Source organism: Lontra canadensis, unplaced genomic scaffold (assembly GCF_010015895.1).
Source record: "Lontra canadensis isolate GAN:19392208 unplaced genomic scaffold, GSC_riverotter_1.0 scaffold15, whole genome shotgun sequence".
Classification (NCBI taxonomy): domain Eukaryota; kingdom Metazoa; phylum Chordata; class Mammalia; order Carnivora; family Mustelidae; genus Lontra; species Lontra canadensis.
In genome coordinates, this window is record NW_022631009.1 from 21,906,182 (window position 1) to 22,050,360 (window position 144,179).

General features: G+C 40.3%; 1 protein-coding gene across 8 annotated transcripts; it reads right to left on the reverse strand.

Moving 5' to 3' along the window:
- Positions 1 to 24,553: 24,553 nt before the first annotated feature.
- MTDH (metadherin) lies at positions 24,554 to 81,260 on the reverse strand. 8 transcript variants are annotated; one of them, XM_032858638.1, is made up of 13 exons: positions 80,532 to 81,253; positions 68,197 to 68,298; positions 54,442 to 54,526; positions 53,573 to 53,749; positions 52,092 to 52,157; positions 50,487 to 50,723; positions 47,864 to 47,950; positions 45,599 to 45,697; positions 38,917 to 39,041; positions 32,677 to 32,784; positions 29,237 to 29,374; positions 26,940 to 27,096; positions 24,554 to 26,287 (listed from the first exon to the last, which is right to left on the reverse strand). In XM_032858638.1, the coding sequence occupies exons 1-13, from the start codon at positions 80,910 to 80,912 to the stop codon at positions 26,217 to 26,219; spliced, it is 1,833 nt and encodes a 610-aa protein (XP_032714529.1). In that variant the 5' UTR covers positions 80,913 to 81,253; the 3' UTR covers positions 24,554 to 26,216. The 8 variants fall into 8 exon arrangements, with proteins under 8 accessions (XP_032714529.1, XP_032714532.1, XP_032714534.1 ...); XM_032858641.1 differs by lacking the exon at positions 29,237 to 29,374 and having other exon boundaries at positions 80,532 to 81,260; XM_032858643.1 differs by lacking the exon at positions 53,573 to 53,749 and having other exon boundaries at positions 80,532 to 81,255.
- Positions 81,261 to 144,179: the final 62,919 nt, after the last annotated feature.

Consider the following 144,179-nt stretch of genomic DNA (forward strand, 5'->3'; position numbering starts at 1 on the left):
CAGCTCATGATCCCAGGGTCCTGGGATCGAACCCTACATCGGGCTCTCTGCTCAGCGGGGAGCCTGCTTCCTCCTCTCTCTCTGCCTGCCTCTCTGCCTACTTGTGATCTCTGTCTGTCAAATAAATTAAAAAAACAAAACAAAACACAAATTTTGAAAAAAAAAATGATAGTCACGGTAATAGAACAAACACTTGATAGAATCGTTGCTCAGATTTCATCACATCCTCAAATTCTGCTGGCTTTGCTCCCATTTTTTTTTTTTTTAAGGAACTAAGTATTACAGATACAATAAGTTCAAACTTTCTGCACACCCCTGCCGGATTTTATTTCCCTCCTTTAAAAAGTCCACATTTAGGGACGCCTGGGTGGCTCAGTTGGTTGGACGACTGCCTTCGGCTCAGTTCATGATCCCAGAGTCCCGGGATCGAGTCCCGCATCGGGCTCCCAGCTCCACGGGGAGTCCGCTTCTCCCTCTGACCTTCTCCTCGCTCATGCTCTCTCTCACTGCCTCTCTCTCAGATAAATAAATAAAATCTTAAAAAAAAAATAATAATAATAAAAAATAAAAAATTAAAAGTCCACATTTATACCTTAGTATATTAGTCATTGTAAAAGGCTAGGAACTATCAAAATAAAAATCCCACTTTGGGAAAAAATATATCATTTTGAAGGCAAAATTGAGAAGCACATTTTTTGGAAAAAAAAAAAAAGAAAGAAAGAAAGAAAGAAAGAAGAAGCAGCACAATTTATTATATCCAGTATAGACATCACACAATCATCAAAAAACGCCAATCAGTCAAACGAAGGAACTGAGGGAAAGATAAGACACTACTTGATGACCACATTACTGTTTTGTCCAGTTATTCTCAGGAAGAATTGGGAAATAGTATTACTTCAGGTCTTAAAGATTAAACAAGATAGTAACATTTCAGAGCTGGAAAGCACTGGAGTCAATTGAATCAGTACCTTTATTTCACACTAGAGAACCTGAGGCCCAGAGAGACAGAGCAGACAATTTGCCTCAGAATGAGCTCTGTCCTCACAAGGTGGGACCTCCCAAAACTGATAAGGAAAAGACCAAGAGGGAACGGCCAGGTGTCGGTCTGTGTGAAGTACAGGGCAGCTATAGCAGGTGTGAGGAGGAAATTCCTGAGGTGTCAAAGGTGATGGCATGGAAAGAAAGCAGGGCACTTCTGTGGAGAAGACTAGTCTTCCAGTAGAGCACGGACACCTTCGCAAGTCAGGAAATGCCTAGTAACTACCCCAAGACCATGGTCTGTAGTGCTTTCCTGAAGGTGACTGCTACCTGTGGGGGTCCCCCTGACAGGCAGGAGCTTCACTGGAAGCTACCTTGAGCTGGCCTTAGGACTTGGTGATACCCGTAGTGAAACTAAGTTCTTGGGGCCACAAGGTTCCGAAGGCTCCTGGCCACGAAGTCTGACCAAATCATTGACCGGCATTGCTGCTGTTGGTGTGTTTTAGTTTTGTCTTAGTAATCTGAGGGAGGTTTCCTGTCTTTTTTTTTTTTTTTCATTGATTGTTTATATTTTGCTGTGGTTTAAGTAATACTCAGAAATAAAGAGTGCATTTAAATTTCCTTTCCTCCCTGAAATGGCGGATTTAGATTAAGCAAATACCAGGGAAATTTTCGCAAGAGTATTTTAATTTAGTGAGTCAGCCATTTTTGATGACAGGGAGCAATCCCTCTTTACCTGTGCCAAGTCCCTTGCTGCAGAGAGGATTTAACGTATTCCGGGGATGTGCTGGAGAAAAGGCTGAGGGCATTTTGTTTCTGCAAATGTTTGGCATCCTCTCTTGTTTTCCCTGTGGGGAGAAATTTGCATCTTGAAAAATGAACTGTGCTCGTACCCCTGAGTCCATACTGAAATAAATAAATGATTGAATAAATAAATAAGTAGGAAAGGAGAGATACATCCCTTGGTGTGGGAAAATCCCAGATAATTTATGTAGATACTTCGTCTGCGAGGAGATAGAGCATAACTTCCCACTCTGAATGTGGGCTGCGCACAGTGGCTTTCTTCCAAAGAGCACAGTATGGAAAGTGGGCCAAAGAGTAACATGGAGAAACCTGACAAACCTTAGCGAGGTAGTCAAGGTCAACAGCAACAGTGATTGAATCCTGGGGATGGCACATACCCTTGATATGGTGTGAGGAAAATGGCATTTTGTCTCTATGATCTTTTAACCCCGGTCTCGTGATGAGAAAAGTATTAACAAATCCCACTTGAGGAACATTCTCCATAACATCTGACAAGTAGTCCAAACCGTCAAGGTCATCAAACATGAGGAAAATGGGAAACTGTCACAGTCAAGAGGAGCCTAAGGAGATGTAACCAGTAAACGTAATGTGGTATCTTGGATGGGATCTTGGAACAGAAAAAGGTTGTCAGAAGAAAGCTAAGGACATCTGAATAAAGTCTGTATCTTACTTAATAAGAATGAATCAATTCTGGTTCATTAATTAAGACAAATGTACTGTGTTAATGGAAGGTGCTAATGGGGGAAAGTGAGGATGGGTGTATGGGGACTTCTGTATTATAGTCACCATTGTTCTGCAGATTTAAACTATTCTAAAAAAACAAAGTGCATTGCAATGTCCACAACAGCCAAACTATGGAAAGAACCTAGATAGATGTCCATCAACAGATGAATGGATAAAGAAAATGTGGTATATATATGCAGTGGAATACTATGCAGCCATCAAAAGAAATGAAATCTTGCCATTTGCAACAACGTGGATGGAACTAGAAGGTATTATGCTGAATGAAATAAGTCAATCAGAGAAGGACAATTATCATATGATCTCTCTGATATGAGGAATGTGAGAGACAGGGCGGGGAGGGGGTTGTAGGGCGTAGAGAAAGAAAAAAATGAAACAAGATGGGATCTGGGAGGGAGGCAAACCATAAGAGACTCTTAATCTCAGGAAAAAAAAACCGAGGGTTGCTGGGGGGTTGCGGGTGGGAAGGGATAGGGTAGCTGGGTTATGGACATTGAGGAGGGTATGTGCTGTGATAGTGAATGCTGTGAAATGTGTAATCCTGATGATTCACAGAACTGTATGCCCGGGGCAAATAGCACATTATGTGTTAATTTAAAAAAATTTTTAAAAATAAAGTGCATTTAAAGAAAGACAAAAAGGTGAATTGGGCAGTAATGAGGAAAGGAGGAAACGATGATAAAACAGTATTCGAGAAGGGGCCTGGCTGTCTTGGTCAGTAGAGCGTGTAACTCCTGATCTTGGGGTCATAAGTGCAAGCCCCACTTTGGGTGTAGAGATTACTTAAAAAAAAATAGAAAGTTAAAAAAAAAAAACGGTATTAGACAAAATTCTTAAATGCTCAGTTTTTTTGAAAACAGAAATTTTTGAAGAACTCTAAATTTGCTTTGACACCACTTATAGTCTTGTTTTTTTTTTTTTTTTGACACCACTTATAGTCTTAACATGCTCCTTACAGAGGGATAAAAGGATGTTTTGCGACTTAATGAAAATATGACAAACATTTAAATGAATTAAATGAATCTATAATAGTCCTCAAAGTGCATTTTGCTTATCACTGTGTAAATGCCCCCTTTGAAAGCCTGGTAACTTTTTTTTTATTGGCTAAAGGATTTAAAGCAAAAAAATATGCCATTTTTGACTTAAATGTTCATTAAGAGTTAGCCCATTTAACTTTTCACCAAGCCTCTATTATTCTGATAAAGTGCCCGTTGTGTGACAGTTTTTATTTTGCAGTTCATTTTATTTTACGGTTTTCTTGGGATTGTTTTTGGGCAACAATTTGCCTGCCACTCCCCACTTAAAAGATTATTTACCATCAATACATTCTTCATTGTGCTCTTTCAAGACCCGACACAACGTGCAAGGTTAGAGGATATCACAAGATATTTCAGAAACTCAGAATCAAGGGGCACCTGGGTGGCTCAGTGGGTTAAGCCTCTGCCTTTGGCTCAGGTCATGATCTCGGGGTCCTGGGATCAAGCTCCACATCGGGCTCTCTGCTCAGTGGGGAGCCTGCTTCCTCCTCTCTCTCTGCCAGATGCTCGGCCTACTTGTGATCTCTCTCCCTCTGTCAAATAAATAAATAAAAACTTAAAAAAAAAAAAAGAAACAGGGAACTGAGTAAATATTTCTTTTCTATGTTCCAATAAGAAACGCACACCCAGGGGCGCCTGGGTGGCTCAGTGGGTTAAAGCCTCTGCCTTCGGCTCAGGTCATGATCCCAGGGTCCTGGGATCGAGCCCCGCATCGGGCTCTCCGCTAAGCGGGGAGCCTGCTTCCTTCTCTCTCTCTCTCTCTCTCTCTGCCTGCCTCTCTGCCTACCTGTGATCTCTATCTGTCAAATAAATAAATAAAAATCTTAAAAAAAAAAAAAAAAAAAAAGAAACGCACACCCAGCTTGAAGCAGCTAGTAGCCGTCTCCATTATTGTTCTGAAGATGAGTAGTGGAGAACAGCTCATGTTCCTTTTAGGTCCAGGGACCGTGGTAAGAGTCCCTGGGGGCAAAGGGATGATTTCTCCCCGGTATACAGAGATTAAGAGATAACCTCACTGGGCAGATGAGGAAAACCCTCCACACTGACGTTATTCATGCCAATATGGCCCTTCGGTTGCACAGCATGGCCCAGCAGGAGGAAGCTGGAATTCTAACAGTAGCATCATCTCTGGGACCTTAAACAGTTACTGGGTCTTCAGCTCCTGCCGGGCACTCTACTTCATGCAGATTGAACAGGAAGCCCCCAAACCCACTTCTCTTCTCTCTGTACACGTGGGTAGATCATATTCCTCAGGTTTCCTTCAGCTATGTGAGGCTCTATGTCTGAGTTTAGAGCATGGAATATGGATGAAAGTGGCATCCTTCTTCTAGGACCTGCCCATAAACATGCCCTACGCAAGCCTCCACTTCCTTTCTTCTCTGACCAATAAATAAATAAATAAATAAATGAATAAATAATAAATAAATAAAATAAATAATTTCAGTTTAAAAATGCCTGCACATGGAGCACTGTAGTAGCTTTTAGACAAATACTTGGTGGGTGATCTGTGTGTGTGTAATTCTGTGATTTCAAGAGGCTAACACTTGGAAGAGATCTCTTGCGTAGCTGTTGGTGAGATTATTAAAAGTCAGTTAGCACTTTTCATACTAAATTCCCTCCAAAATACGTTTTGAGAGTTTGTTTGTCCAACTGAGTGATGATTGAAATAAAATTCCTAAGTATCATTTATCTCCTATTAAGTCAACTATCCCTTCCATTATCTGTTTTGTTTCTAACAACACAATTCCAACACAGTTTATCTTGAAGTCCGTCCAATCTTGTTCCAAACATTTCTTCTGCACTATGACTAATACGCTTAGTGACTTGACAGGGGACCATTGTTTTGTTTTGTTTGTTTGTTTGTTTGTTTTAAGATTTTATTTATTTATTCGACAGAGATAACAAGTAGGCAGAAAGGCAGTCAGAGAGAGGAGGAAGCAGGCTCCCGGCTGAGCAGAGAGCCCGATGCGGGGCTTGATCCCAGGACCCTGAGATCATGACCTGAGCTGAAGGCAGAGGCTTTAACCCACTGAGCCACCCAGGTGCCCCAACAGGGGACCATTGTTATCTCTGTAAAACATTTTGCTGCATAGCAGAAACTTCTAGATTCTGGGACCTTCTGCCATTTTTTTTCCTTTGCTGTGATTCTCTGATCAATTATTGCAGTCACTGGTCTTTTTTTTTTTTTTTTTAAAGATTTTATTTATTTATTTAACAGACAGAGATCACAAGTAGGCAGAGAGGCAGGCAGAGAGAGAGGGAGGAAGCAGTCTCCCTGCTGAGCAGATAGCCTGATGCGGGGCTCGATCCCAGGACCCTGAGATCATGACCTGAGCCGAATGCAGAGGCTTAGCCCACTGAGACACCCAGGTGCCCCTGCAGTTACTGTTCTTATAGATTCCAGGGAATGTACACAACTTGCAATAAAAGTAATAATTAAAAACTGTTCATCTTAATACAGTTTTCCTCAAGAAGTCCAGACAACTCCAGAGAAGGATTGTTTAGATAAGAGAGAAGAGCGAGACAAGCAGCAACAGAAGCCAGACAGAATTCCTAAGTGTTTGAAGCAAATGTATCCACATTTGTCTTATTTATTTATTTTTAAAAGATTTTATTTATTTATTAGACAGAGATCACAAGTAGGCAGAGAGGCAGGCAGCAGGGAGCGAAGCAGTCTCCCCACTGAACAGAGAGCCTGATGTGGGGCTCCATCCCAGGACTCCGGGATCATGACCTGGGCCGAAGGCAGAGGCTTTAACACACTGAGCCACCCAGGTGCCCCCACATTTGTCTTATTTAAAAGATGGCCCATCCTTGTGGTATTCTACAGAACAAGAGGTCAGAATTCTCCTGTGCTTCTTTTGGTGCTCAGTGTCCCATCCATGAGTAGGTCAAATGATGTCCATCATCAAATGAGGATAATGGTAGCAAGAAGAATCATGGAGACGGACAATGGGATTGTTTGCATCCAAGCAAAATGTTCTTCTTCTTCTTCTTCTTCTTCTTATTATTATTATTATTTTTTTTTTGAGAAAAGACGTTTCTTAGACATTGACTATCACGATTTATTCCTCTCCTGGAGTTCAGTGACTCTGAAGTTCTGGCCTACCCCTAAAATTTTCCCTGGTGTCATTTCTGCCTGAGGGAGTTCTGTCCACCCTAGCAGACAGTTGGTGTTTGTCTCCCCATGAAATACCCTGGAGCCTTCTCTGCGCCCTTCATCTGCCGCCATCCCTCTCACCTGGAGAGCTACAGCGGCCTTAGGGTGACCAGCTGTTCCTGTTTGCCTGCTACTCAGGGTTGGAGGATAACGGGGAGGTCCCAGCATGCAGAACTTCCAATGCGAAGCCTAGGAAAGTCTTGGGCAACGTGGAGGAGTTGGTCACCCCGAGCAGCCTCTTACCTGTCACCTTGCCATTCCTCTGGTTCCTTTCTCTGATCCATTGACCACAGAATGGCCGGAATTCAAGCAAATCTGGTCGTGTCGCCCCCCTGCTGGAAACCCTTAGAGGGCCTCCTAGCGTTTTTAAAGCTAAGTCACTTCACAGGGCATACAAGGTTCCTATGATTAAGTCCCTGCTGTCCCCTGGCTCCATCACTCATGGACACTCTTCGTCTTCCCACCTGTTGGACCCCCCACCACACCCCACCAGCAAGCTGCACTGTGGGCTTCCGCCATACAAGTGTTCTTTGGCCCATGCTTGAGGCGCCCTTCTCGTCCCCAGGCCTTCTTCATTCACGCGGGTCCCTCTAACCAAATGCTCTTCTTCACTACGGTGATCCGTCTGCCCAGGTCTCACCCTGCTGTCGCCTCCCCAGGCCAGTCTTCTCTGACTTACCCTAATTTCGTTAGGTGCCTCTATCCATTGGCATGATGTGGGCTCCCCATGGCAGAACCGCGATCACCGTGGCTTTACAGGGTGGAAATCCAATTTCTCTCTCATGTGGAATGGACGCGGAGCTGGACGGCCCAGGGCCGTTTGGAAGCGTGCGGTCCCTGGGGACCCAGGCTCCTTCTTCTCCACGCCTCCGTCCTAGCCTGGAGCACCTCGCGGGCCAGGCTGAGATTCTGTTTGAGATTCTGTATTTGCCCGACTGGCAGCTATTCATCCTAAGACCAAACTAACAGCCAAGGTCATTGGCATCTTCCAGCGATCCAGGGCCCATTCCCTGAACTGTCTCCTTTACCTGATGGTCGCACACCAGGCTGGCGGAGCCCCTGACCTAGATCACCCCAGGACATACAACCATGTCCCATACAACCAGGGACAGCTCCTCTGCCCCAGAGGCAGCTGGAATTATTCCAACTCTCCAATCCCAAGCTTGCCTGGCCCTCAGAGGACATGATCAAGGCTGTGGCCGATGCTTCCCCTGACACTAGCTTTAGCCACTTCTTGACTGTTTGCTCCTGAGCACAGGGGACACGGCGACACTGTTCAGTTCAGCCGACCTTCTTTAGAAAACGGGCAACACGCTGAACACGGATCTGTTTATTCATGTGGTCATTGAACAAATATTTTTTTGAGCCGCAGAGTCAGGCTTGTTGTAGTTCCAGGAGCCCAAGTGAGCTAACCAGACACGGTCTCTTACTCAGTGCTATGTCTAGAACAAATTCTGCCGGCACATCGAAGCCTTGCAGGGCCCACCTTCCTTTTCCCTTCAGACATGTTTAACGCTGTGCTTTTTATGGTAAGTATTCAATAAATCTTAATGGAGCCGCCAGTTGAAACAAGAAGGACAGAGTGGGAGATTTTTAATGTTCTCATTATCATCCCAATTTCCTCCTTAAAAATGTTACTCTGTCATTCTTCCCTTTTAAGTTTTATAGCCCCAAAGGAATGAACAATTGGATAATAAGGGCTAGATATAAATTCTAATTCCCTTTCCTGGAATGTGTCTTTGTAACACTCTGTACTGTTTTCCTTTGAACTGTAATATTGTAGAAATTGATGGAGGTTTTTTGAAGTGAGCTGAGCCCCACGGTGTCACATGGTGTTATCTTTCCCAGTGCCAGGTTCTTATATTTAAGGTCTGGTGTGGCGGGAAAGCCCCCAGCTACCATCATCTCTCTATACAGATTATTTTTCTTTCTTCTTGAGTGTGAGAGTGCTTGGGGCGGGGAGGGGAGAGGGGGCGGAGGGGAAGGCTAGAGGGAGAGAGAATCTTTTTTTTTTAAGATTTCATTTATTATTTATTTATTTACTTACTTTTTTTTTTTTTTTTTAAACAAAAAGAGCGCATAAGCATGCCGCAGGCAGAGGGAGAGAGAGAAGCAGACATCCCGCTGAGCAGGGAGCTGGATGTGGGACTCCATCCCAGGACCCTGAGATCATTACCTGAGCCTAAGGCAGAGGCTTTAACCATCTGAGCCACCCAGGTGCCCCCACATATATATTTCTTAAATCTTTGTTCACCTGCCTTTCTTACGGTGGTGGTGATAGAAATTAATTAAAGAACTGTGTCCTAACTTGAAGGTCTCTCAAACAATATGTCACTAGTTTATTAGTGTCTGTGCAATGGGGCATATAACATGAAATAGGGTCTCCCAAACAAGATAACACCATTTTAATTAATTAATAATAGGGCCATAGGTTCTTTTTTTTTTTTTAAAGATTTTATTTATTTATTTGACAGAGAGAAAGATCACAAGTAGGCAGAGAGGCAGGCAGAGAGAGAAGGGGAAGCAGGCTCCCTGCTGAGCATAGAGCCCGAAGTGGGGCTCGATCCTAGGACCCCACGATCACGACCTGAGCCGAAGGCAGAAGCTTAACCCAATGAGCCACCAGGCGCCCCGGGCTGTAGGTTCTAAACACAAAGTGGTTTCATTCTTTCCATCTGTGCCTTCTGTAATCTGTTTTCTGTTGCTTCCTGCTTTTCTGTCCTGTAGAGACATCCAGAAGATTCCATCATTTCCCAGCCATTTCCAGTCCTTAAAGCTTAGTCCCTGTATAGCTCCAATTTAAACTTCATCCCACTCCCTCTTCCCCTTTCCTGCCCTCAGCAGGCTACAATGGCTTAGGGGTGCAGAGGTAGACAGAGCTTGTCTCTGCTTTTATTTCTTTCTTGCTCCCTCCTGGAGGGGAGGAGGGGGCTTGTGATCGAGCTTGGGGCCTCCCCACCAACCATGCTCCAGTTTCTCCAATGTGTTAGGATGTCAGCTGTGAGGAAAGACAGGCTCTGAGCCTTTTTCCGTCTGCTGATCTTCTCTTGAGGGCTGTGATGGTTAATTAAAATTAACCATGGTCTCTCGCCTGGGCTACAGCGCCTGGTTCTTTGGCCAGACACAAGTCTAGATGTTGCTGTGATGGCATTTTTTAAGATGTGATTAATTTAAATCAGCAGATTTTGAGTAAAGGAGATTATTCTCCATCACGTGGATTGGCCTCATCTAATCAATTGAAGGCCTTAAGAAAAAAGCCCAGATCCCCACAAGAGAAGGAATTGTGCTTCCAGACCACCTTTGGACTCAAGACAGCACTGATTCCTGCTGATTCCTGCTGGGATTTCCAGGCCGCCCACCCGCCCGCCTGCCACGCACATTTCAGAATTGCCACCTCCCACCACCGCATGAGCCAGTTCCTTAAAATAAATCTCTCTCTCAGAAATGAGCTATCGAGCCAGGAAAAGACATGGAGGAACTTAAATGCGTATCACTAAGTGAAAGAAACCAATCAGAAAAGGCTACATATTGTATGATTCCTACAATATGACATTCTGAAAAAGGCAAAACTATGGAGACAGTGAAAGGATTGGTGGTTGTCAGGGTTTGGGGTGAAGGGAGAGACGAACAGGTAGGTGGAGGACAGAGGATTTTTAGGGCAGTGAAAATAATCTGCGTGAAACCATGATGATAGGTACATGTCAGTATACATTTGTCCGAAAACATATAAGGTCCATGGCTAGAGTGAACCCGAAGGTGAGCTAAGGACTTTCAGATGATGATCATGTGTCCCTTGTCCTTCCCCCACAAGCATACCGTCCTGGTGGGAGATAATAGGGGAGTCCGTACATATGTGGGCACAGGTAGATGGGACATTTCTATAACTTCTGCTCAATTTTGCTGTGAACCAAAAACTGCTCTAAAAAAAAATAAAGTCTGTTTCAAAATCATTTTTTTTTTTAAGATTTTATTTATTTGTCAGAGAGAGAGGGAGAGAGAGCGAGCAAAGGCAGACAGAATGGCAGGCAGAATGGAAGGCAGAGGCAGAGGGAGAAGCAGGCTCCCCGCAGAGCAAGGAGCCCGATGCGGGACTCGATCCGAGGACGCCGGGATCTTGACCTGAGCCGAAGGCAGCTGCTCAACCAACTGAGCCACCCAGGCGTCCCAAAATAATTTTTTTTTTTAATTTTTAAAGATTTTTTTGTATATTTGACAGACAGAAATCACAAGTAGGCAGAAAGGCAGGCAGAGAGAGAGGGCGACGCAAGCTCTCTGCCGAGCAGAGAGCCCGATGTGGGGCTCGATCCCAGGATGCTGGGATCATGACCTGAGCGTAAGGCAGAGGTTTTAACCCACTGAGCCACCCAGGTGCCCCTCAAAATCATTTTAAAATCTCATATATGTGTGTGTTTCCTCTTAGGACCTTCAACTGATTGGACAAGCCCACCCACATTGTGTGAATGTGTGTGCGTATTGTGCAAGCACACACGTTTTATTGGTTCCATCTCTTTGGAGAATCCTAAGAAGGGTTTTCTCTGCTTCTCTGCCAACCCCAACTGGTCTGTGCCAATGGCTTCTGTGTGTAGTGCAGGCACCCTAATCTTCAGAAGAGTTTCTCTTGGAATACCTCTTTCTTTGGCTGGGGTGGTGGCGGAGAACGCCTCTTCCTTCCACCTCACAGAGAGGGGAAGGAAAGCCACAGTGCACTGCTCGAAGCCGACAACATTCCACTCTTGCGACTCTCTTCCCATCTCCCCTCCACAGTCTTTTTGGGTGGAAATCGAGTATTGACAAGATGGGAGGGCATGGATCAGAATGGTAGCAGTAGTAGCAGTTCTCTTCATAATGTGTTTTTGTTGTTGTTGTTGTTTTAAGATTTTATGTATTCATTTGTCAGAGAGAGAGAGCACAAGTAGGGGGAGCAGCAGGTAGAGGGAGAAGCAGGCTCCCTGCTGAACAAGGAGCCGGAGATGGTGGACTTGATCTCAGAATCCAGGGATCGTGACCCGAGCCAAAGCCAGATGCTTAACCAACTGAGCCACCCAGCCACCGCAGAATGTGGGGTTCTTGGTGCTCCTCAGTCCTCAGCTATAGACCTCAGTGGTCAGTTCCAGGACAATGGGAAAACTTCAACTCAGCTTCTGTTACAGTAAGTTTTCAGGATATGCTACCAGGCATTCCTTGAAAAAAAAAGTTCCAAGTTCTCAGTATATATTTGGGGTAACTAAGTGAAATAGAGTTAAACACTTTAACACAAGGCTTCTCTGAAGCTTCACCACGTTGATGTGAATGGTAAGCTCCTTCAAGAGGAAACAACATGCTGGAATTCCTGAACCTTCACTCTGGAACTCAACTTTGAGACTTAACTAGTAATAACTCCCAGAAGCGTTTCACAGGACACCGGGTTGGGAAATAGGGAGTTAGTGAGGCAGCTGAGACCCTGGCTCTCCTTGCTCCTTTCCAACTGTGCAGCCTCTCTGGGATTTGGGACTAATTACTCGAATTCCTGAGATCTGTGAGCATCTGAAGACAAAGTACAAAGCGCATACCAGAGAACCAGTGTTCCCTAAGTGATAGCTATTACTGTGAATAAGATCTGGTGTTCATGGGTATGGGATCAACTCATAACCCGTCCTACCATCAATAGGTATATTTCACCAATGACTCTTTTGTTGTAAGAACAAATGAATGTGTGATGTACTCTTTTTATTTTTTTTAAGATTTTATTTATTTATTTGACAGAGATCACAAATTTATTTGATTTGAGATCACAAATAGTCAGAGAGGTAGATAGAGGGTGGGGGAAGCAGGCTCCCTGCTGAGCAGAGAGCCCGATGCGGGGCTCAATCCCTGGACCCTGAGATCATGACCTGAGCTGAAGGAAGAGGCTTTAACCCACTGAGCCACCCAGGCACCAAATGTGTGATGTACTCTTAAGGGGTCTAAATTATGAACTGTGGGTTTTTTGTTTTCTTTTTAAGATTTATTTATTTATTTGAGAGAGAGAGAGAGAGAGAACGCGTGAGTTGGGCTTGGAGCAGAGGGAGAGAATCCTCAAGCTGACTCCCCACTGAGCATGGAGCCCAAGGTCAGCTCATTCTCACGAATCCCCAGGGATCATGACCGAGTTGAAACCAAGAGTCGGCTGCTCAACCGGCTGCACCATCCAGGCACCCTTGAATTGTGTGTTAATCACATCTCTGCTATCATCACTCTTTATTTTTCTCTGTTTCAAAACTGGTACATGGAGGAAATCGGAGCATTTTTCCTAACTCCAAGCTCTGGACAGTTTTTATACTGGCCAGGTTAACTTTATTTATTTTCAAATTTATTTATTTGAATAAACTGGAGGGGCAGAGGGTCAGGGAGAGAGAATCTCAAGCAGACTCTGAACTGAGCACAGAGTCTGACCAGGGGCTCAACCCCACAACCTTGAGATCCCAACCTGAGCCAGAAGCCCTACCAACCATGCCTCCCAAAGGCCCAGAAAGGTGGGGTTTATTTATTTATTTACTTACTTATTTTTAAACCTATTTATTCATTTGTTTGACAGACAAGCGATCACAAGCAGGCAGAGGTAGGCAGAGAGAGGGAGAAGCAGGCTCCCCGCTGAACAGGGAGTCCGATGTGGGGCTTGATTCCAGGACCCTGAGATCATGACCGGAGCCGCAGGCAGTGGCTCAACCTTACTGAGCCACCCAGGCGTCCCTCAGGTTAACTTTAAAGAGATCAGTGAAGTCACAGAGAATGGGTTAACTGTTAGAAAACTTGATTTCCTACTACAAACATGCAATGAGTAAATATGATTTCCTACAACAAACAAAGAGGTGAAGGCGAAAGGAAATGTCCAGAGATAAGAGGGGTTGGGATACAATTACATTGTCCCCATCCTCGGCTCAGACCCCCTCTCAGGGGCAAGAGGGGGCTCTGAAGGGGAGCTCTCCTCTTCTGTCATTCAAAACCTCAGCCCAGGCTTTGGTCAGATATGTGAAGGTCCCATTATCTTTACTTTTGTGCTCTTTGATGTATACAGATTGGCTGAAAACTAGTGTTTTTTTGTTAGTTTGCAAAAATACCGCCACCTCATATTTTATATGATTTATGTGATGAAATATTTGGAGTCCACACATCCGTTATTACTGTATTACAGAGCATCGAAGTTAAAAGCTATGTAACATTTAATCATTAAAGTTCTCAGAAAGAGAGCTCCTTGTACATAAAATATTTACATTTTTGAGGATAGTATACAGACTGCTATACGTTTTCCAGGAAAGACTTTTACCCCCAACTGACTACTGCTTATATCCTTGATGCCTTCAAGGCATGTGACTTGTCATATCCTCCAGCCTCTTATCCTCCTTGTACAAGAAAAGGCAACGGCCAGGGCTGTACTTTCTGTTCAGGATTCTAAGTTTCTCCATCTCTCAGACTCTGTCAGAGACAATCTCATGATCTCAGTTTTCATTAAGGTTGTCTTAAAGATATATTTATTTATTATTGTGGTAAGAATACAACATGAGATCTACCCTCCTAACAGAATTTTAAACATTTTATTTTTAAGTAATCTCTACGCCCAACGTGAGGCTCGAAGTCACCACCCGAAGGTCAAGAGCCTCACGCCCCCCTGACTGAGCCAGCCAGGCACCCCTACCCTCTGAACAAATTTTTATTTATTTTTTATTATTTTTATTTTTTAAAGATTTTATATATTTATTTGACAGAGAGAGAGACAACAAGAGAGGAAAACACAAGCAGGGGGAGCAGCAGAGGGAAAGGGAGAAGCAGGCTCCCCGCTGAGCAGAGAGACCAATGCGGGGCTGGATTCGAAGACCCTGAGATCATGACCTGAGCCGAAGGCAGATGCTTAATGACTGAACCACCCAGGCGTCCCTGAATTTCTAAGTACACAGTACAGTATTGTGGATTATAGGCACAACATTGTACAGTGGATCTCTAGAACTTACTTGTTTGGCAAAACTAAACCTGTGTACTCATTGAACAGCCATTTCTCCCTTCCCCCAGCCCCTGGCAACTACCTTTCTGCTCTGTGTTTCTAGGAGTCTGACCCTTTTACGTATCTTCTGTAAGTGGAATCGTGCAGTATTTGCCGTTCTGGGGTGGGCAGCATTAAATTCAATAGTACTTAACATTTCGGCCTGAAAAATACCTTTCTTATTTTGCTAATATATCTCCAATGCCCACTGTCAGCCCAGTACCGCCTGGCCTCACCACATATTTTATCAGCGACCTGTAGGTTGCCTAAGGAGATGAATATTCAGAATGTAACATTCACTTCAGTTATTCTGACACAATCCAGCTTTAGGTGATAACAAACCAACCAATTGTCTCTGAGGGGATTTTATGGTCTGTTATGCAGCAGCAGAATCTAATGTGGAAACCGGAGCTTGCCGTAGTCTAAAGCCTTACCTTGGTCGAATTTACTTGAATAAGACACCTGATTGTCAACAGAACTTGAACTTACTTTCAGATTGGCCTTTGTTTTGAAAGCTTTGCTGTTGGGAAATGTAATATGGGACCTCCACTTTGGAAAAAGAGTTGAACAGTTTCTTAATAAAACGAAACAAGCAATTACCGTGTAATATAGTTAGCAATTTCCCTCCTGAGCGTTTAGTGTAGAGGAATGGAAACCTGTGTTCACACAAAAAAATGGACATAAATGTTTATTGCAGCTTATTCATAATAGCCAGAATCTAGAAACAATCCAACTTTTCCTCAATGGACAAACGGTTAAAGGACCTTGGTACGTACATACCATGGAATGCGGAATGACCTATTTTTTTTTTTTAAGATTTATTTGGCAGAGAGAGAGAGAGAGCAGGAGAGCATAGCAGGGGGAGCAGCAGGCAGGAGAAGCAGGCTCCCTGCTGAGACTGGAGCCCAGGATCCTGGGATCATGACCTGAGCCAAAGGAGATGCTTAACCGACTGGGCCACGCAGGCACCCCAGGAATGGGCTATTTTTGATACAATAATTTGGACTGATCCTAAGTGAATTATGCGGGGTGGAAAAGGCTACTCCCCAAAGGTACATACCATGTGATTCCATTTATATAACATTTTTCAAATGACAACATTATAAAGAACAGAGCCTGTGTTGCCATGGGTGAGGGACAGGGGTGGGGCTGGGAAAGAGGGTGTGGTTATAAGGGGGGGGCCCATGGTGAGGGGCTATTGTGTACCTTGACCGCTGCTGATTTCATGGATCTTACACAGGATAAACTTGCACCATCATAAATACCCACCAAGAAGGGTGCCTACCACCGAGGGAATCTGAATAAGATGGTGGAGTGTATCAGTGTCCGTTTCCTGTTTGCAATATTGTCACTATAGTTTTTTTGCAAGATGCTCTCTTGGAGGGAGACTGGGTCAAAGGTTCTGTATGATTTCTTAGGACTGCATACAGATCTACATTTGTCTCACAGTTAAGAAGTTTAATTGAAAAAAGCCTTTGCTTATTGTTGAAGATAGTGCAGGGAAAGCAATCCCTTAAATCTGATAGACAGTTACAGGGCAAGGAAAAGTTTTCCTCTGTTCTTCCTGAGGAACAGCATGCATTGCAGAACAGAGCCATAGGCGTCAGAAAGTCAGAAGTCACTTCTGTTACCTCAAAAGCAATTTGGTATCAGTCTCCTCTAGAAGTCAGTGCAAGGAGAAGAACAGCAAGAGATGAGAGTAACCTCAAGAAATTCTCAATGAATTCCAAAGATGAACTTCTCAATTACCGTTCTTACTCTTTAAGCTCAGGATGGGACTCTGTACTTGAGCAGGTCCGGACTTCCAATGGCACATCGGCCAATCTCAATGTTTGGGCATTAACCAGTATTCTTGCCATTTAAAAACAGTCTATGCAATGGATGGTTCTTCCATTCCTGCCGTGTGGAAGGCACTGCTGGGGGTGGGGGATGAAGCTGAAAGATGGTGGACGAGGAAGTCTCCAGGAATTTACAGGAATCCACTGAGGGAGATAGGGCAGCGTGATAAGGAGCATAATGAGAACACCTCTGGACAGGTAGAGACGCAGTCCAGGGCTGTGTAGAGGGGGCCGTGGGGTGTGTGTGTGTGTGCGCGCGCGTGCACTCGCACACGTGAGAGAGGGAGAGAGTTAGAGATGAGGACTAAGGAGACAAGGGAAGGATTACTGGAGACGGTATTTAAACTGACCTTGAGGAGCGCCTGGGTGGCTCAGTGGGTTAAGCCTCTGTCTTTGGCTCAGGTTATAATCTCAGGGTCATGGATCGAGACCTGCGTCAGGCCCTCTGTTCAGCAGGGAGCCTGCTCCCCCCACCCCCAAAGCCTCTGCCTGCTTGTGATCTCCATTTCTGTCAAATAAATAAATAAAAATATTTCTTTAAAAAATGACCTTGAAGTGATTGTGCGGGTCTTGAAACACAACACAACACAACTGAATTAGAAATTTAGTTCCTCAGCATCAATGGCCCCCTGTTCAGTGCTCATCAGCCCCATGGGGCTTGTGGCTCCTGTGTGTGACAACACAGATATAGGACATTTCTGTCACTGAGGAAGTTCTGGAGCGCTGTGCCTGCCTCGAATTTGGCTATGTGGAGATGGGAAGGCAACTCAGGGCAGGAGGCAGTGAGAAGAGGCAGAAGGGCGGGAGGATAGTACAGCAGTCTGAGGTAACAGGGGAGGGGAAATTGGAAGCCATTTCTGAAGGACCTGAGGGCACGTTCAGGGGTACGAAGAGCAGTACCTCTCTTTCTTCGTTTGACAAATAGATCCTGGTGATCACACCCGTAGATTGGGACTGTCATTCTTTTCCACAGCTGTGTAGCACTCCACCCCTGAGCGTGGTTTACTCCAGGAGCACCTCTTGATGGGGACCTGGGCTGATTTCCAGAGTCTCACTGCTACCAGCAAATGCTTAATGTAGAAGATACTTTGTATTTTTGGCATTGTCCTCTTGAACCCGGTGCTTCCAAGGGTGGCGCCTGGGGGCCAGCCTAGAACCCACTTCTCTAGCCCTTTCTCATTTGGAAAATAGCAGGGGTGGGGTGGGGGTCGAGAATGCCGTGTTCAAACCGCCATCTTGTGGTGGTTTCAGATTCCTTCTGAAGGTTTTTTTGTTTTTTTTAAAGATTTTATTTATTTATTTGACAGGGAGTGGGAGAGGGAACACAAGGAGGGGGCGTGGGAGAGGGAGAAACAGACTCCCTCCGACCCCAGCAAGGAGCCTGATGAGGGGCTCAATACCAGGACCCTGGGATCATGACCTGAGCCAAAGACCCCTCCTCCTGAAGGTTTTTAAATCTGCCCTGATGGGGCGCCTGGGTGGCTCAGTGGGTTAAAGCCTCTGCCTTCAGCTCAGGTCATGATCTCAGGGTCCTGGAATCGAGCCCCGCATCAGGCTCTCTGCTCAGTGGGGAGCTTGCTTTCCCCCACTCCTTCTCTGCCTGCCTCTCTGCCTGCTTGTGATCTCTGTCAAATAAATAAAATCTTAAAAATAAATAAATAAATAAATAAATAAATAAATAAATAAATAAATAAATCTGCCCTGAGGTGGGCAGTGGCCGACAGCCAGGGCTGGAGGACAGGAGGTCAGTCATGAGCACTTACCAGCAAAATTGCTTGGAGTCAAAGATGTCCTCAGTATCTGTCAGCACCATCATCTTCTTTAGCTCTTAGGTTGGACGTGATATCCCACCTGCCCCTCACAGCCTTAAAAAGACTGCCCACAGCTCTGGGTTTGCATTCAAGCCCAGAGAAGGGATAGTGTGGCCCATATTGGAGCTTAGCGTCTCAGCCGAAGTGTGTCTTTGGCTTTTCTTTCCTGCATTGTCCTCAGTTGGATTTCCCTTTGCTTCCTGCCGTGAAGGCACATAAGACGCCCCCCTTCTAAAAAGATGAGAGGACACTGTCTTGGTCCCACTCTACAGTTCTCAGGACACTTTTTTTTTCCCATTTTTTTTTTTTAAGATTTTATTTATTTATTTGACAGGCAGAGATTACAAGCAGGCAGAGAGGCAGGCAGAGAGTGGAGGAAGCAGGCTCCCTGTAGAGCAGAGAGCCCGATGCGGGGCTCGATCCCAGGGTCCTGGGATCATGACACTTTTTATTCTTCATATCCCCCAAATCACGCTTAAAAGTACTTTGAGTTGATACATGATGCTCTTTGTAATTTACTTTAGAAGACTTTTAGAAGTCCTTCCCTATAGCCACATCATAAAGGAATTTGTCCATGTTTTCCTTAGTACTTGAACAGTCTGGTGTCTTATGTTTGGATTGTTGATCCGCTGGGGTTTATTCCTGTGCATGGGATGAGCAGTGGTTTGCATTGTCTATTCATGTGCACATTAAATACAGAGGACTTGGGGGTGCCTGGGTGGCTCAGTTGTTAAGCTTAAGTGTCTTCCTTTGGCTCAGGTCATGATCCTGGGGTCCTGGGATCAAGCCCCATGTCTTGAGCTCTCTGCTCAGCAGGGAGCCTGCTTCTCTCTCTCCCAGTCCCCCCGCTTATGTTCCCTCTCTGTCTCTCTCTCTGTCAAATATAAAAATCTTTAAAAAATAAATAAATAAATTTATTCAGCAGGGAGCCTGCTTCCCCGCTCTCTCTCTCTGCCTGCTTCTCTGCCTACTTGTATCTCTCCCTGTCAAAAAAAAAAAAAAAAAAAAAAAAAAAAAAAAAATCCAGTAGTCAAAACATACCACCCAACGAGAAAACGAGCAAATCAACAGACATTTCACCAAAGATGTATGGATGGCCAATGAGCAGGAGAAAAGATGTTCAATATTATTAGCCATCAGGGAAATGCAAATTAAAACTACGATGGGGTAGTACCACAGCCTTATTACAATGTGTAAAAAAATGACACTATCAAATGGTGTTGCTGGGACGCCAGGGTGGCTAAGTCCGTTAAAGGTTTGCCTTTAGCGCAGGTCCTGGGATAGAGTCCTGCATCGAGCTCCTTGCTCAGGGGGGAGTCTGGCATCTCCTTCCGCCTGCTGCTCCCTCTGCTACTGTGGGAATGTAAAATGGGACAGACACTCTGGAAAAGGATTTCGCGGTTTCTTTTCAAACTAAACCTGGGCTTACTGTTGGCTCCCCTGGCGCTCTGCGCTTCTCCGGTGGGGGCCGCTGTCCCCTTGTCCACCATCACCTGCCTGTTGTTTGTCATCCAGGTTGGGACGAGCAATTATCTGTCTCGAAGCTCAGGTGACTGTGGCATCCCTGTTCCTAACACAGGACCCTGAGCCTTGGAGACACTTTGTGCCGCAGGAGGAAAGTGCTGCTTCTTGACTGTTCGCGGGAGCACAGGGACACACGGCGACAATCTTCAGTTCAGCCCACCTTCTTTAGAAAACAGGCAACACGCTAAATACGGATCTGTTTATTCACGTGGTCACTGAACAAATATTTTTTTGAGCAGCCAAGTCAGGCTTGTTGTAGTTCCAGGAATCCCAGTAAACTAAGTGGAACATGGTCTTATTCAGTACTGTTCTAGAACAAATTCTGCTGGCACATCGAAGCCTTGCTGGGCCCACCTTTCTTTTTCCTTCAGATGCATTTAATACTATGCTTTTCATTTGTTAGATTATCTGTCCTTTTTTGAAAGACTTTATAGTTTCCATTTGGTCTTATATCTTTCTTGAAAATTTTATTAAATATGATGCTTCTAGATGTGATGTAATTGAATTTTTTCCCACTTTCTACTCTAGATGCTTAGTCTAGTACAGAAAATTCTGTTGGTTTTTGTATATCTGCCTTTTGAGCGTACTCTTTTCCTAGTGGTTATAGCTTTTTATTAAAATCTCTTGAGCTTTGCTGGTGTACAATCAGGAATAAATACTTCTTCTCTTCTGACATTAGGCCAGTTTTAAAATTTTCTATTAATAATTTTAATAGGGACACCTGGGTGGCTCAGTGGGTTGAGCCTCTGCCTTCGGCTCAGATCATGATCCCAGGGTCCTGGGATTGAGGCCCACATCAGGCTCTCTGCTCAGCAGGGAGCCTGCCCCAGCCCCCACTCTCTGCCTGCCCCCCCCTGCCCACTTGTGATCTCTGTCAAATAAATAAATAATATTAAAAAATAATTTTGTTAATAATCTGTTAATACCGCTCAATCTTGGCTAGCAGGTAACCCTGCTTTGCTCTGATTTCAATTGAGATGACTTTAGTATTTCCCTTTTGTTTTTGTTTTTTAAATCTAATTTGGGAATGGCTACTGGATTTTGTGAAAGTATTTCTTCAGCAGTGTCATGATCATAGGCTTTTTCTGCTCTAGGTTTGTGATGGAATGAAATGTGTTACTGGATTTCCTGATATCAGCCCACACCTGGCATCTTTCACACACTAACAGTGTTTCATTCTGTTGATAAATTATTGGCTTTTGTTTGCTAGTAACAGAAATGCCCCCAAGGTTTTGGCATTTGGGTGTCCCCCTTTCCACTTCCACTTCCATCTCATGTTACTGTGATCATTTCAATTTTGATGAGAAATTTTGATGGGAATAGTTGCAGTATCTCCAGGTAATCCTGTATTTTAGTAAGTTATTATACAGTTTCAAAGACAAATCATTCATAATTACACTATCTTAAGTTACTCACAGCTCCTGCTGTTTTGCCAGAAACCCCTTTTGTGGTGTTTGTTAGAATCGGCAGCGCCTCAAGAAACTTCATAAGGAATCTGCGCTCTGAATGGGGCCACAGCTGCTCTTCTGACTTCCGGGGTGGGGTGGGGAGGAGGAGCTCCTGCTAGCTAGAGCCCTGCTACCCTCCTTCCTCATGGAAGGCTGCTGTGGAGCATGCGCACAACACAGCTCTGGGGGGAGCCATTCACATTCAGTCATTGTGCCTGCATGTATTTACTACAACAATTTCCCAGCAGATGGCCGCGGAACTACTTGAGGAAGGGGCGCCAGCGAGGCCGTGACTCCCTTCCCAGACAGGCTAGAAGTTACCTGCACCCGCAGCTAGTTTGGGCACGGGAAAGGACCAGGGCCAGCTTAGGGCACCAGAGAGCGCCCATCTTCATCAATGCCTTGTCTTGCCCCCCCCACCCTTGACCCTATTAAGTGAACAACAGCAAAAGTCAGGCTCACCCCCGATATCCCCTCTGCTGGTAAGGTTCTAGTTCTTAACCAGAATGGTGGTTTCAGAGGTGTTCATTTTATTATGCTTTATAACTTATGTACATGTTACATATATTCATTTTGAATGCTTTGATACAATAAATAAAAAAAAGCATACATATACAAGTAAGAATGCCATTATCATGGGGAAGACCTTGAATCTGCTGAAATTTTTCTTCAGTTAGCCTATTCATAATCTTAGTACTGTTAACTACTAATAGTCAGCAAACATGTCACAATGTACTTCCTGTCTTGATGCTGAAGTTAGAAATCCTTCTCCTATTAGAGCATTGAGAAAGAATCGTAAGGCTTATTTTTTAAAGATTATACAGTAGGGCAATTTTTCTATGGAAACTTGTAACCGATACTTGCAGTACAGGCATGATAGCAGGCTACTGAGTTTCTGTCAGCCTGTCTCTAGTTTAAAGCAGTCCATGGGATGGCAGGGATTTCTTCCAGAAGGCTGTATCACATGTAAGTCTGAACATTCCTCGCTGCTGCTCTTGAGCACTATCTTGAGATTTCAAAATTTCTGCTTTGTTGGGAACACTAAAACCTGACCTCAAGAAAGGACGCCTGGGTGCAGAGTAAACGAAGCAAACGTCCAACCCTGCGAAGGGGACCGCCAGCTGGGCTCACTGTCCACCCCACTGCTTCTTCCACACCGAATCCTGGTTTCAGGACTCACTGGCCCACGACAGCCAGAATAAAGACTATGATTTCCTGTTCTCTTTATAGTTAGTAAGATCACATGACTAAGTTTGAGTTGAAAAGTGTTCTTAGAGGCAGGGGCCAGAAATGCCAACAGATTTCCCGCTGAGCAGCTAACTGTCTGCAACCTCGGCATAGAAGCCGTGTGTTGAGCGTGGGGAGGGAGGACGGCGGTCCAGAGGACCTGGATTCCCGACCCTGCAGTACTGGAGCAGCCCCAGACCACCTTCCCGACTTTTACCCGCACAAGAAATAAAACTTCTATCTTGTTTAAGTCACTACTGTTTGGGGACACTAATAAATAGTGCCAGATTTGAGTCTCATTTCTTTAACCTAAAAAGCTGATGCAAGTTAAACACTGCACCTGGTGGCGGTTCTGTCCGCTGCTAAGATGACGTCAAGTGGAAGCAGGTTCCCACGGAGAACATCATGCATCACAAATGGCTATTGTACAAGGTGTTGAACTCCAAATGACTTCCCATTGGTAAAGCCTGCAAATGCATCTATGGTTTTCGAAAGAAGCATCAAGAACATCACAAACTAATTGCCTTTAGACTAGCTTAAGATGCAAAATGACTGAAGTCCCTTCCCATAAGAGAACTATAACGAGCAATTTAAACAAAACAGAAATGATTTTTTTATTTACAATACTCAATGCATTTTACAAATAACATATTTGCATTCCCTAAGTCTTTTGGAAAGTAATTCCAGTTTGTGCAATGAGTTTACAGAAAAGTCTTAAGACATCTCTTAGACATCTTACACCTAAATTCTCAATTTTGAAAGATATTTCACACATTAATAGAAGACTGTTTTTTATTAAGAAAAACTAAACTCTGTAGTTAAATATTGCCCTTCAATTATTTTTAACCCAAATACAAACTGGATTAGCTCGTGAAATAATACCATTAGATTTGGATAAATTATTTCCACTGCTCCCCCACCCCCAAAATGCATGCACAAAGTAAACATGGTAAATTACATTAACGACATTTTATTTCAACACTTTTTTTTTTTTTTGGACTCTCTCAACTATTGTTTTGCTCAGTCTGGGGTACAGATAGGTAGGATTCTAGTCCAGGAAAATCCTAACACCCCCCCCCCCACCCGCTCCAGAATAGGGAAGGATTTTCAGTAAGCATGCAGAGACAGGTCAGGATTAGGGAGATTTCTAAGCAGGTTCTCTGAGGAGGCCTCCTTTGCTAATCAGTACAAGGTTCCCCTTCAGGCCTCACAAAGCCTGAAGGGATCAGTTAGCTCCCTACAGACAGGCGTGGGAAGCATCTAATGTAAGTCACCAAAGAACAATAGGCTCCTCCCTCTCCCCCTCCTCCCTGAATCGTTCGTTACCTTCATTTTGGTGCCTTTTGAAGTGGACGATGGAGAACAGTTCCTGTGTTCAGACCCAGAAACTGATTTAATGCCATATAAAGATCTGGAACAGGTAAAGAGCAATGAACAATGATACTTTAATTGTGCAAGAGTTTTCATCTCATGCACCTGAAAGAAAATTCCTTTTCTCACTCATAGCTGCCATCTCTTAAAACATAAAATTCATGTCCTCGCTCTGGAGCCGGAGAGGAGAGCCAGCAGCATCTCCACATGGATGCACCCGTTTGGCCACGCCCTTCTCCATCTCCACACCAGCTCTCTCCTCACAAGACAGTGCCTCTAACACCCGCTGTAGGTGGCTGTCGGGGAGGTACGAAGCCAAAGAAATGAAGTCCAACGTTTGACACAGCCAACAAAATTCTAAGACAAAGAAATGGTGAGGTAGAGTTGAGAGAGTTCAACTGATTTTTCTGAGCATAGATCTTTTGGCACATTCTAAAATTATACAGACTCCTTCTCAAATTTTCCTCTGAGACACCTTTACAAAGTGCGGGCAACTTCAGGAATCCTTGGATCTAGTTAGGAAGTATCTACGTAAAGCTCACAGAATAAAGTCATTTGAAGAAATGAATTCCTGGCAGTTGAGCTTATTTACCCCAATATTGAAGCAAATAAACACAATGCTATCCGTTTGCTGAATTTATTTAAACAAATCAATTTAGAAATCTCATAGAATGAAACAAGACTTCGGACATGTAAACATACTGCCCTGTTCCTGAAACAGATGGTAACACCTGATAGAAGTTACTAATCGCTTATTAGGAAAGCTGTCCATTAATAAGGCCAGTCTTCAGCAGTTACTAAAACCATTGTGTTTCTTCAGCTTTCCTAGTGTGACGATGCAATACTATCAAACCACAATCAGATCTAATAAAGACAAGATTGGATGGACAGATCAGTACCATTGGTTACAGCTGTTCAACAGTTTCATTCTTGGCGCCACGTAAAAACAAGCCAATCACATCAAATAAATCATGGCTTTTTTTCTTTATCACAATTCACTAAGTGATGTTAATTATGGTCCTTGTCAAACACGTTTGGTAAAGGCTATTTACAGTGTACATGGCTGAGCATGCACTATTTATAGTTACAAAGATACCTGCCAGTTTATTACAATAGAATTACACAGTGCCTGAAAATGGTGAAACATCTCGCACGTCATTTAAATCAATAGTTTCAAGCAGAAAACGTTCCTTATTTGACCACGATTGCAATAATTACATGAAAATTCTTATAAAAACACGAATCCCCCTCAAGAAATTGATGCATATTCTACGCACTATAGGTTAAGGCAGTAAAAAAATGTATTCCTGATAACTGGAGGTCTTGACAATGTCAATTAAAGCTGTCTGACTCTAGTTTTTCATTCTCCATCATATACTCAAAGTTCTGTCTGTATGACTAATTTGTGAAAGGTTTCATTTTTAAAGTTGAAGTATTAGCAATGAAGAGAAGAGTTGATGCTGGAAAAAAGAAACTGCTAGGGAAAGGGAGAAATGTTAAGTTGGACTTGGCCTGAAAGTTTCCAAATTCTAAACAAGAGCATTATTTGTGAGTCTGAACCTTCAAAGTATAAAACAAATACATATAGTTTACCTTTCTTAATTTAAAATATACTGAACTTTGAACAATTCAAGTAATGTAAGACTATCAAAAATAACTTCATAAGCCATACAAGCATCAACTGCATGTTCAATGTTTTAATTAAGAACTTTTTAAAAATTGTAAACTAAACCATGAGTTTAGTTAACAAATGATAAATGACCTTTTATTTGCACTTGTGATTCCTTTAATACAAACCGCTACCAACATACATGTAAAGATATGGCAGATTATGCACTTGATCAAAGCACTTTAAGCATAAAACAGATTCAAATGGTTAAGTTTCGTGCATAAGATCGCAGATGCTGCCTACGCACCCGCAGGCAGCCCTCTCTCTAATTAGAATCCTTTATTCCTCAGCTGCAGATGAGACAGGGCACAAGCTGTTGTAAACAGGGCACTGCTGTAAAACCAGGATAGGATTTTTAAATTAAGATCGTTCTTGTTCAATTGAAAAGACTTTCCCCAAGTGTCTTCCAGCACTGGAGTATATTCTGCTGACCTCTGAATTTCATAAATTAACTTTCCTTTGATTCCATTTTTACGGTGGTTGTGTTCACAGTTTTGTTTTAAAAATTGGTTTAAATTTATATAAAACTCTGTACATGTTCACAAATTATTGCATAAACAGCATAATCTTCCAGACAGTGTTTGCAAACACATGTCCAATTCAGGAAAAATATATTCACGTTTCCCGTCTGGCTTTTTTCTTCTTTTTTATTTGTTTGGGAGATTCCCAGCTAGTTTCAGACTTGGCTAAAGGGACAAAAACAAAGAAAAAACAGTAGTAAATACTATTATGTCTCAAAAATACAAAAGCAGCATCAATGAAAACGTGCTTTGAAATCCATTAAGAATGCTTCAACCTTTATGTTTAAGTTTTCAAGTTCCAGAGACATGTTTCGTAGGTTACTCTATGGCTGCCATCCTCTTTTCCTTTGAATCCCAATGTATTCTACTGGTTCATCACATGGAAGATATCTCACTGGTTTTGATCTAAAAAACCCATCATTAATATGGCTCAATCTAAGTAATAAAAACGAAAAGTGGGCAAAATGGACACTGCAGGTAGCTGAAGGGGGAAAAGGAGGGAAAAAAAGGGCAGAGAACCATTCACAATCTCAAGAACATGCGCATGGGGAAAGGGAGGGACCAAATGGACAAAGGATCTAGCAAATCCTCTGCCATCTCTGTCCCTGGCCACCCCCTCTTGCTTAGAGTGATTTCAGTCTCCTGGCCCTCACAGCTGAAGTCCATAAGGTTCCAGGGATTCTAGCCTTTGCCAAAGAGCACTACTAATCGATCAGACTTCTAAGATCAAAAATCTAAATATTTCAGACTTCTAAGATATTAAGGCTTACAAACAGTACAAAAACATACAAAAGAACCAGAAGTGAGGATTACTTACTCTGTGAAGGAGGCACACTATTTTGCTTAGTATTTGACTTGGATTTATCTGTCTCTTGTAGTATCGGTGGCACTTGGGAAGAGCTCTTGTCAGAATCACTTTTTGATAAAATAACAGATGGCTCGGTAGGAATAGCAGGTGGAAGAGTCTTGATAGGCTATTTTGGAATAATATTATCTTCAGTTCTTTTGTAAAAAGTTTCAAATAAAATTAAATATCACAGGAACAAGTAAACACTAAACTGTTTCCAAATAATTCACCAGCGGAAGCACTACAACTCGTGCCTGCCCTCTAGTGGCATAAACAAATAAATCTTTACCTACAATTGCCATCAATGTTAAGTTGCGATAAAAATGGATGAAAGTGTAAAATTAAAAATGTTTACAGAATCTCAAACAGGAATGAATAATTCCATTTTCATGAACCTTTACATTTTTCTTTTTCATTACAAATAGAACGATTTTATATATTTTAGTGATTCAATGTTTTGTGCACTTCTTACCAACTCTTAATTCCTCAAAACTTTTTCATGTGGAAGACAAAAAGAAAAAAAGCTAATTTCTGAACTACCAGTAGATGATGCTTCCTTCTCTGCTTTTAGAAAGGAAAGGCAAACTCAAACAGGGCAGCAACTGCTTCCATTTCCTACCCATGGAAAGTGATGGTCTCAGACAAAACTATGGCTACTACCATTAAAGGAAGCAGTAAAACTTGGGTCCAGATTTTCAGAGTTTTATCTAGTCTGGTAGTGAAATCATGTTGCGGAGGGCCTAGACTTTATGCCCTGCTTCTCCTCTCCAACCTGGAAGCTTTCAGAAAGGCCTCCATGAGGCTTGTGAGTGCATGGTCAGGAGAGGTAAGGATGGAAACTCTAGTCTTTGGGAGTGCCTTGAGGTAGTAACAGAAGAGGAGATCAATTCATCCTTAGCCTTACTTATCATCATATTGAATATGTAAACAAGGGTAAGTGATGTTTCTCTTGCCCTTTGTTCCTTCAGGCTCTCTGGGTGTAAGAAAGCTCAATGGAAAATGAACTGAGAGGAGGAAACTGTGTGCATGCAAGTAATTACAAGGATTCCTTCCTTCTATTTCAGGTATCCTGAAGCTCCATGTGTCTCGCTCGGTTCAGCTTTCTTAGTGCTCTCTATATTTATTTCATACCAAAAGTTTTAGTATTTATTTCCAGTATTCTCCCCTCTATTCTTTCACTTAATCTATGTTAAATCACAGAAGGACTCAAAACAGTCTTTACAAAACGGCTTCTGAAAACGACTTACTTTGATAAATAAAACATCAAAATGTCAAATGACCCTTTGTCGCCCTACAATTAAACCTATGCATGTACTGAGACCACATCCTTACATCTCAAAAGGGAACTCTTCTCTTAGGGAATTAAAAGCATAAAAAACAAATAGGAAGCATGGTTAAGATTTTATTTTAGCACAAGACTGTTACCAATTACTTCATTTAGTAACTCAGGTTCTTTTTATTATTATTTTTTTTAAGATTTTATTTTTAAGTAAGCTCCACACCCACTGTGGGACTTGAACTCACAATCCCGAGATCAAGAGTCATATGGTTTACCAATGGAGTCAGCCAGACGCTCCTGTAACTCAGGTGCCGGTCTGAAGCTGTTTCATTAAATATGTGCACTCCACAAAGGCAGAGACTGTTTTCATCTGCTTTGATCTCTGATACCACCTCAAAACCTCAATTACTGTGTGGCATGTAGTGGGTTCTCTACATTTTTTTGAATGAGCATATAAATGAACCATGTAACTAGCAGGATTTCATAGATTTCTGTGCAATTTACCTTTTTAGAAATTAGATTTTAAAGAACTATGTATCACTGGCCTAGACCTTTTGTAAAATGGTCCTTCCTGACACATCAAAATTTTTTACCAATGGCACATACTTCAAGAACCTGTCACCAAATTTTAAACAAATGTTACACTTGAGAGGCTGGATTTCAGGAAAATGCAATCAGTGACATTTTCTCTAAGCAATCTATCCCCTGTATGTTTAGGTATTTAATAAGAGAAAATACAGTCTAGTAGGTCTGGTTTCACCACTGATAGTTACGCAGCTTGGGACAAGTTATTTAAGTTCTCCAACCTCATTTATATGATAGATCTTACTTTTCTCATGGGGTTGTTATGAGGGTTAAATTAGTGTATTTAAAATGCTCAGCACTTTATTAGCGATTAGCAATGTTTAGCACTTAGCGCTCTGATAAAATAAAGGAGTTAGGGCACAATTCTCATCAAAATTTTATTCCTTAAATACCAAAAAATCACCTGGCTATTTTTGATGAGTGCTTCAGCTGGATCACTAGTGCTTATGGTCTTCAAAGAAAAAGTTTTTTCCTGTTTTGGACGGACTTTAGAGGTATTCATTGGAAGCTCTTCTCTAATCTCTTTTTCTAATTCTGTGTCCTACGGAGAAAAGTAGTCTATTATATGATATAAATTACTCTTTTTTACTAATTAAAAATCGATTTGGTTTGTAGTATTAATGTGCAGAAGATATTTCAAGAAACTAATTTCACTTCAGTAACTGTCCAAACAGTTTAACAGAGCATATAACAACAATCATTTAAAGATTTAAAATACACAGGCACATCTGGAACAACAGTGATCATTCCTGCCCTCCCCAGGGACTTAAATCAATTGGGAATTAAAAACCAATACACTCCCATCCCCAAATGTAAACCATTTTAATTTACTAAACCAACTCAAAATAAACGAGAATTTTTTTCTTTTAGACAAAATATACAGTGAATTAGGGGATACTTGAACTAAGACTTTAGAAATAACATTTCACCTAATGACTTCTTCAAGGAACAAAATATTTGTACATAAGTATAATCTGTAGATAAATGAGGCTGACATGGCAGAAAGTACATTTCAGTTCTGGGCTGCTGTAGCTGTGTACTGTCAAGGACAAATCATTTCAGTTCCCTGAACCTTAATTTCTTCCCTCAACTATAAAATAAAATGTGCCTAGATAATTTCTAAGGTCCTATCCAAGCTTTACCATTTCCATTCTTAGGCCTTCAGACTTATTTTTTAAAAGATTTTACTTATTTATTTAACACCGAGAGAGAGAGAGGGGGAGAGAGAGACACACACACACAGAGAACACAAGCAGGGGGAGCGGCAGAGGGAGAGGGAGAAGCAGGCTCCCATCCCACGACCCTGGGATCATGACCTGAGCTGCAGCCAGACACTTAACCTACTGAGCCACCCAGGTGTCCCAAGGCCTTCGGACTTAAAATAAAAAGTTTCAACAAAGCAATTATAAAGCATGTTACATGCTTAGGTATGTGAAACAAATATGAACTACAATATATTAAACAGGACCATCATTGCTCGTTGTATCGTTCTTTAGTCAACACACACACATGAACAATTGGCTGGGATGAGCTTGAAAGTCTTTAGCCAGTACTGGTAGTTTATAAAACTTGTTCAGGATGGTAGTGGGTTTAAACAGTAACGGAAATTTTATTGTGAATTTAAATGGAATGAGTAGCTCTGGAAGCACGTATGTAAGATTTGCAATCTGTACAAAATTAATGTGAGGACATCAGTCAGTTTTTAAACTAAGCTATACTTGAACAGTAAAGACGCCCACCAACCATGCATCCTCAACTAAAAAGAACAAATTCCCGGGCGCCTGGGGGCTCAGTGGGTTAAGCCTCTGCCTTCGGCTCGGGTCATGATTTCAGAGTCCTGGTTTCTATGCCCGCATGGGGCTCTCTGCTCAGCGGGGAGCCTGCTCGTCAACAACCCCCCCCCCCGCCCGCCTACCTCTCTGCTTATCTGTGATGACTCTCTCTCTGTCAAATAAATAAATACAATCTTAAAAAAAGTAAAATAAAAATAAAAAGAACAAATTCCCAAATGTATTACAGATAGGATACTATGTTCTATGAACCTGACAACAGAATTTCATGATGTCTCATTTAATTCTCTAAGCAACCTCCACAGTTAAGCCACTTGTGCAAAGAAAAACAAACGAATAAAAACAACTAGTAAATGGCAAAACTGAATTTGAATGGAGATCTGACTCCAAAGCCTGTATATCTACTGTTATTTATTTAAAAGATTTATTGATTTGAGAGAAAGAGAGAGGGAGGGAAGGGGAGAGGAAGAGAGAGTTTCCAAGCAGACTTGGCAGAGAGCCGGATGTGGAACTCAATCTCGTGACCTGAGATTATACAGAAGCCAAAACCAAGAGTCAGATGCTTAACCCAGCTGTGCCACCCAGGTGCCCCATACTCACTGTTATTTTTTTAAGGTTTTATTATTTTATTTAGACAGAGAGAGACACAGTGAGAGAGGGAACACAAGCAGGGGGAGTGGCAGAGGGAGAAGTGGGCCCCCCGCGAAGCAGGGAGCCTGATGTGGGGCTCGATCCCAGGACCTTGGGATCATGACCTAAGCCAAAGGCAGACGCTTAATGACTGATCCACCCACGTGCCCCCTCACCGTTATTTTTAAAAACATATCAAACATTTTTAAAAGGAGTATTAGAATACTGAAAGAACTTTCACAAGTTAATGACCTTTGCCAGTAGGTTGAAATATATAGATGACATCTATCCCACAAAATTGCTTTTAAAAGGAACTCACCTAATCCACAAACCAGAAAGTAGTCTTAGTAAAGGCTGTAATTTAAGTCACAGAAGTCCAGGAAGGGTTTGGCTAAACAGAGCTCAGACAGTACGACCAACAAAAGACAACTGTCAACAGTTCTCATCAGCTAGCTCCCCTAACAAGCGCCCTTATTACATACATAGTTTTAGATTTTCACATCCATTGGTCTCAGTTACGTTAACCTTAACACCCAACTATTACCGTGAGAAACAACTAGTACTGAAAATGGATTAGTGTCACTTACGAGGGGCTGTGCTTCCCTCAACAAAAAATGAATGCAATGTGTATTTCTTTAAAAAGTCTTATGCAGCAACTTTTCCCGAAGAGAACAATAAATAGGAAAATTACTCTGTAGGCTGTCCTCTAGGAACTCTGGCTATCTCCTACATTTAAAGGAATAAAAACAACTAGCCACATGGCTATAGCTAAGGAATAAGATTTTCCTAATTTGTAATGTAATGGTGATGCTGCTTTCAAAGAGAAACCCATGCATACTTCTAGTCATCTAGTATTTCCAATTAAAATAGCTTTGTTTCCATCTATACTGTAATTAAAAAAATTTCCCAATAGGAAAGAGCCATGAAAAAAAAAAAAAAAGAAGGAAAATGGAGGAGTAACATATGTTGAAAGTTTCTGTCAGAAGCCAAACAAGCAGAAGATTCTAAGATGCTAAAAATGGAGAGCAAACTCAGAGTAAGTGACACTCCACTTGTGACCCACATGGCTATACTGGGCTAAAATTCTAACTTGCTAAATTTGTTTTTCAAAAGGCATTTCTGTATGTGAGAAATATTGTACCTTTTTTCCATTTCACCTTAATATAAACCAAAATGCATCTAATTTAATTTATTACTTTTGGGTTTACACCTTTGGTATGATTTTTTTAGAGCAATACTGTTATTATTACAATAGGATACAAAAAAATCTTTAAAACATTCTGTGACTTTTTGAATGCTACGCGAGTAAACCTATCTCCTATATTGTGTCTTTCATCTACACAGTCTCAGTATCTACATATTACCTTTTCACATTTGAGCAGTAGGTGCTTAGCGAATGATACCTGTCGTTTTGATACTGTACCTGTGCAGGAGAGTTATCTTCGCCTTGCTTCTTCTTTTTCTTTTTTTTCTTTTTAGATTTCCCAGTTGGAAGAGCTCCCTCTCCCTTTTCTTTATCATCATCTGAAACCTGATGTTAAAAGCGAAAGTATTCAAGTGAACCAATTGGTTTAGTTTTCATTATTCACAAATTATGGCATAATTTCATTCATTAGGCTCAGTCTTTATCTCCCAAACGCTAAGTAAGAATTAGTACTGTATAATTCTTATGAATCTAATGATAAAATGATAAAATGAATCTAAAATTACATATTTAAAAAGAACAAAGTAGATGGAACTTCATTGTCCTATTGTCTATGATAGACCACTTTTTTCCCTTACATCTTTCATCCCTCCCTGCACAGTAAATTAGAGAGCTGTGCAAGACTTGGTTTTTAAAAACTCATTGGATAAGTGACTGTTTTATTTCAGAGTTTAAATGCAGAACTATTTGCAATAAAACTGAATTTAACCCTGTTAAGAGAATGACAAGCTACCAAATGGGAGAAAATATTTGCAAACCATATATCCAACGAAGGACTTGTGTCTAAGAGTACCTAAAGAACACTGAAAACTCAATAGTAAACAAACAATCCAATTAGAAAATGTGTAAAAGATACGAACAGACATTTCATGAAAAGAGGACAGACAGGTGGCAAAGGAGCACATGGAAAGATGGTTCAGGCATTAGGGAAATGCAAATTAAAATCACAATGAGTTCACTACACACCTATCAACACCTCAAATAAAAAACAGCGACAAGCAACTGCTGGCAAGGATTCAGAGAAATAGGATCACACATTCGTTGTAAACAGGAATGTGAAGGGATACAACCACTCTAGGAAACAGTTTGGCAGTTTTTAAATACACTAAATATGCAGCTATTACACAACCCAGGGACTGTACTCCTAGCTACTTATCCCAGAAAAATGAACACTTATGTTCACACCAAAACGTGTACACAAATGTATACAGCAGCTTTATTCACAATAGCCCCAAGCTAAGAACAATCCTGATGTCCTTCAACAGAATGGTTAAATGAGGTGTATCCCACCACAAAGTAAAAAAGAAGCAGTAAAAAAGAAGTAAAAAAGAACCAACTCATGATGCACACAACAGTCTAGATGCGTGTCTAGATGAGTGTCTAGAAAATTATGCTGAGTGAAAAAAATAACAGTATGAAAAGGTTACATGCTGTATTATTCTATTCATAGAACATTCCTGAAATGATAAAATTATACAGATGGAAACAGATTACTGGTTGCCAGGGGTTACCAGGGGGTTGGCGACAGGAGGAAAGAAAGGATGGCTATAAAAAAGGGCAACATGAGGGGTCCTTGCAGGATGGGAATGTTTTTTGTACCTTGATTGCATTAATGTCAATATCCTAGTTCTAATACTGTACTGAAGTTCTTCAAGATGTTACCACCTGGGGGACACTGGATAAAGAGCACAGGGGATCTCTCTGTATCATTTTTCACAAGTGCCTGTCACTCTACAGTTACCTCAAAATAAAAGGCTTAATTAAAAAAAAAATCGAACTTGAGATGGAAAGTCACTGAAAGTAACATGCCGCATGACAAAAGCAGTGAATTAGACCAGTTTAATTAGTATTCATGACAGCCCTTTACACATACCATATAGTTGGACTTTTCTATGAAAAAAATGCTTTTTGTTTCTTCTGCACAGATGACAGCCAAGATTCCCAGCCTATCCTTCTAGGACGAAATAATGGGGTAACTACAATTTCTCTGCTCAGCAGCATAGTCATTAGGATGACTCTGGAGGTCTTGTGAACCACCAAATAGTTCACAGAAATTACTAGCAGATGGAAAAACAAAATCTTATACAAACTTAGCTAAGAGATGTTTAGTACAAGTTGGTTGCCAGTTGTGGAGAAACTTCCATAGAAGTTTCACCATAAGCTCATAGTGATTAAGATACCATGTGAAAAAATGCATCCTATAAGGAATATTCAGGTCACAAGGACTCTGGTCGGTCTGTTTCTCAGCCAATTAGCATCCAACTGTAAGAGAAATGTAGTTCCTAATGGCAAAACACTATTTTTGCTCATGGGGAAGAAGGCTGAAATCAACTCCACACCATATTTTAACTCACACAATAGAACAGACATTTTGCCACATTTATTTTATTTTATTTTAAAGATTTTATTTATTTTTTTTGACAGAGATCACAAGTATGCAGAGAGGCAGGCAGAGAGAGAGGGGGAAGCAGGCTCCCCGCTGAGCAGAGAGCCCGATGCGGGGCTCGACCCCAGGACCCTAAGACCATGACCCGAGTTGAAGGCAGAGGCTTTAACCCACTGAGCCACCCAGGTGCCCCTTGCCACATATATTTTAGATTATTAAATATTACTGATAAACTTAAAATTCCTTTGCACCCCTTCCCAATTCCCATTTCCACACCATCTCCCCTAGAAATAAACCATTACCATAAACTTCTTTTGTGTCCATCCACTTGTTTCTTTTTACAAATTCTTGTGTGTTCACACATACAAAATATATAAATGGTATCATACTGTACACCTCTCTGTAAACCTGTCCATCATTCCACGTTTTTGAGATTCTATTCATGTTGATATTAATGTAACTTATTTAATTGATTTTTAACATCTAATATGCAACTGTACAAACCTATCCCATTTTATTTCTCCATTCCTTTACTGATGGGCATTTAGATGGTGCCCCATTTTTGCTAAGAAAAATGAAAGATTATCTCTGAATATCCTCTCAGAAAAAGAACTGCAATGATATGTAACAGTCTTTACTCCATTCACTGATTCTACTCTGTAATTCTGATGATTGGGCATAAGGAAGTTTTAATTAGAGAAACAGATTTTTGGTTGCACATTCACTAAACATTCAACAAATATCAGAATGATTACTGTGTGTTAAGATACTGTACCAGGAAGCTTTTCTTTCCTAAGAGACTTTATTTTCTAGAGCAATTTTAGGTTCATGGCAAAACTGAGCAGAAGGCAGAGATTTCCATATACTTCCTACCCCCACACAAGCACAGCTTCTCCCACTATCACTATCCCTCCCCAGAGTGGTACATTTGTTACAACTGATGAGTCTACACTGACACACAATTATCACTCAAAGCCTCTGGAGTTTACCCTAGGGTTCACTCTTGGTGTTGTACATTCTACAGCTTTGGGAAAAACGTATAATGACATGCATTCATCATTACAGTGTCTATACAGAGAAGTTTAACTGCTCTAAAAACCCTCCATGATCTACCCACTCATCTCTCTCTCTCTCCCTAACCCCCTCAACCTTCATATTACCTATCACATCCCCCTCTACACTTATTTACACCCTTAGTAATAAATCCCATTTCTTTTTTTTTTAAGTGTTTTTTAAAAGATTTTATTTATTCATTTTACAGATAGAGATCACAAGTAGGCAGAGAGGCAGGCAGAGAGAGAGGAAGAAGCAGGCTCCCTGCTGAGCAGAGAGCCCAATGTGGGGCTCGATCCCAGGACCCTGGGATCATGACCTAAGCCAAAGGCAGGGGCTTTAACCCACTGAGCCACCAAGGCGCCCCAATAAATCCCATTTCTACCTCTTCCTTTCTCTGGTCTCTAAAGATCAGAGGTACTACCATTCTATTATACTAAAGGCCAACCCACAATCCACTCATGTCCAAGTTTCCCCCACCTCTACTGCCAGGATCTTACTCTATTAACCAAATCTCCCATTTATGTTTAACCTTTACTTTATTCTAGATCCTTTCCCTCTGTGTCTACAAGTAAGTTAAAGCAGGGGTTGACAAACTACAAATCTGGCCTGATGCCAGTTTTTGCAAATAAAGTTCATTTCCATATTGTCTATGGTTGCTTTTGCACTACTGGATGGAACTTTAATAAAAAGTCTACCGACCCTGCACTAAAATCTCTATCATTAAAACACAAACACCAGGTGCCTGGGTGGCTCAGTGGGTTAAAGCCTCTGCCTTTGGCTCAGGTCATGATCCCAGGGTGCTGGGATCAAGCCCCACATTGGGCTCTCTGCTCAGCAGGGAGCCTGCTTCCCTCTCTCTCTGCCTGCTTGCCTCTCTGCCTACTTGTGATCTCTCTCTCTGTCAAATAAATAAATAAAATCATTAAAACCAAACCACACCAAACCACACAAACACCCCCAACAAAACCCTTCCTGATACTACAGTGTGCTCTCATCCACTACCTCTCCTCCATTTCTATCCAAACTTACTTTAGAAAAACCTTATAATTGTTACTACGCTTTTCTAACCATTTACTCAGCTTACTGCAATATGGTTTTTGGTTCAAGATTTCTAATAAAACTGCTCTTAATTACCAGGGAGCAGGAGTCTCAGCCTCTGTGACCCAGAACTCTCTTCTCTCAGTCTCTTTCATAGGTTTTTTTCTCCTTAAATGTTGGGAGTTTCCCAGATCCCTATGCTCATCCCACAGCTCTCTCAAGATGCAGATTCTTCCTAAATATTTCACCTACTCTCACAGTGTTTAATAACCGGATACTGATAATGTCCCAATAGATCTTTTCCCTGAGCTTTAACCTGGCACAAAACCGACTTCTCTTACGCATTTCAACAAAACGCTCTGCATTTAACATACCCTAAATGGAACCAACTACCCTTCCCCCAATTAACTAGCCTTTGCTGCTGTATTTTTTCTGTTGGGAGGACTACTTCCACCTTCCCAGTTATCCAAACTAAAATCCTGGAAGTCATTTTGATGACTTCATTTTGAAGAGATTTTGATGACATTCAATTCTAATCATACGTTCTGTGGATTTTATTTCAATGTATTTTTCAAGTCTGTTCTGTTTTCCGTGTACCATTCTTACCACTACTGCCATGGACTACTAAGCAACCTCTAAACTGGTCCTCCTGCCTTTTCTCACATATGCCTCCACTCCTTTTTCTACATGGGCTGCCAGTGTAACCCATGTAGAAAAAAACACTCTAGCTTAAAATCCTTTCATTACTTATAGGATAAAATCCATGGTTTTAAATATGACATTCAAGAACTTCTATCATCTGGTCCCTGCCTCCCTCTCTAGTTCAATTTCTGACTATTCTTTGTTTCACATTTTGCTTTTACCTCTAGGATGCTTTTGCTAAAACTCCCAAGTGATTACCTAACCCTCAAGACCTACTATAACAGGATTTTTACCTGCTGATGTGCTGGTCTCCTTCCTCTCCCCCCTAGCCAGACTATAGGCTCCTTGAAGGCAGTAACTGTGTCTTATTTATGTTTCTCAACTAACCAATACCTGACTCATGGCAGATGTTCAATTAGTAGCTGTTGAATACTAACGGCCCTAGTATCTTCGGAGACTCTTTGACTTTTCACCCTTATTCCTATAGCCAACCAGTCGCAGTCTGATCAGCAGTTTTGTATCTCTAGTAAACACCACTTTCACTTATTTTTCAAAGCTATCAATTTAGTTCATTATCTCCTACCCGATTCATGTAATTACCTCTTGAACACTTACACCAAAATAGTACAAAATAGCTTCCCAAGGTTTCTTTCCACTGCATCCAGCCAGATTTTCCTAACCCTACTGATAATTAGGTTATTCCTAGTTTAAAAGCTGTCAACACATTATCACTTACAGAATTTTACAAAAATGTAGCAAGGTATGTATCATTCCTTTTATTTATTTACTGAGTGCCAAGCATGTTGCTAAAGCTCAAAAATAAAAACTTCACGGTCCCTTTCTTTAAGGAACATATAGTCTAGAAGGAACGTACCTTTCATCAACTGATTGCACACATGTGTATTATTTACCTCTCCACTAAATGATTTACTATTTGCCTGCCTTGATGGCTTTTTCATGGTGTTCTCAGTCTTGTCTGTTGCTATGAAGCCTTCCTAAATCTTTCATTGGCCACCAATCTGTTCTTCTCTAAACACACTAAGAGTCGATATATTATAATATCATGTATTATTAATTCTGATGAGGAGAGGAACTGTGTTTTCTTATCAGTGCCTAATAGTGCTTTCCACATATCAGAAACCTCGGTAATTTGTGGAAAGAGAAAACAGTGATACAAAGAAGGCATGCAGGCATAAGGATTGAAGCAAATAAAATCAGAATGGCTTGGAAACAATTCTACCACTGAATGTATTTATAATACAGAATGTAACCCCTAATAATTATAATATAGTTGGGTGCACAGAGAAATAGACATACTCGCCAATGCCTTTACTCACTTTTTGATCATCAGGAATTGGTTCCTGGGACTTTAGAAGTGAAGCTCTTTCTTCATCTACCCAATTTCCCCACTCTTCTGCTGGTGCATTCCAATCAGAGCTGGGATCAGCAGAAGACAGACCATCTAAAATTTAACAGTGTGAATTAGGTATCTATCATTTCTGCCAAAAACTAAAATGCAAAAACTAAGATTCCTTATGTTGAACTAAGCTATAATTTTAAACTATTGTTCTTCCTTCCTTCTCCCAAGCACATTTTAAGAGCTAGAAGAAAACCCAATAATATGATGGTAAAAACCTTTGCCCCACTTGTGCTAGGCACATCATATGGCTAATCAAATGGAATTCCTAAGAAACTCTAGGAAACTTAAGAATTACCCATTTAATTTCACTCTGCCTAATTCCTTTGTGATCAACCTCCTGAGTTTGGTCTCTTTGTACTGTTTATGTCTAACTTGGTCTGGTTCCTGGTCATTTTTTCCCTTTGGTCATTCCATTTTTGTATTTGATTTATTTTCTAGGGTACATATCAGTAAATCTTTGACAGCGGTGCCGAAATTATGCCCCCCATCCGTCCTTTTACACTATACCTCCTCCCCTCCTTAGGAGCTTTTTAAGATTAGGTGGTTCTTCAAACTCATCAAGTCATGACAGAATATGTAATTTCTATTTCTAAAAATTTCCTATTTTTTTTTCAAAGTAATTACTTTGTGACTTTTAATGGCTGTAACCCCTTCTTACTTTAATATTTAATCTGTACCTTCTTACATTTTCCAGATTACTCAATGCTATTTTGATAATTCCAAAATATTCAAGTTACATTCAGGGCTTCTATCATCTACCCTAGAATAAATTTTTATTCCAGACTTTTAGATTCCTTTCTTTCACTCTAGAAGGCCAAGAATTTTACCTCTTTTGGGAAGCTATCACTTGCTTATTCTATAAAGGGTAAAACAGTCTTTGGCTTTATCCTGGTTAAGTAGCTCTCAAAGTCAATTCTTCTCTCCTCTCCCTGGATTTCAGAAATGCTTCCATATCTACTTCTGCAATGACTACTTACAGCCAGGTTTCATTTCCAGAGGTTTAAAGATGATAAGAGTTAAGCTCTATTTCTAAATGGAGAACAAGTAATTCCAGCACTGCTTTTTTGAAAAATCCAAGCTTTTCCCATTAATGTCAAATGCTACTTCTATTAACTACTGAGTTCTTTCACATACACTTCAGTCTGTTTCTGGAATTTCTATCTTATTTCACTGATATATTCTTGGGATGGTGTGCCTTATGTAACTCTGTATTCCATTTTAGTAACTTGAATGACATCTGCCTGATTCTTATTTTCTTTGCTATTCTTATTTTTTCATGTGAACTCTAATATTTTTATTTAAATAGGAGGTGTTATGATACCTCATGAAGGCTTTAAAAACCTATGTTTTGGAAGAATGTAATGACCTGGGAAAATCCTCACAGAAAAAAAATAGACAAAATTGTCTTTAAAACATGATTCCAAATTTATATGAGAAAGAGTTTGAAGAAAATAATATAGTAACAAGAGATATATCTTAATAGTGGAATTACAGAAATTTCACCTTATTAAGCACTTAATATATACTAGAACTTGAGCTGGGTAGGTACTAGACATAAAAAAATTAGTACAATATACTCCCTCACCAACCCCTGCCCCCAACATGGAGCTCCTGGTCTTATCTATTCAGAGATGAAGATAGGTAAGTACAAGAGACATTTACATACAGAGTGAGACTTTCTGTCACAGGGGTATAGAAAGGGAGAAGAGGAGCTAAACCAGTAGAGGATGGAGAGAGACTGAAAACATAAGAATTGATAGTCTAGTGGAGGAAAAACATGGAACAAGTGAGGACAACCATGAAGTATGTTACAATAAAGGAAGTCCCTTCCTAATTTTACTACCATGAGCAGGAATGCACAGGCAGCACTACACAGCTACACAGTATTAACACAGGGGTTAAGAGCATGGACCTTGGAGTTGACCAGATCTATATTTGAATATTGATCTACCACTTTGTAACTATGTGATATGGGTCAAATTTCATTATCTTAGTAGGTTATACACTAACTCTACAGGATGGCTGAGAAGATTATACTAGATACACCTAAAGCAGTGCTTTAGCAATGCAGTACGCGCTCAATGAACGGTAGGTGCTGCGTTTATGTAGCACTGATGACATTAACAAGAGAAAGCCAGTTTCTAAGCTACCAGGCATACACAACTAAGAATTTCTTTTTCTTTCATTCTTTTTTTTTTTTTTTAAGATTTCATATTTTTATTTGACAGAGAAAGACACAGTGAGAGAGGGAACACAGCAGGGGGAGTGGAAGAGGGAGAAGCAGGCTTCCCGCAGAGCAGGGAGCCCAACATGGGGCTCAACCCTAGAACCCTAGGATCATCATTCAAGCCAAAGGCAGAAGCTTGACTGAGCCACCCAGGCACCCCTAAAAATTTATTTCTTACAACCCCAATAAATCTCTCAGTAAGATACATTTGGTGTGTCGTACTGCAGAAATCATTTTTACAAGTAAAGAGACATCTAGTAGACATCTGGAACCAACTGCTCATCTTAGAGTAAGCATTCTTTAAGAATACTGTTAGGAGACCTGAATGTCACAGGTTTTGTTTAAACCTTACAAATAAGAAATGCAGATTTGGAAAACTGCTCTCCATAAGCCAGGTCTCTAAGACTGCTGGCCAGAAACGACACTTTATTTTCTTTTATAAGAAAAAAAGTTCAGATAAGTGGGTGGGCAATATACTAACATAAAACTATTTTCTTAATAAATATGGTGGTGTGGAGGGATAACAGGTAAATATCTAGTAAAGTATTTCATAACATTACTTTTTTAAAGGCTTATATAACCAAAAAGGTTGGGGAATGACAGCAACCTATGGTTTAACTTCTATAAGAACATTACGAGAAGCACAAATCTCTATTGGCTTTATAAAGGTTTACGGTGATTTTTTTCCAAGTTTATTGATTTCAGGTTTGTTCGTTTTTTTATTAATTGGGATCAAATAAAACTACTTTATAAATCAAGAGATCACCTAAACATAAAAGTTGTCACCAGGAGACTTCTAAACACATAATTCTTAAGATTCACGGGCCTAATATGCTACTAAACTTTCCTTTAAGGAAACTATGCAGTATAGTTTAATTCACTGGATAGTTTTCTCCATTTATAAACAGAGTAACTTCTCATTTCTCAAAATTCTCCCATTGGTTTGCAGATATCTTTTCAAATAGCTGTATTAGTGTCTTTTCAAAATGGTAAGGGACTTATCTATTTAATTTGCTTGAATAATGTTTTAGGTTTAAGCATCTCATAGCTAATCACTTATTTTATCTCAGTTAAAAAAAAATGGCTGTCAGTCGTTTTTGGTCAGAACTTATTTTAGTATTAACTTTAATTCAACAAAACAATTATGTTAGAAAGACTCCAGGGCGCCTGGGTGGCTCAGTGGGTTAAGCTGCTGCCTTCGGCTCAGGTCATGATCTCAGGGTCCTAGGATCGAGCCCCGCATCGGGCTCTCTGCTCAGCGGGGAGCCTGCTTCCTCCTCTCTCTCTGCCTGCCTCTCTGCCTGCTTGTGATCTCTGTCAAATAAATAAATAAAATCTTAAAAAAAAAAAAAAAAGACTCCAGTGTTCAAACAGACAATACTAATGAACTCCACTGAGTAGACAAATGTTGCCCCAGAAGAATATCAATAGCAACATAGTACTGATTGAACATTTACTGTATAATCAGGCAGTGTTCTAGGTGCTATATATATACTTTATCATTTAATTCTCTCACAGCTATGGGAGAAGAACTATTTTTACAAATGATGAAACTGAAGCATACAATGACCATGCTACGTACCTAAGGGTAAAGGCTAAGTATTCAAACCCAAGCAGTTGGTCCTCAAAACTCTTGCTCTCAACCCCTTAACTATGCTGCAGCAAATTCATTCGCTTTGGTGTGCCAACAAAAACAAAATCCTATCAAAATCGGACTTGTTACAAGGGTTATGATGATGTTGTTCCTTTACAAAGATCAAGACAACTAATAAGATCAACATTCTCTTTAAAAAAACTGTTATCTTGGGGCATCTGGGTGGGTCAGTCGGTTAAGCGGCTGCCTTTGGCTCAGGTCATGATCCCAGGGTTCTGGGATCAAGCCCGTCGGGCTCCCTGCTCGGTGGAGAGCCTGCTTCTTCCTCTCCCTCTGCCTGCCGCTCTGCCTACTTGTGCTCTCTATCTCTCCGTCAAATAAATAAATAAAATCTTAAAAAATGAATTTAAAAAAAAAAGTTATCTGGGGCGCCTGGGTGGCTCAGTGGGTTAAAGCCTCTGCTTTCGGCTCAGGTCATGATCCCAGGGTCCTGGGATCGAGCCCCGCATCGGGCTCTCTGCTCAGCGGGGAACCTGCTTCCTCCTCTCTCTCTGCCTGCTTCTCTGCCTACTTGTGATCTCTGTCTGTCAAATAAATAAATAAAATCTTTAAAAAAAAAAAGTTATCTTCTGTAGTTTAGAATCTTAACTTTATATTCAAGCATTTGGGTAAATTCAATGCCTTTTTGTCAGGTAATGATGTTTATGCCTCAAACCAGACAGTCCGTATCTTAATCAGATCACACTATTAAATGTAAAGCTAGCGTATGTGTGTACATTCACACACACACATATACATACTCTGTGGATTAGTTATCTCAAATACCGAGTCACGCATCTTGTAAATTTAAAAGGAATAATTAAGTTCATGGAGTATCAAAATTAAGCACATTAAAGACACAAAAAATAAAATTCACAGAGAAAAATGAGGTTAAAGAGAGACTTTGGAATTAAAAGACTTCCAACAGCCTAACCACTGAAAGATGGTGTTTCTGATACTTTTAACTTGCAATAGTGTCCTGTGGATACATGCTTTTTCTTCAGTCTTTTATCTTAGCAGCCAGTTGTGTTTTCCATGTCATAAGAACTCTAAAATGGATAAAAGTGGAGTTACTCTGTGCAGGCAGGGAAACCTAGAGCCCTGATGGCTTGGATGTCCTCCACCTCAGCCCCCAGTTGCCTCGCTGCTCTTCTCTAGCATTCCTGTAACTGCTCTTCAATTCTATTCTGCACAGAGCTGATCATTCTTCCCGAAGTACAGAGACTTTTTTTCCCCAAAATCGTTATCTTCACATCCTGTAATACCTTAGGGATTTACATGGTACTGTATAATTTGCAAAAAGCTTTGATGTTCATTCATTACCACATTAAAACCTCACAACGATCTACAGAAGTAGATAGGACAGATTATTTGCTCCATCTTACAGCTCAATTATCCAGAATCCAAGGTAAGTGCTGAAGTCCAAGCCATACAAGGTACTATGTATTAAATTAAGGACTAGAAGTAGGAAATACCTTCCCAGGTAGCATGCCAACCCCACTTCCCTAATCTTTAGCCAGCAATTCAAGGATTTTTACGGCCTCATCTACCCTTTCCACCCCACTTCCTTTAATCTGCAAGAATTGTGCTTTAGTGAATGTATAGAGACTAAGTAGTCTAGACTACTTTTTTGTACTGCATTGCAAGTTTACCTCCGTGATTACAATCATCACTAAGGCTGGACCATGTGGTGATTTTAAGAGCATGAACTCTGGTGTCAAGACTACCCAAGTCTGATACCATTTCCTCCACTTAGCTAGCTGTGTGTGGGTTAGGTAAGTTTCCTTTGCCTCAGTTTCTTCATCTGGAAAGTGTGGGGAAAAAACAGATACCTTGTAGAACTGCTGTAAGCATTAAAATAAGCTAATAAAATGCACAAGACTTAGACCAGTGCCTGGTACAGTCAGCTATTTGCTTTTCTTATCATTATTACTACTGAACACCTCTGTTTTATAAAGCACTGCACTAGGTACCAAGGCATCAGGAGTAATGGGAAGTTCCAAGTTTTAGAGAGTTTCATTTCAACTCTACTTGAAGAAACACAAGATATTCTTCAAGAATCCCCCCCCCGCCACTGGCCAAATAGTGGAGAAGTCCACAAGGTAACAAATAAATGCTAAATAAATAAAAGGATGGCTGTAAAAATTCTGAGAAAGGAGTATATTTTGAGGTTTGAAGTTGCAGGGGAAAAAAATCTTATTAGATTTTCTTTTTTTTTTTTTTTAGGTGAAAATGGCGTTAAGTTCTCTGAACATAAAAACCATATTCTTTTCTCTTCCTCTTTTTTTTTTTTTTTTTTTTTTAAACTAACTCTTGTCTTTAACCTTCCTAAGCTTCCAGTGGGAATCAGGCTAAGAAAATGATTTTATAATACGAAACTTGCATATCTCACAAACTGAAAGCCATTCCTATATATTATATTCATTCTATTAGACTAAAACTAAGAGGAGAAACAGAACATTCATTTAAAACAAAAATATTTAAAATAAAAACTACAGAGCAACTATAAGAAAACATCATGTTTAAATATTGCCTCAATCACAAAAAGTATAAATTTAAATTCTACAGATATTCAATCATCAGTTTACAAGTAGTATACACATTTAGTATTAAATTATATTACTATGGCCTAAGAGGTGAAAATTAGGATTAAAATTAAAACATAAAGCATGAATTTAGGGTGCTAGAAAGAAAATTCTGAAAAAACAAAAACAAAAACATAATTTTAAAAGGACATACTTAACCCAGACCATTCATCATCGATATAGGGTTGATTACGGCTAACATCCCACTGATAATCAGAAGTGGTAGAATGAGAAACTGGCTCAGCAGTAGACCCTTAAATGAAAACGAATGCAATAAAATTAAAAATGGAATTTTCTAATGATGCTTCATAACAATAGTTCTATACTTTGCATACGGAGTTTAAATTATTTTTTTTCCCCTAAAAGGAAAAATTCAGACATTAGAAAAAGAGTTAAGGAAAAGTAGAATCGAGGGTAATTTCAGGTTAAGCATGATAATCACTTGATTGAATTAACTGGTTGGACAGTATATATTGTCCTTAGTATCAATCCACTAGATTTTGTCTTTTATAATACCTATTTTAAACTGATAATCTACAAATTTCAAGGTGAAAAAAAAGTTCTTTTATTTTGTTCTTAATGAAAAATAAGCATAAAAGAAATCCTGAATGTTTCGGGATATGCCTATAACCTGAGAGAACCTTAAAAGAGAGAGCTAGAAAATACCTGGGTTTGTTGGGAACGTTCTGCCTAAGAAAAAGTTAAAGAAACATGAGTATTTAGAGAGGTGACAGAGGGAAGGGAAGCTGGTGGTTTAGAGATCAAGTTAAGTTCAGGTGTACTTAAAGAGAAGAGACTATTATCTTCTAAGTATCTTCTAAGTTCCTTCTGTCTTCATTTTTGGGGAGGAGGTGGGGTGAGTATGGGGTCACACAGTCTTTAGAATCTGATGAAAGCTGTGATGGACTACTGTCCAGAACTCACACAAAATTTTGCAGATAATTTTGGGGGCACAGAAATTCATGGGTACCAGGTCAAAAATCTTTGTTCTACAGCTATAAATTCATTTTAGAATGCAAACATAAAAGCAGGGATTCTCCATCAGGGATACTTATACCCGAGACCTTCTGAATCAGAATTCCCACATGTACTAGAATCCTTGGGAGACTCTGATACTCACTTTGGATTCAGAGCCACTGATACAAAGAAATGGTTAAGAAAACCTGTTAACATAAAAGACTTATATACAATTATCCCCTCTTATAAAAGTCCTTCCTAACTTACACGTTTTCACCTGGTTAAAGATGATCTTACCAGCCTTCCACTAATATAATGGCTTGTTACACACTTAAAATAGTTACATATTTTTAAATATAAACAAATAGAATAAGCCTATAAACTCATGTATTATTAGCATATTAGCTGCCTATAAGCACCACAGTAACACTATTGCCCATGCTGCTTTCTCTTTCCCTGAATATATGAAGAGAAGAGCATCTGTGCTGTGCCAAGTCATCAAATGAAAGGCAATTAATTCCTATCTCTGGAAATGAAATGTAGTCTATGAGAGCAGGGGTTGGCCCACAGGCCAAATGCAAATGCCAAATGCAAACACTCCCTTTTTGTGTGACCCATGAGCCAAGATCAGTTTTTATATTTACAAATGACTTTAAAAAAAATCAAAAGAATAGTATTTCAAAACCAGACATAGCCATCTGTTTATGTATTCTCTCTGGCTGCCTTCCGGCTATAGTATCAGAACTAAGTAGTTCTGCAGAGATAGCAGGGCCCACAAAACCTAAAATACTTATTACTGTGCCCTTAGAGAAAAAGTCTGCTGACCTCTCATTCTAGTGACTTCAGACACTGTGGAGCTACCTAATTAGTAAACTGGGTCCATGAATTCCACAGTAAACAAAAGGTTTCAAGCTAAACACCTCCCACATTTATGTAGTATTTGTTAAGTACATTGGACTTCTTTATGATTAATAAAAGGCACCTCCATTTAAGTAATGCTGAAATGATAACAGTTTATTAATAACACTATATTTTCTAAATCAACAGATACTCTAAGTAGAGTTATTATGTGAGGGTCTATATAACCTAAAAGGCTTACGTATAAACTCATGATGAGTAAAGGCAAACAGAAATTGCAAGCAGAAGTATGGTAGAAATACGCTAGTAACAGGAAAGTATCATGAGCCGGAAAGGAAGGCCTTCTATCTGTATTTGTCTGTGTGCCAAGGAACTTTCAGTTATGTCAGGCCACAGAATCTAACTATCTTCACGAGAGAAAGGAACCGAGCCACCTATAGTTAGGAATTTAGGTCTTCTTTTCTTCCCTTTTATTAAGGCCTCTGCTACTTTATATATTATTTATGTTGATAGCAGTACTTGACTATTTTTCAAATAGCATGAGCTAAAAAGAATTTAAACAGAAGTTCTTTTGTTAACTAAATGAAAGACTGTTTTCACATACCAGAAACAGCAGAGTTAAGTGTGAGAGATGCAAAAGAAGAATTCTGTTCAGAGGTATTCATTCCCCTATCCACACTAGACCAAGCAGCTGTTAAAATAAAGAACGTCACTTGGAACCTTCAATTTGCAAAAGAAAAGTTGAAAGATACGTACAGATTTAAACTGTGATAATAATATTTAAAGATAACCTTAGAAATTAGGACAATACAGCAATAGTTTCTATTTATTGGATGTCTATTATAGGCCAAGCTCTTCATACCAAACACTAATCCTTAGTGTAAGCCTGCTAGGCACAATTTCAGAGTAGTTAAGGGACTTTCTGACAGCCAAAAAACAGCTGACCCATGACTGGAACTTAAGCTGATTTCCAAAACCTATGTCTTTCTCCACTTTAGCAAGCTACCTTATTATTTACCATAATTATGCTACTACTTGGAGCCCGGCACTGCACTTGGTACTTGATATTCATTATAGCCAATCCTCACAACTATTAAAATAGGAGGTTCATACAGGTTAAAAAACTAAGCCTGATTTCCATAAAAGTTATTATGTGGGAAAACAGGGATTCATTCCAAATAGGTCCATTTCTACTAGTCCACACTCATTCCACTATATTATACTATTTCTTCAACATTTTCAAGATCTTTTTTACTTACATAAATGAGTATTTTAAGCAATATATATATCCATGAGACCAGTCACACCAGTCTTTTCTTAGAGATTCACTATAAACCCAATTTAATATAGTTCCCTTTCAGTTTCAACAAAGGTACAAATCCACCCAGGCAGGAACTCTAACCTACTGCTTAATTTTATCTGTAGCAACCACTAAGCAAATACCATCTAATTTATGTCCTAATTAGGAAAATGCTACATAGCTTTTATAAGTAAATTGCAAATATCTGAAAAGGCCATAGTTTTTAACATTACTTGATAAAAATCTGATGATCTTTTGTTAAATATGAAAAGGTGCTTTAAAGCACAGACATTTCTGCTTTCTTCACTATGGAAAATGAGGCTGGGAATTAGGGACTGTCTTCTTCCAAACAAATTTTGGTATTTCCACACAATTTCTGGACATTCCAAGGAAGAACAAGCTTAAAAATAACGGTCAGTAGATCTAGAGTTGGCTTTCTGGGGACAATAGTCAACATGAGTCTTCTTAGACTTAAAAGTGACGGGAAAAGCAAATAATGCTGGAATAAAGTTTTTTTCCACTTAACCACTAAAAACTCCGTAGTGTCTATTGCTCTCCCAAACAAAAGAACTAAAACAAAAGTATTTGCAACAAGCACAACAGAAAACAAGTGTACATTTAATGTACAAGGAATTACAACTTGATTAAAACAACAACAACAAACAAGAGGCCGTTAGACAAATGGGCGAAGAACGTGAATAGACAATTCATAAAACAGAAATGATCGAGAAAGTTGCGAAAAATATTCAACCTCATTACTGATTTTAAAAAGTTAATCAGAACAATTTATGTATTTTGTATCAAGTTAGAGAAGATTTTTTAAATAAGAATACCCAGTCTTGGTCAGCACATATCAACGGCACTCATATGGACGCTGACAATTTAGCATCACTAAATTGATGCTAAATTAGAACTACTCTCTTAGAAAACACTTTGACAACATGTCATAGAGCACTGTGTTTATAGTCCCTTAAACCCAGTAACATCACTCCCAAGACTCTATGCTAAAGAAATAACCCAAAATATAGTCAATTCAATGTTATTTACAATGGCTAAAAAACAGAAAATTTTTTTTTTATAATATGGGAATAGCTGAATAATTTATACGCTATGCTTATACAGTATATTATAGGGCTTTCAAATAAAAATACAAATAGGAAAATGTTTATGTTACTATACTAAGTGTGTGTGTGTGGGGGACATAAAATTGCATATCCATTTTCGATTATGTAAAACAAAACAAAACAAAACAAAACAAAACCCAAAAAACTACACAGGGAAAAAAGACCATTAAAAAATAAAAAAACAGTGGTTGTCATTGGGTGGTGTGAGAACAGTGGGGTTTTCCTTCTCTTTAAGTGGTTTTCCATATTAAACATGGACTTTTCTATAACACACACACACACACACACACTGGAATTTAAGTTGCTTATTATCTGATGGCTTTCAACAAGAATAAGCTTCTCAATTACTGTCTGTATCTTTAAAACCAAAGAGGAAAAATTAATTATAAATAGGCATTTTGCAGACTGTGAAAAGTATAAAAGTGGATGCTGTAAACTACTTTTATTATTCTTATTTCAACTCAACAGAAGAACTGTTGAAATTAATTAAAAATTCTGCTCACACATTACATTTATAACATCACCAAAAACACACAATTACACCCCTTAGCTATACTGATAATCAGATGATAATCAGATAAAAAGTATGTCAAAACAATAAGTAAAGTAAAGCTACTACTGACTTTTTAAATTCCCACTTTGCTCTATGTGAAGGATTTGAATGAGTTAGTTATTACTATTAGCTCTGTATAGCTTTACTCCTATTTTCCACTCATGGGTTTTTTTTTTCATTCCTCAAAAATTCAAAATGTACCAGAAAGAAGCAACTGTAAATGAACTTAAAATTTTCCAACACTTCTTACCAATGCCAGAAAATATTGAACGGTCACTCCAACTCCTTCCCCAGTCTTTTCCATTTGCATTAGCATCTGCAGTGTCTTGGCCCCAGGCAGACGGCTCACTTTTCCTCTTGCCTGCAGAGGCAGGCGAAACAGAGTTCCACTTCTCCTCACCTGCACTGATCTGTGAGGAGAGTTTCACAGACTTTTCATTCCAGCCTCCTCCATTTACAGTGAGGTTTTCGTTCAATCCTGAAGAAACTTAAAGAAAAGAAAACAAGGTTAAAAACTGATAAAACGGGGATATTTTCAAATTTCTCTGATTGCCTGGTTTATATTTATCACTCCTTTTATCCCCTACTGTCCTCTAAACAGCTTGAGCTTTAAAAATAAAAATGAAAACTCTTAAAAGTGACATGACCACCATGAATGACTTCTAATTTAAAAAACTAAGAGTAGGCTTGAACTTTATATATTACTGATGCTTTCAACAGCAGAATGACTTGCTCAAAGAAAGTACAAAAGAGCAAACAGGAAAACAGCACATATTCTGCTGTACTCAGAATACTCACCCACTAAAAATATGAACACTTCTCCTTAGTTACATGTTCTTTTCTTAAATATTTATACACACACGTATACACACACACACGAAGTATAAGGCAGTGATTCTGAAACCTGGCTGCACATTAAAATCAACTGAAAAACTTCTTAAAAGTAGACACTGGAGCCTCAGCCCAGACTAATTACAATCAGAGCTCTAAGGGTGCTTGGCTGGCTCAAGTCGGTAGAGCATGTAACTCTTAATCTTGGGGTTGTGAGTTCAAGACCCATGTTGGGCACAGAGATTATTTAAGAAAATAAAAATAAAATAAAATAAAATCAGAGTATTTGTATGCTGGTACACGTATGTATGTGTGTGTGTCGTTTTTCAAAGCTTCCTAGATGACTATAATGTGTAGCCAGGATTGAGAACCATGGGAATGAAAGGAAGCTGACGGGATTAAAACAAGCCTGAAACAAGAAGGTGCTTTTTCATTTCCGAGTTTATATTTTACTACCACACTTTTAGTTTTTAGGTAAGGTATACCACTCTACTTGATTCAATCTTTACCATAAATGAGTAAATAAAATATATTTTCTAATTGTGAAGCATGGTATAACTTCAGACTGTAGTCCATTTATTGCAAAATATTTGATATTGTTAAGGATGCAATTTGAACAATTATAGGTTTAAGATTTTTTTTTCTTAATAAACAGGGGTAAAATATTTTATCCCATAAATGCCTATATTGAAACCAAGTCCTCCCCCACCCCAAAACTTTCTTTTCTCTTTTGGCTTACACAATGCAAGCAAAAAATCACATATAAACTATTACTAAAAAAATGTTTTTACATATGGGGAGAGGGAGAAACAACTAGAACATACCAAAGACTGTTAGAAGTGGGAATGATTTTTCTTTTTATCCATTTTCCAAAATCTCTGGATTGTGATTATGTTACTTTAGTAATTAAAAATCATTTCTAAGCCTTTTTTTCCTTCTGTATCATTCATGTGAGGAAAGAGACATGTATATAAGTTTCTATTCTGATGGGCCTTCAATTTAAGTTACATGTAATTTCTCTCACCCTGAAGTGTAGAATCTCCTTTTCCAGACTTAAAGTTGCTAACTTGAACATTTAGATGAGAATCACCTGGTTGAAATAGAAATAAAATTTATTTAATACTAAATAGGCCACTATGCACATTAAATTAGGAGTTAACATACAAATTTATTTTCACTTATTATTTTTAAGAAATTATTTCTTCAAGTACTAAATTCTTATATTGGAAGAGAGTGTTACTCACAACATACTGGACATGTCCTTAAGGAACTGAGTTCTGTAGTTACCATATTCTTAGTCAACTAAAATGGCAATATAGGACCTGGAAAATCATTCAAGTATATATGGAGTCTGCTGTTCTGCAATATTTATGAGATTCTTTTGAATAGGAACTGGAGAACTGGGGCTTTGTAATTGGATTCAACTTTGCCACCTCTCAACAATGCCAGCTGCCTTTTCAATAATCCTGGAAGCAAACACATCCAACTTAACAAGAACGCTGCCAGTATTTGGGACCGGGACTTAGGAAATACGGCAAGGGGTAAGGCAAGGGATACAAAAACATACTGTAACAAAGATACCATTTCTCTGACACTAAAAAGCATTTAATGATTACAACGTATCAAAAAACCAGCTCAACACAGGATTGTCCTAGCAAGGAAGGCATGCACAAGACAGTGAAAAAGGGTCACCAACAGAAAGAAGCACTAAAGCATGGCTAATATGTTTAACAGTGAAAAAGCATAAACAGAAGTCATTGCTATATCAAAGCAATAAATTCCAGCAAGTCTTCAAGCAAAAAAGGAAAAGATAACAAGGCTACGAAAGTGGCCTGGAGACAAATGCGGGGTGAGGAGGCAATTAATAAAAAGGTGAAGGAAGAAAAGTCAATGCCCAAGTTGAACAGTATCACTCTGCAGATGGCAATGTAAAGAGCTTGAGCTAAGAAGCCATCAGTATTGCATAGTGTGAGCACTTGAAATACTTGGGAAGAACATTAGCTCAACAACCTCTCAAGTTCCAGTCCAGCTTTATCAAACACCTACGGCATTCTCAAAAAGTCAGGGTGATAAGAAGTCCAGATAGAGCCTGCACTATCCAGAACATGCTTGCTTCATCTTGGAATGAAAGCATCCAACATGCAGGATTGGGGACAAATAATTTTATTTAATAAATGTCTTGTCCACTAAAAGAAACGGAGATGTAAAAGAGCTGGGGCGAAGCAACGCACACAAGAAAAAAAAGGCAACATCATTTTCTCATGTGACTCAAGGCAGAAAGGCAATTTTCATTCAGCAGGCCATTCATTGGGCAGTACGGAACAGGTAACACTGCTAGTTATCAGGTAAACCAGTATGTGGTCCACGGTGCTCTCATGAAGAAGGGTGTATCAGCACAGTGATGTAAGCAGTTCAAAATAGTCAAATTTTGACAGAATGATATTTTGTACATCTGATTAAAAGGAGCTGGATTTGATGTATGACTCTTATGTTCCACCAATATACCTTTATTCTTCTTGGAACCAACAGGAAATGATGCAGTTGTAAGTTGCTCGGTGGTAACTGTGATGGTATTTTCTATCCCAGGGATAGTTGAATCCAATGAACCAGAATCAGTCTGCACCTTATCACGTTTACGCTGCTGTCGTTTCTCTCTGTGACTAATTTTAGTTTCCCAGGCTCCTGACATAGCCCCAGAAAAAAAAGTGTTATTCAGTAAAGGGGAAGACAAAAAGTTGTAGTTTTGAGGGGGGAAATGGGGCAGGGCACATAAGATATCATGATAAATTTAGAGAGTAAACTAAAACCCCAGAGTACTGATTATATTAATTTATCCTAAGCATTTATTCTAGTCCCAATATGTTGTTTTAGGCAGCTAACTGCCATTATTATTTATTCTGGTAATTTTTATCAACTGTCATCTATGATTTAGGAAAAATGAGAAATGTAAGTCATTCTGTGTATCTTTTTATCCTGCTGGAGAGAACGGAGAGTGTTATAAATAATTACTAATAAGTGGGTTTATTTGGTGATGACAATAAAGGGCTTCCTAGGGATAGTGTATTTAAAAACAAGAGCAGGGAAAGGTCCAAATCAAAGAAACAAAGACAAAATAACTACCCAAGACACTGAGCTAGACCTTAAATCTCAAGGTGGTTCCCTTCAGGAAAAGCACTATTAGATTCTTAAGTAATTTAGATTTAAAAAAAAAAAAGTGTTTTCTAACAATGTCACAGATCTGTACATTAAAATCTGTAATTATTAAGAGAAAAGCTAGATACAAGATTAAGCGATACAAATGCAGCTCTTATATAATGTACCATGGTAAAAAAGGATTAAAAATTTTTCTATAGTCCTTTCACTTGCTCAAGTACCTTCATCAACTTCCTTTCCATCATGGCGTGAACTGTTTTGCACTGCTTTAGCATCTGACTTTGATTTCTTCTTATTTTTCTTTGACTGAAAGTAAAATAGAATGTTACTTAATACTTCATTATGTTTTTGAAAAGGTAGGAGTCAGTAAGATACATAATGAAATGTATGATGCTGACAACTAAAAAATTTAATATTTGGTTAAAAAACTTAACATTAAATGGCAATAATAATATGAGGTTACCATTTATTGAGTGGTTACTCTATGCTAAGTACCTCGCACTCATTTTCTTCATTCCCTAAAAAAACTCACTACAGAAGGTATTATTCCCATTTTAGAGATGAGGAAATGGAGACTTAGAGCTGTTAAATATTAAATAGGTGTCTAGGGTCACATTAAGAGTTAGTAAATGGTAGCATCAAATTAGGAAATAGGTCTATCTGGCTCCAAAGTCTGTGCCCTTAGATACATGCTGCCCTAACTTACATTATAAGTAAGGTACTATAATACAATATGTTCAGAGCAATAAAATAAAGACCTACAGTTAATGTTTAGAAAGAAAATGATGCACTGATTATTGGTTTTTGGATTTCATAAAGCACATTGTTGGAATACCCTATTGTATAGCAAATTAGTGGGTCAACTGTACAAAGCAGATAGTATCTTGTCGGTTTCAGAGCAATGTGAAAATACCTAGGATTTGCATGTGGTAGATGGTTAGTAATTCATTAGAGAAAATACCTTTACACACAAGATACAGATATTTTGAAATAGCCTTCCAATTCCCTTCTGCTAATATTTTCTCCTCTCGAGAGCTCATTAAAACTTTATAAAGCCATGATTTCTATACTTAGATTAGTGCTTCGAGAAGAATACTAACATTCATGAAATAGTGACTTTATTTATAATTTGCATTCACTCATTTAACTATTTGTTGAGACTGGCTACATATATGTATTATTGTACACTATCTGGAAGTTAAGTTTACCACCAAAAAAGATTGTATCTAGATAGTAAGTCTTTTTCATGGGTAAAGCAGTAAATGATAGTCTGATGAAGCAATAAATGACAGCTCTTAACAGTGATTAAAAATTCTTTGACAACAGGGGTATATAATAAACTATTCAAAACCATGTTTTTTATTTCCCATAGTTGATTTGTACCTGTTTCTTGGCATGGTCTCATGAACGTGTAACACATCTCGGGTACTGCTTTATTTTACCTACCAAACCAGGCTCATATCCACTTTATAAAAATTGAGATATCATCTACATACAGTATTTATCCTCCTTAAGCATACAATTTAGTGGTTTTTAGTATATTTGAGGTTGTACAATTATCATCATTATCTAATTCCAGAATGCTTTCATCATCCCGAAAAAGAAACCTGGTACCTATTATTATTAGTCACTCTCCACTACCTTCTTCCCACCTGTAATCACCAGCAGTCATCTTCCTGTCTGTCTCTTACAGCCACTCTTTTTTTCTTTTTTTTTTTAAGATTTTATTTGTTTATTTGACAGAGAGAGATCACAAGTAGGCAGAGAGGCAGGCAGAGAGAGAGAGAGGGAAGCAGGCTCCCTGCTGAGCAGAGAGCCTGATGCGGGACTTGATCCCAGGACCCTGAGATCACGACCTGAGCCGAAGGCAGCGGCTTAACCCACTGAGCCACCCAGGCGCCCCTCTCACAGCCACTCTTAAGTAAACACAATACATGGAGCACTTGTTAATTACAGCCTAAAGTAGAGGTCAGCAAACTTTTTCTATAAAGGATCAAACAGTAAATATTTTAGTCTATGCAAGGCATAGACTGATTTCTACATGTAGCATAGACATAGACAATTTCTACATGTAGCAATTGAGAAACTCTGCTGCTATAGCACAGAAGTAGCCATATACAATATATAATCGAATAGGTACAACTGTGTTCCAACAAAATTTTATTTACAAAAATAGGTACCTGGCTGGATTTCGGGAGCCAGAGTTTGCCAACCCCTGGTCTATAGCAGCACTGTCCAACAGAAATATACTGCAAGTCATGCTTGTAATTTAAAATTTTCTAGCACACAGGTTAAAAAGCTAAAAGAAATAGGTAACATTAATTTTAACAATATATGTAAATCAACACTTTCAAAATACTATTTCAAAATGTAATTAATATAAAAAACTATTGGTAAGACAGCATAACAAAGAGTGCTAAATAGCCATCCATGAAAGTAGTTACTACATTGGACAGTACAGACCTACAGGAACTAATTAAAGTTAAGTTTATGAAGTGCCCCCGCTTCATTATTTTTTAATAATCTTCTAAATTCATGCGTTTAATACCTTAAACCTCAAACCTGACAAAGGTACAGAGATCCATTTAAATGAAGGCCATGCTTTCTAAAACATGCCATTAATTCTTCCACCTCATCTTTTATGTAGGCAAATATTTTTGTGGAATTTTAACTAGTAAAATTTAATCTTCCTCAGCACCAGTTGTTCCTGCAATTGAATCTGATGGTTCTACTTTATTCTGGCATTTTTAACAAATGGATTCACTAAAAACACTTAAACTTTAAAAAAAAAAAAAAAGTGGTTGTTACAGATCTTTTTAATTAACCCAGTTAAGTCTCAAAATAACTCTGTAAGGGACGCCTGGGTGGCTCAGTGGGTTAAGTCTCTGACTTCAGCTCAGGTCATGATCTCAGGGTCCTGGCATCGAGCCCTGAATCAGTCTCTCTGCTCAGCAGGGAGTCTGCTTCCTCCTCTCTCTCTCTGCCTGCCTCTCTGCCTACTTGTGATCTCTGTCAAATAAATAAATAAAATAAAATAAAAATAAGTATTGAATCTTTAAAAAAAAAAAAAAAACAACCTCTATGAGGCAGATGCTATTATTCCCACTTTACAGATGAGAAAAGGGAGGCACTGAGTGGTTAACTAGCCAACCCCAAGATCACATAATTAAGCGTCAGAGTTGGGATTTGATAAGCATGCTCCAGAACCTGGGCTGCCATGCTATTTTTCTGTTAGAAACTGCTCCTGAGCTGTTAAATTATGCAGATATGATAATTTTCACAAGTAATAGACAATTTTAATAACAAAATCACACAATGATGTAAACTTCTCAGAATACCCTTAGTTGCATGAATTTCTTAAAAAAAAAAAAGTCAGCTACTTTCTGACACATCTTATTAAAGTTTTCTTAACACTGACAGGACAGGTTAACTACAAATTTTTCCCCAAAAGATCTGCCATTTGTCATTATCAAAAAGGTCAACATGTTTGAAATACTTGAATTTTAGTAAAAGAAAAATGTGTGGCTCACTTTTTAAGTTGGTCAGCTTTATAAAAGTATTTTGACATATATAATCAATCAATCTCTTCTTTGTAAAATAAAGGATGATTCCCACCTTGCCCTTACTATAAGTTAAAGGCCTCATTTTCCAGTTTATAGTCTGTCTTTATACCTCTTTTGCCACCATAGATTTCTAGAAATAATGTAGTGAATGAATTTCATGCATGGTGCTACAACTAAAACTTCATCTCCCTACTCCCCAAATTTTATTTTTTAAATTAAATTTCAGTTCATGTGAGCTCTCCATCAGTGGCTTTTATTCAGTTTTCCACACCAAAAAATTTAAATTAAGTCATCCTTTCTTGAGAATGTATCTTTGTAGGTATTTTTTTTTAATCTTCAGTTGCTCACAAAAGTAGTTCTTTATGCATTTCATTATTGAAATAGAATATACCAAGTTCCCCAAGTGTAATGTCAGAATCATCTGTACATTTTTCCAATTTGCAATTTGCTCTGCTACTGATTTACTTAATTCATCAGCAACATTTTTACGCTGCACCCAACAGTATATGCTGATGAAAGAATGTGTTCTGGTTGACTGTCATACTGTTTTCTACAAATTTTACCATGGCAGAAAGAACAAGTGTTTCCCCACATACGTCTTTCCCCCTTTAAATCAGAAACCTCAAGAGTGGCTTCTAAGCATTCCTAACTATATTTAGTAAAATTCTGTCCTACTGGGTACTGAATAAACAATCATCTTTTTAAAAAACTGCAGAGGGACGCCTGGATGGCTCAGTCGGTTAAGCGGCTGACTTCAGCTCAGGTCATGATCCCAGCGTCCTGGGATCGAGTCCCGCATCGGGCCCCTTGTTGAGCAGGGAGCCTGCTTCTTCCGCTGCCTCTGCCTGCCACTCTGCCTGCTTGTGCTTGCTTGCTCTGACAAATAAATAAACAAATAAATAAATCTTAAAAATAAATAAATAAAACTGCAGAGGCCAATCTTCACATTTGGAATGCTTAGATATCCTGCTGATTGAGACAGTTTCAGAATATAATTAGCTAAAATCTCAAGTCACAGTATAATTGGTCAAGGCTTCTATTTCAAAAATCTTCCTTGATGATTTCAATTTTTTGTGACCAATTTCTTATCAGGTCTGATTAAATCATCTTAACCTCATGATGATGTGCTTGACAGAGGTCTTAGTAGGAATACCAGTGCCCATTTTATCTAATTGTTTATTTGCATTATCATCAACTACAATCTGTAGCTTCTTTGCAGCCTGTTTGTTCACTGAAGGTTAGTCTAGTTTAAGCTGGGTAACACAATCAAGAAACCCACAGAGTTGAGCACCTATCAAATGCAATCTGTCAAAATATGTTATGAGAAAAGAACCAATGAGGGCAGTCTTTCCATTGCAGCTTCCCGTTCTCAGGATCTGGCCCACGTAGCATCTTACTACCCTCTAAAATATTCCAAATGAGGATGCCAATGACTAGCCATATATTGATACAAATAAAGCTTAATTTGTTTTAATAAAAAACTAAGTAGAAATAGAAAGTCTAATATTTTCTTCCTTTATCCCAATGGCTTTTCCTGTGTACTTCACTTTGGAGACAGTGGTCTTAAAAAGCACATGTTGAAGTAGTTCTAGGACTACAAGTAATATGCTTCTGAATTCACAGAACTTAAAATACCAAAAAATTACAGGCTGCTTATAAAAAAAAAGACAAAAAAAAATGACTTCCATAAATAAGCTCATCTTTTACCTTTACCTTCCTGACATGGATGAATATTTTTAGTACAACACCCAAAGTAAGTGATAAAACTTATTAGAGCAGCAAAAGGTATATGTTGGCAGCAAAAGTACATCTACTGAAATGACTAACTGCTTCTTAGCAGATTTTGTTTAGGGAATTGTGAAGTATTAAAAAAAAAAAAAGGCAGAGGAGTGTTCAATTCAACTCAACGAATCTAATTTAATATTTGTACGGAGACAAAAACTATTATTAAGAGAGATACTGTACAAATTTTAACTTAGAAGATACTTTATTTTGCAATTAATTCTTTACACCAAGGTAGGAAGCCAGATTCTAAATGTAATCCTTACTCAATTTCTTAATTGTCTGGAAAATACTGGTCCTTAAAATTTTGGTCAACTGACATAACATAACATAAAAGCCCTATAATTATCCAAAGCCACAGTTGACAAAGTCAGGACTGATAAAGGAAATGAAGCCTGAAAAAAAGAAATGCTGAGTATTTCCTAAAGGTTATAAGTGGATACTATGATGCTTTTGTCTGTGGACGAGTGGCTAGTATGTAAGATTTTCCACTAATTCGGGATGCCTAGGTGGCTCAGTCGTTAAGTATCTGCCTTCAGCTCAGGTCATGATCCCAGGATCCTGGGGTCCAGCCCCGCATCTGGCTTCCTGCTCACCGGGAAGCCTGCTTCTCCTTCTCCCACTCCCCTTGCTTATGTTCCCTCTCTCCCTGTGTCTCTGTCAAATAAATAAATAAAATCTTTAAAAAAAAAAAAAAAAAAAAAAAAGCTTTTCCACTAATTCATGGCAAAAACTATTCTGTTTTCCGAGATTTTTGTTTTTTCTCTTTCCACCATGTCAAAACTGCCTTTTTTTGGCGGGGGGGGGGGGGGTAGTAATGGTGACAGTGGTTTTATTTTTTATTTATTTTTTTTAAAAGGGTGTGATTTTTCTAACATCTCTACAACATAAACTGATAGAACTTTTTTTTTTTTTAAAGATTTTATTTATTATTTATTTGACAGAGCAGAGAGCCCAATGCGGGGCTCGATCCCAATACTCTGAAATCATGACCTGAGCCGAAGGCAGAGGCTTTTAACCCACTGAGCCACCCAGGCGCCCCGGTGACAGTGTTTTAAAAAATGTACATACCTGACAAAATTAAAAACCTCTTAGTTGGTGAAATTTGTTTTGAAAACTTCAAACGACTGCCACTTGAAAAATCTGAAAACTACTGCTTCAGATCAGTTTCATCCACTTTCTGCCTAAGCAAATATGGCAAGTCCCTATTTTACATCACTCCGTGTTTAGCACTATTTATTTTTCTCAGTTGTCTCAAACATATAAATAAGCTGGGCATGGTTAAATGGCAAAGGATGGATGGTCCAAAGAGCTTATTACTTACATTTTTCTATACCAGCAATTTTTTTTTTTTTAAGATTTTATTTATTTATTTGAGAGAGATCACAAGTAGGCAGAGCAGCAGGTAGAGAGAGAGAGGGAAAGCAGGCTCCCCGCTGAGCAGAGAGCCAGATTCTTGGGCTGGATCCCAGGACCCTGGGATCATGACCTGAGCTGAAGACAGAGGCTTTAACCCACTGAACCACTCAGGTGCCCCTATACCAGCAATTCTTAATCTAACTTGGTGACACAATATAAGGATGATATTAATTGCAGAAAGTGTCACAAACCTTTTTAAAAGTGGAGAGAATTGCAACTGATGTTCCCCCTTTCCTGGTGGTGGTGGTGGTGGTGGCAGAGACAGTGTAATTTAAACTAAAGCCAAGACTATTTTACTCACTACTATTCTGATGCAGTTTCCTGAACGCAAGGAAGAAACAGGATTGCAGGTGCAGGGAAGTGCCCACACTTACACTTTACCTCTTTCTCCTTACCCTGATTAGTTATATCTTCTTTCACAGCACTTACCACCATCTGACATGAAATAATATATTTGCTTGTTTTTAACTGTCCCCTTGCCCCATTTTATCCTGTTCTATTGACAGTTATATTTCTAGTGCCTAGAATAATGTACCTTGCAGACAAAAGGTATTCAATTAATAGTTGGTTAATCAATGGAAGAGCCTCAAAGTAGACTGGATTACTTATGGCCCTGTCTGCCCAACTTTCACTGTCCCCAGAATAAAACCTCTGGGCTATTATATCTGTACACTTGATTCCATCATCCAAGCCATTAAATTATTTAAATATGTTTAGTGTGAGCTTATGAATTATGGCACACCACACAAGTTGTATGGCTATCAACCCAGAAACTTAAAAAGAAAATTACAAGAAGTCTTTCTTAACTCTTTTATCTATACCAAACTCTTTCCCAGATGTGGGCCTCATATTTCCAATAGCCTAATAAATTAATTCCACTTGGAGACCCCGTTTTCACAACAATCTTATTACGTTTAAAACAAATTCACTGGGGCACCTGGGTGGCTCAGTGGGTTAAAGCCTCTGCCTGGGTCATGATCCCAGGGTCTCTGCCTACTTGTGACCTTTGTCTGTCAAATAAATAAATAAAATCTTTAAAAAACAAACAAACAAAAACCCAAAAAACCAAATTCATTATTTTATTGTATTTCAATCCCCTCTTGCTTCATACAACTACAGCATCATGAAAGAATGATGGGCTAGTGTGAAAGTCCTGGTTCTGATCTCATTTCTGCTATTCGTCAGAGTTTAGACAAAAAATTTCTGCTATTTGTCAGAGTTTAGTAGCAGAAGTGAGGTTTCTCTGGTAAGATATTCCCTCTTTTACAGAAAATACTGTGGTCACCTTAAAGGGGACACTGAAAAACTAATTCCTTGGATGGGAACCCAAGACTCAAAGCTATAGATTTTGTGGCCCAAGGAGCCTGAAAGGTCAAGAGTCCAAGACCTATACAATCAGACTCAAAGCATTCCAGATAACGAAACATTTTAATGAACCCAAAAGACTATATTAGGAGTTTAAAACAGGGTTTCAGTAAAAAAAAAAGTCAGGGAGTAAACATTTTAGGCTCTGCAGACTATAAGGCCTCTGTTACAACCACTAAACTTTGCTGCTGGGAGTACAAAAGCAGCCATAGACAATAAATAAGTAAATAAATATGGGTGCATGTTCCAATAAACTTTCAAAAATAGGCAGAGCGCTAGACATGGCAAATAGGTCATGTTTTGCCAATCCCTGGTTTTAAATTAGTTTCTAAGATGTATTATGGAAGGTAAAACACAAATGTATGTAAGCTCACTGGGCATGCTGGTGTTCTCTGTTTTGCTAAGAGCTGCTATACCTACACTTGTTTAAAATCTACGATGCCTTGGAACAAGTTTGCCTTTGGTTCTAAACATTGATCACTCCTAGAGTAGTGGTTCTCAAGCGTCTTGGATATAGGATACTCTTAAAACAGACTGAGGATGTCAAAGAGCCTTTGATTATGTGGATTATACCTACTGATATCTACCATATTATAAATTAAAAGTGAGATATTATTTGGATATATATTATTTCAAAACAATAATAATTACATATTGTATAATTATACCTATACGAACAATAGTAAAAACATTTTAGTGAGAAGAGTGGTATGCTTTACATTTTGTAAGTATCTTTAGTGTCTGGCTTCATAAAAGACAGACTGCATACCTGCTTTTGCATTTAATTTTACTGTGTGATACATAATTTGAAGCATATGAAGACAATGTGGCTACATACACATAGAAATGTAATTGGAAAAAGAAGTCTTCAGAGTTTTTTCAGATAATTGCATTCTTCTTTGCTATTACACCAAAGATCTGTGGTCGACAGGGGCTGGAGCTAAGGGGAAAAGAGGGGAAAATGAGGCATGACTGGTAATGAGCAGAAGATTTCTTTTCGGGAAGAGGAAGAAGTTCAAAAACTACATGGTGAGAGCTGTACAACTCTGCAGAAACACTGAAATCTTACACTTTCAAAAAAATAAATTTTGGGCGCCTGGGTGGCTCAGTGGGTTAAAGCCTCTGCCTTCGGCTCAGGTCATGATTCCAGGGTCCTGGGATCGAGCCCCGCATCGGGCTCTCTGCTCAGCAGGGAGCCTGCTTCCTCCCCTCTCTCTCTCTCTCTCTCTGCCTCTCTGCCTACTTGTGATCTCTGTCTGTCAAAATAAATAAATAAAATCTTTAAAAAAAAAAAAATAAATTTTACGGTATATCCAGAATAAAGCTGTTTAACAAAAAAGAAACAAAAAACCAACGTGTGTGGGCTTAGGGAGGCTCAGGAGTAGGATGAGAGATGGGGAGGGCCTTTTAGGTCATGTTCAAGGCTGTGGAGTAAGAGCAATGGTGAGGAGCTTGAAGCAGAGGAAGGAAAAAATGTTACGCCAAAACTTCTCAGGTGGTAGTTTCTTAAAAACTGTTGCAACATGAAATCTGTATCAATGAGCTTTCCCATACTCTATTGGTCTATCTTGCACTTTGAATGAATTTTTTTACACTTGCTTTGTAACATGCAAACGTTGGTCATTTGGAAAATACGGGTTCACACATCTTCTAAAATGTTAAAATATTCCATTATATACAGTATTTTTAAAAATCACATTTGTTAACATCACAACTGATCTCATCAGAAAGTCTTTAGGCACTGGGATGCTGTCAAGCTCATGGTGACAGATACAACTTTTCCAAATTTCTAATTTTCACTTGGAAATAAATCATTGTGTCATTTGCAATAAATAATAAATGTAGTTTTCCTTGAAGTGACAGGATCATCTTGACTGTTTTTGAGAAAATGTCTGCCAATACCCAAGTCTAAATCACCATGGCCTCTCTATCAGCTCTTCCTTCAAGTTAAAATGGATGAAGTGACTAGTCCAGATTGCAGCTCAACTGTATGCGTGTTTTTCCTCAGGACAACCCTTGTTCTTCACTACACGGCACACTGTATGTATACTTCTCATTTCATCATATAAAATAATTAAAAAGCATGTGTGCAAAAGTCAAGATTTAATAAAACTAATAATGATCATTTTTACAGCTTAAGGATACTCTTAAGTGAAACTAGCATTCTTTTTCTTTAAAAAAAAAAATTTTTTTTTTTTAATTTATTTGACAGACAGAGATCACAAGTAGGCAAAGAGGCAGGCAGAGAGAGAGGAAGGAAAGCAGGCTCCCCGCTGAGCAGAGAGCCTGACGCGGGGCTCGATCCCAGGACCCTGGGATCACGACCCGAGCCGAAAGCAGAGGCCCCAACCCACTGAGCCACCCGGGCGCCCCTCTTTTTCTTTTTAATTGTGAGTGGATTGCAATAAAGAATACAGCTACTAGTGGTTTGGTGTCACCGTCATGATTTGTGCTAGCAATACCTGCTGTTGTTTTTGTACCATTAATGCAAATTCAACACAGCAAAAAAGGCAAATAATGTCTCTATTACTATGAAAACAGTTTTGTCTTCCAGGACCCAACAAAAGGTCTCTGATACCCAGGGGTCCATAAACCATACTTTGAGAAATGTTGCCTGCACAAAATTGAGGGATCATTGTTTATGCATTGTAATATACATATGTAATATACATATGTTTATGTATTGCTGGGCAATCCACTGAACTCTTTAATGAGCCGGATTTGAAGAAATGATTATATTCTCCTCCATCCCCAACCAAGAGTTATTCAACAGGGTTAAGAGATGTGCAAATATTTGTATTATTGTAGCATCATAAAATGCAAGAGCTTATTATTACTTATAATGAGTGACACTACTATTTCAGCAGGACCCGACTGACTTTGTCCTGAACAACCTGACGGTGACCAAATTTCACACATTTTTGTTTGTATTGTCTCTCTTACTGACAATCTTTAACCTTCTATCTTAATTCAGACCCTCATAATCACTGATGCAAGCCTGATTTGTTTTCACAAATGCTGCTGCCAGCTGAACACATCTATTTTTATCATACCCCCAGCCATCCTGACCAGTCAAACTTGTCTAGGGCTTTCCGTTGAGTATGTCTGAATATGTTCTTTTGCTCCAGCTGAAGTGTGTGATTGTGTTCATTTGTTCCTCTCACCGGCCAGAAAAGGCCTCCTCACTTCCAGTTACTGAAATACCACCCCCAACCTCGAAAGTCCTATTAAGTCAATCTTTTCTAGCCGCCTCCCAAATAGTATAATCTTATTCCTCTGAATATCTAGCACTCAGAGACTTGTTTTCTGCTATCTTCTCTTGTGCTTGCATTTCCTAACTAGACTGCAATCTCTCTGAGGGGTAAGTACATCTTCATTCTTCTTATTCCCTTCAGCATCTAGTAGCACAATGCATTCAGCCTAGCTAATGGTCCTATATGGATTCTGCTAGCGACCAGTATCAATGAAGCACTGACTTTCACAGCCGAATAAAGACCTAGAAAACTATTGTACTTTAACTTGCTTTATAGACCCAAGGTCTGTAACTCTTGTCATATATGGTTTTTAGCAATGTTTTTCTCTGTGAGGTTTACTCAAGTGACAGGGCAAGATATTCAATATCACAGCTGAGAGGGCAATTATTCTACAGGTAAACTGTACCTCTCAAATTGCCCAAGATATGGCTCTGAGAGGAAAACAAATATACAACAATGTGTATAAAGGTTTATAAATAGATCTACAAGTCTCTTACAAAAAAATAGAAAGTCTTAAAAAATATATTTAAAACACACAAAAACATACACAGTGCAAGAGCATAAAAAATTAACTGAAATGAGGTCTCTTGGACTGAAACAAGTTAAAAAGCATAAATTCCAAGATGCAGATGGCAAAAAGAAACACTAGCCATGAGTTGCAGCATTTACTACTATGCAAAAAGTCAAATCAAAAAGGCAGCAAACCAAAGGCAGAAGCTCTGTCCTGAAAAAAGCAACAGCAACTGAAAGGAGGCAGTACCATCAAGTGATTCACAAGTGCACGGGCTTTGGCACCAGAATGAGTTGGATTCAAATCCTACTTCACAAACTACGAAATGAGTGAAATTGTAAAATCCCTCTATACCTCAGAGGCCTTATCAGCCTTGCAGAGTTTATGAAAGGATCAGAAATCATACAGAGCAGTAAAAAGCACAGACTTTGAAGTCAGATGGGTGGAGGATAGAACTATTTTTAGTAGCTTTGGTAAGTTATACCTCAGGTTTCTTATTTGTAAGATAGGTATAATACCACCTCCTCAGTGCTCTTGTGAGCATAAAGTAGCATATAAATTTTCTGTAAGTCTTAAAAGTATACCCAGTGGTTACTCAGTAACTTGTCTCTACTAGATACATGTAAATATACTCACACACATACCTCACCTTGCATAGTGCCTGCCATATTAAAGATACTTAACAAACATCCATTACTATAATTATTTTCTATCACTAATTTCAGAATGATTATAAACTCTAAACTGTACTTTTACATCCTCATACACCCAGTCTATATTTGATTCATCAATCAGAAATGGATGATAGTTCATCTATCATCCTAACTATAAATTTTTCAGGATAATTCAGGAACTAGAAGCAAGAACAAGCATAAAATGTAGTAGAGAGAAAACCCAGAAATAAAGAAACTTTAGATGGAAGAAGTATAAATCCATATTAGACATATGAACTACTCATTCTGTAAATTCACAATCCTGAAATTATATCCTTATTTGCTAATATAAGTCACTTAAACTATTTATTTTTCGGCCAAAGGCAAAATCAGGCATAAATTTAACTCTTTTCTATAACTATCCTTCATTTTAAGTCATCCTACCTGCAGCTAGCGTGGCCCTAGACCAATTGTATTGGGTTAAAGGGGAGAATTGATCTTGCCAGTTTTTTAGACATTTTGAAACTACAAGCATTAAGAAACTGTAGCAACCATTTCATACTACTATTCTGGAGGACTGGAATGTTGCATGCTAATTCCTAGAAACCATTTACCTACCTCTGGTTATTTTTTGTTTTGTCTTTTCTTGAAAAGGAGTTATGCATGTGTAGGGTTTTAAAAGGGGAAGGGGGTGGGCAAGTAATTAATATACCAAAAGGACTTAAACCAAAGTTCCTCTCCCATAGCAGAACAACCCACTGTTAACAGTTTTTTACATTTTGCCTACTTGCAAACTAAACTGAGTCAAATAAAAACTGGGTCAGTTCTAACTGAAAACTGAAAACTGAATAAAATCCCAGGAATGTACCATTTATGGGGTATGATAGGTTGTCTTATTTGAAAACTTAAGAGTGCACATCTAAACCTTTTAATAATTATAATAACAATGAATATAGAACATTCTCTTTTGTTAAACAAAGTCAAACTGCCTAATAAGAATTATATCTCCATCAGAACAGAAATTTGTTTCAACCCTTAACACCACAGAACATTTTGGTAAGCTCTTCATGTTAGAAGTGCACTGTTAACAAAGATAACACAATTCGGTTTTCAAATAAGAGGGATGTTACATACCTGGAATCTTACTCATAAAAGATGTTCAACTCATGAGTAAATTATTTTGGCAAAATGAATTTAATAATGCCACAGCATGTTTAAAATACTTGGTGATATCCTTCCTTTTAAAAGTAAAAAAATAAAACAACTTACTTAGACCTGCACCACCTATCTGCTATGACAAATTCAGATTTTCAGTTGTCCTTAAATGGGGAGTATATGTACACTTTTGTGAAACAGAAAATCATAATTTTTATATATTACTCTCTTTATTAAGAGCTTTGCATATAGTTTCATATGTTCCCAAGCTTACCTTTTCATTTTTCTTATCTGTCTCTAAGGGCTGCTTTGTTGTAATACTTCGAGGAGTTCGGACAACTTCCTCGTCAGCCACTTCAACAGTCCGTCCATTAGGCTGCACAGGCAACAGAAAGAATTTTGTTATCAAACTACTTGATAGGTCAAACCAAAGATTTATACTCAGGAAACAGAATATACTACAATCAAATTCTACCCTGACCCAAATCTAAAAGGTTTCTGTATAGCCATGTTATCTAAGACCTGGCCTACTATTCATAGTAACTGTGTTTCATAATATAATTAATAATGAACCTACAAACAAAACTCTGTACCACAATGTATTTTCTGTCCAACAAAAAATAATGGACTGAAAGCAGGAAAACAGGGGACTAAACCGTATCTGCACTCTGCCAATTAGTTACATCATCTCCGAATGTTTCAGTTATTGTCTTTGAATCTTATCTCTACATATATAGAATGACAGATCTGATCTACTCAAAATTCGGCACACTGTCAGTAAAGGGACAGGAAATATTTTAGGCTTTGTGGGCCATACTGTCTCTGCTGCAATTACAAAACTCTGCTACTGTAGTACAAAGGCAGACAGAGATGAATAAACGAATGAGTTTGGCTGTGTTCCAATAAAGCTTTATTTATAAAACACAGGTAGAGGACCAGATCTGGTCCATGGACCATAGTTTGTTGGCCTCTGTATTAGATTATCTCTAATGTCCCTTGTAATTCTAATTACTGTAATTATCTAATGGATCTACTGTTCTGGGATTAAGAAATTTACCAGTCCACTGCTACAGCTTAAGAAAGGCTATCTCAGTTTTGACACTCCTCTAAAATAATGATAGTTCTTAGAGGTGCCCATGAGTAAGATTAAGTCTGTGAATTCCAAACCTGGCTTTTAATTAGAGTCACTCATTTTGGGGGTTAAACCCCACCTACCTCCCCAAAAAACACTTCTGAGCTCTATCACCAGAAATATATTTAGAATGGGGTCCAGGTATCTGTATTCTAACCTATTCTTTATGGATCCTACTACTTCTTTTTACTTGGCTAGTCTCCTCATATTCCAACACAGTGAGTTAGTAAATCAATATACATTCGTTTCAGTTGCCTTATTTCCCATTCTTACAGAACAGACTTCCACCAAACAGATTACTCACTAGAGCCGAGCCAAACTCAAGAAAACAATATGAATGTTCAATTTTCTACAACTTGACTTTCCCTGAGTTTGTTCAAAATTATCAGGGATATACAGTTAGAGAAAGAGACCATTAGTATTCTAAAACCCAATTTGTAGGCTTCCCAAAGATTTATGGCAGAAAAACCGAAACAAAAGCTGTCTTTTAGCTGATGAAATTTCCAATTAATCCCAATTTAATCAGCTGGCTCTTAAGCAACTTATTGAAGTCAGATGCCAAAACCAGGTCTCCTCATTCTTCATTCAGTTTTCTTTCTCCTGTGCTGTTTTGTCACTTTCCTGCTGCTTCCTCTAATCTGCCTTCCTGTGTATGTATATGTGTATGTTTGGGGTGGAGGGGCAGGGGTACTACAAAGAGAAAACCCTGAAAGGAATTTGGACTTAGAGCCATAACAACAACAGGAATAGGGGCACCTGGGTGGCTCAGTGGGTTAAAGCTTCTGTCTTCAGCTCAGGTCATGATCGCAGGGTCCACTGGGCTCTCTGCTTAGCAGGGAGCCTGCTTCCCCTCTCCTCCCTCTGCCTGCCTCTCTGCCTACTTGTGATTTCTGTCTGTCAAATAAAATTAAACAAACAAACAAACAAAACAAAACAGGAATATAAAACTGTTTAATTCTACTATCACCGTCTTACTTGTCAATTCTCATATGCTAGTTCTTAGTTCATACTATCCTCTTTAGCCAGACCTTTTCTGATTTCCCATGGTTGGCTTTACCTTTCTATACAAGCTTTAGGCCACCTGAGCCATCTTGCAGCTCCAACTCCAGTTTCCCACCTCTAACAGGCAGCTCGCAAGCTTACATTTCTAAACACTTCACTTAACTAATCCCTCCAGGAAACTTTCCATCATAGTCACTCAGACAGCACTTCCATCTTACTCATGTAAATGACTACACTAACTCATTTTAGCTTATCTATTAACTGCTAAAAGGTGAGAAATTAAGTGGTTAAAAATACCTAAAAAGTTCAATGCAATTGCTTTGAGACCAACTGCAAACATTGCTGATACAGCTTCCCAAATGAAAGATGAAACCACCTTTTCTCTTAATCAACTAGGAAGTCTGAAGTCCTGTGTCAGTGACTTAAAAAGAGAACACTCGGTTTCCATTTCATAGACTCTGAAATGACCACCATGCAGAGAGGTTGGTCCCACAAGGCAGACCTGTGCCAATTTTACTTCCTTCTTTGCAACAGAATAAACTTAAGCAATGGCTGTGACTGTAGCTGTTCCTCTGTCTATGCAGATTTCCCAATGTTACACTAACCCTCGGGCTTTAAATAGCTCTCGCTACTACCAGGAGCAACAACTCCCCCAAAATGCCTGATATTATGAAACAATAAGCCTCCTTTCCCAAGAATAAAGTCAAAGAGCTCTTGGGCAGCAGGAGAAAAGGATACACTATGGTGGCTATGCCTCTTCTACGCATCAGAAACACTAATCCGTCCTCAAAGGCCACATCCTGGAAAATCATTAACCGTATTTAAATCAGCAAATCCAGTAACGGAAGCATATCATGTAAATCTGCTCACATGAAAAGTAACTAACTGCAAACCAACACTTTAAATACAACCTGACTGCCAATCTGGGTTTTACACAAAAGTATTATCTTCTCTCATCACGAAGCCTTAATATATATGGTGTGTTTCCACAGATTAGCAACTACATGGGCCTCTTATTGCATGCTAGTATAAAATATTCTAGAACACTCTGAGGGTTCCTTCCAGGGCCAACCAAGGTTAATTTCATATATACCATACAATCTATATTTTAAATTAGACAAGAACATCCTCCAAATCTGATGAAAATCAACCAGAAGAATGCCATAATCATTTCTTATACGGATAAACTCCGTGTAGGCATCACTGTGTCTGCCTTATTATTATATATTCCCCAACTCCCACGCCAGATTCTTTCAAAAAGAACATTGTGTGTGTGTGTGTGTGTGTGTGTGTGTGTGTGTGTGTGTGTTGGGAAGGGTGGTGATAAACCAGAATGAAAATACCTAGCTGACAAGAAAATAAAATGCAGAAGGGGGACACATAGAGGAATAGGGTCTCTTATTTAATAATGCCTGATTTAAAGGAAAGAAAATTCTTCATGTCAGTCAACCTTCAAATTATTAAGTCCATACAATTCCATAAACATTTATTAAGTACTTAAGTACTAGGCACTGGGCTAGGGACCTCAGGAACAAGGACAAATGAAAGGAATTTGCCCTCCAGGCGTGTTGAAGTTCAGAATAAGAAGATATGCTGAACAGACATCTACGCCATTTGAGCAGCCTGCACATATTTGTGGAACTGATTCTAAATTGCAAAAGAATCTACCTCTAAGATAAGCATATATGAAGTTTAACATCTGACTTTTAAAATGAAATCATTTAGAATCCCATTTTCACTTAGCTATGTAAATTTTATTTCCAGATATAAAATATAAAAACCATGACTTCACATTACTTGGAAACGCCTTAAGTTTAGAAACTAGAAGGGCAGTCTACCAACTACAAAAAAAAAAAAAAAAAAAAGAATATGAAAAGACCATGGGCTTTGGAACTGGACAAAACTGGGATCAAGACTTGACTTCTGCATTTACTCCTTGTAGTTATAAGCATTTTCTTGACTTAACACTGGATTTCATCATCTGTAATATTTAAAAAAAAAAAAAAAAGTATGTACTTGTCTTATACAAGTTTCTTATTAAAATGACAATAAAGGAGAGAACACGGCTATGATGGCTCAAATCCCCATCCCCATGTTCTAGCATTCAGGTCACTTTTCAAACCAGCGAGCTCAAAATAAATGTTAGGTCTTGGTGCTTAAGAGGGCCAACAAACAGTACACGTGCTCAGTACTCCAGACACAAATTCTTTTGGGAAGTTAACAGAATACAAATGATAAGTAAATGTATCCTCTCAGAGGTCAGAAATAGTCCAGACTTGCTCTAGAGACAGCAATGTAATATTATCTTTAAAAAAAAAAACAAAAAACTGCTTATAGTTTCAGCATTTCTAAGAGAAGAAAATTGTATCATATTCACTTATTTCATTCACTCAACATCCAGTAAGTGAACACAGTAATCTGCGGAGCCCTTAAAACCTTGAAACAAAGGTAAGTGAGGTCCAATCGCCACCTTCAAGAAGCTCAGAACCTCGCAAAGGAAGAAGGTAACAACACATGTTAAAACACAAGACAAAAGGTATACTCTACCCCCTTCTCCCTACCCCTCTAACCCCACCCGTTAAAGGCAAACAGTATGGGTTTTGAAGGCAAGCTGAAACCAGAGTTGAATTCTCAAATGCGTGCCACCCTAGAGAAGTTACTACTTCACGGGAATTTCAATTTTCTTGGCTTAAAGTTATACTGAACATACAAGAAGTGTAAGTGTATATATTACACCCTTCCTAAAGAAGATAAAAGGCAAGATGTTACAGAAATTCAAGGTGCATCATCTTTAGCTGATAGATTAGACTATAATATAGTCTGACAATAACTGGTAATTTCCAAGTATGTGCCATGTGCCAAGTACCTTGCCAGATGCTTTATACACATCAACTTATCTGATGAACAAGACCTTGCCTCAGTCAGTTTTAGTCTGAAGAGTTCTGACAGAAATTCATGATAGAACAATTCCTTGTAATTTATTTGAAAGCACGAATTTTGTGTCTTTCCTCGGCCTAATGTGAATATATCAATCACATACCTTAAATACACAATAAACTACAGCTTCAAGTCATAGTAACTTATGAAATTATTATTATTATTATTTTTAAAAGATTTTATTTATTTGAAACAGAGAGAGAGATCACAAGTATGCAGAGAGGCAGGCATAGAGAGAGAGAGGAGAAAGCAGGCTCCCCGCTGAGCAGAGAGCCTGATGCGGGCCTCGATCCCATGAGCCTGAGATCATGACCTGAGCCGAAGGCAGAGGCTTAACCCACTGAGCCACCCAGGCGCCCTGAAATTATTTTTAAATTCAACTCCAGGGCACCTGGGTGGCTCAGTGGGTTAAGCCTCTGCCTTCGGCTCAGGTCATGGTCTCTGGGTCCTGGGATCGAGTCCCGCATCGAGCTCTCTGCTTGGCAGGGAGCATGCTTCCTCTTCTCTCTCTCTCTCTGCCTGCCTCTCTGCCTACTTGTGATCTCTGTCAAATAAATAAATAAAATCTTTAAAATAAATAAATAAATAAATAAATAAATAAATAGATTCAACTCCAATTTTAAACTCTTAATAACTGAGAGTTTATATATCCTGAGATATTTCCTTTAGTGGTAAAGATTCTTTTTTCCTTCTAAGCAGCTAGCCAAAGACTCAACTCTTTTCAGGGATTCCAGATTACCTGCTGACTGCAGAAGGGATGCTCAGAGCTACTTTCATAGGATAGAGAGATGACTCTCCATACCTGTCACCTGGCCAAATTATACTAAGAGGATTTCTGAAGAATTCAATACAGTATTACTGGTTTCTGAGGTTTGACTTCTGATGGGTGCTCAGGTAAGAACTATACATGACACAGCACACAGCCATGTACTTTCTCAGAGCTTGCTGGATGCCCTCTGGAATACTGGCATTCTGTGGCACAGTTTGAAAATGACTAGCATAGCTGGAGAGAAAAAAGTAAACTTTAAAAACTGGTCAAGTAACACCAATTCCTCACTTAGAGTTCTTGAGTTTGCCTGAATAATAATAATTTAAAGATACTGTCAAAGCTTTCATGAACTTGAGAAGTATGGCATTAATCAGTAATGCCCAAATGCAAAAGAAACCCCAAGTGTTCAGAGGGTTTATTGCTGCTCTCGGTATCTAAGATAAGCAGAACTATTACAAGTCTTTTCTACTAGGCCTCTAGCAGGATAAAATGACAAGATGAAAAAGCCCTGTCATACAACCAAGCAAATGGAGCCAAAATTCTGGAACTTCGGTAAAAGTCGTTAAAATTTTCTGCACAAACTTCTGATTCTAAAAGTAAATTTTAAAAGAAATACACAGAGCTGTAATTCACTGGGAAAACTGGATTTGTTCTCTGAATGCAAACATGCTAGGAAAACCTGAGAGGTACAGCAGAAATAACAGCTGAGTTTGTAGACTAACGATCAGGATACTGTTCAGCCTTTGAAACTCCTTTGCTCTATCACCTTGAATAAGCTATTTAATCTTTATGAATCTCAAGATTCCTTTTCTGTACAATAGGGAATATTTGTTTTAACTAAGACTCGAGATTTTTTTCATTGAATGATAATTTTTATTTACTCATTTTCAAATGACTATTCTTTTAGTATTTAGAACTAAGGGGACTAGTGAACAGAGGTAAAAAGAAAATCCTATAATGTAGGTGGCAAGTGATATAATTTACCTTTACTAATACCTGGGGGTTGATATAGCAAAACCGCTACTTAGAAATAAAAAAAAGTTGGAGCGCCTGGGTGGCTCAGTGGGTTAAAGCTTCTGCCTTCAGCTCAGGTCATGATCTCAGGGTCCTGGGATGGAGCCCCACATCAGGCTCTCTGCTCGGCAGGGAGCCTGCTTCCTCCTCTCTCTGCCTGCCTCTCTGCCTACTTGTGATCTGTCTCTGCCAAAGAAATAAATAAAATCTCAAAAAAAAAAATTAAAAAAATTCTATTGGAGTATCTTAAAAGATTAATTTATTTAGCCAAATAAACTATCCAATTAAACTGTGAGATATCATTATAGTTACTCTGTTCAGAATTCAGTTCAACAAATAATTATTAAAGGCTCTTACATGTGCTGGGCACTGTTTGCCACTGCATTTCAAGGCCAGTGAGGCTTTCCCCTACTGGAGGCAGAGGATCCCCCCCAAAAATTACTGGGTAAGTAAATAATATACAAACTGTGATACTTAAACAATTAAAAAAATACCCACATATCAAAAATTGAGACAGAAAATAGAACGGGATGCCTATGTCAAATAGGGTAATCAGAAAATGATTATCTAGGAAGGTGAGTTTTAAGGTAAGATCTACGGGCTGATTAGAATAGTGGGGGAAAGATTACTACAGAAGTGTTAATAATAGTTCACGTACAGGCGCTGGGTTGTGAAGGAATTTGAGGAACTGAAAAAATCTCTATAGCTAGAGGTAATAATGAGCGGAAATTAACTCAAAATCAACTTAGAAAGAAACGCAGGTGCTGGGCCACATATGAAAGAAGTTGAGGTTTAAAATGCAAAAGCCCCTGAAGTGCTGGTTTTAGATAAGTGCTGGCTGTAGGACTGGAGGCAGCCTGCGGAAGCTACTGCTACAAAAGTGAGCTAAGGAGCCAGACAACAGAACTGAGAGTAGTCAGACTGAATACACATCTTAGGAGATAAAGTGGATGGTATTTGCTCAAAGATTAGACATAAAGTAGGGAAGATTCAAGGTGAGAGAAAGGGAAGAATCAAGAATGATTCTTAGATTTGGGACTTGAATAACTGAATGGGTGGCAGAGATTTACCATTTATAGAAATGGGGAAGACCGGGAGAAAGCAAGGAATCATGAATTCTTTTGGATGTTAAAATTTGAGACAAATGCCAGATTTCCAACTGGAGAAGTCAAGCAGACACCTAGATATGAGGAGGTAAAAGGAAGGGTCCAATTACAGATACAGACTAGTACAAAGTTGATCCCCATTATTCAGGGATTCCATATTGGCAAGTTCACCTACTCACTAAAATTAATTTCTAATCCCAAAATCAATTTTGCTTCCCTGATCACTCATGGACGTTGCACAGAGCTGGGAAAAAATTCTCAGTTGCCCTACAGGTACATTCCTAGGCAATGCTCTGTGGTCTTTAGATATCATAATAAAATACAAAATAGAAATATAAAAAAGAGATTAACTCTACCTGGGGAGCTAGAGAAGGCTTTATAGTGGAGAGAGAACCACAGCTGGGCCTTCCTTGAAGGATAGCTGAAATGGTACAGATACAGAAAGAAAGACTTTCTAATGGAACAAAATAGTATGAATAAAGAGATACTGCAGTCTAGCTAATGGTAATGCATTTGGGATAATGGTTAAGAGATAAATCTAAGATGGGGTTACTTCATGGCCACGTCATAGACTGGATTTTACTCAACATGTGATGGGGAAACAACTGACAAGGTGGGAACATGAAAGTCATGATCAGAGCTAGGCTTTACAAGATTTAACTAGCAGGAGTGGGTAGAAAGGAAAGGCAACAAAGAGACAGGAAGCAGGAAAACCAGTTAGGATGCTGTTAGTATAGTCGAAGCAAAAGGTAATGAAGTCCAAAAGTAGGGCAATGGCAATGAAACTGGAACAGAAGTAAGAACTACAAAAGACACGGCATACTATTAGAATGATTTATTGGCTGTAGAATGATGGACTTCACAAAATTTCAGTCTGAAGAAGCAAACACAGCCATCAACCACTGTAAAAATAAAAAGATGGCTCAGATGGCTGTTTACCAGGCATAAAGAATGGGAATGAGTTGTATAAATACACTGGCAGGACATCTTACTACTTCATGCATTCCGTAATTATTTATTGAGTGTCAAGCACCATGCAAGGTTATACAGCAGCAAACAAGACAAAACACTATTCACTGAGCTTACTGATATCAACGACTGCACTACGGCAAATCTTTATGAGAAATCCTACGCTAATATAAAAATAACCTTTTCACTGAAATGAATTTTTATTGAAGTTGATCCTGGCTTATAGGCTTCCAGCTGAAATTCAAAACAATGATTGTTAAAGACCAGTTATCTGAGATCTCACATCTATCTAAAGCACTGCTCAGAATAAGTCAAGTTAAAAACATTTACTGAGTGCCTATTTAATACTCACATTGTACTACATGTCATGGAATATACATAACAATAATTTCCAAAAATCTCAAGAAATAAGTCCAGAGAAAAGTGCCACTCCCTCCACTTTAAATAGGGCAATAAACTGCATTCATACCTTAAAAAACCTTTGCCAGGACATTATTAGGGGACAAAAACCAAAGTGATATAAAAATGTCAGAAAGTCCTTATTGGAGATATTAAAGAGCTAAATAACACCTATTCTACAGATGAAAATAAGTTATTAGAAACAAATTTTAAAAACTTGGGGACTTGCAAAATTTGGAATGGCTTCAGAGAGAACTAAAAATAATGGGATAAAATGATGAACATAAAATATTTAAGTAAATATGTAATATCCTTTCACAAACCCACAGTAGTTTAGTTGGATCAGAGTAAGGTATATCCTAAAGTGTGTATCAGAATGATGTAGTAATGAAGAGACGGATTATAAGATTAAACACGATTCCATTTAGAAACCTCTCCTACTCTGTGGATCTTATGATTCTACACCAATGAGTGATTTTTAAACTAACAGCAAGGATTTTACCAAGGCAACGCGTTAAAAATGCAGATTCCTTGGACTCAGTTCCAGAGATCTTGAATTGATTAAGATCTGTTCTGGTGCTCAGGAATCCATAAATTTTAATAAACATTCTAAGTAACTCTATTGCAAGTAGTCAGAGATAACATTTTGAGGAATTCTGCAGAATTTTAACTCAAGATTCTCAATTTATACACAAGACAAGCTAAACAGAGCAAGGTTAAATGCCTTAAGTTTAGTCCCCATTCCTGCCAGGCTGACAGTTAAGTCTTCCTCTAATGGGCCTTTTACTCTTCCACTACCTTGCTCCTACTCACATTCAAAGCCAGATTATATGATAAATCCTTTCACAGCATCCTGGGCCCATAATGGGTCTGCACTGTTAATTTTTTCTTTCTTTTTTTTTAATTTTTTAGTGTATCTTTTTCCACAACTGGACTAAAAAGCTCCCTGGGGAGTAACTGAGCTTTTACTTTTGTATCCCCTTCACAATGAGACATATGAATATTGTATTCCTTTTTACTGCCTTCGATTTGCAAGCAGTATGCCGCTTTTCTCCAAGTAAATACTTAGCACAGTGCAAAGCATTTGAGTACTGCACAAATGGATACTTTCACTTTTCAATCCCTTAGAGCAGTAATTTTCTGTGGGTCATACCTTGCAATGAAATGTGAAGCCAATACGATGGGTCACAAATATCATTAAAGAAAAACAGAATGGTTTGGTATGTGTGTAGGGGGAGGGTGGAGACAGGTACTACAATGTAAAATGTGTTTCTTACTGTAAGCTACAGTCGAAAAAAGTTTGAAAACTAGAATTTTGTTAATGTTGACAAGCTTCTCCAACACCTCTATACCATGAAGTAGGCAAAGATATTTTCTCACCCAATTAACATCCAACCATTTGATCAGTTGTCCCATTCTCCACTCCCCAAAGATTAATACTAGATTTATTTATTCACTCACTCCACATTCCTTAACTAAAATGAAAAAGAGAAGCATTAAGTCCTAAGTTTAATGAGTCTTTTTCAAGGACAAGTTTCACAGAAGCCTGTTCCTTCTTCAGACAGGTCATCTGAATGTTATGATGCACTTCGGATGGGATCCCGGGGCACCTGTCTCTGCACTCAAGTCTATCTGAAATTCTAGACATCCCAAACAGGGCTTTGCAATGTTCACAACCTGCTTCATCCACACAGGGTTTAGGCTTCCTAACATATGCGGTTTTTTCAAGATCACCTTCTTTGCTTATTTTGGAGCCAAGTTCTCTGTGTCCACCATACATTACTTTCTGGTAACCTTTGATGTGCTCAACAAATTTAATTACATATGTTCCTCAGTTCTATTTCCTCTTCTAACTTAAGGCAGACTTCATACTGACAAAGTTGTACCTTGCCCAGATTTTGTATGTATCTTACATCCTCTTAATCAGCAGACAAAATGTGATCATTTACCTAAGTCTAATAATGCACTATGACCTGTCACTTCTCCAATACTGACTTATTCTTTGTACTGGTACCAACAATACTCTCACACTGCTTTAGTTTGAACTCAAATCCCACTTCTTCCAATCCCTTCAACAGAACTGGTCTCCCACATTCCAGACCTCATTAACACCACTTGAGCTCCTACAGCACCTGTCTATGTACTACAGGCATGACTTTCATAAGTCATGAATCCGTCTCCTACACTAGTCTCCAGGATTGATTCCAACTCCTGTGTGGGTACCTTCCACTCCCCAACACAGACTACAGTGCATTTCACAAAGTATGGCCTTGGTTACATTTATTGTACTGAAAGGCAAAGAACTTAATTCAGTGTATATAAAAATGGGCTAAGAGCGGTTTCTAATTCTGCACACCCTCCAAACTCTGCTCAACTATGTTTTAAAAAAACAAAACTATAAAAGATTATCATGGGGAAACGGCAATTTAAAAAAAAAAAAAAAGAGAAAGGTATGATAAAATAGATGTGATGCTCTCATTTCCACACGTGGTCCGGTAAATGGGTGCCTAAATCTCTCTTTCAGACTGCATCATTCTGCTCTGTCATCCCCTTTTACTCTATTTCAAAACCTGAATGCGGTTTCACACCGCTGAATGTGCCTGAGCTCTCTCTCATGGGGCCATGTACCCCAAAGTATATACGGCAACCGACTCCCCCCTGCCTTGCCTCCATCGGCCACATTCACAAGAACAGGAGTGGGCAACCATTTCCCTTAAACAGTCTAACTAAAATGGAAGCGCGTCTAGACCTGGATACTTTTAATCCTCCGTAAGCCCCAGATTTTTTAGGTCATCGTATTTCCTCCACTGGCTACCGTCTCCATGTGACTTGACGCTGTCTTCCAGGCGCAGTCTTTCCACAACTTCCCAACACCACCTTAAGGTCCCATTACTCTCCACACACGCAGCCTACCCGGTAGGCCTCGAGAAGGGCTGGTATGTAATTCCGGCGGTCCAGGTCCCCGAAAGCTGCTTGACCTCTGGGCGCTTCAATTTTAAACGTACCCCACGCCGTCTAACTTCCTTCCTCGAAGCTGGTCTTCCCCACCCGTCCTACACTTCCCCAGTCTCCACGATTCCCCAGTAACGTGTCCACCGATCACCTCCTCTAGCTAGAGAGATCAGAGTCCCACCTCTGGACTAACCTCACTCTCTCCTTTTCCACTCCCGGCTGGGGCGGCTGGGGCGGCTGGGGCTCGGCCGGGGTCGGCCTCCCGCTCTCTCCAGGCTTTCCACGCCGGCCCCTGGCCCCTAGTGTACCGCCGCTCCACCCCTACTCACTTTGGGCTTCTCGGGCAATTTCTTCCGGTTCTTCTTCTTCTGCTCCTCGCTCCTGAGATTCTTCAGCAGGGCTAGATCGTCAGGGGCCGAGGCCGGCACTGCCGCCGCCTCCTCCCGCCTGCGGGGCGGGCTCCTCCGCTTTTTCCGGGCGCCAGCGCAAGCCGCGGCCCAGCCGTAGCAGAGCAGGACAAGTAGCAGCAGCCCCAGCGCGCCGGTGCCCACCAGAATCACCCAACCCGGGTACCGCTTCGGCTCCAGCCCCAGGTCGAGGCCCAGCTCGGTGCGCAGAAAGCCTAGGCCAACCGAAAGCATTTCCCGCAGCCGAGCCGAGCCTTCCTCGGCCTGCCGGGCCAGCTCGTCCTGCCAGCTCTGTGCAGCCATCTTCCCTCCGTCAACGAGACTCGCAGGATGACGCCGGGGCGCACGGACGCTGTACAAGAGTCAGGGGAGGCGAAGAAGGGCCGGGCCGGACTGCCTCAGGCTGAGCGCATCGCGGCCGCCCCTCGCGCCGGAGCCGGGGAGCGGCAGCTGCCGCCGCCAGGAGAGGGGGCTCCCAGGTCCCCCTAGACAGCCTCGCTCCGCCGCCGCCAAGAGGAGGGGGGCGGCGGGAAGGAGTGTCTCCAGTGGCGGCCGCTAAGCGGCGTCTCGGCGCCAGTGCCAGGCCCCGCTGTCGTCCCTCGGCGGAACAATGGCGGCTCCGGCCGCGATCCACGCCGCGCGCGGGGATGGCCGCGGGTCACGTGGGCGCCATGGGCGGGACGTGGGTGTCACGTGGGCCCGGGCGGGGCGCGGCGGGGCGGGAGCCGTTGGGTCGAGGGCGCGGCTCCTGCAGTTGGCTGTGACCCGTCGTGGCCTAGGAGAGGCTCGGAGCCTGGGGATCGCAGGCCTGGGGCGGGAGTCTGGGAGGGGTTAACTGCAGGAAGCCTCCGCGGGGTAGCTAGTGCCTCGGCGTTAGGAGACGTGGCGCTTTGGCTGAGTCCAGGGGAGGGGCTTTCGAGGAAGTCGGGGGTGGAGGGGAGAGGGGAGAGGGTGAAGAGTGTAAAAGCGGTCGGGCGGGTGTTTAGGTCAAAGTCGCCTAGTAGGTGTAGGTTTTCTCCATTCTTTTTCTGGGAGTGGTGTAGGTGAAGTTAGCATTTTCTCCCTGGGTCACACGGCTAGGTTCTTCCAGAGTGGGCTTAACCGAGTATGAAGCCGGACGTTCCTCTTCCAAGCCCCAGGTTTCATTCACAAACTGGCTTTTTCTCTTCAGGGCCAACCAGCATACCGTGTGCCTATCATTCGCTGGCCTGGCTGGGGCGGTTCGCATCAATTTCGCTCATTCACTCCTGCTCGGGGTGTTCCCCAGAATTCAAAACTTGGGAAGCCCGTGGGCGGCACTATTTTCCTACTAATTTGTAGCTTTAATGAGAAATAACAAGAGAAGCACATTGGACTGTGTTTACGCGTCCTTGTTTTATTTTAAGCTTTCATTCAAGACCACAAAAGGAGTTTGAAAAAATTCTATTTTTAGAATCTGTGTTGACCATTTCTGGGTAGAGTTAGGAAGAAATGAATTGCCCTTTCGGATTTTGATTACAAAGGTGATGTTTGCAGGGTGCCTTAGGGTTTCTTTCCACGTTGCTGTAAGGAAGCTGTTTAATCATTAAATAATAATTAGCGTGTAAACAAGTGTCTTAAGTGGACTAAATACTGTTGACTCTTGAATAACTCAGGTTATAGGGGCACTGTCTCCTGGACAGTGGAATGTAAATTTTGACTTCCTCAAAACTTTAATAGTCTATTGTTGACTGGAAGTCTTACCAAGAACAAGAACAGTCATCTAACATATTTTTGTATATGTATTGTGTATTATATTCTTACTGTAAACTAGAGAAAAAAATGTTTTAAAAAATCTTAAGGAAAATACATTTAGGGTACTGTACCGTGTTTACTGAAAGAAATTTACGTGCGATCCCCAGGCTCCGAGCCTCCCCTAGGCCACGACGGGTCACAGCCAGGTGGACCCAGGCAGTTGAAACGAGTGTTTTCCAAGGGTCAGTAGTACAGACTTTCTCAACGACTAGAAAAGAGGGTAAGATCAATAAGCACCTAATGCCCAAAATGTATTAAGGAGTATTTTGACCTACTTTCAGGAGTGTTGTAATGCATGTTGTGATTAGTGCGTGGAAGGGAGTTTTGTAAATAAATAGTAAAAACGAACTACTACTCTTGCTAAGCTTTATATAGACTTATAATTAAAGACAATGTAAGTTACAAGGCCAAAAACTTGATGATGACATTAGGATCTTCTTTAGCCCTAAAAGTTTCCAAATTCCATTTGTATTTATGAAATTAGATTTTTATGGGGCACCTGGGTGGCTCAGTGGGTTCAGGCCTCTGCCTTCTGCTGGGGTCATGATCCCAGGGTCCTGGGATGGAGCCCTGAATCAGGCTCTCTGCTCAGCAGGGAGCCTGCTTCCCTTCCTCTCTCTCTGCCTGCCGCCTCTGACTACCTGTGATCTCTGTCAGATAAATAAATAAAAAATCTTAAAAAAAAAAAAAGAAATTAGATTTTTAATCTCACATTTAACATTTTGTTTCCAGAGACAGGAAAAATGATTACTTTCTTAAGAAGTTCAACTGCCCATTCTAGGGTAACACCTATGGATTTATGAATTAAACTATGATACAGTAGTAGTAACACAATGTGTCTGTTCCTTGGGCAGCCTAGCAAATATTGATTATGTAAAATAATTTCACCTTTTTTTTCCCTGACTGTCCCTAAAAATGCCTTTTAAAAAACCTTAAAAGTATAGTAAAATGTATTTATAATACAAATACCATTTTTCATATATAACTATATAATCATCCAAGTATTTATATATTTATTTATTTAAAGATTTTATTTACTTGACAGAGAGAGATCACAAGTAAGCAGAGAGGCAGGCAGAGAGAGGGGGAAGCAGGCTCCCCACTGAGCAGAGAGCCAGATGCCAGGACCCTGAGATCATAACCTGAGCCGGAAGGCAGAGGCTCAACCCCCTGAGCCACCCAAGCGCCCCCCCCAAGTATTTATATTTTAAAAACAGAAATAAGGTCATATGCTATTTACCGTTTTGCACTTAATGTGGTCATAAACATTAATGTCCATTGATAAAGTCCATTTAAAACCAGGAACACACCTGTGGTACCACAAAGTTGCGTTTATTAATTTGTGGCAGAATGATGTGTAGGTAAAGCTTAAACGAAGCAATGCTTTGAAAGACTCTAAGCAAAGCAGGCACACTGTGTAAGGAGTTACCAGGCCTGGCCCAAGTAGATGCAGAACCCTAATTCCTCAGAAATGGCAAGATTAAGGTAAGTGTGAAATGTTTCTGAAAACTCTTACCTGAAACATGTGGGTTGGAACTAAAGACTGCTTTTTCTAGGTGTCAAAGTGACTCATACAATGGAATACCACTCAGAAAGAAAAAGGAATGAATTATAAACACATGCAATAACATAGACAAATGTCAACATAATTATGCTGAGTGAAAGTAGCCAGGCCAAAAAAGAAAAAAAAAAAGTACATACAGTATGATTCCATTTATATAAAACTAGGAAATGCAAACTATAGTGACAGTAAATCTAGAGTTACTTGGGGAAAGGGGGTGAGAGCAAGACATGGGAGGGAGGGATTACCAAGGGGTACCAGGAAACTTCAGGGAGTTATGGATAGGTTCGTTATCTTCATTGTTGTGTTGGTTTTATGGGTATGTATGTATGTGAAAACTTATCAAGTTGTATACTTTAAATATTGTAGTTTAAATTGCTACACCTCAAAAAAGCAGTTCAGAGAAGTTTTTAAAAAGTGATCTGCATGGCTCAGATTCTTATAAGAGTAGGATGTTCCATGCTTACTGAAGGGGTTTCTTTTTTTCTTTTGTTAAGACTTTATTTATTTGAGAGAAAGAACACAAGTGTGAGAGGGGTAGAGGGAGAGAGAGAAGCAGGCTCCCTACTGAGCAGGGAGCCCCACATGGGGCTTTATCCTAGGACCCCAGGATGATGACCTGAGCCAAAGGCAGACATTTAACTGACCGAGCCACCCAGGCACCCCACTGAGGGGATATCTAACAATTTTTTTGCCAATCTATGATTTTAAAAAACAAGGTTTCTCAATACTATATCCTTGCTGTTTATTATTATTATTTTTTTAAAGTAGGCTCCATGCCCAGTATGGAGCCCTGTTCAGGGCTTGAACTCACAACCCTGAGATCAAGACCTGAGCTGAGATCAAGAGTCAGATGCTTAACTGAATGAGCCACCCAGGTGTCCCTATCCTTGATGTTTATTAACAAAGGCAGTTTCTATAGGTTTGCATAATAAATATTCACTTATTCTATTGTCTGGTTCTACTGTAATTTAACATCATTGTTGGATAGTTAGATTATAGAGTTTATTGTCTTTTAGGGTTTTTTTTTCCTATTGATTGCAGTTTTGGCATGAACATGCTTATAACTAAATCTTTGTGACTATCCATAATTCTTTTTTTTTTTAAAGATTTTATTTATTTATTTCACAGAGAGAGATCACAAGTAGGCAGAGAGGCAGGCAGAGAGAGATAGAGGAGGAAGCAGGTTCTCTGCTGAGAAGAGAGCCCCATGCGGGACTCGATCCCAGGACCCTGAGATCATGACCTGAGCCGAAGGCAGAGGCTTTAACCCACTGAGCCACCCAGGTGCCCCCATAATTACTTCTTAAGGATAGAATCCTGGCAGTGCAATTGCCTGAGTCATAGCCCACAATGTGTAATCTAACCCTTTTAATTAGGAAGTTTTTTTTTTTTTTAATTAGGAAGTTTTAAGGGACCCGAAAAAGTTCTTCTTAAGTCTCTCATTTCATAGAAGGGAAAAAGGAGGCTTCAGAGGTTTGTCATACTCTAGAGTCAGAATGGCCAAGCTCAAGAGTAGAACACAGTCTTCCCATTGCTGTGACCTCTTGGCTGCCTCTCTTTTTCAGTATCCTGTGTGATTCGTTCTTGGGATTAGAATGTGTGTTTGTCTGCTCAGGCTGCCATAATAAAATTCCATAGACTAGGGAGCTAAAACAAAAGATTTGTTTTCTCACAATTCTGGAGGCTGGAAATCCAGGATCAAGGTGTTGTCATGGTCACTTTCTGGTAAGGACTCTCTTTCTGGCTTGCATATGGTCACCTTCCTGCTATGTCCCAAGAGGTGGATAAAAAGCTGGTGAACTCTCTCCTGTCTCCTAAGGATACTAATCAGATCAGAGCCCTACGCTATAACTTCATTTAACCTTAAATTATTTCTTTAAAAGCCCTATCTCCAATTACGGTCACATTGGGGGTTAGGCTTCAACATATGAATTTGAAGGGAGGACACAAACCTTCAATCCATAACAGTATAGGAAGCTTCCACTCAAGTAACTTATCTTTGAGGGCTGTTGAAAGAAAGACGTAGACTTGGGTCTTCAAAATATAGACTATTACCAGGGTGCCTGGGTGGCTCAGTGGGTTAAAGCCTCTGCCTTCAGCTCAGGTCATGAGCCCAGGGTCCAGCTCTCTGCTCAGCGGGGAGCCTGCTTCCTCCTCTCTCTCTGCCTGCTTCTCTGCCTACTTATGATCTTGATCTGTCAAATAAATAAAAATCTTAAAAAAATATATAGACTATTACCATTATAAACTCCTGGGCCACGGGATCATATGCCTAGAAGGGTGATTTACGGTAAAGCAGGAAACTACAGTTGAGTTTGCGAAGACTTTGGAACTATGGTCAGGAAAGGATCATCCTCAGAATAAATCAGTAAGAATTAGTAAATAATGAAATTATCTACAGAAGTATCCTAAACCGAAAAATAATTTATAAATGTGTTGCTGAAAGGGCCAGGATATTTCTAAGTCTCTTTAAAAGATCAGAGGATATGCTAAGAATCTGTATGAAGATAAAAACTGGTTTGGGCATGAATGGAGTGGCCCAGGGAAGCAGAGAAGACTGAATGTGATAACAAAAGCCAAAGATTCGCTCAGTGGAATGCCATGCCACAATAAACATGGCAAAGGAAATATACATTCTGATATCATGTGTATAAAGTTTAAAAAGCAGGTTTATAAATAAAAATGTAAAACGATGCAGGGGAATAATGAACACCAAATTCAGGATAGTGGTTATTCCTAAGGAGAGAGAGAGAGAAATGAGACTGGAGTGATGTATACCGGAGGGGAGGAGGCTACAAATGTATCTATAATGCTTTATCTCAAACTAGATTATGGGTACAGGAGTCTCATATTATTTCTACTATTTATATGTCAGAAATACCATATTATTTCTACTGTTTATATGTCAGAAATATATGTCATATTATTTCTACTGTTTATATGTCAGAAATACCTTCTACTGTTTATATGTCAGAAATACCAGAAATACCTTTATATGTCAGAAATACTGTTTATATGTCAGAAATACCTTGTAATTAAATATAAATGACAAAAAATAAATGACTAAAGCAATTGTTTGCGCAGAATAATGGAGGCTCCCTTGACAACTCAACTCTTGGGTCACTATCATCTTAGAATGGGGAAAAGGGTCTCAGACCATCTTTGCTCAACAAGGAGCTGCTAAGGTCATTTAACCCCCTTTGCACTGATTCCATGCTCAGCATGGCACATCCATGTGGCCTCTCATGTAGACTCTACTACATAACAGAGAATGGGTTGAAGAGCGGACTTAAGTACTTTGATCCTCTTTTCTTTTTTTAAAAGATTTTATTTATTTAACAGAAGTCACAAGTAGGCAGAGAGTCAGGCAGAGAGAGAGAGGGAGAAGTAGGCTCCCCGCTGAGAGCACGGGGCTTGATCCCAGGACCCTGAGATCATGACCTGGGCGGAAGGTAGGGACTTAACCCACTGAGCCACCCGGGTGCCCCTACTCTGATCCTCTTAACAGTTACATTTATTGATCTAAATCATGCATTCTTAACGGACCAATGTTGCTCCCGTGGGGATGAAAATTACTGGTTCTCGGGGCGCCTGGGTGGCTCAGTGCTTTAAGCCTCCGCCTTTAGCTCAGGTCATGATCTCCGGGTCCTAGGATCTAGCTCAGCAGGGAGCCTGTTTCCCACCCCCCTCTCTCTGCCTGCCTCTCTGCCTACTTGTGATCTCTGTGAAATAAAATAAAATAAAGAAAATTGCTGGTTCTCAGGGCAAAAAACACTTTTAAAAAATGTATAACATACAGATAAAATATACTAGATGCACAGATATGCAATATACTTGTGGCACTAAAATTTCATAGGTGGTGATTAGGGAAAAATATCTAAAAAGGCACTTAAAGGGTGATAATTAAAAAGTGGTTGGGAAATCCTGGTGTGAAGGAAGAAATTGGCATTTGGTTTCATCAACTAGGCTCTCATGTTTTGGTTAATCAGTCTCCTTTGGTCATTTCTTTCCTTTTTTTTTTTTTTAATTTTGTTTATTTATTTGACAGAGAGAGAGAGAGATCACAAGTAGGCAGAGAGAGAGGAAGGGAAGCAGGCTCCCCGCCTAGCAGAGAGCCCGATTTGGGGCTCGATCCCAGGACCCTGGGATCATAACCTGAGCCGAAGGCTGAGGCTTTAACCCACTGAGCCACCCAGGTGCCCCCTGGTCATTTCTTTAACCATTTCTTTAATCATTTCTTCACTGTACTTCCATGAAATCATAACTCTGAAATACGTACTGTTCTCAGACATCTCAGAACCTAGTGAATATGATGGTCCCTTTATTAAATATCCTTAATACAAGAGAGTATTGCTATAGTAAGTTGATTTCAGCATGGGGAATAGACTGGAAGCTGTAAGGCATCTCCTAGATGCCACTTCAATAATAAGAGACTTATTCCCCCACTCTGTACTCTTAGAGTATTAGCAGAAGATATCCATTAGGTGTCAGACTTTTGGGATGATTAATGAGGAAAAGCTCCTCAGCCAAGGTCATGTCTCCTTCCAGGGATAGCCCATATCCTGTCACTCAATAGCCTAGCCTACTTGCCCTAATGTGGGACAATTTTAAAGGATCATCTCAGCGCCAGGGCACCATGTAGGCTTGGTTGAGAATTGCTAGCACTGCGTGACAGCTCAGTTTTTCCTCTGCCCAGTCCTATTTCCTTCTCTCCCGTCCACAGACATTGTTTCCAAGAGCACTTCTTTTATGCTGATCTATCTTAAAGCCTGCTTCCCAGAGAACTCAACCTATAACAGGGATGATGAGGTATATACAGTGTTTGGTATCATCAAGGAGGGAGAGATTATTTCTGCATGGTGTAGCGGAATGTCAAAATGTGGTATGTTTAGGTTAAGTCTTGAAGAATGAGTAGGATGTTGCTAAGAAGAGAAGGGAGGGGGTGGAGACGAATTTCTAAGCATGGAGACCAGAGAAAGTAAAGGCTTGGGACATGAGAAAATATGGTATATCTGGATTATGGTGAACTCTGCTGTAACTAGTGATAAAGTCCTTAAGATTTTGGTGAGATGTTGAGGAAGATGGAATTGTCAAGAATGACTCCTAGGTTTCTCACTTCCAGCTGGACAGATGGCAGTGCCATTCACTGAACTAGAGAATACTGGGAAAGAACTAAGCTTGGCAAGCCAAAATCAGTAGCGTGGTTTTATATACATTGATTTGAGGAGTATAAAATATCCAGCTGAATATCAAATAAGCAGGTGAATATATAGGTGTAGAGTCCAAAGGACAGATGAGAATTTGAAGGTAACTCTTTATTTCTTTGCTCTAATCACACTTTTCATTCCTCAATTATTTGATGCTTTCTGCTCTAACAAGCCCTTTATATTTGTTCTTCCTTAGGGCTTTCCCTGGTTAATTCCTGTTCATTCTTTGCACCTCAAATGAGACATCCTCCCACAGCCCTGCCTAATCACCAGATCAGGTCACTTCCTCATGTTGCATATTTTCAAAGTACCACAAATTTTAATAGCATGTGTCAAAATTGTAATTTCACATTTATTCATAGAAATATTTTTTCTCTCCCTCTGACTATAATTTCCATGAGAACAGGAACTGTGTCTGGATTTGCTCATCGTTGAACTTCAACCTGTACCTAGTATAATGCCTAGCACATAGTCAATGTTCAGGACATATTTAAAAGAATAGTTGATACTCATGGTTTTGTTTGTTTATTTTGAGAGACAGAGATCAAGAGCATGTGGGCGCGCATGTGAGTGGTGGGGGTAGGGGGCCTGGGGGCAGAGGGAGAGGGCAAGAGAGAATCTTAAGCTAGATTCATACACAGCATGGAGCATAATGGGGGCTGGATCTCACCACCTTGAGATCATCACCTGAGCTGAAATCAGGAGTAAGACACTTAACTGAACCACCAGGTGCCCCCATACTCACGTTAATGTGAATAAAAACCCAATAGCCATTTATACACAAGGCAAATGTAGATACATCCCCAATTGAAGGCATCAATATTTTGTGGATGAAAGACAAAATATTGGGATGCCCCCCCCAGTCATCTTGACTCTTGGTATTCATATCTGTGCAATCTCTTCCCCTTGAACATGGAAGAAACCTGTGATTTACTTCTAACCAATAGAATATGGCAAAGGATGATTATATCACATAAGATGTAGCTGCTATTTTTCTAGAAGATACTATTTTCTCTTTGCTTGCCTTATTTGGTGAAGTGAGCTTCCCTGAGGAAGCTCTTCCCAGGGGGCAAGAAACTAAGTTTGGCCTCCTCCCAGCAGCCCCCAAGAAAGCAAGCAAGACTCTCAGTCTGAAGAACCAGAAAGAACTAAATCCTGCCAACAACCACATGAATCTGGAATCAGAGTCTTCCCTGGTTGAAGATCAGGTAAGACTCCAGTGCTGACCAATACCAGTCTAAGGGCACCAAGGCAGAGTAGCCAATTAAGCTGCATTCATATTCCTGACTTTGCAGGAACAGTGAGATAATATATGGGTATTGTTTTAAGTTATTAAATTTGTGGTAATGTTGTTTTATAGCCATAGATAACTAATTGTGGTATTTGGGTACCTGGTAGAGGAGTACCTTGTAATAAATACCTGAAAGTGTGGGAGTGGCTTTGAAACCAAGTAATGGTCAGAAGCTGGAAAAATTATGAGGAGCATGAAAGAGAAAGCTCAAATGCATTGGCCAGTTTGTGAGAAGAAATATGGACTTCAAAGATAAGGCCAGTGAGGCTTAAAAGGAAATGAGGGGTGTGTTTCTGGAATGGACATCTTTGGAGGAAGGGGCATCTTTGTTTTGTAATGGTAGAAAAGTTAGCTAAATGTTGCTAAGGAATAAATTTTGATATATAGTCGTGAAAAATTTCAAAGAAAAGCGTTGAAGGTGCCACTGGGTTTCTTTTTAATATTTAGAGTAAAACGCAAGAGGAGAGAAATAAGAGAAAAACTGTGAAACAAAAAAAAGCCAGGACTTGATGATTTTGAAAAATTTCAGCCTCTTCAGATGGAAGAAGATGCTAACGCAGAGGAATGGCTTCTGAGCCCTGACTGGGAAAGTGGCATAGAGAAAAGGCTGAGAGTGTGACTATACAATCTTTTGTTAAAACTTCAGAAAGATCAAAGGATAAGACTATTCGTGACACAAAGGAGCTTTGAGAGAGATTAAAGATAGGCTGTAGGAAACCTCTCAATTAACCCACAGGCCTTTTAGGGAGTTTAAGGGCATTTTTTCCTCAGCAAAATCAACAGGGGCCCAAAGTGGAGAAGGTCTTACCCAGAAGAGATTTTGGATTGGCTTTTGTCCAATGGACTCAACCCCAGTGAAATTCATACTTGACCCACCAAGTTTATAAGAAAATCATATCACCCAAAACACTGCCACTTTGGACTGACTGGGACAGAGGAGTACAAAATGAAAAGAAGGTGTTGGGCTTCCAAAATTCTATCGGCAGGAGGCAGGGTGAGAAAAATATGTATACTGCAAACTTTTACTACCCTTTATGAAAAGAAACAGAGATTCAGAATACAGAACCAAGAATCTAGAGGGTGGAGCCAAGAACCCCAGAGAATTAGACCTTGAAGCCTCCTCAAAAAACATTCAGCATTTGCTGAGATGTATTTCTGAGTGCTCTGGACCGCGGCTGTCTTTGTACCTGCCATTTTCCCCACACTGATTGGGAATGCCCATGCCTGTTTTTCTGTGGCTGTCACATCATTGTACATTAGGTGCCTAGGAGAAGAACAACTTCTCTCACAGTCTCCCCAAACTAAAAACATTGTGTTCCAGGAGATATACCTAACAGAACTGCAGCTGAGGAGTTCGTCTGTAGCTGGACCTGATTTAGATGATGAGATTCTCTTCCTTGAGCAGATGCTATAATGGAATGAAACTCTTCAGGGAAGATGATGTATTGTGCATGTGGAAGTGATGTGAATCATCGGGGACCAGAGGGTGGACTGTGGTGGGCATCTTCCAAGATGGTTCCTAACGATCTCTGCCTTCTGGTATTTATGGCTTTGTATAATCCCATCTCCTTAAATCACTTGCTTCTTAGAACCAGTAGACTACCTCAACATTGAGGAAATGTCATTTTTCTTTCTTTCTTTTTTTCTTTCTTTCTTTCATGGAGGAGAAGGAGAGGGAGATGGAGAAAAGAATCTTAAGCAAGCTCCACACCCAGCATGGAGCCTGACTAGGGGGCTCAATCTCACAACCCTGAGATCATGACCTGAGCCAAAATCATGAGTCTGACGCTTAATCCACTGAGCCACCCAGGCACCCCAATGAAATATCATTTCTGTGATCAGATTACAAAAGATTCTGAGTTCCATCTACCTAGCTGACTTACTCCTTTGATGGTTTTGATGAAGCAATTTGCCATGCTGGAGTGACACGAGTGGCAAGGAAATAAGGGCAGCCTCTGGCCAATAGTCAGCTGCAAACCGCAGCCCTCAGTCCAACAACCCAAAAGGATCTGAATCCTGCCAACAACCACAACTTCTAACAGTGAAGTTAGAAGCAAATCTTTCCTTATCAGAATGATAAGACCCCAGATAAGACTCAGATGAGATCCTAGCCCTGGTCCTTGCCTCAATTGCAGCGAAAATTGTGAGGGAACTTAGCAGACCCAGTGAAACTGTGACCAAACTCCCAATTCACAGACCCTGAGAGATAATGTATGTGTTTTAAGTTGTTAAGTTTATGGTAGTTTGTTACACAGAAATAGAACAAATACACTTACTGTATTGCCAAAGTTGGACAAGGTGGACAAAACTCAGTGTTTGCAAGGCTGCAGGGGAATAAATATTCTCACACAGTGTTGGTAAGAGTACAACGTTCCTGAAGGCAATTCGGCAATATAGATTTAAGAAAAATCAAAAGCTCAAAAGGTGGATATTTTTGATCCAGCGAACTTCATTGCTAGGAAATTGTCTGAAAGAAATAATGGGCGGATACATAAGAGTGAAATCACAGAGTCATTACCTTGTAGTTTATTCTCTCAAAAAATTAGAAAAAAACCCAAAGAGGGATTATTTGAATACATTGTGACATATACAAGGATAGGAATATTGTGCAGCCATTAAAGAGTATGACATATATCTATGCATATCAATTATCCACTCACGTGGAAAGCCACACTGCTAAGTGAAAAAAATCAGGTTACAAAATAGCATGCTTACTATTAAGTCATTAATATTTTAGAATGTGTGTATGTGTATACATGAATAGAAAGACATCTGGAAATATATTCCCCCAAAATCTTTATAATAGTTTATAACAGTCATATTTAGGAACTAGAGTTTTTAGGTGTTTCTCTCCCCCCCCTTTTTTAAAAGATTTTATTTATTTGAGAGAAAGAGTGAGTGAAAGAGAGAGAGACAAGGAGCAGGGGGAGGGGCAGAGAGAGAGGGAGAAGTGGACTCCTGGCCTGGCAGGGAGCCTGATGTGGGGCTGGAATCCTGGTCCTCTGGGATCATGATGTGAGCTGAAGGCAGACAGTTAACCAACTGAGCCATCCAGGTGCCCTGTTCTTACTTTTTTCTATATAATCTTTAGAACTGTTTGAATATTTTATACAAACATACATTATCCTTTTAATCAGAATAAAATAAGTTTTTTTTTTGCTTTGTTGAAGCTTAACCTACAGAATGATTGTGCATCACATCATATAAACAACGTCAAAAATTATAGAGCCAGAATGGCATAGCTACGTCTATATGCTCAGAGAAGCCATTGAGTTTTTAAAATCTGAACCGTGACTAAGAATGGACACACACTCTGAATCACACAAAATCATTCATTGTCTCTCTATCAGATAGAGCTGAAGCAGTGGGAACTATTTTATATGATATACCTTTGGGCTTCACACATGAGTGGGGTCCCTGAAGGAACCTGTTCAGAGAAGCCAACCTCTTTTCTTCCGTCTTCCTGAAAGAAGTTTTCATTCGCCTTTTAAAAATTGGAAAGAAGCTTATTATTGATGCATAGAAAAATTTCTCCCAAAAAGATAATCATTTTCTGGGTAATATATATTAGGCAGTGTAATTTAAATTTAAAATGCCTTCTTGGGAAATGCTTCCTAAGAGTTATAATATTTATTTAAGTATTATATTTCATTGAGGCCCACTTTGCTGAATAATGCCAGTACTAAATTTGAAGATATGCCTGGCCATGTCATTTATTGATATAGCCAGTGGCTGCTAAAGTTCCAGTTAAATTTCAAGATTTATTTCTGAACCTGTGAAACGTTTATTACCTAAAGGAAAACTTCTTTTGGAGGTGATAAGTAGCCTCTGCTGGAAGAGAGAAAGAAAATAATACTTCAAACCTCTTTAAGACCTTGTGTCCTTAAAAAGGAGTAGCTATTCCGGTAGCTGAGCAGAAAGGAAAGGTGCAGGTGCGCTTGCTGGGAAAGACCAAAGTGTTTATGTAAATTAGGAATCTCAGATACTCAAAAGCTCACAAAGGAACAGATATTGTAATCTAAGAAAACCCCAAAACCCAAAACAAAAAACTTGGGTGGTTAGTAAGTTTATTACTCCAACGTGGTCTTAACTACATCTAATAAGTCCTCAATCTGATGAGTTATTTGAAGTCAGTGTGTGTATGTGTTTGTGTGTTTTGTTAAAGCTTAGAATATGGTGGAGATGAATTGCAAATATGAAGTATGGTTGCTGTTTGGAGAAATTCCTTTTGTCCATCTCATGACCCCTAATCCTAAGGAATCCTGTTGTGAACATATGTGACAACTTCAACCACTTCAGTACCAATCTATTGTCCTCACTAAAAAAAGGATACTTTATTTTTTAATTTTTTAAAAAAGATTTTATTTATTTATTTGACGGACAGAGATCACAAGTAGGCAGAGAGGCAGACAGAGAGAGAGGAAGGGAAGCAGGCTCCCTGTCGAGCAGAGAGCCCGATGCGGGGCTCAATCCCAGGACCCTGGGATCATGACCCGAGCAGAAGGCAGAGGCTTTAACCCACTGAGCCACCCAGGTGCCCCAAAAGAATACTTTTGATAAATAACAAATCTTTTTCAGATAAATATGTTATGACATTTTTTCTTGGAAAAATAAAAACAAAAAGCTATAAGAGGGAATACCTAATTACTTTAAAATACTACTTCATGGCTGTATCTAGTTTGGCCAGTTATCAGCCTCTAACTCTTCTATTGGCATTGAATGAAATCTATGTTTGTGAAAGGGATGGACATATGCAAATTTCCCAAGGAGGCAATTACTTTATGATTCCTGCCCTTTACAGGTTCTTTAGTTCCCTATGTTCTTTTTGTCTGCATTTAGAGTAAGAAATTCCTATTAGTGCTTGAGTTACGGCTTCTTCCAAATAGACTCCAGTCACTGGCAGGAAGAACCAAGAGAGAGATTAATGAACTTGGCCTACAATTGTGCCTTAAGAAATAAGGAAGTCTTTATTAAAACAGTTGGGTAGAGTGATGATGAGGAGTTACATGAACAAAGGTTTAGGATAGAAAAATGGGGTGTCTTTGGAGAATTTTACGTAACTGAGGACTGGCATTTGAGAGCAGTGCCTGTGTGGTGGGAACAAGAGTAACAGGATATTTTTTGTCAGCTCAGGCTGCCATAAAAGAATACCACAGGCTGGGTGGCTTAAACAACAGAAATTGATTTCCTCACAGTTTTGGTGACTGGAAGTCTATGATCAAGGTGCCGGCATGGCTGGTTTGTCTTGAGGCCTCTCTCCTTGGCTTGTAGATGGCTGCCTTTTTCTTGTGTCTTCGCATGACCTTTTGTCTGTGTGTGAATGGAGGGAGAGAGAGCTCTGATCTCTTCCTCTTTTTATTCTTTATTTTATTCATTCATTCATTCATTCATTCATTCATTTAATGTAAGCTCTATGCTCAATTTGGGGTTTCAACTCACTACCCTGAGATCAAGCGTTGCACACTCTACCAACTGAGCCAGCTAGGCGCCACCTTCCTCTTTTTATAAACCCACCAGTTCTACAGAATCCTGGTCACCCTTATGACCTCATTTAACCTCAGTTACCTCCTTAAAGGCCCTAGCTCCAAATGCAGTCACACTGGGGGTTAGAGCTTCAAAATATGAATTTGGAATGGGGTGGGGGGCGGGGGATAAAACATTCAGTCCATTACACAAAAGATCTGGGATTGTTCTAAAGAGTCTTGGAGGACAAGGTATCATAAAATTGATTTGCTGTCTTCCTTTGCTAGAACATAAGCCCCACAAGGGCTGGAAGAATGTTTGACTTGTGTACTGTGATACCCTTAGCATTTACAGCAGTGCCTGTTAGTAGAAATGTACCATAATGAATTAATGGACATAGTGACTAGAGAGTAGGGTGGAAGGGAGGCTGTTTCAGTGGTCTGGTACCCAGTGCCAGAACTTAGTGGTGGTGGAAATTAAGTGAAAGGATGACAATGAGTGACAATAAGCAGTGACAGTAAGAAGATGGGATAAAAGGGAGAGAAGACTCATAGATGACTGACATCCTGTGATTAAGTGACGTGGTGATGATTATTCGATTACTGAAAATAGAGACATTGAGAGACTTTATTATTATGAGTCCTCATTTTGAAACGAGCTGCCTCTTAGGACTTGCACACGGTTTATGAAACTGAAAGTTCTCCTAGCTTCTCCCAGATGTCCCCTAAGGTTTCCCTGAAGGCCATGTGATTCCTTTCTCTTCCAGCAACATTTATGGCTTCTATTTTCTGACTTAGCACCCTCACCCCATTTTGGTGGCCCAAGGAGAATCGGAAAGACTGGAAACACACATTTCTTCTCTTTTTATTAATACTACTTCTCCCTTTACTGCCTTTTATTTGCGATAGCCACAGTAGAAATAGGAATTATAGTCATACTGGGCATCACAGTGAAATAAAATTTCTAGTCCTGAGTGCTCTTTATTTTAAGATGATTCCTCTTTTCCTGACTGCTTCCTTCCTTGTCTGCATAATTCTAATAGAAATGACTCATAACCTTCTTTCTCACCTAGTTCCCTAGCTGAGTTATTTGAGAGTAGAAATTTGCATCGAATAGCTATTTACTTTCTGAAATTTCTGGTAGTTACAACAGCCTCGGTTTACATCAGAAACTTTTTGAACACGCCCGTTACCTTTTCTGAACCAAGGAATCTTAGCCAACTTCACAACTGAAACTCATCAGGTTGTTAAATATAGAATTAGAGTAATTTGTTTACATGGGCTAAGAGGATTTAGCAACAGGAAATTGTTTATCTCGAATAATCGAAACACATTCTTCTAGCTTTTGCCCTAACTGCACCAAAAGTAAAACGTGTCGGTGCACTCCCCTACCAGCCTGTGTTCATTGCCTTCATGAATAAATAGCACTGTGCATAACTTTAAAATAGGGTTTGTTCCCTAGATATGGACTTTTTAAAAAAGATTTTATTTATTTATTTGAAAGAGAGAGTAAGAGAGAGCACGAGAGGGGAGAAGGTCAGAGGAAGAAGCAGACTCCCCACTGTGTTGGGAGCCCAATGCAGGAATGGGACTTGATCCGGGGACTCCGCGATCATGGCCTGAGGCGAAGGCAGTCCCTTAGTCCACTGAGCCACTCAGGCACCCTGGGTATGAACTTTTATAATCAGCCAATAAAATGACCATTTTGAACTATTACATGATGTCAATGTCCATCAATTTTAGCAAAGTTATCAGCCTTCTTTGTACAGAACTTTGTGTAATTCTCTGAATGTTTCATTGCTCTTTGTCTTACTTTCAACCATTAGTGAATGTGAAAAAATAACGAGTCACCAAAACCAAAAATTCTAAATGTAATATAATTGAATAATATTCAGTATATTCAATCGAATATATTCATTCAGTATTCAATATATAACATTCCATATAATTGAATAATATTCTGAATGTAATATAATCGAAATTGAAATTGTAGGGTGTTTCAATTAGGATACAGATTAATCTGCTTTAACAAGGACCCACAGATTTAAACAATATAGAAGTTTATTTTCATTTAATAGTCTGATTTCTCACATAATATTGATTCCATCCTGCAATGTCCCTTAAATATTAGCCCCGTCTGCTTGTTCTTAGGTCGCTTCCCACCATGTCCAGACACTAGGATAGTAGAAAAAGAGATAGAATAAAAACACACATTTTCCATTTAAGGAGCACAACTCAGAAATTGTCACTTCTGCTCACATTCTATTGGTCAGAAATAAGTCATATAACCACACTTAGCTTCAAGGGAGGGTGGGAAATAGGCCCAGTCAAAACTTGGGATTCTGTCTCTTAAGGGAGTATGGGAAGACGGCTGTGATATGCCAACCTTTGCGACCCTTCAGTCTCAAATAAATGCTCATTGGATTGAGCTGGCTGGCTGTGGATTTAATTGTGAAGAAAAAAACCAGGGTAAAGGTATGCATCATTAGCAAAATGTTGAAAATATGTTGTCAAAAACCAAGTCTAAAAGATGTAGTATAAATAACTATGTTATAAAACTTGTGGATCTCAGCAGTGGAAGCTCTCCTTATAATTTGCAAGTTTATTGTTTGACTTTTAAAAATTTGGCCTCTGAGTTTATTTAGAGTAACACACTTTGCATGAAAACTAAGAGCAACATATCTGCATGAACATTTCTGGCTGATCCTTTGTTCGGAAGTTTTATGGTAAAATCAATGTTACTGAGAAAGCTAGATGCCTTGAGCATCCAAGTTTTCAGTCAGGAGTGTAATGTGGTGGGTGTCAAGACCTTCTAGATGAAGCTTCTCTATTGAGCCTTAGTGCTTTTGAGTTTGTGTACAAGGAAGACTTGGTCATCGGGCATTATCAGGGTCCATCTTAACCAGAGCTGCTCTGGAGGGAAGCAGTGTTTTCTAGTAATTTGTTTACAAGGGTATTGTGGGCCTGCCTGGGGAAGGGAAGAGGAGCTGAGCCTGAGAACAAGTGAAGCGTCAGGAAGCGTGGCGTGCCAGTGCCCCAGCCTGGGCTCCAGTGGCCTGGAGAAAAAGATCACAGGAAAGGTCAGGGGTCCCACCTTCGTAGGGAGAAGAGTCACATGATACTTTTCTGCTCTGGTCCATTTGAGAGCCTCGGAACCTTAGCCTGTGGTGAGGGAATGACCCAGGTGGCCATCTTGTTTGACACCAGAGCCACGATGGCTTGAGGTGTTTCATACCAGACTAGGCCTAAATAACCATCTGCATGGGGTTCTTTGAGGAGTCCTCCAAGTGTCCCCCAGCCATTTCACACTTCATTTAGTAGTCTACCACAGCCCTTAAAGTCTCTAACAAATAGGAGATGCCTTAGCTTCCTTCTGGCTCTAGTGGCATGAATTCTCTACCACTGAAAGCAATCCTTCAGGTTAAGCAATAGTAGTGAAGACATCGTCTCTGAAAACCACAGTCTGTTATATTTCTGGAAGGGCCAGGGAGTGGATGTTGCATCTCTAGTTTTCTTCAGTTCATAATCATTAGTAACTCACCTGTTTATCTGATACTAGTTGCCACATTGGGAGTAAGAGAAGTTTAAATAAGTATGTCTGCGACTCTACAGTCTGACTGGGCAGGGGCTGTTTGGGGGGAAGGGGACAAGCTAAGGAGGGCAGGGTCTGGGAATTGCTTTGTCCAGAGGTGGGTACCTTGTGACTATGGACCAGAAAAGTAGGAGTGGCACACACATTTCATCCAGGGAAACATATCTTCCAAGGCTGCTCCTGCTCTGACTTCTTCTAGGCTTAGAATGTCTGGATTGGAATCAACATACATTATTACGATTGTCCAATTCACTGTGGTTTAGTAAGTGGAATATTTTTTCCTACAAAGATTCATACATTTTTTTAGCTAGTCATGCCACTGCATTTTCAATACTGCGATCTTTAAATAGATATGTTATGATGAATTATGAATTTGGGTTAAATTTTTTCTTACTATGAGCTTAGTGTGTCTCTATGTGATCCGTATCTTAGGAATAGTACAGATCTTTAATGATATTATGTCTCTTCGTCTAAGTCAAACAAGTTAAAAATAACTACATTTCTTCATGTATAAATATTTTTATAAGCCTTTATAGGATTAAAGATCATTCCTTCGATAATGGAAGAGAGACTGTCAACAAAGAAAAGCGCACCATAGCCAGAGTCACAGGCCCTAGGCTGTTGCCACAGGTCCTGCCGAAATGATTTTGTTGTGTTTTGCTCAACCGTATCCCTCGTTAATAACTTACAATGAGAGATACACCTTCCCCATGGAAGCGTCTATGACCAATGACCAAGGGTCTAAACCTAGTATTAGTGTATTGAGAAATAGGTATCATATTATTTCTGATGTAATTTCTCATGTTCTTAATTTATCTTCTCTGATGTTAGAGGTTTGGATAAGATAACCTTTAAAGTTCTTTTCAATTCTAAAAATTCCTATTGCCTGGTCCCCATCATGGATAAGGGAAGCCGCACACATAGCTTGGAAAGTTGATGGGTTCAGTGCCAGGCGCTGTAATAAACACTTACCATACGTGATTTCGTTTCATCCTCACAATTCATGAGGTAGGTATTATTATCATCCCCTTTTTACAGATGAAGATCCTGAGATCTATAGGCGTCAGGGAACTTGCTTAATATCCTACAACTGGTGGTGAGTGGTTGAGTTGAGATTTTGAACACAGGCATGTGTGGCTCTAGGATTTGGAAGCTGAAGACTAGGCTTCTTCACTCTCATGGACTAGCAGTTTTGAGGAATGTTTAACTACCCAAGAATAATAAATAGTCCCATTAACAATTTTAACTTTTTAAAAAAATATATTTATTTATTAGACAGAGAGAGAGAGAGAGAGAGATCACAAGTGAGCAGAGAGGCAGGCAGAGAGAGAGAGGGGGAAGGCGCCTCCCTGCTGAGCAGAGAGCCTGATGTGGGGCTTGATTCCAGGACCTCGAGACCATGATCTGAGCCAAAGGCAGAGGCTTAACCCACAAGCCACCCAGGCACCCCAACAATTTTTACTTTTTAACAAATTATGGAGCAGAGCAGCAATATTTCTTCAGATGTTTTCTATATGCCTATTATTATAAGTTCATAAGATTGGAAAATCGAAAAGGCAAAGTGACCTCTAAATACAAATGGCAAGACAAAGCCGGAATAATCGTCCTTCAGATCTAATGGAATGAACAGAAGCAGTGAAAAAAAAAAAGGCAACAATTCATGAATGAATGAAGAACAAGTTTACATCATAAACTTCAAAAAGTGATGGCTAAGGAAAGTAACAGAAGTTTTGCTATCGCCCCTTTCTTCACACCCACTCACCAGGAGAATATTGAGAACTCTGATCATTTTTATTAATGTCATTCACTTTGGACAGAAGCAGTCTGAGGGAGTGAGCAGGGAGCTGTGGCTACCTTAGTTGTGCAGCTGACTCTACTTCTCCCTAGGGGGACCTGGCCAGAGGTTGGAAGGGCTTCTGGGGGAGCCTGGGTGACTCAGTGGGTTAAAGCCCCTGTCTTCGGCTCAGGTCATGATCCCAGGGTTCTAGGATCAAGCCCCGCATCAGTCTCTCTGTTCAGCAGGGAGCCTGCTTTCCCCTCTCTCTGCTTGCTTCTTTGCCTACTTGTGATCTCTGTCTGTCAAATAAATAAATAAATAAAATCTTAAAAAAAAAAAAAAAAAAGGCAAGGGCTTCTGATCTTCCAGGTCCCTGAGTGGGGGTTGGGGGAGGGCTAGGATGAATGAGAGGGGTATCCCCACAGCTGGCTGGGGTGGGCACTGAGGCAAGTTGCTTCACTGGACTTCAAAGGGGAAATCAGAGGTTCCCCTGACCTACTGTGGGCCTGTCCTCACTCACATGTCTCCCACGGTGCCCTCCGTGGATAACCGGATTGAAAGCGTCTCCAACACACTGAATTAGCTCCAAATGGGGCAGACAGACTGGTCCTAGATAAAGTGGAAGCACTATATCAGACCAAATAAGAAGTCAGGAAAGAGCTATCTAATGAAAAATGAAAAGAAATGGCATGGTGATAAGCAAAACCCCTTAGGACAAGATGGAGAAATAGGAGGAGGAAAAGAAAAATGAGAACAAGAAAGAAAGAATATGGTACAAAAAGGCAGATGTTTTAAAGGGGAGAATGGGTTTTAAAATAATAAAAATGTAGCTTCTCCAAGCAAACAAGATTCCCTGAGAGAGCTTTAAGGCACAGAATAGCTTTATGAGACTGTTCTATAAAACTCAGGCCCTAAAATGAGATAATAAAAAAAAACAGAATAAAATGAACAAGGAAATTTCAGAGCTAAGAAAAGTAGTTGCGACTCCAAAGAGCACCATTAGAGATTTAGTAAATTATTTAGAAAGAGCAAGGAACAAGAGAGACAGTGGTTGGAAATAAAATTAGTGGAATGGAGGAAATGCTTGTAATAATCAGCTTAATGCCGAGAAAAAGGGACAAAGAAATTAAAACATGTAGAAGGCAGTCAGTATGGAGAACAAAGATCAGTCAACATAGACAACAAATGGAACAGGAAAAGTAGTTGGATATGTAATAAAAGAAACTTTCCCTGAAATTAACAAACTAAATCTTCAGCTATAAGGGCAGTCCCCATGCTAGAAAAATTGATACAGTGCAATAAACATGCAGACATATTTTGGCTATGTTATTGAAATTAAATGATAAGAAAAGAAATCTTTAGTTGTTCAGGAAGAAAAAGTAAGTCACCTATAAGGAGGAAAATTAGGGTTGCCTTAGATTTTTCAGCAAAATTCAAAGCCAGAACACAATGGAACAATTATTACAAACTTCTGAGCATGAGAAAGTGTGACCCAGTCAAAATTTGTTTAGTTATAAAGTCATCAAGCAGGCTTTTTCAAATATGAAAACACAGGGAAAGTAGTGTTTAGAATCTGGTGTATAAGAGATACAAAACCTGAGAGACTTTCGTGTGGGGAAAAAAAACCCAAAAAACAAAAACACATTTGACCTTAAAATTCTGCCAAAGAAATGAATGAAGATCAAGAATTTAGGAGTGGGGCGCCTGGGTGGCTCAGTGGGTTAAAGCCTCTGCCTTCGGCTCAGGTCATGATCCCAGGGTCCTGGGATCGAGCCCCGCATAAGGCTCTCTGCTCAGCGGGGAGCCTGCTTTCTCCTCTCTCTCTCTGCCTGCCTCTCTGCCTACTAGTGATCTCTGTCTGTCGAATAAATAAATAAAAATTAAAAAAAAAAGAAAAAAAAAAGAATTTAGGAGTGGTAAAAGAATCAGAAATGAGCCCTGAATCTATTTTTAAAAAGAACAAAGATTAAATAACTATGAGTATCCCAATTATAGAACACAATATGATGGTTTATAACCTAGCAAAGTAAAAATATAAGCAATGAAAAATGGAGCAGGAAACGTGTAGGTAGGAGGAATAACAAAATTGTATCACTTCATCTTTCATAGCCCAGAGTCAGTTCATGCTATCTAAAATTAAACCACAGGGGCGCCTGGGTGGCTCAGTGGGTTAAAGCCTCTGCCTTCAGCTCAGGTCATGATCCCGGGGTCCTGGGATGGAGCCCCGCATCAGGCTCTCTGCTTGGCGGGGAGCCTGCTTCCCCCCTCTCTCTGCCTGCCTCTCTGCCTACTTGTCACCTCTGTCAAATAAATAAATAAAATCTTAAAAAAAAAATTAAACCACATAGTTAAACACACACACACACACGCGCGCGCGCACACACACACACACACACACACAATAAAACAAAACAAACAAAACAACCAGCAAACCAGCAGCAGCATTTCCAAGGCTTTGATGATTTTTATAATCTCTTTGCTAACCTAAGAGCTGGCAAGGCAAGGCAGCCTATGTGAGCCAGATTTGCGTGCCTCTGTGTTTGGGGTTTGCAAGTTCAGTTCAGGGTTTTAAAATATTTTTAAATCTGCATGTTTTTAGGTGGTGGTGAACTTGACAGTCAACCTCCTTAGTTTTCAACTTATTTCACACTCCTAGGGGTTTGTCTTGCTTTGCCTTTGGACGACTCTTGAGGAACTAAGGTCTCTTGTGAAGAATCCTAGTATCAGAACTTCAATTCCTAGGGTAAGACTGAAGTAATGATTGATCAGTAGATACACGCCTCTCATTTGTTTTGAAAAGCAATGCATTTTCCTCTGGCATAACAAATGACATTTTCCCATAGGTGATAATGACCGAAATCTGTCTCCTGGCAAACAGAGGCAGGGCTGCCCACTGTTTGCTTAATTTGGCTGCCACCAGGCATGGACTCCCATGCAGTCATCAGTGATTAACAGAGTGACTTTCCTGAAAGATCCCTTTGACCACGGAGGTACACTCCTGGGAAGCTTCTCCGGAGGCAGTGCCTTCTTCTATTTAAAGCCTCAGGGGCTTAGCTGCTGTCACCTGCTAGCTACTTCTTTAGGTCCGTTTTAACTTTCAGCCCTTTAAATAGAGTACAGACTGGGACTGAAACAGAGCCAGAAGAAACAGCTGATTCGCTGGGAAGGCACTGTGGGAGGTTCTGACACTGGCCTTAGAGGCTGAGCGGGTCATTCTAAGAAAAACTGCGTGGGCAGTCCCTATGGTCTACTCTGATGGTTAGAGGAGGGGCGTCTGATGGGCATTGGTTGGAAGGACTAGTACTCCGGCAGGAGACCAGCAATGCGGCTGGGCAAAAAGAACTGCAGAATTCGTAAATTACTATTTCTACCTACACCGACCGCATTTGTTTTTCAACAATTTGTTGATGACAAAAGATGCTAGCTTAGGCAAAACTAGGGGTGCCTGGGTAGCTCAGTGGGTTAAGCCTCTGGCTTCAGCTCAGGCTTAAAGTCCTGGGATCCGAAAGTCCTGGGATTAAGCCCCCCATTGGGCTCTCTGCTCAGCAGGGAGCCTTCTTCCCTTCCTCTCTCTCTGCCTGCCTCTCTGCCTGCTTGTGATCTCTGCCTGTCAAATAAATAAATAAAATCTTAAAAAAAAAGAAAGGCAAAATCAGACTTTTATTTAAATGAAATCCTGCAATAATCAAGAGAGAGATGCCTCTCGCAGTTAGGTTTTGAATTTGCCAATATTTCCCTCTTCCGCAGGAGAGAACAAAGGCTGGGCTGTATGGGGGTGGCCATGAGAATGGGGGTAGGCTCATGGGAAGGGCTCGCACCCACCTTCTCCCCTCCCATTCTCATGGCCACCATCATACAGTTAGGCCACAGGAAGGGAAGAATGAAATTTGTTTCCTGATCGAATACGGGCACGGGGAAGGAATCAAGCTCTATTACTTGAATGGTAGGTAACATGAACCATGGACAAGTGGAGGGTTTTACACACTTTCCACAAGGTGTACTCACTTCCACACTGATCATTTTGGCAGGTACTACCAGTGTCAGAGTGTATCCTCTAGTAAGATGACTGTCCTCTGTCTTTGCAGCGCTTACAATGACAATTCTCTTAGGACGACCTCTGAAAGTACCACGACAAATTACCTGGGGCAGATGGACTCCTTGCACAGAATATTTTTGTCATGGAAAAAAGTTCATAAAAAAATTGTGTAAAGCTGATCACAATTAACCTGTGGACTGACTTTGAAGTTCAGTACTGAGAAAGGTAAATTGCTTGCTGCTATAATATTTCAGGTAAATATAAAGCCAAGGGTAGATATTTTTAACCTTTTGGATGGAGACTCTTACTCTCAGTCTGCAGGCCGTCCTGTGATGTCCTTTGAGTTTGTTGTATTTTGTGGTGTTTGGTTGTCCCCAAGGGCAGTTGTACTAGAAAAAAAAAAAAACAACAGTCCCTTTTCCTCTGTGTTTCCTTTACTACTCACACATAGTACTTTACTTCTGACACTCTGATGACCAATGTGTGGGGGCTTTCTCCCATCAAGCAATTCTCTGTAACACCAGCTAGGTGTCCCGCAATTTAATTTAATTCTGGCACTATTTTCCTGGAAATAGCATCGGCTCCCACAGTTTAGTCCCACTGCTGTTCCCCACTTCAGATGGTCCCCAGGTCACCCATAACTTCTGCTGGATGTGGTACAAATTGGAGGTTTCCATGATCTCTTTCTCCTTCTTGGATTTGACTATTTGCTAGAGTAGTTCACAGAGCTCAGGGAAATGCTTAACTTACCATTTACCAGTTTATTAAGGAATATGATGGATGGAGATGAACAGCCAGAGGCCGAAACACATCAGGAGAAGTCTTGGGAGTGTCCTGAGCACAGGGGATTCTGTCCTCGTGGAGTTAGAGCGTGTCACCCTCCTGGCACATGGATTTGTTCACCAATCTAGAAGCTCGCTGAATCCCATAGTTTTGTGATATATTGAGGCCCCATAGTGAAGCATCGTCAGTCATAAACTCCATTTCCAGCCCTTCTCCTCTCACTAGAGAAGTGTGTGTAGGGGAATAGAGCTGAAAATTTCAAGCTTCTAATCATGGCTTGGTCTTTCTGGTGACCAGTCCCTATCCAGGAGCCAGGCAGGGTCACCTCATTAGAACAAAAGATGCTCCCGGTGTTCTTATTGCTTAGGAATTTACAAGGATTTCAGGAGCTCTGTGTCAGGAACTGGAGTCAGGGACCAAATATTACAAGAGGTGCTCCTAGTGCTTTTATCACATAGGAAATTACAAGGGTTTTAGGAGCTCTGTGCCAGGAACTGGGAGGCAGAGACCAATATACATATTTTTATTATCTGACAGTGGTATTGTGCATGGAAAGGACCGCCCACATTTGTTGTATGGAATTAACGTCCAGTTAATTAGAATTATAAATAGGAAGTATTTGTTTTTCTTAAGTCCCCATGTCTAACTTGTTATTTTATTAATAAATCTTGTGAATTTTTGTAAAGATTAAGAAAAATTATTTTCATTTGCTTTTAAAATCAATGTTCCATTAATTAATAAATTCAACAGATTAAACTGCCCTAAATAAAACTAGTTTATTGAGTTTCCTTGAACGTTTTAAGCTAATATCCTAGCATCAAATCTAAGATGCCATCATTCGTAAGATACACCATTATTTTATGTTCTGCCATGGAAGGGAAAACACTGCCAACAGTATCTTATCCCACTGACTGTAAGACACACTCAGGTTGCAGATTTGTCAGAATGAGAAAAACAATGTGCATCTTGGAATTGATAGACCATTGTATATACACGTGAATATCTCAAACAGCCCAAATGCGGGGCATTTCCTTTGTTAGTTTTATATCAAGCAAAATCTTTTAGGCATTTAAGCAACTCTTGTAAATCTAAACACATTTAAATTAATACACGTGCTATGGAATGATGATTTGTATCCCCCCCATAACTCATTATGTTGAATCCTAGATCCCAAGGTGATGGTATTAGTTGGGCCTTTGTTAGCTGATTAGGTGAATGGGATTGAATGAATGGGATGGGTGCTTTAATGAAAGAGGCTAGAGAGAGAGACCCCTTACCTCTTCATGTGAGGACACAGCAACAAGATAGCTATCTATGAGCAGGAAGTGGGCTTTCACCGGACTCTGAATTTGCTGGTGACTTGATCCTGGACTTCCCAGCCTCTAGAACCGCGAGAAATACATTTTGCTGTCTCTGCGCTATGCAGTGCATGGTATTTTTGGGTTAGCAGTCTGAATGGACTAAGACAATACAGATTTCTAAATGTAGGATATCTTAAGTGTTTAAATACTATTTACGAATGTAATCAAATGCAGTTACCCATTCTAAAATAAGAGAAAAAAATGAAAATTTCAATAAATCATAGGGTTCTATAGGTTATATGTCAGATTTTCCTAAACATTTCAAACACCTTAAATTTAAGCACACAAAGATTTTCTTGATATTTATAAAACTTATTCCCAAACTTCACACAAAATAATAATGGATTTGGTTACTTTACCATCCTTGTTCTTATTTTAACGTCTTTGTGTTATGGTCACTTATCCCCTGAGCAGATTTACCACCTCATTTGGGCTGGGGTTACTGGTTCTCAATCCTCAATCCGTAATTGGATTACGCATTAAGATCAGTGGTTCTCAAACTTACTGGTGTCAGGGATCCTTTTATACTTCTAAAAATTATGGAGAACCACAGAAAGCTTTTGCTAATGCCCTTATACCAATTGACATTTACTGTAATAGAAGTTAAATCTGAGAAATTTAAAAAATATTTTCATTGATTCATTTAAAAATAACAATATTAAACCCATTACATTTTAACATAAATAATACATTTTTATGGGAGAAAACCCTATTTTCTCTAAAACAAAAGAAACTTTAAAAAATTAAGATGGTGTTATTTTACAATGTTGCAGAACCCTTCCTGGCAAATTCCACCTTATATTAGTGAGAGAATGGGAAAGAAAAAGGCCAATAATTTGTTAGTATTAGTATGAAAATAGGTTGACCGTTGAAAGGGTCTGAGATGCTCCCAGGAGTCCCTGGACCACATTTTGAAAACCACTGTGTTGGATAATAATGAGTTAGAGAATCAGGTCAGGACCTGAGTGCTACACACCAGGATGATTCTACCACAGCCACAGGTTAACTTGCTGAACTTCCTCTCACAGCTGACTGTCACCTGTGTCAATGGTGGGGGGAGGTGAAGGGCAGGTCAATGTCTTTCATCATGTGTCCCCCCATACAACTTTTAGATTTCATCCTTCCTTAATTTTTTTTCAACTTTTTAGTCATCTGATTTAGGAAGATGGAAATCTTTTTACTGCATGATTGGGACTCACTCAACTCTACACTTTCTCACCTAGGTCATAATATTCACCTTCGTTGTCCGCTTGGATCGTGCGTTGTTTTTTACATTTTTCATTTCTGGCTCTTGACCATAGTTCTCTAGGCAAATTGTTGCTAGGGCTCCTGGCCCAGTTTCTGTGCGTGTAAGAGTGAAGCATCTAGACACTGCTTACGTTGTCTGTTTTCACAGAAGCTGGATGACCATTTGTGAGGGAAGCTGTAGACGTGGCTCCTTCATTAGGCAGGAAATCAGACTAGATCCATGATCTCAAAGTTCTTTCCATTTGAAGATTCTCCGAGACTTCTGCTTTCCCCTTGCAACCATGAAAAACTGGGCTGCTCTGAGGCTCACTGGGGGTCACGATCTCTGCTTGCTTATTTCATGTTCAGTCTCTCCTCTTTCCTTCATTGTAAAGACTCAGTGGTGTTAAAGCATTACTGTGTCCAGTTGGAGAGACATAATTTTCTGGATTCTTTGCAACCAGGGATGGCCTCGTGACCTGGAGACCCCCAGCTGCAAATGATCCAGAGAATCAGAATGGAATATATGGAATGAGATGCAAGCAAAATATATGGAATGAATGAATGGTCTGCCTCCTTCTGGACTTCCTGGTACCCAAGAAAAAGAATCCTTCTATAGGCCAATACAATTGAGTTACATGCAGACTAAATTTAATCTCAGCTAGCCAGTACATGGGTAGTTGTGGCAGCCAGTGCCTGGGTCTGTCATCCTACCACCTGGGTCTTCTTGACGAGGTTAACACATAGTATAATGCAGAGAATGCTAGCTTTGTATCACTAGCTATGTGACCTCGGGCAGGTTCCTTAATCTCTTTGAGCCTTAGTGTTCTCATTGACTTGAGACTAAGACATGGCATGGGAGTCAAAGTACGTCTTCAACAAATACAGGCTCCCTTTCTCTTTCCCTGTTACTGAAGAAAATTGGTTCTTTTCATTCTCAATGGCAACTATTCCAGACCCATCTCCCACTAGTCTGAAGTGGAATAACAAAGATAGAACAGGATTTTGGTATGCTGATGCTGAGGCCGTTTATTGTACAATAAGCCAGGTAGGTAAGGGGTTGCCTGGGACAACTGGCAGGAGGAGTGGGTGGGAAAGGTGGTGTGCTGATCATCTACCCAAACCTTGAATGGTGACACTGAAGGGAGATTAACAAAGATGATGATGATGATGATGATGATGATGATGATAGTAGCTAATAATTTTTTTTTGGAGGGGGGGAGGGGTACAGGGAGGGAGAGAATCTTAAGCAGATCCACACCCAGCAGAGCCCAACTCGGGGCTCGATCTCACCACACTGAGATCATGACCTGAGCCAAAACAGGAGTCTGACCCTTAACCGACAGAACCACCCAGACACTCCAGTGCTAATACACCAGTCTGTGATATACAAGCACCTACTATGTGCTAGTCACTATGGTGAGCACTTTATACACATTACCTACTTTCCAACACTCAAGAACTACGAGGTAGCTACTGTTATTCTCTCCAGCTTATGGAAAAAGAAGTGGAAGCTTAAGTTGTCCAAAGTCACCCAGTGCTAGAGCTGGGGAGAGATTCCAGCTCTGTCCAACACCAAGGTCATGCTGATGACGGTGGCCTATTGATGAGTCCTAAAACCAACAGTGAGCTGAAGTTGGTGGTGAGAGCCCATTATGTACATCTCTTCTCAACTCTGAGCTCAGTGAAGTCACATTGGTGGCTTGAAATCAGCCACAGTGAGAGTATTTACACCACAGAAATTGGCAAATGCTACACATCAGGTCTCTCCCCTTCTTTCCTGCCCTGAGAACTGGCTGTTAACCATTTCCCAGTACACCACCGGATGGACTATACCTGCTTTAGAAAAGCTACGGATCGGGGCGCCTGGATGGCTCAGTAGGTTAAGCCTCTGCCTTCGGCTCAGGTCATGGTCTCAGGGTCCTGGGATCGAGCCCCGGATCCGGCTCTCTGCTCGGCAGGGAACCTGCTTCCTCCTCTCTCTCTGTCTGCCTCTCTGCCTACTTGTGATCTCTGTCTGTCAAATAAATAAATAAAATAAAGCTCAATTTCAAAAAAAAAAAAAGCTACGGATCAGGAAACAGTGAATCTGGTGGATGGCAGCTATCAAAGTACTGAGTAAATGAGGGCAGTTCGGAAAGCCTCTTGGACATTAGTCTTGAGTTGTTTGCCAGGCGAGACAGATTCCTGTGAACAGGGGAATAGAGGACCGTTGGGGCTACAGAAAGGGGAGTCAAGCTGGAGTGAGGGCCTGAGCATCTCACAAAAAGGATATAATGTACATTTCCCCATTATCCCAAGACCCTTTTTTCAAGTCCCATCTCTGTGTAGGTACTTCTGTGTGTCACATAGAGAAACATAAATAAAATAGCATCTCTTCTCTTGGTGAAGCCAACAGGTATACGAATAATTACAACATAATATGAGAAAAACGTAACAAAAATCTGGGCACATACATTTTAGTGAGGTGGTAATTTGTCATAACTACTGCAAATAGCCCTCTTGGTACTTCACGGATCTTCTGAGACAAAACTTTTATTATGGATTACGTTAATAAATAAAGGCGCATGCTGTACAACATTGTCACGGTGTTATCTCAAGCCACGGTGTAAGCGTGAACGGCTATCCGCACCAAAAACACCCTCATAACATCTATTAGTCCAGGTGAGGTGATAAACAAAGGGCCAACTCTAGCCCTTTGAGGTTGACCTACTGCCCCTCCTCAGCGGCCTTCATGTTTCCCAGGGTTCTTTTCGGCTCATCAAAGAGGGAAAGGATCAGGAATGTCACTTAAACGTTTATTGATGCCCTGCATGCTTATCCCTACTGTGGACTGTTTCCATCACCGTGTTACTTTTATGCATTTTTAGTCTTTTCCTTCATGACCTACAATTGCCATAATGTTATGTTAGTTTCAGGTGACAACATAATGACTCGGCATTTGTACGTATTGCAAAATGATTACCACTGTAAGCCCAGTTCACGTCCCACATCACACAGTTACGATATTTTTTCTTGTGATGAGAACTTTTAAGATTTACTCTCTCAGAAACTTTCAAATATGCAATACAGTATTATTATCTGTAGTCACCATGCTGTATATTACATCCCCAGGACTTATTTTACAACCGGAAGTTTGTACCTTTTGACTCTCTTCACCCATTTTGTCCACCGTCCACCCCTCACCTCTGACAAGCACCAGTCTGTTCTCAGTATCTATGAATTTTGTTTTTTTCCTTCGAGCATTTCAACAGCTATTATTCCTCGGACTGCATACAAAGTACTGACATATTCTCTGTAGTGGAAAAAATGATTAAAATGGAAAATCTACTGCAACAATTTTAGATTTCCTAATTTACCTACATTTATATTACTCCATATTATCTCAATTTTTATTGTTCTTTCTTTTTAAAACCCTTTTGGGTATTATAAGAGAATATATTTTTTAAATTTTTTTCATTTTAAATTTAGGTTTGTTTTGTATTTTTTAAAAAGATTTAATTTATTTATTTGACAGAGAGAGACATAAGAAGAGTGAAAGAGGGAACACAAGTAGGGGGAGTGGGAGAGGGAGAAGCCAGGATTCCCGTGGAGCAGGGAGCCCGATGCAGGGCTCGATCCCAGGAACCTAGGATCATGACACCAGCCGAAAGCAGACGCTTAACGACTGAGCCACCCAGGTGCCTCTTATAAGAGAATCTATGTGGAGTTTTTTTCCCCCTAAGGTTTTTATTCTTTAACCAGAGGATTTGCATTAAACAGTGATTGATTCTGAATTTTCTATACTCTCTCTCTCTTTTTTAAACCACTTATTACCATGTGATAGCCTGGAAATTCAGTAACAGTGTGATAAAACAACTCTGGTTGTATATCTTTCAAGATGGGGAAAAGGCTATTGAAAATCTATTCCACACTCACTTCTCCCTCGGATCTCATAAGATTTAAAACTCACCTTTTTTTTAAATGATCAAGTATTTTATCTTTGGTGTCTGAAGGATCCTTGTGAATCCTTCACAAAAATCATTGTTTCTCAGAAAAGAGTAAAGCATTAGGCTGGTCTCTTGCTGTATAAAAAGCGATTTCCTCCCAGGACAGAAGGTTTAGGGGAGATAATGGTTCTCAACCTCAAAGCTATATATTCACATCAGAGACTTAATGTCTGGGTTGTTAGATACAAGCAGAATGATAAAGATAGCATTCCTGAGTTACATTTGGGGGAAAAGATAATACTGGCCTTAAATTAGACCAGGGATGCTCTCCAGGCGAATTTTAAAAAACTTGGTAATAAGTCACTCTAAGTTGGACTCATTCTGTTGCTGAAAAGTCCTCTTTACTATCTCAATGAGACCCTTAAATTTCTTTGAAGTTGTGGGTGAGTTGGAGTGGTGTCGCTCCTCTTTAACCTCACGTCACAGTTCATCAGGTCCTGTAAAAATGAACAGACAAGCCAGGGCTGGGATCAGCCCGGGCAGTGTGTGGCTAGCACGTCCCTGTCCTCCAGATGGTCTTCCAGGTGGGCCAGCTGGCATCTTCTGATTGCTACTGGAAACGGACCAACCGTCAGACTTCGGGGGATCTAAGGGACAGGCTACTGCTCTCCATCATTCAGACTTTTATACTCAAATTCATACTTCCTTAAGGAGTATGCCCATCTATAAGTGTTATGCCTGCTTTTTCATTCCTTGAAAGCTCAGTAAATACTTTTCTGGGGATAATGTATTGGTTTAAATAGGCTTTTGATTATAAACAAAGGTGGGGATGCATTTTTCCTTGACATGGCTTAGACAAGCTGTTGTTATCCCTAATGACTCTGGTTATGTATTTCAGAGATTTAACATTTTTTTAAATGACTGATACCCAGATGTCAGCTGTCCCCAAGGACAGCCTCTGTTTTTGGTTCATGTAAACCCAGATCCAGGACTCAGCACCATTATGAAGCAGAAAACCCACTTACAGGATGGTGGTTAATGTGGTGAATTTGAAACTTTGTCTTGGCTGTGGAATCTTCAATATCTTTGTTAAACTCTCTGCCTCAGTTTCCTTATCTCTAAAATGGACATGATAATAATAGTACCTACCTCACAAAGTTGTTCCCTGGGTCAAATAAAAAAACTCATATTAAGTGTTCAAAAAATAAGAGTTGTTTATTGGTGGGCAATATAGATTTAAAAAACTTTTTATTAAAGAATATTTCAAACAGGTAAAAATACAGAGAGGAAAGTGCATGAACCCCTCCTGTGCTCATTTCCCAGCTTCACTGATGATCACTTTACGGCCAGTCTGAAGTAATTTTATTTTTTACATCTCTCCCCAGATTTCATTTGAAGCAAATCTCAGATTTTGTATCTTCTGAGCATAAATATCTTGGTATATGTACCTAAAAGATAAAGAGAAGCCTCATGTTTTTAAATAACTATATACCACTGTCACGTATTAAACTTAATGAAAATATGGTAATGTCAACTATCAAACCACCATTCAATTTCCTAATTTTCTCATAAAGATCACAATTTAAAAAAAATCCATTTACTTGTTTGAATCTGGATCCAAATAAAGTCCATAATTGTGATTATTAGTATGTGTCTTAAATCCTTTTTAATCCAGTTATTTTCACTCTACCTTTGTTTTTTTCCTTTTGCCAATATGGGAAAAAATGGTCATCTGAATTTTGCTAGTCATTCACTGAGACTATGTAGCATTTTTCCTTCATCTCCTATGGTTCTTGGGAACAGGTAGCTGGATCTTTCTCCGAAGCAGCTTTGAGTTTTCAGCAGGACCCCTTTGTGGGTCACGTCCTTCCATCTGGAGGTACCTGATGTCTAGTTGTCTCTCTTCGTAATGTCAGCAGCCATTGACAGTGCATGCCTAAATCCATTAATTCATTCGGGGTTGCAGAATGGTGATCTTCTAATTCTGTTATTCACTCTTCATTTCTTAGCGGGACTACTATTTGGTTACACAGTGTACAGTTTATATAGGAAAGGCAGGATTAATGTTTGATTATCTCCCTTTATCAATTTTCCAAATAATAAGTTTCTCACTAATATCCTTCAATAGTGATTAATAGTTTAATTTTGCTTTACTATCTTTATAAACTTATGAAATAAATGTAGTTGATGTATTTAAATTTTTTGCTGTTCTAATTCATATTGATGAATTATATCATTAATATTAATTATATGGTATGTTCATATAGATGCTCATCTTTGGTCAGTGGGAGCCCCTTTAAATTGTCTCCAGAGTCCTTTTGATATGATTCTGTAGTCTTTGATAGCTTTCTGTCGTCTGATATGACAAGATGTTCAAGCTCATCTTGTATTTCTCCTGCCCCTAGAATTAGTTCTTTATAAGAACCCCTTATCTCTTTTAGGGAAGTAGTATTTCAACTACCTGATCTAGTATTTCAAGATCACAATTTGGGCACTACAGTGCTCATTGCTACGTTTTTGGCCATTGTTTCTAGAACATTCCATCATACAAAACTAAGAAATACAGTTTTTATTTTGGTTTTATAGCTAAAATGCATCATTTTCAAATTCATGACTACAGGATTTTTACTTAACCTCTTCTATTAAATTCATTTTCTTCCTTCTTTCTATACCAAGTATCTCATTTTTCAATAACGCTGGGAATGAGGGAGTTAGAAAATCACATGATTACTCATTTGCTTTATCCCAGGTTATACACATGACGATCTCAGATACCAACAGTATAAACTTCAAAATTTCAAAGAGTTCGTTATTAGTTTTTTTGTTTTTGTTTTTGTTTTGTTTTTCACTAGCTTCTTTCATCCTTATCTGGAGGCTGTATCTCACAGAGGATGTCAAGGAAATCACTCTGTTTTTAAGTCACTTAGAATGGTTTCTCTCTGGTGGTTTTGCCACCAACTAGATACACATTTACTTTGATTTGTTTCCTTTCATTTTTTTGATTTTAAGGATTGCTTTGCCTTATGAATTATTTAAACATTTACACGATCCCAAAGTTAAATCTACCAAACAAGGCCCATCTTAAGAAGTCTAGTTTCGGGGCATCTGGGTGACTCAGTCAGTTAAGCGTCTGCCTTCGACTTGGGTCATGATCCTGGAGTCCTGGGATCAAGCCCCATGTGGGCTTCGTGCTTAGCAGGGAGCCTGCTTCTCCCTCTCCAGCTCCCCTGTGCTTGTGTTCCCTCTCTCGATATCTCTCTGTCATAAATAAATAAAAACCTTTCAAAAAAAAAAAAAAGAAGTCTAGTTTCTGTTTGTTTCTTCTCCTCCTTATTTCGTCTTCCACTTCCCCAGGTAGGTATTGTTATTTTTACTTTGTGGTTGTTCTTCTGTTGTTTGAAAATATATTCATATATATTTATTTAGTAAAAGCAAATATATTTGTATCCTTTGTTCTCATATAAGCTGCAGCATGGTATACAACTTTTCTAAATTTTGCTTTCTTCACTTAACCATACATTCTGGAGCTTGTTTCCCCCCCCCCCCAAGATTTTATTTATTTATTTGACAGAAGGACACAGCAAGAGAGGGAACACAAGCAGGGGGACTGGGAGAGGGAGAAGCAGGCTTCCCGTTGAGCAGGGAGCCCAATGTGGGGCTTGATCCCAGAACTTTGGGATCATGACCTGAGCTGAAGGCAGACACTTAACTGACTGAGCCACCCAGATGCCCCCATTCTAGAGCTTTTAATAGATTTTTAGAAAAGGAATTGAGAGGTACAAGAAATTTATGTTTGAAAGTGGAAGGACAAGAGGTTTTTGTCCAATATTTCTCTTCTCCCGACTTGTTTCCCTACACCAATGAGTACACTGCAGGCTCCAGTCTTTCTACTCCCTAGCTTGCTCTTTTTATTATACAGATCTCTTTAGGACTCATCCCTCTCCTTCCTCTACCCTGCTAACCCTCACACAACAACTCCCCCCCGACCCCCAAATCCTACTCTTGGAAGCCACTGGGATCTGTTTAAAAAAAGGAAACAGGTCCAAAATGGAATGATATATGCTAAGCTCCATGTCACCAAACTGAGACTTAATTATAGTTTCGGTTGTCCCAGAAATGGAATCTTGAACCAGTCATTCAGGAATGGCCTGATCAGCGCTAGTTAGGTAATCTGCCCAATAGATAAATCCCTGCCATTTCCTAAGGGAAAGTAATCTTGAAGAACCACACATGCTTTTTCCACTTTGTATAGCTTCCTTGTTGCTTCTTTCTGGTCATACAAGTCTTTCTCGTTTTGTATAGAATCCTCGAGGGCCTTTCCATCTGCTAGATTGGATGCTGCCTGATTCGTGGTTCACTGATCTTTAAAATTTACTCAATTGAGTTTTGTTTTAACAGACCATATATATATATATATATTATCATATATAAAATATGTATATACAATATGTAATATACATGTTATATGTATGTATGTAATTCAAAGACATTTTTGATCTTTGAGATATGTAACTGCAAAATGCAAATTGTAACACCCCTGTTAAAAAAAAAAGGTCGGGGCGCCTGGGTGGCTCAGTGGGTTAAAGCCTTTGCCTTCGGCTCAGGTCATGATCCCAGGGTCCTGGGATCGAGCCCCGCATAAGGCTCTCTGCTCAGCAGAGAGCCTGCTTCCTCCTCTCTCTCTGCTTGCCTCTCTGCCTACTTGTGATCTCTGTCTGTCCAGTAAATAAATAAAATCTTAAAAAAAAAAAAGTCTCATTGATTGGGAAGTATAAATACTGTTCTTTAAACAAACTTTATAGAAAGAAATCCAGTTAAGAATGGACCCACTCGGGGCACCTGGGTGGCTCAATGGGTTAGACCTCTGCCTTCAGCTCAGGTCATGATCTCAGGGTCCTGGAATCGAGCCCCGCATCAGGCTCTCTGCTCAGTGGGGAGCTTGCTTTCCCCACTCCCTCTCTGCCTGCCTCTCTGCCTACTTGTGATCTAGTTTGTCAAATAAATAAAGTCTTTTTAAAAAAAAAAAGAATGGACCCACTCGCACCAGTGGTTTTCAGTCCTCTTGTTCATCTTGAAACTATCTTTTCTGCTAAGCTAATCTGGTTGCCATCCTAACCAGGAGTTACTTGCTCATCTCTATTTCAGTGCCATGAGCACGCACTTCCCACATTTGGAATGTCTTCTGTTTCCATCCACTGCTTCCGTCAGCAGTTGGCTAAAAACTCACATTCTGTAGGAAGCTTATCTGACCAACTGCACTCTGTTAGGATCCTCTCTGTAGCCCACATACCTCAGGTTCAGTGTTGCCAGACTTGGGCAAGCAGTAATACAATAATAAAGGATGCCCGCTTAACTTGAATTTCAGACAAATAACAGATGCCTTTTCCTCTTCTTTTGCATGGGCCATGTTTAATTAAAAATTATCTGTTGTTTGTGAAATTCAAATTTTACTGGGGGTCTTGTATTTTATCTGGCGACTCACGTTTAAAGGTCTTGGAAAAAAAAAACCTCCCCAACATCGTTACACTTAATTGTGTTGCTTTCAAATTTTTCCATGAGTTATTTTATGTGTATAGTTTGTTCTCTAAGTAAATTATAAAGTCCTTGAGAGTGGAAACTGTGTCTTCTGCTTTTGTAGCCTCCTCCTCCCTCTCCCTGCCCTGCTCCCCCCACTATGCTGGTCATTAGTTCTTTTTTTTTTTTTAAATTTTTAAAAGATTTTATTTATTTATTTGACAGAGAGACCAGCGAGAGGGAACACAAGCAGGGGGAGTGGGAGAAAGAGAAGCAGGCTTTCCACTAAGCAGGGAGCCCTATGCGATATCTTGGCTTGATTCCAGGACCCTGGGATCATGCATGACCTGAGCTGAAGGCCGACGAAGACACACTGAGCCACCTAGGTGCCCCAGTGGCCATCAGTTCTGAGCTGATGTTTGATGAATGAATACACCCAGTGAGCTTTGAGTTAAAGAGAAAGCAACCTCGACCCTTGAGACAAATTTTTGATTTAAACATGAAACACAATAAAGCTGATTTTAGGGGCACCTGGGTGTCTCAGTTGGTTAAAGTCTCTGCCTTCAGCTCAGGTCAGGATCTCAGGGTATTGGGATTGAGCCCCGCATCAGGCTCTCTGCTCAGCTCTCTGCTCCTCTCTCTCTGCCTGCCTCTCTGCCTACTTGTGATCTCTGTCTGTCAAATAAATAAATAAAATCTAAAAAAAAAAAAGAGCTGATTCTAAAATCATTTTATAAAACCAATCACAATTGTTAAGGCTGATTAGAGTACAATCAGAAGTTATTTACTGCATTTTCTTCTTACAAAATTGTACCATAATCTGACCTGCAATATACATTTTTATTAATTAAATTTTGTAGCCCCTTTTTGCGTCACATAAAAAAAAATTGTAGTATAGTTGCTTCTAGTCACTTTAATCACAAAGCCACGGCAGACAATTGCCTTATGCCAGAATCACCATCTGCTGCGTCATATTCTGTGTCAGCAAAATGTGGGCCCTTTCGAATCATCAGAAGGAGCCAACTTCAGTATGGACTTCTCTCTGTGGCTAAGAATGAGCTGACTTCTAAAGGTTCAGATGGAGACGCTACTCTCTGAAGGCCATTTATTTGTTCTTAGTAGGGAAGATGTGGGCTTAGAGGTAAGACGCTAACGAATTCAATCACCAGTATCAGGTGTTACGTTAACAATGGAGTGGTGTGCAATGAAAGCCAGTACCACAAATTGTGGCTATGAAAGCAGTTTAATTTGCTCTTAATTCTTCAAACAAAATGTTCTGGTGTATGTCCGGGTTTTGACATTTTAATCTTGGGTTTTGAAGGAATTGGCAAGGTTGCCAAGAAAAAACCCTAAGGGGCAAGGGACTGAGAAGTGCTTCATCCTTGGGATGAGGACACTAGGCAAAGAGACCAAAAAAAAAAAAAAAAAAAGGAAGGTGGTTTGAAGAATGGGCGGGCAAAGGAGGAAGAGGAGGAGCTATTCTTTTTATCTAAAAGGAGCCAAAAGGGAAGTGGTGGTAAAAGGGGGGAGAAATGGTGTGACTGGTGGGAACCTAATCAGGGGACCTCTCAAATGAGGAGTAGCTTGGGACCTGTGGTAGGAAGAAAGGCAGTAGGAACAGAGCTGGAGGAACCCTGTGTAGCCCAGCTGGAGTGCTGGAAGGGGGGGGTAGTGAAGAAAGAAGTGTAGCTGCTGGTTCTGGAGTCATCCTGGCTGGAAGGGAGGGCCCAACAGTGACAAGCTAGAATTAAGAGTATGTATATAGGGTGCCTGGGTGGCTCAGTGGGTTAAAGCCTCTGCCTTGGGCTTAGGTTATGATCCCAGGACCCTGCTTCCCTTCTTCTCTCTCTCTGCCTGCCTCTCTGCCTACTTGTGAGCTCAGTCTGTCAAAAAAACCAAAAAAACAAACAAAAAAAAAAACCCCCACAAAACTTTGTTTTTTTTTTTTTTAAAGATTTTATTTATTTGACAGACCGAGATCACAAGTAGGCAGAGAGGCAGGCAGAGAGAGAGGAAGGGAAGCAGGCTTCCCGCCGAGCAGAGAGCCCGATTCGGGGCTTGATCCCCGGACCCTGGGATCATGAGCTGAGCCGAAGGCAGAGGCTTTAACCCACTGAGCCACCCAGGCGCCCCCGTCCCAAAAAAATCTTAAAAAAAAAAAAAAAAAAAAAGAGTGGGTATGAAGAAACTGTCAACAAAAGCTATGATAAGAGGAAAGGTGGAATCAAATTTTAGTAAAAGAAGAAAGGGAAATTTTTAGAGGGTTACATTGTAGCATCTATTTTAAAACAGTGATTTACTTGTTACTAAATGAAAAAAAATTTAAAAACCTTTCAATTTGTTTTAGAAATATGGTATGGGAGGTTGTCATTTGAGATCTCTTGTATTTGAGCATAGAGAGCCACCATCAGAATTTTTCCCCCAAGCTATTGAGAGCTTTAATTAAAATATCACCTGTAATTTCACTACCCAGATATTAGAGCCATTGTAACATTTTGATACTTATCCTTCTGGAAAATACCTGTGTCCACATACAGATATAATGGACATGGGGGCACCTGGGTGGCTCAGTGGGTTAAAGCCTCTGCCTTCGGCTCAGGTCATGATCCCAGGGTCCTGGGATCGAGCCCCACATTGGGCTCTCTACTCAGCAGGGAGCCTGCTTCCCCCTCTTTCTGCCTCTCTGCCTATCTCTCTGCCTACTTGTGATCTCTGTCTGTCAAATAAATAAATAAAATCTAAAAAAAAAAAGGATATAATGGACATGTAAAAAGACAGTGGGACCACTGTCATTAATAATGGTCACAAACACCTGCCAGGAGCTAGTATATGCCAGGCCCTGTTCTCAGGGCTTTCCCTGTCCTGCTGAATTTAATCCTCACAAAAACTCAGTGAGGTAGTACTATCATTCCCACTTGACAAATGAAGTCCAGGAGGCTGAGACACTTGCTCAGGATCACACAGCTAATAGCTGGGATTCGACCCCAGACCATCTGACTCTAGATGTGCTTCTATTTAAAAAAATTTTTTTAAAGATAATTTACGTATTTATTTGAGAAAGAGAGCAAGAGAACATGAGTGGGGGTGGAGGGACAGAGGAAGAGGAAGCAGACTCCCCACTGAGCAGGGACCCCAATGTGGGGCTCCATTCCAGGACCCCAAGAGCATGACCCCAGCCAAAGGCAGATGCCCAACCAACTGAGCCACCCAGGCACCCCTCTAGATGTGTATTTATAACAAATTATCATTCATATTAGTGCTCTGCAGTCTGTTTTCTTTTCATTTAAAAATGATCTATAATGAACATCTTTCCATGTCAATGCAGATCTTCACCATTAATATAAAATGTATGTAACCAACCCCCTTCAGATGGGCTTTTGGGTTGTTTCACATTTTTTGCTACTGTGTACATACATCTTTGCTCATTTACTTTTTAAAATGATTTATTTCAGGGCACTGGGTGGCTCAGTGGCTTAAGCCTCTGCCTTCAGCCCGGGTCATGATCTCAGGGTCCTGGGACAGAGCCCCGCATCAGGCTCTCTGCTCAATGGGGAGACTGCTTCCCTCTCCCTCTTTGCCTGCCTGTCTACTTGTGAGCTCTCTCTCTGTCAAATAAATAAAATCTTTAAAAAAAAAGATTTATTTTTAAAAGTGGGGGTTTTGTTTGTTTGTTTGTTTTTGCTTTTGTTTTTGTTTTTACAGGGCTGGGGAGGAGTAACATTGTGACTTCACTGTGAGGAAGATTCTCAGTGACCCTTCCACCAGCACTGGTCTCTGAAGACTTGCCTAGTAGTCTTGGAGTTGAACTCACAAGTCAGAGATTCCCTAGTGCCACCTAGTGGTTCTATCTCTAAATTGTAGCAGCTGCATTTTGAGATCATTTAAGAGCACTCCAGGAAGGATTTTAAACAAATGTTGCCCATTTTCCACTATTATAATAATACTGTAATTATCAAAATTTATTCATATTTAAGATCACTTCTTTAGGGAATGTGGTCATAAAAACTCTCTGTACATTGTCAGAAGGTATAAACATTAATTTTTTTGGTCTCACTAACATACAGTTTCTCTTATATGTGGAATTTAAAAAACAAATCAAACAGAACAAAATCAGACTCATAATACAGGAAATAGACTGGTGTTTGCCAGAGAGGAGGGGCCTTTGGGGTGTGTGGGCAAAATGGACGAAGGGGATCAAGAAGTACAAACTTTCAGTTTTGAAACAAGTCTTGGGGATGTAATGTGCAGCTGGGAGAACATGGTCAATAATACTGTATCAACTTTGCACGGGGATAGATGGCAACTAGACTTACTGAGGTGATCATTTTGCAATGTATACGAAGGTTGAATCACTGTGTTGTATGCTTGAAAATAATAATGTTTCTCGATTATATAAATGAATGAATGAATAAAATAAATAAATAAATAGACCAAGGTATGGCCAAAAATCAGAGAATGGTTTGTTAGTGATGTAAATAAGAAAGTTTAAAACAAAAAAATTTTGTCTCATAAATATAATATGTGTTACAAATATAATAAAGAATGAAAATTACGTTAAAATCTGAGAAAAATAGAGGGACCTACAATGTTATTAGCCAGCGAAATCACTTTTTAGGGATGACTTAGGTGAATTTCATTACAATATCTTTAAAAACAAAATTAATGGCACAGGTATACACAGTTTAATAGCCTGCTTTCTTAAAAAAATACTTTTTTGTTGTTCTGTTCTACAATCTGACTTTCTCAAGGGGCCCTTAAGATCAGAAGCTTTGCCTTATTTATTGCTGTATCATTATCATGTCAACAGTGTCTGACAAATATCAGTTGACCAAGCAAAATTTTGCAAGAGCTGAATTGCAATTGCATGCTTTTTTTTTTCTTTCAATCGTTCCTCTCTCCGTTTCTACAAGGCGATGTCTCCTGGACTATGCAACTCCTGATTCTACCTTAAGGGGAAATAGTTTCAATACGGTAATTTGCTGATTGTTTAACACTATTTTTATCTCTGGGCTTTGTCTTCTTTTCCCTTAGTTCTTTGTGTAGTCTGGTGCAGTGAGACAAAAGGAACCCCCTAGATGGGTTTAATTAGAAAACTTGCTGAAAGAGAGGAGTAAGGGGCTGGTGGGCAGACAAACAAGGTGCAATCCTTATGTCCCTGTGGTCATCTCTTAGCCAACCCCTTGGTTTCTTGGTGTGGAAAACGGAGCGCCTGGCCTCTAGGGTCTTCTGCAGCTCCAATCATCCTGGAGTTTAGAGTCTTAATGTCTGTATGGGGGAGATCGGGGGAAGTGTCATCTCCAAGAGAGAGGCAGATGCATGAGAAATGAGGCACCAGCAGAGAGGGAGAGACAGGGGCGCTGTGTGCATGGGGGACCCCATGAAGTGGCACCTGGTCCCATGGGTCTCACGAAAGCCCTGCGCTTGGTTCAGTGCTCTGCTTTTGCCATCTTGAACATTTTCAATAATTTTTGTTGAACAATTTCTGATCTCACATTTTCACTTTGCCCTGGTTGCCACAGGATTCAGTGGTCCTGGATCAGGAATAGGATGGAGGTGGGAGGACAGAAGTGGCACAGATGGAAGAAAGAGCAGACTATGAAGAGAAGGGGGCTCCGTCCCTCTCTTACCTCGTGCTGTTGGGCCCCCAAGTCCCCACTGAATGCTCCACTCACTACCTGAGTGCCGGGGTCCCCATCAGAGCCTCCTTCACATATCTCACAGGTGCAAAATGGACACACTTCCAGTATCTACTGCTCTCCCCCTTTACAGATAATTTATCTAGTCAGCTTAGTTTTGTTTTTTCTGTGAATTCAGTAAAAGTTTCACCTTAATACACTGAGTATTTCCAGAGGCAGGCTCATGTCTAATTTGCCTGTAAGACAGAATGAGAGAGATCATCTGTCCAGGGTGTGCACCTTGGGCGAGGGTCGTGAGTGGCCACCCTCACCCAACTCAGGTTTTCCTCTGTCTTCCCCGACAAAAAAAGCCATGAGAATCCAAATACATTTTTTTAAAAAATTCATTTATTTTAGAGAGAGCGCATGCGTGGGTGGGGAGAGGGGCAGAAAGAGAGGGAGAGAGGCAGTCTCCCCGCTCATCCTGGAGCCGGATGTGGGCTCAATCCCAGGACCCTGAGATTATGACCCTAGCTGAAACCAAGAGCCCCACGCTCAGCCAACTGAGCCATCCAGGCGTCCCCTCCAAAGGCATTCTTTCCAGAGTCTGTGGCAGCCCCTCCTTTGATGGGGAGGGAGGCCATGGAGGTCAGGCCACGGTAGTAAAAGCAGGCCTCTAGTGAAATACAATATAATTGCTAAATGTAGGCAGTTGCCTCTACCAGAATCCCAGACCTTTAACCCTCCTAGCTGAATGGACAGCTTACCTGTTAGCATGAGAAAGAACTGAGGGCCAAGGTACCAGGAGGGAATTTAATACGGATTTATCCATCTTAAACAGCATGCCAGGTGCCCCGAGAGGAGCTTTAAATGTACTATTTCATGTAACACCCACGACAACCCAGGGTGGTAAGTGCAGATTACGGGTCTCAGTTTACACATGAGGAAACTCAAATACGAAGACTGAAAAATATGTCTTAGGTTTCGGTACCGGAATCAATACACAGAGAGGTTTTTGAGGGTGGTCCTTACGAGCACAGAGAGACAGCTAACGTCCCCTTACTTGACTCCTCCCTGGACGTAAACAAAATGACTCGAGACTTCAAGGTCCTGCTCTATCCAGAGCTGCCCCGCGACACTAAGCGTCCTGTCTGGAGTTGGGGGCCTGGGACTTAAACTGCTGAGGCTTCTCATCGTAGACTTCTCATCTCGAAAGGGAACAGGCAGAGCAACAGGGTCTATGCAACAGGAATTTTTCATTCTGTTTTTCTTTTCACTAACCTCTAACTGAAATTTAGTATTTCCCTCAATTATAAACAGAAGCAATAAACCACAGTCTTGTTTGCAGTATCTGTAACTTTCTTTCTTTTTTTTTTTTTAAAGATTTTATTTATTTATTTGACAGACAGAGATCACAAGTAGACAGATAGGTAGGCAGAGAGACAGAAAGAGGGGGAAGAAGGCTCCCTTCTGAGCAGAGAGCCCGATGCGGGGCTTGATCCCAGGACTCTGGGATCACGACCTGAGCCTAAGGCAGAGGCTTTAACTCACTGCGCCACCCAGGCGCATATATGTGACTTTCTTATCAACGGAAATCACAGGTATTTTCATTTCACATGATGGGAGTTGTAGATATTTCCAAATACCACTTATCCCCTTCACTGCTTCGAAATTATAGTAAAGAGACTCATGGCTAGACCTTGTTATTTAATGCATATTACTACATCACAGAATTCACAGTATTTTGTTATCATGCTAAAAATATAGAACACAGAAGTTGCCATTTTTAACCATTTTTAAGTGTACAATTTAGTGGCGTTAATTACATTTACACTGTTTCACACCCGTCAACGAGTTTTAGAAATAGCTTGATAGTATATACTAATGTCCTAGGTTTCCCTGTGATTCTGCTTTTTTCGATTATACCTTTAAAAGCACAAGTCTCAGAAGGGGTTTTTATGCTTCATCAGACTTCTAAAGGGCTCCGGGACACATAAAGATTAAGAGCCCTTGATTTATAAGGTCCACTTTTAATATTCTGTGATTATATGATTCTAAGCCAATCAAACTTTCTATTAATAAATGGGGATTATAACATTTCTCTGCTGGAGAGATCTAACCTAGGGAATGGCCACTTAATGAGCTTCCTTGAGGGGCACCTGGGTTGCTCAGTGGATTAAAGCCTCTGCCTTCTGCTCAGGTCATGATCCCGGTGTTGTGGATCAAGTCCCGCATTGGTCTCTCTGCTCAGCGGGGAGCCTGCTTCCTCCTCCCTCTCTCTCTGCCTGCGTCTCTGCCTACTTGTGATCTCTGTCTGTCAAATAAATAAATAAAAATCTTAAAAAAAATGAGCTTCCTTGAAGTATTATGGAACACCAAAGGGGGCAGGCAGGCGCTGAGGGTTTCCCTCAGTACAGCATGAATGTTCTTGGCAAGACTTTGGCATGTCCAAGACTCTCCGGAGACCCAGGTCCCGAGATCATGGGGAATGGGCTGGGGCCCTCCTTCTGAGCACCTCTGTGAGGAGCCACTGTCAGCAAGGGGACATTGCTTCACTTCTGGGGCTCAGTTTCAGGCCGGGGAACCAGAGACCAGTAGGCAGCCTGATTCCCCTGGGGCGGGGGTGGGTGCTCTTAAGACAGACCCTGTTAGCTAGAGAGTAGGTTCAGCCACCAAGTGCTATCAGACATTGGGTATAGTTGGGAAAGTATCCATTCATTCATTTTATTCATTTGTTCAGCTATGTCATACGTTTTTACTGAGTGCCTACTTCTGTACCAGGATTACTGCCATGAAAAACACACACACAAGTTTTTGCCCTATTGGAGCTTACACTCTAGAGGAATGAAGGCACAGACAATAACCAAAATTTAAAAGTACATTATATAGCATATGGTGATGACAAATTTTGGGAAATAGTAGAGAGAATGCTTTGGGAAAGGCGGGATGTGGGCTGGTTGTAATAATTGCTACCGTGTCTAAGGAGGGCATTACTGAGAAGGTGACATTTGGTTAAAGGCTTGAATGAGGTTTAGAGAGTGAGCTGTGCAGACATTTGAGGCTGGATATGCCAGGCAAAGGAGTAGTGCAAAGGTCCTGAGGCAGAAGCACACATGGCATGTTTAAGAAACACCAAGGAGGCCAGTGTGGCTGGAGCAGAGGTGTGAGGTGGAGATGACAGACTGGTTATAGGAACCTGGAGGGTCCTTCTGGGCACTGGGCTTTTCCTTTGAGAAAAGATGCTATTGGACTGTTTTGAGTAGCTAATAAAAACATCTGCTGCAAGTTTTTACAGGATCAGTGGGAGGACAAGGCCTGAAAGTGCAGAGACCAGCAGAGGCTATTGCCATCATTCAGGAGAGGCAACGGTGGCTCAGATCAGGGTGGTGATGGTGGAAGGGGCAAGAAGTAGTCAGATTCTGCATATGTTTAAAGGTCAAACTGATGGGATTTTGCTAATAACGGATGGGATGTGGGATGTGATAAGAAGAGAGGAACAAAGGAGGATTCCAAGGTTTTTAACTTGAGGGACATGAAAAATGGAGGGAGTTATTTGGTGGGTGTCTCCTTTATGGTAGGCCAGACTTAAACTTCAGGGGACAACAGTGAATGGAGCACAGTCCCTGCCTTTAAGCAGGTTCGAGTCCAGGGGACCAGGTGGCAGGGGCGAAGGCAGAAACACCGGAAGCCTGGGAGGGTCTCCCTGTACTATCTCAACAAGGTGCTGGGTGTCCCTACAGCCTTTGTCCTCATCTGTAAAATGTAGGTCATAATAGTACTTATAATGGGTTTCCGGGGCTCCTGGATGGCTCAGTGGGTTAAAGCCTCTGCCTTCGGCTCAGGTCATGATCTCAGGGTCCTGGGATCGAGCACCGCATCCGGCTCTCTGCTCAGCAGGGAACCTGCTCCCCCCACCCCCCACTGCCTCTCTCTGCCTGCCTCACTGCCTATTTGTGATCTCTGTCTGTCAAATGGATAAGTAAGTAAATAAATAAATCTTTATAATGCGTTTCCCTACTGAATAAACAAAATAAAGCATGCAAAGCACTTAGCACAGTGCTTGGGACATAGTAAGTGCTCAGTTAATGTTAGCCAATATTCATCACCATTGTACATTAGCAACCTCTGGTATACATCTTATTTGGTGCAGAAAGGGCAACCATATTTCCTAATTTTTTGGTTGGGATTTTATCAGTTGAACAGGAAGTTTCTTGCCCATCAATGGATGTCAATATGGTAAAATAGAAGCAGCTTCAGAAATGAGAACTGATTTGTATTTTCCTTGTGACTCAAGCAAATATGAGGAATGGAAGGGCAGTGGGGAAAAAACCATGCAATGTATACAATCAGTTAAAAATGAATTCATGCCACACAGTATTCCCTTCCACCTCTTCTCCTTGGGGCTCTTTCGTGGTGTTATTTCATAGGGTTCAAACTTCTGGATTCGATAGCTGAGTAAATTATCTGTTGATTTCTTTGGTAAAGACGTGTTGGATTTGTAAATATTAATTTAGATAAATAAAGCTCATGAGGGACATTCGATTGTTCTATTACCATCTTCAAAAGACATAGCTGTGTACCCCAGATAGAATCTGCCCGCAGCCTGGCAACTCCTCATGGGGCTACTGAAGAAATAAGGGAGGGAAATGAGAAAGGATTTCCTACCAGAAGCCTGGAGCTGCAAAACTCCTCATTTCTTCTATAAACCCAAAGATCAGCCAACAAATAGAGCGGCTGTTGTGGTTTTGTTTGCACAGGGTCTGCTCTTAATTGCTTCCTGGATGAGTGACAGAGTGAGTTTGAGGGCTGACTTAGGCAGGGACAGATATAAATACACTTTACAGAAAAATAAGGACCTCTGGGAATTTCGGAGCAGCTTCCTTTTTGCCAGGTTCTTTCACAGACATCACATGCTGCCAATCCTGACACCGGTACAACAGGTGGCCCAATGGGTATCCTCAATGTCATTTGACAGAAAAGGCATCTGAAACCCAGTCACCTGCCCAACATCAAACTTTGAGAAAGTGGCGAGTCCTTGAGTCCTCATGGGATTCTCTGCCAGCACTGCAGAGTGGTTTTATGAAATGGGGACAGCAACACTCAGATTCTGAGATTCCAACCCAACGGAGACAGTCTTACAGAGCACGTGGTGGCTTCCCATATGAGGTAAGGTCAGGTCAGCCCAAATCTTCTCTTCTCTCCAGGAGCCTCTGGCTGCTCTCACCCCACGCCCAGAGCCGCAGCTTCTCTGCGTCACCTGAACCCAGATGCCACTTGGGGAAGTCGGGACAAGGACTCTCAGGCCCTGAGCTCCTGACCTCGGCATCAAGTCACCTTGCTGTTGGCACTGCCCTGACCCTGGTGGCCCCATCTTGAGGGCATGTTTCTGTCCTAGGTAACCCAGTCTGGGAACCCTGATTTTGAGCAGTTGAGTTCCTCTCTTGTTAGCCACCCACCTTCTTTGTTATTGGTCTGCGTTTAGTCTATCTGGATCTGGGGCGTTTCTAAAAATTAAAAAAATTTTCAAATTTAAAATTTAAAAAATTTGCATTGAAATTTTATTTTTGGTTAATGAAGGTTTTGGGCACTCCCTTAAATTTTGTGCTTCAGGCTGATGCTTCAATCGCTTTTGTCCTATTCCCAGCCCTGTCTGTCACTTGCAGCCGGGCCTCTCTTCTCTGTGGTCCTTTATCGCCATCAAAGCCAAACCCACCACCTCCCCTCACTGCGGTGCACCTCTGCTCTCTTGACTTCCCTGCCTGATCTCCTTGTTCTGTGCCTGCTCAGCCCTGGGTCCTCCCGCACTGGTCCTCCTTCCTGGCACACACTTCACGGGGTTTAATACCTCGTTTGCATACTCCTCCACATCTCATGTGTTTTCAGACTTGTTGTTCTGAGTCCTGGTCCTCATGAAAATCTGGCTCAGTGCCCAAAGAGGCTGCCACCTGAGCAGTCTCCCACCTGAGCAGTCTCCCACCTGAGGACCACTGGTGGGGGAGGGGTGGGAGGACTGCTGGCTTCCTCCTGACTCCACCTTCCCTGTTGTCCTGTAAAAGGACGTTTTCCTTTGAGGCTCAGGTATCTAGATGAGCCTCCCTCTTCTTCTCAGAGTGACCCACTCACTGGTCAGCTGGAGCTGACTCACTGGAGACTGAAATGGAGCTTACTCCTCCTGCTAAAGAAGCAGCCCAGCACAATCAGGGATATTTTGAGGTCTTGTAGCTTTCCTGTCCCAAACTTGGCCTTGCTCCTGAACTTCCCCTGACTTTCCCTTCTAGTCCTTTGTAGCCACCTGCTCCCTGGGTCATATCTTCAACTGTTTGTTGCTGGAAACAGCTCCTATATTTAGCCTTGGTTTTCTACCCTTCCCCCTCCTCCCCCCAAAACCTCTGTCATTTTCTCTTTCCCATGGCCTCCCTCCCATTCAGCCTCTGTCTCCCCCTTTTCTCCACTTTTCTGACCCTTGATGATTCATTCACTACTGGCCATTTCATGCATCTTCCCCTGAACTGCTCTACCAGTTCCTCTGCCCACTGACCCCTCCATCATTCACCCACATAATTCAAACCCTAAACCAATCGGCCTCCTCTCTTCCTATAGACTTATGGTTGGAAATTGTTGGAGAAGGACATAGAACAGTGTGGCCTCTTGCTCTGGCATTAGCTTGCTCCTCTGCTGGGACTCCCGCCCCATAGTGTAATCACAAACCCCCCAGTGCCGGGGGTGGAGGGAGGAGTAGCTAAGCGCACTCCGAGGGTTTGTAAATCATACCTTGCCCCCATTTGCAAGGCCTTCTCCTCAGTGGTCCTAGTGGTGACCTTCTTTTCTTCTGGGTTCTCTATATTCTGTGGCATTTCACATCTACAGAATTCCTCACACAGATCTTGGGACCAAAGCATCACTTTGAACCTTAGACTTCTTTATACCAAAATATCATAACCATAACCAAAAATATCATAAATATTAAACCTTCAGCTGGGAATATACCTAAGTATAAGTCACTTAAAAAGAACACTAGAACCTTCTCTGAATTCTTAGAACTTAGCGCTGTCCAGTAGAATATTCTGCAACAGTGGAAGTATTCTGTATTTACACTGTCTCATATGGTAGCCATTAACCACATATGGCTTTAGAGCACTGGAAATGTGGTTAAGGGAGTGAATTTTAAACTATAGTTAATTTTAATTAATATAAATTTAAGTAACCATATGTGGTTAATGGCTACCATATTGGGTGGTGCAACTCAATATTGTTGTGGGTGCCTCTTTTTGTGTTCATTCAGTATATTTCGTATTGCTCTAACTTTTCATTTACCCTGTTATGTCACATTTGTTGTTTTTCTTTGCCTGCCTCTCCCCACTAGATGTTGCCCTTACTGAGGGAAAGGAACAGGCTTGCAACATGGCAGACCTCAATAAACACCATTGAATGTGTGAAGATGCTGGATCTTTCCAGCACCAGTGTCTGCCTCTTAGCCCTCTCCCTGGAGGCTTGGCTGCTTGAATGGCCCTTTACCTGAAGACACCCAACTAGAGTTGGGGTTCTTCTAGACTCACTTTCATTCCTGTTGAATTTCTACTGATGTAGTTGGCTTTTCTGGAATAGCCACTCACTTTCCACTTTCCTATCTCTCCCTAGATTCACATCTAAGGCTTAACTTGGACCATTACTTAAGGTAGCCATCTCTCTGTCTTTGGGCTGATATGTTGGTTTATCTTCTGGCTCATGCTTCTATATGCTGACCTTTATAGTTATATCTTCTGACTTCATGTACATACAGCACTATTTTAACCTATATTGAAAGTGTACCTACATCTGGCCTGAGTCTTGCCTTCTCTCAATCTTTTCCAACCTGCCACCTCTGAAGAATTGGTTTTTCCTCACTGATTTATAAGATATACATATTTTCTTTAATGATCATCATCATTACTCTTGATATAGCTACGCCCATTTAAGAGGTTCCTCCAGGCCCTTTAAACCTGATCCTATAAAAATACTGTAAGCCTCTCTTCTGCCCTGGTTATTTGGCCTAAGTATAAGATTTTAAATAAGCCAAGTAATTAGCTTAATGGAAATTAATATGTATTGCACACTCTTTGCACTTTTACAAAATAAAAATATGTTTAATAAATATCCAAACTGAATATTAAATAACATTTTTTTTTATAAACGGTTATATAATTTTCTCCTTTACTCTGTTCTGTGGGATGAATTACATGGATTGATTTTCAAATATAAACCAGTCTTGTATTCTTGGAATAAACCCAACTTGGATGTGATATATTATCCTCTTAGAGCTAGATATGGTTACTAATATTTTGTTTTGGAATTTGGTGTCTATGTTCATAAGAAAGCTTGGTCTATAATTTTTCTTTCTTGTAATATTGTTGTCTGCTGTGGGTATTATGGTCATGAAGGCCTGAAAAAGTCCAGTTGGAGTATACATACCCCAGTGCTCTTGCTGTTTGGGTGAGAGATCTCGGAGACATGAGGTGGACCAGATTTCTGCTGTGGACTCAGGCTTTGGGTAACCACAATGGCAAATTGTGTTATAATGAGCTCTTTTTTGGCTGCCTTCCCTTCCTTGTCTCACTTCCCCACTATCCTACTAATGTTTCCTCTAATCACCTCCTTAGACTCAAATCATTCTCTTTGATTCTGCCTCTGGAAGAAACATAAACTAAGGATTGTGGGCTCTCAATTCCTGACTGTTTTGGAAGCTGTTGAATGCCTTAAAACAAATGCGTGGTGAATTCTTTCTTTCTTTTTTTTAAGATTTTATTTATTTGACAGAGAGATTCACAGTGAGAGAGGGAACACAAGCGGAGGGAGTGGGAGAGGGAGGAGCAGGCTTCCCATCGAGCAGGAAGCCAGATGCGGGGCTGGATCCCCGGACCCCAGGATCATGCCCTGAGCCAAAGGCAGATGATTAATGACTGAACTACTCAGGTACCCCTGCATGGTGAATTCTATCCAACTTTTCTAGTTGTTTTTGGTAAAAGAGTTGGTTGAGTATAACCTAGTCCATCATGGCTGAAAGCAGAAATGCTTATTGATCTTCTATTTACACATCATATATCCATCATAAAAAAGAAAATGCCTATGTACAATTGGGTAATTTTCCTAATAGTTGAGTTCAGTCTTTAATCTAGGAGTTCTGATTTAAAGTAACTCTGAAACTAATAATATACTATATATTAATTAATTTAATTTAAATAAAAAAATAAAATGCAATATTTCCTTGGAAGGCAAGCCCCGCCCCCACACCCCAACTCCAAGTAACCCCGGTAACATAGCCAATTTTTATCTTTATTATTCACTCTGAAGGTTTATCTTGGAGTCAGAGCCCTCCTGAGAAAGGTTCACACTTCTGGGACTCAGGCCAGTTGGGGACTCCTCTGCTTTTCCCAGTCACCCATGTTCCCACCTGGATGTGGCATTACTCAGGTAATTAAAGGTGAGCCTCAGTTTATCCTTCTAGCTTCCTTATTGCCTTGGAAGTTTGCTGCACTCCCTGCCCTCTGATTCCCCTACATCTCTTGAAAGCAGAAAAGGAGACAGTAGACAATGAACCTCATGTTCACTATGACAATGACAAAAGCTCATTTTCCTGAACAACAAGAACTCAATTTCCACTTTCTCTAAAAAGAGGGAAACATTTCTGTTCTCAGCCACTACTGCATCTCGAGCTTCTCACATATTGCTAAATTTTCATAGGAGAGCCTTTCGCTTAATATTTGAGCTGTCTCCACTCATCTACAGCTTGTAAAATGACACTTCTTAAAAAGGACACCTACTTTCCCACAGAATATTTTTAGAAACAACATTGAAACATTATTGAGCATTTTCAAAGCAAACCAAAAGCCATGAGGCGTAGCTGGGCAGGCCAGTGATCTCGTTTCAGGAGGAGGTGTCCATGACCCAAGGAGGGGAAACTGAAGGAGTTAAGGTGGGTGTGCATGCCAGGAAGCAGGCCAGCTTGATTCTCTTTTTCTCCCTCACAATTCAGTCAGTCTGTTCAGAGTCATTCTTGTTCTCCAATGTCACAACCCTGGTTCAAGACCTCTAGACTATCGTAACACCCTCTCAACTGGTCTTCTGGCCTGCCATCTTTGTGTACACAGTGGCCAGCACATAAGCTAGAAAATATCATTCCTCTACTTAACACTCCTAAGACTTCCCACAGCAACCAGAATAAAAGCCAGCTCTATTCTGACCTAAAAGGACCTACATAATTGGGCCCTTAACACAATGCTCTTGTTCATGTGGCCTGTTTTAGTTTCCTGTTGCTGCTGGAACAAATTACCATGAGGTTTCGAGGCCCAAACAATACACATCTATTCTTTTACAGTTCTGGAGGTCAGAAGTCCTAAAGTCCAGGTGCTGGCAGAGCCGTGTTCTTGCTGGAAGCAGCTCCAAGTAAGAGTCTGTTTCTCTGCCTTGTCTAGTTTCCAGAGGCCATATATATTCCTTGGGCCATGATTCCATCTTCAAAGTGAGCAGTGTGGCGGCATTTTCCATTGTCTGACTCTCTCTCACCCTTCTGCTTCCCTCTCCTAAGAACTCCTGTAATTATACTGGGCCCAGCTGGATCATTCAGGATACTCTCCCTAGTTCAAGAGCCTTCAGTTAATCACACCTACAAAGTCCCTATTGCCATTAAGATAATATGTTCACAGATTCCAGGGATTAGGATATGGGCATCTCTGGTGGAAGGCATTATTCATTATTCATTATTCATTATTCATTATTCATTATTCATCTTACCTCACAAGTCTGAACTCACTGGCTTTCTTTTTTCTTCTTTTCTTCCTCCTCTCCCTTCCTTTTCCCTTCCTTTCCCTTTTCTTCTCTTATTGAGAGCCAGAGAGCTCACATGTGAGCAGAAGGAGTGGCAGAGGGGAAGAGAGAGATTCTCAAGCAGATTCTGAGCTGAGTGCAGAGCCCAACTTGGGGCTTGATCCCAGGACCCTGAGATCATGACCTGAGCTGAAACCAAGAGTCAGACCTTCAGATGACTGAGCCACCCAGGCGCTGCTCCTTGGCCTTCCTTCTGTCCCTGGTTCCACCTAATTTATGCCTATCTCAGGGCCTTTTCCCTTGCCACTCCCTCTGTTTAGATGTCCTCCCAGTTGGCCGAGTCCAACTCAGTTCTTGGAAAGGCCTTCCCTGAACATCCCAGGTAGAGAAGGTTCTTCCCTACTGTCTTTTCTTATATTGCCCTATGTTATGTTCTCCATAGTTTTACTTGTTCCCAAAAGTATCTGACTCGTTGCTAAAGGGGAACACTTTTTCTCTGCTCTTCTGATTTTCAGGTGGAAGCCATTTTCCCCAACACTCCTGGGTTTTTGCTTCACTCCTTTCTCCTCCCTACAAATGGGAAGCAGTTGTCTGAGGAGTAAATCTGAGGAGGAACAGGACAGGAGTAACAGGGGCCCTTATACTGCCTTCTCTTTTTGGGATCTGCCTGACTGCTGAGAGTACTTGTTCCCATGTTCAGCCCTGTAGAAACAGTAAGGGCTTATGGTGTGGGGAGTTCTGCCTGTGGTGGCCCAGCACTTCTGTGACTTCTGTGGATAAGTCTCCAGGGGCACTGGGCATTGAAAGCTCGCATGGCTCCTGCATCCAATGCCAAGCTCTCTGTGTCAGTTGTGTCAGTATTAAAAGTGATATTTTGGTCTCTACATGCAGATGCTCTTCTTATTTCTTAACTGGCTCAGAATGCTATTTATTGGTATCAACTCCTTCAACATTACTGTGTTTGAGTTTTTGGTGCTTCTTTTCCCTTCTGAATGTGAATCCTCCAGGATTAGAAAGGTGTTGGCCTTTTTCTCTGCATACGATATCCCTATCACCTTGGGTAGAGCTTGGCACAAAAATAGACCCAGTAAATCTTTATTTACTAGATAATTTTCATGTTAAAATACAATAGCCAGTGAACTCTGAGGAGATTCCTCAGAGATTCACTGTGCTGTAGGTCAAACAAATGATAAGAGCAAATGCACTTTTGTTATTGTTGGTGTTGAAGTTGCCCATTAAATTACACCTTATTTAAAGAAATAACGGTAGTTTCCATGGAACATAAAACAACCCTTTAGACATTATTAAATCTCTAAAGAGCAAGATATTAGGTGAATTTTGTTCTACACAACTCACATTAACTTGACAGCTTCCACAATTAGCATTAATATCATAATTTACTTGTTAAACCTAAGATGAGTCAGTATTTAAGATTTCTACCATCACAGCACTTAATCTAGCCTGAATAATAAAATAATAAAGTAGTCCCGTGATATTTCAAGATCTTCAGTTATCTGACAGCCAATATTAGCAGACATCTTACGACTACTGTATGGGCCCTATTGTGCTTGGCATGGGCTTACAGAGGGGAAAAGCACACCCTTAACCACTTAACTACTTCAAGATAGGGCTATGAAATAATAATAGGGCTTACTCTGTGCCTAGCCTTATCCTAAAAGCTTTCTTTTTTTTTTTAAACACAATATTCATGACCACCTCGTAGGTTAGCTACTATAACCAACATACCCTGCATTTTATTGAACATATAAGCAAAGGACCTTGGGAGATGTATCGTCTCCCTTTGGAACAAAAAGCAGTTTCCCTAAATTCAGAGTTGCTTTCCTATAACCAGGCTGCATGTGCAGATGCCATCTGGCTCTTTCTGCATCTCCCTGTAGGAAACAGGATTCCAGGGATCAGAGCAATATATGCTGATACTCTGGCTGCTGTGATTGTTGTCAGTAATAAACTGTCCTTCATCTCTGACCCAGGGTTTTTGTATCTTCTACCAGTATCCATGGAATGAAAGCAGATGAGCTTGCTTGTTTGCAAGTTAGTAGATAACATCTCAGACTTTTCAAACTTCTTGAGGCTCATGAGCAAGTGAATGAAAAGACAAAATGGCTCAGTAACTTGCTCAGAGTCATTTGGCCGGTAAGTACTGGAAGTGGGACCCAAACTCTATTATGGTCTAGACAAGTCCATGAGTTCAGTTTTAGGCATATGAGGTTTGAGGTGTCTTGGTAATATATACAGTAGGTCTTTGATCACATATGAAGGAACCTAGGGCATAGATTCATATTTGGTAACCAATTATGTTAGTGTTGTTGCTGAGATGATGAAGTGGTAATAGAATGTGTAGATTCCTCATTCTAGAGGCATGGCTGTGGAGAGACAGAGACAAAGAACCACTAGCAAGGATGAGAATAAAGATGAAGAGGAGAGGTCTGCTGCCTGCCTGGTGCCTTTTCTGCTCTTCTTACCTTTGCTCCCCGGCCTCTGGCTGCTTTTCCTCCCTCCCCTGGGTCCTGCCCCATCTAGCCTGGGCTGCCTGGTTCCTGCAGGCCGCCCCTACCCTCCCCACATGCCCTCCCCCTCCCCTGCTGCCCACGTTCCTATGGACAGACCCACAGACACCTGCAAGGGGAGGAGCAAGATGGCAGAGGAGGAGGAGACCTAAATATCATCAGGTCCCAGGAGTTCAGCTAGGTAGTTATCAAACCATTCTGAACACCTACAAACTCAACAGGAGATTGAAGAGAAGAAGAGCAGCAATTCTAGGAATAGAAAATCGACAACTTTCTGGAAGGTAGGAAGTGCGGAGAAGTGAATCTGAGGTGATATACAGGGAGAGAGACCACGCGGGGAGAGGCAGGCTCCCAATAAGCAGTGGAGCAGCAGAGCACAAAATTGGAACTCCTAGAAGTCTGCTCCACTGAAGGACATCACCCCAGAGGCTAAGTGGGGTGGGGTAGGGGGATAGTGGAGCCCTCAGGGGGACAGTGTGGTCTCAGGTCCTGTGGGGTCACAGAAGGATCGGCGGTGTCTGAGTGCAGCAGAGCTGCCAGGTATTGGAGCAGGGAAGCTGGCTGCAGAGATGGAGTTGAGAAGTGTGCTCTCAGCTCAGGGTTACCTTAAACTGTGATCTGAGGCACAGTTGGGCCATGGCTCTTTGAGCTGGGATGCCACAGGTGGCAGATCTGGGGAGATGCTCTCCTTCCTTTTCTGGGAGGAGCAGCACTGGAGCATGCAGCAGGAATCTGCTGGGTTTGGAGGCTCCAAATGGGGCTGAGCACCAGAGAGAGAAACGCTTGGTCACAGGCCAGGTGAGCTGGGAGCATGGCTGGAGAACAGGGAGTCAGGAGGGATTGGCTGCTTTTCTCTGAGGGTGCACTGAGCAGTGGGGCCCTGAGCTCTTGGTTCCTCCAGGCTGAAGCTTAGGAGGCTGCAATTTTCATTCCCATCTTCCAAAACTGTACAGAAAGTGTTCAGGGAACAAAAGTTACTGAGAGCAAACTCCAGCAGATTGCTTAGCCTGGCCCCAGCAAGGGCAGTGCAGTTCCACCTTGGGCAGATATTTGAGAATAACTGCAACAGGCCTCTTCCCCAGAAGATCAGCAAGAACATCCAGCCAAGACCAAGTTTACTGATCAATGAGAATTGCAAAACTTTAGAGCTATGGGAATACAGCATATAGAATTCATGGCTTTCCCCCTATGATTCTTTAGTTGTTCAAAGTTAAATTTTTAAAAAAGATTTTATTTATTAATTTGACAGACAGAGATCACAAGTAGACAAAGAGGCAGTCGGGGGAGGGGGAGCAGGCTCCCTGCTGAGCAGAGAGCCCGATGTGGGGCTCAATCCCAGGATCCCGGGATCTTGACCAGAGCTGAAGGCAGAGGATTTAATCTACTGAGTCACACAGGTGCCCCTCAAAGTTAAATATTTTAAATTTTATTTTTTTGTATTCTATTTTAAAATTTTTTCCTCTTTCCTATTTTAATGTTTTTTTAAACATTTTATCTTATTAACACCTTTTAAAAAATCTTTTAAAATTTTCATTGTTATAGTCATATTCTATCCCTTCATTGTATTTATTATTTTTTGTATACATATAGGTATTTTTTTCTTTAAAATTTTGGGATACAATTTCTTCTAATAGATCAAAATATACGATAAATCTAGTGCATGGCTTTGTTCTAGTCTCCAGTCTGATCACATTCTTTCCTCTTTTTTTTCCCTTTTTTCAACCAACTTCTTATTGATTCCTTTTTTTTAAAATTTTCATCTTTACAGTCATATTCCATCCCTTCATCATGTTTACCCTTATTTTTGTATATATATATTTTTCTTTCTTTAAAATTTTGGGTGGTAGTTTCTTCTAACAGACCAAAATACACCCAAAATCAAGTGTGTGGCTTTGTTCTATTTACCAGTCTAATATATATATATATATATTTTTTTTTTTCTTTTCTTTTTTTCTCTCCCCCTCTTTTCCCCCCAGTTTCAGGTCTCTTTTGATTTGGTTAGTGTATATTTTTTCTGGGGTCATTGCTACCCTTTTAATATTTTGTTCTTTCATTCATCTATTCTTATCTGGATAAAATGACAAGGTGGAAAAACTCACCACAGAAAAGAAGAATAAGAGGCAGTACCAGTGGTTAGGGACCTAATCAATATGGACATCAGTAATACGTCAGAACTAGAGTTCAGAATGACGATTATCAAAGTGCTAGCTGAAAGATACTAGAGAATCCCTTTCTGGAGAAACAAAATCTCTCTTTGGAGAAACAAAAGAACCAAAATCTAAACAAGTTGAAATAAAAAAAGCTATTAATGAGGTGCAATAAAAAAAAAAAAGGAGACTCTTACTGCTAGGATAAATGAGACAGAAGAGAGAATTAGTGATATAGAAGACCAAATGACAGAGAATAAAGAAGCTGAGCAAAAGAGAGACAAATAACTACTGGACCACGAGGGGAGAATTCGAGAAATAAGTGATAACACAAGGTGAAACAATATTAGAATAATTGGGATCCCAGAAGAAGAAGAAAGAGAGAGGGGCAGAAGGTATATTGGAGCAAATTATAGTAGAGAATTTCCCTAATTTGGAAAGGGAACAAGCATCAAAATCCAGGAAGCACAGAGAAGCCCCCTCAAAATCAATAAAAATAGGTCCACACCTTGTCATCTAATAGTAAAACTTACAAGTCTCAGTGACAAACAGAAAATCCTGAAAGCAGCTTGGGACAAGAGGTGTGTAACATACAATGATAGAAATATTAGATTGACAGTAGACCTGTCCACAGAGACCCAACAGGCCAGAAAGGACTGGCATGATATATTCAGAGCACTAAATGAGAAAAATATGCAGCCAAGAATATTATATCCAGTTAGGCTGTCATTGAAAATAGAAGGAGAGATAAAAAGCTTCCAGGACAAACAAAAACTAAAGGAATTTGCAAACACCAAACCAGCCCTACAGGAAATGTTGAAAAGGGTCCTCTAAGCAAAGAGAGAGCCTAAAAGTAACAGACTCTAAAGGAACAGAGACAATATACAGTAACAGTCACCTTACAACCTTACAGGCAACACAATGCACTAAATTCATATCTTTCAATAGTTACCCTGAATGTAAATGGGTTGAATGTCCCAATCAAAAGACACAGGGCATTATAATGGATAAATAAACAAGACCTATCAATACGCTGTATGTAAGAAACCCATTTTAGACCCAAAGACACCTCCAGATTTAAAGTGAGGGGCTGGAGAACAATTTACCATGCTAATGGACATCAAGAGAAACCTGGGGTGGCAATCCTTATATCAGGTAAGTTAGATTTTAAGCCAAAAACTATAATAAGAGATGAGGAAGGATGCCATATCATACTTAAAGGGTCTGTCCAACAAGAATATCTAACAATTTTAAATATCTAGGCCCCTAACATGGAAGCAGCAAATTACATAAGCCAATTAATAACAAAATCAAAGAAATACATCAACAATAGTACAATAATAGTAGGGGACTTTAACATCCTTCTCACCAAAATGGACAGATCATCTAAGCAAAAGATCAACAAGGAAATAAAGACTTTAAATGACACACTGGACCAGATGGACATCACAGATATATTCAGAACATTCCATCCCAAATCAACAGAATACATATTCTTCTCTAGTGCACATGAACAGTCTCCAGAATAGATCACATCCTGGGTCACAAATCAGGTCTCAAACAGTACCAAAAGATTCGGATTATTCCCTGCATATTTTCAGACCACAATGTTCTGGAAGCCAGAACTCAAATCACAAGAGGAAAGTTGGAAAGAACTCAAATACATGGAAGCTAAACAGCATTCTACTAAAGAATGAATGGGTCAACCAGGAAATTAAAGAAGAATTAATAGAATTCATGGAAATATATGAAAACAAAAACACAACTGTTCAAAATCTGTGGGACACAGCAAAGGCAGTCCTAAGAGGAAAATATATAGCGATACAAGCCTTTCTCAAGGAACAAGAAAGGTCTCAAGTACACAACCTAACCCTACACCTAAGAGCTGGAGAAAAAACAGCAAAGAAAACCTAAACCCAGCAGGAGAAGAGAAATGATAAAGATCAGAGCAAAAATCAATGAAATAGAAACCAAAAGAACAGTAGAACAAATCAATGAAACTAGGAGCTGGTTCTTTGAAAGAATTAATAAGATTGATAAACCCCTGGCCAGACTTATCAAAAAGACAAAAGAAAGGACCCAAATTATTAAAATCATGAATGAAAGAGGAGAGATCACAACCAACACCAAAGAAATACAAACAATTACAAGAACATATTATGAACAACTATACACCAGCAAATTTGACAATCTGGAAGAAATGGATGTATTCCTAGAGACATATAAACTACTAAAAATGAACCAGAAAGAAATGGAAAACCTGAACAGAACCATAACCAGTAAGGAGATTGAAGCAGTCATCAAAAATCTCCCAAAACACAAGAGCCCATGGCCAGACAGCTTCCCAGGGGAATTCTATCAAATATTTAAAGAAGAATTAATTCCTATTGTCCTGAAACTGTTCCAAAAAATAGAAATGGAAGGAAAACTTCCAAACTCATATTATGAGGCCAGCATTACCTTGATCACAAAACTAGACAAAGACCTCATCAAAAAGGAGAATTATAGACCAATATCCTTGATGAACATGGATGCAAAAATTCTCACCAAAATACTAGCCAATAGGATCCAACAGTACATTAAAAGGATTATTCACCACGACCAAGTGGGATTTATTCCTGGCTTCAAGGTTGGTACGACATCTGCAAGTCAATCAATATGATACAATACATTAATAAAAGAAAGCACAAGAACCATATAATACTTTCAATAGGTGCTGAAAAAGCATTTGACAAAGTACAATATCATTTCTTGATCAAAACTCTTTATTTAGGGATAGAGGGTACATACCTCAATATCATCAAAGCCACCTATGAAAAACCTACAGCGAATATCATTCTGAATGGGGAAAAACTGAGAGCTTTCCCCCTAAGGTCAGGAACACCACATGGATGTCCACTCATCACCACTGCTATTCAACATAATACTGGATGTCCTAGCCTCAGCAATCAGACAGCAAAAAAAAAAAAAAAAAAAAAAAAAAGGCATCTGAACTGGCAAAGAAGAAGTCAAACTCTCACTCTTTGCATATGATATGATACTTTATGTAGAAAACCCAGAAGACTCCACCCCAAAACTGCTAGAACTCATAAGAATTCAGTAAAGTGTCAGGATTATAAAATCAATGCAGAGAAATCAGTTGCATGTCTATACACCAACAGCAAGAGAGAAGAAAGAGAAATTAATGAGTCAATCCCATTTACAATTGCACCCAAAACCATAAGATACCTAGGAATAAACCTAACCAAAGAGGCAAAGAATCTGTACTCAGAAAACTATAAAGTACTCATGAAAGAAATTAAGGAAGACACAAAGAAGTGGAAAAACATTCCATGCTCATGGATTGGTACAACAAATATTGTGAAAATGTCTAGGCTACCTAAAGCAATCTACACATTTAATGCAATCCCTATCAAAATACCATCGATGTTTTTTCAAAGAAATGTAACAAATAATCCTAAAATCTATATGTAATGAGGAAAGACCCCGAATAGCCAGAGGAATGTTGAAAAGGAAAACCAAAGTTGGTGGCATCACTATTCCAGACTTTAAACTCTATTACAATCATCAAGACAGTATGGTACTGGCACAAAAACAGACACATAGATCAATGGAACAGAATAGAGGGCCCAGAACTGGACCCTCAACTCTATGGCCAACTCATCTTCGACAAAGCAGGAAAGAAAGAATGTCCAATGGAAAAAAGACAGTCTCTTCAACAAATAGTGTTGGGAAAATTGGACAGCCACATGCAGAAGAATGAAAGGAAGGAATTGGACCATTTCCTTACATCACACACAAAAATAGACTCAAAATGGATGAAAGACCTCAATGTGAGACAGGAATCCATCAAAGTCTTTGAGGAGAACACAGGCAGCAATCTCTTCAACCTCAGCCGTAGCAACTTCTTCCTAGAAACATTACCAAAGACAAGGGAAACAAAGGCAAAAGTGAACTATTAGGATTTCATCAAGATCAAAAGCTTTTGCACAGCAAAGGAAACAATTAACAAAACCGAAAGACAACTGACAGAATGGGAGAAGATATTAGCAAATGACATATCAGATAAAGAGCTAGCATCCAAAATCTCTAAAGAACTTATCAAACTCAACACCCAAAGAACAAATAATCCAATCAAGAAATGGGCAGAGGACATGGACAGACTTTTCTGCAAAGAAGACATCCAGATGGCCAACAGACACATGAAAAAATGCTCCACATCATTCAGCATCAGGGAAATACAAATCAAAACCACAGTGAGATACCACCACACACCAGTCAGAATGGCTAAAATTAACAAGTCATGAAACAACAGATTTGGCGAGGATGCGGAGAAAGGGGAACCCTCCTACACTGTTGGTGGCATTGCAAGCTGGTACAGTCACTCTGGAAAACAGCATGGAGGTTCCTCAAAAAGTTGAAAATAGAGCTACCCTATGACCCAGCAATTGCACTTCTGGATATTTACCCTAAAGATACAATAGTAGTGATCTGAATATCCACAATAGCCAAACTATGGAAAGAACCTAGATGTCCATCAACAGATGAATGGATAAAGAAGATGTGATACACACACACACACACACACACACACACACCCCGGAATACTATGCAGCCATCAAAAGAAATGAAATCTTGCTATTTGCAACGACATGGATGGAACTAGAGGGTATTATGCTAAGCAAAATAAGTCAATCAGAGAAAGACAATTATCATATGATCTCCCTGATATGAGGAATCTGAGAGGCAGGGCTGTGGTGTGTGGGGTGGGGAGGGAAAAAATGAAACAAGATGGGGCTGGGGAGGGAGACAAACCACAAGAGACTCTTAATCTCAGGAAACAAACTGAGGGTTGCTGGGGGGTCAAGGGAGGGATAAGGTGGCTGGGTGATGGACACTGGGGAGGGTATGTGCTATGGTGAGTGCTGTGAAATGTGTAAGACTGATGATTCACAGACCTGTAC

Excerpts from the sequence above, each read along its gene's own strand:
- MTDH (XM_032858638.1), bottom strand. The coding sequence starts at position 80,912 with ATGGCTGCACAGAGCTGGCAGGACGAGCTGGCCCGGCAGGCCGAGGAA. Across the intron at positions 50,724-52,091 it reads AGGAGATTCTACACTTCAGG|TTTCTTCAGGATTGAACGAA; the intron begins GTGAGAGAAATT and ends CTTTTCTTTAAG. Across the intron at positions 47,951-50,486 it reads TTCAATATTTTCTGGCATTG|CTGCTTGGTCTAGTGTGGAT; the intron begins GTAAGAAGTGTT and ends TTATTTTAACAG.